Source organism: Acomys russatus, chromosome 22 (assembly GCF_903995435.1).
Source record: "Acomys russatus chromosome 22, mAcoRus1.1, whole genome shotgun sequence".
Lineage (NCBI taxonomy): Eukaryota > Metazoa > Chordata > Mammalia > Rodentia > Muridae > Acomys > Acomys russatus.
In genome coordinates this window covers 25,439,289-25,554,703 of record NC_067158.1, presented here as the reverse complement: position 1 = coordinate 25,554,703, position 115,415 = coordinate 25,439,289, and the positions used below count along the sequence as shown (strand labels likewise).

Sequence of the window (115,415 nt, the reverse complement as noted above, 5' to 3'; positions counted from 1 at the left end):
TGGTGGCCATTCCAGACTTTCGCCTGCCCGGCAGCGTAGGGGACAACACAACTCTGTCACACCTCACCGCAGGACTGAGAGTGGTGCACATCGACGGCACACGGGTGCGACGCAACTCGGGCTCTACGTCATTGCTCCGCGCCCGGCACCGCCTTGATGGGTTACGGAAACCCAGAGGTTGTCTGTCGGAGCCTCGCCGCTCGCTGGGGTTCTCGTTCCTCGGCTCGAAGCCTCCGGAAGGTGCGGCCATCTGCAACTGCGCTTGTTAGTCTCTCGAGGCCCCGCCCCGCGCCAACGGGCTCCGCCATGTTGGGGGGTCCTCGCTGGTGACACGTAGGCGTCCGCGTAAGATGCCGGCCGGCGCGCGCTGCTGCCGCCAAGATGGCGTCCATGCGGGAGAGCGACACGGGCCTGTGGCTGCACAACAAGCTGGGCGCCACCGACGAGCTGTGGGCGCCGCCCAGCATCGCGTCCCTGCTCACCGTTGCGGTCATCGATAACATCCGCCTCTGCTTCCACCGCCTCTCATCGGCTGTGAAGCTCAAGCTGCTCCTCGGGACGCTGCATCTTCCGCGCCGCACGGTGGACGAGGTGAGGGCGCGGGCAGGCTTCTCTCCCGACGGAGCACCACCGCTCCTGCTTTCCGCCAACCCCTGCGCCGTACCTTGTCCTTGTCCCGCTGGCCGCGTTCATCTCCCGGTCGGCGACCCCGGGCCTCCCCACCTGGGCCGCTGTCCGCGCTCGGGGGTCGTTGGGCCCAGGGCCGGAACAGCCTTCAGCCAGACCGGCCCGACCCGGCCCGGAGTGCTGGACCCTGCGGTTCTGAAGCTACTTTTGATTTGGGGCTCTTAGTGCAACTTTCCAAGTGACTGTGTTGCACCCTAGGGGGTTGTCGCGAGAGACCACTCGAGGACCACAGTGTTGATGTAAAAGTACAAGGTTTATTGTTGACGCGTGTCAGGGGACCTCAGCACTCACTGCTGACCTTAATTTTGTTGCTTTTGCCTTACAAGTATCGGTCTCTAGTCTGTCGATTCTTTTCAGTGCGTTCTCACTCCACATTGCTTCTCTCCGTCCAACATATATGATGCTTTGCAAACACACACACACAAATAACATATGTACAGGGTCTCACTGTGTAGCCCAGGTTGACCTTGGTTTTCTAAAGCCTCAATCTCTGGAGGGCTGGAATTGCGGGTCTGGGCCACCACATCTGACGGCAAAAACGCCGAAGTACTTTAGTTTTTAAACATTTCCGGTTATTGTATTGTTTTTATATCATTAAGGTTACTGCTTTTAGTTGTCGTTGCGCTATACCGTATACGCAAAACTGCGTAGTTATTCATCTTAACAAATACTAATAGCTAAATGACCCATTCCTGTAATCTCTGTGTAGTTCTGGCTGTCCTGGACTTCCTTTATAAACCAGGCTGGGCTAGAACTCAGAGATCTGCCTGTCTCTGCCTCAAAGGCACCACCACGCCTGGCTGCAAGTAATCATTTGTTTACCACGACCACCCATCACCCCACCACCACCCCTGGTTATCAGTTGTGTCTGCATTCCTACCAGGAATCTTTGGGTTTTGCCTCATTAGAACTTAATATGGCAACGTATTACCACGTTACATTCTTTCTCCGTGTGGTGTGGGTGTGTCTTGGGTTGGTAGACACCTGGGCAGATTCATCCAAGTTGCTGCAGACAGAGTTTGATTTTCCCCCAACTATGGCGTTCCATTCTCCCGGCACACAGCACATGAACGATTAGGTTGTGATTAGTTGTTTTCATTCCTTTTTTTTTTTTTTTTTTTTTTTTTTTTTCTTTCTGTTCCATACAATAACCGGAAATGTTTAAAAACTAAAGTACTTCGGCTTGTTCAGTTGTGACTGATACCAACATTCTTTGTTCAGGTGAATTGTAGAAGTAGGTGACAGTAGCATTATGCCAGGTGGCTTTTCAAATTGTTTTTATCAAAGTATACTCACTAAAACATGTTGATACTGTGTTGATACTGCTAGGATTGTTTGGTTGAACTTTGTGTCATTTGCTTATTTTGCTGTTTGGTTTTTTTGTGTGTGTGTGAGTTGTCTAATTTTTCCCCTGATTGCTTTTTTTTGTTTTTTTTCTTGCTGATTTGGAGAAATATTCTTTTTAGTACATGCTAGCTACTGTCCTAGTCCACTGATGTGTCACCACTGTTTCCAGCCATGGCGTAGCTTTCTGAATGAAGCTCTTGGGTCTTTGCCAGATGGTGAATCGCCACTCCTTCCCCGTGGTCGGTGCCTGCTTGGCCTTGTTCAGGAAGTGCTCGGTCCTTGAGTCGAGGCACCTGTGGTGTCTGAGCGAGCACTGTGCCTCGGTCTCCCTTGGCTGGGATTGGTATTTTGTAAAGCAGCGTCGTTGTTTATATTTGGCTGTGCAGTGGTCCAGCAGCACATGCGGATGAACATCTTTTCTGCCCTTTGCTTCTGCTTTTTTTTTTTTTTTTTTTTTTGCGGGGCGGGGTTGTCACTTGTGTGTCATGCAAACTGCTTAGTGTCACTTTATTGTTAGTGTGTTTTGATGTGCGACATACAAGGCTAACCCTCCACTTAATCTTGAGGAATGGCTTCAACTTTTCTTGGCCCCTGGCACTTCTGTCTGTCAGTTTGTCTCATACTTTGTGTGTCTTTTTTGTTTACATGTTCATTCATGTGTACACATGTGCAAGCATATGTGCATATGCATGTGGAGGCCAGAGGTCCAGCTTAGGTGTCTGCCTCTGTTGTTCTACATGTATTTTTTGAGACAGTTTCTCATCGAATCTGGAGCTAATGCTTTTGGCTAGACTGGCCTGCCAACATACCCCTGGGCGCCTCTTGTCTCCATGTGGGCAGTGCTAGACTATAGGCAACACCCACCCAGCAAGGCTTTTTATGTGGGTTTGGGGATCTGAACTCTGATCCTCAGACTTAACTTGGGAATCCCTGTACGAACCATGTCCTCAACTCACAGTGTAAATAAAATAGTCATAATGGTATACAGTCTTGTAACCTAGAAGTTTGGGCAGTTATTTAGAACCATTCTTAAATATGAACTATTAAGTTCTGTTATTCTCCTATACTTGTATATTTTATATTTTTGCCAATGGTATATAGAAATACTTTAGGCTTTAGGTAATGAGTGAATAGCACCTGGGCTGAGAACAGGCTGTGACTGAGATTGGGGTTTCTTGGTTTTGTTTTGTTTTTTTTTCCTTACCTACTGTACTCAGCTGTCTACTTGCCTGTTCCTCCTTATCAACTATTGCTTTGCATATTTTGGGTTCTTGTTACTAAGAACTTTGTAGTTGTTACAGTTACCTTGTAACTGAAGAGCAGGTACAGAGCTCAGTATTTGCTAATGTTTTGTCCTTAGGTCTTTTTTTTTTTTTTTAATGATTTATTTATTTATTATTTATACATTAGTCTGTCTGCATGTACACCTGCAGGCCAGAAGAGGGCATCAGATCTCATTACAGATGGTTGTGAGCCACCATGTGGTTTCTAGGAATTGAACTCAGGACTGTTGGAAGAATAGCCAGTGTTCTTAACCTCTATGCCATCTCCCAGGCCCAAGGTCTTTTTTTTTTTTTTTTTTCTTTAAGAGCTCATATAGATTGTTTCCCATTTTTAAAATTTTATTTACCTTTATTTTTATGTGCATTGGTGTTTTGCCTGCATGTCTCTATGTGAAAGTGTCAGATCTTGGAGTTACAATTTTGAGCTGCCATGTGGGTGTTGGGAATTGAACTCAGGACCTCTCGAAGAGCAGTTAGTGCCCTTAACTGCTGAGCCATCTCTCCAGCCCTGTTTCCTGTTGTTGTTCTTGTTATTATTAGGAACACTGTTCAAGAAAGGGTTTCTCTGTATAGCCCTCGCTGTTCTGGAACTTGCTCTGTAAACCAGGCTGGCTTAGATCTCAGAGATCCACCTGCCTCTGCCTCCTGAGCACTGGAATTAAAGGTATGCACCACCATGCCTGCCTTAGTCTTACTATGCAGCCCTGACTGACATGGAACTCGGAGAGATCCCTCTGCCTCCTGAGGCGTACACTGTGCCAGTTTTCTGTGACAATAACACTGGTTTGGTCACCTTTCCCCTTGGGGAGAGTGTTGCAGAAGTTGAATGAGGGCACCCCATAGGCTCTGGCGGCTGAGCACTTGGTCCCCACTTGGTAGTGCTGTTTGGGAAGCGTAGGAGGCGTGGCCCTCCTAGGGAAAGATATGACTGCGGCTAGGCTTTGAGATTTTAAAGACTATTACTATTTCAAGTTTGTTCTTTGTCTCATGGTTGTGCTTTAAGGTGTGAACCCTCTATAGGCAGTGGTAGTACACATCTTTAATCCCAGCATTGTGGAGGCTGAGGCAGGCGGAGTTGAAGGCAGCCTGGTCTACAGAGTAACTTTCAGGACAGTCAGAGCTACACAGAGTGTCCTTGTCTCTAAACACCTGAAGAGGGCCAGGGGATATAAGCCCTGAGCTCTGCTCCAGCCCTGTGCTTGCTGCTTGCTGCCACGCCTCCTTGCCATGGTGGACATGTACAGTAGAACACTAGACCCAAGCACACTGTTTCTTCTATAAATTGCATTGGTCATGATATTTTATCACAGCAATAGAACAGTAACTAAAAGTGTTGTCTTAGTTTTTCTCTTGTTGTGATAAGATACCGTAACCAAAAGCAACTTAGGGAGTAAAGTATTTTGCTTAAGTTTATAAAAATCTGTCATGACGGAAAGTCGGGGCAGGAACTCAAAGCAGGAGCCTGGAGGCAGGAATGGAATGAAGCAGAGGTCAGGGAGGGAAGCTGCTTACTGGCTTGCCCAATTATTGTTTTAAAATTATTTGTATTATCTGTAGGCCCAGTTAGTAATGAATCAAGACATAGACACTTGTTATTTTTTAAAATAGCCTGGGGCAGGGCAGATCTCAATCCTCTAAACTACCTCCCATAGTGGGGCAGGCATGGGATCTCTGTCTCAATCCCATGCCATCTGTCTTCAATAATTTTTATCAAGTTACCTGTTACCTTTTATTAATAATTTTAAATACTTGTTAATGTTTTTTGTCTGGGCTGGATTTTTTATCTACACCACTGGCCATGTGCTTTTCCTCCATCTACCCCATGGCGGCCTTTTTCTCTCCCCTACCGGTCTCTCTTTTCTCCTCTTGGCAGTCCTTCTTTCCAGAATTTCTCTGTCTCCTATCTCTTCTGCCCTGCCCAGGTGGGATGGCTTTTTATCAAGCAAAAGGTGCGTCAAACAGCAAGCAGTAATTAGCATCAAAATACATCAGACCCTCCCCAACACCCTGCCTGCTTTCTTAGGAACCAGGATCACTGTTTGGGGCAGCCCTCCCACATCAGTCATAAATCAGGAAAATGAGTCTGGTATGGTAGTACATGCCTTTAATCTCAGCACCCAAGAGGCAGAAGTAGGCAAATATCTGAGTTCCAGTCCACCAAGAGTTTTGTGATGTCTCAAAAAACAAAACCCTAAACAAACAAAGGAGAAGAGGAAGAGAAAGAGGCGGAGGAGGGGGAGGAGGAGAAGAGGAAGTTGTAGTCCCTCCAAATTTGCCTACAGGCCAGTCTTATGGAGACATTTCCTCAGTTGAGGGTCTCTCTTCCCAGTTGACTCTTAGTTGACAAAACCTAAACAGTACAGTTGACCCCTTGTCATCTTGATACACAAACACATCACTGTTAAAACATAACCTTTCTCTTTTTTGTTTATCCCCAGATCATGTTAATAGTAATGTCAAGACATAATATACGCTCCAACGTTTTAGTCCCATGGTCTTTTGTGTTATTTGTTTTATTTTTCAAGACATAGTTGCTCTGTGTAGCCTTGGCTGTCCTGGAACTCGCTTTGTAGACCAGGCTGGCCTCGGACTCACAGAGACCCTCTGCTGCCTGAGTGCTGGGATTAAAGGCGTGAGCTATCACTGACCACATAATTTTTTAAAAGATTTTTTCCCTCATGTTTGTACACGAAACACATCACTTTAACAATGCAGTGTCTCAGAGTGTAATGGGGCTTACTCTCCATCTTCTGGGCTCCAAATAGCTCGAGCAGCTCCACCTCTGCACTTCTGCATCCACAGCACATGTGGCTTGTTTTGTAAGGTAATGGCTCAAACTAGGTCTGCTCCACAATTTCTACTGCCCTTGGTGGTTGTCCCCATGGCACTGGCATCTATGACATGCTAGGGTCTCCGCAGGCTACACCTTAACCTCTTGACCTCTCTCAGGAACATTGGCACTACTACATGGTGCCAAACCCCAGCTGTTGCCCATGACTCTTTCAGTCCTGCAGCTCTCATGCCACCTGGGAGACTTGTACTTTACCACGTTTACCTGCCAGTTTAAGATGTAGCCGCCTCACCCCACGCCACCCCACCACTACCCCATACCACTGTTCTATGTGCTGACCTGAAGGAAGCATCTCCCAAAAGGTTGCCTTGATGAAGCTGTTAATTGATGATGTTTTTTTGTTAACCACAGCTGATTCTTCAGCTCCAGCTGACCAGAAACCATGGATTCTCAATTCAGAATATCACATGAACAGAATTGATAGTCTTTGCTTCTCTTTGAAAGCGCCCATGCCTGGCCTTCATTGCCTGCAGTGCTTTAAACATTCCTGTCTTCCAGGCTCTCCTAACAGTCACTAAGCTCTAAGCACTCAGTGGCTTTTCCAGCCTAAAGTTCAAATGTGTCCATAATCCTCCCCAAAACAACATGGTCTGCCCTGTTGTTTCAATACCCCATTTCTGATACTTAATTCTATCTTCGTTTGCATTTTATTGCTGTGATAAAACACTATGACTAAAGGCAACTGGAGAGGGAAGAGTTTATTTCAGCTTAGTTTAGAGTCCATGGTAGAGGGAAGTTAAGGCAGGAACGGAGTGTAGAGGAATGGTGCTTATCAGATTGTTCCCTCTGGTTTCTTCAGACTGGTTTTGTTGAAACAGGGTTTCTCTGTGTAGCCTTGGCTGTCCTGGAAATAGCTCTATAGACCAGGCTGGCCTCGAACTCACAAAGATGTAATTGTCTCAGCCTCCCGAGTGCTGGGACTAAAGATGTACATCACCACTTCCCGGCCAGCCTGGTGTAGCACTGGGTCCTACCACATCAGTCATTAATCAAGAAAATGGCCAGTGTGGTGGCTTATGCCTTTAATTCTAGATCTTTGTGAGTTCAAAACCCAGCCTAATCTACATAGTGAAAAGATATATTAAATCTGGGGGACCTTTTCTAGTTACCCACTCTAGCTCTCAATAATGAGACAGAGACCTATTAGATTTATTGCTAAGCTTTAGGCAGATAATGATCTATTCTAACCGCCTGTGCTAATCTGGCTACTTTCCAGCCACATGCCCTGAGTTACTTGCTGTACTGGTCCTGCCTGGGCTGCCTCTGCTCCACCAAGTCAGTCCTCACGGCCACATCCTTTCTCTGCCTTTTCTTTGTTGTCCTTCTCTATCTGAGACCTCTCACTGGACCAGAAGTCCAACCTCCCTGTCTCCTTTGCCCAGTCACTGGCTGTTTATGTTTAGCTTCTTTACTAACCAATTGGAGATACTGGGGAGCAATGTTTACACATTGGTCAATGATCGTGCAGTGCCCACATCAGGGCTGAACCAGATCTCTGGGCACAGAAATCAATATCTGAATACACAGCACACCAGAACAACCCCCAATTACAGGGGTTCCAATACAGCCAGAGCTACATAGTGAGACTCTGACTCAAAAAAAGAAAAGCGAACCTGGTGTGGTGTGCCTTTAATATTAGCACTTTGGAAGCAGAGGCAGGCAGACCTCTGTGAGTTTGAAGCTCGCCTGATCTACATAGTGAATTCTAGGTCACCTAGAGTTAAATGGTGAGATTCTGTCTCAAAAATAAATAGATAAATACATAGATAAAGAAGTAATAATGCCCCCATGGACTTGCTCATAGGCCAGTCTGATAGAGACATTCTCAGCTGAGGTTCCTCTTCCATGATCACCCAGCTTGTGTCAGGTTGACAGAAACTAGCCAGCACAGGTGTGTCTTTCCCAAGGATTTGATGCCAGATCCAAACTGTGTTCTGACCAGCCCTTTTACAGGCCAGTCACCTCATGGGGACTGCCCAGAATCCAGTGATGTAACTGCTGTCTCCTGTGGAGAGGTGCCATGGTGCCTCTGGTGTGTAGCTCTGGCCTTGAAGACCCCACTCCCAACTTACGTCACTTGGGCAAGTTCATTTGTAGTTATGCGGTTTCCTCTGATAGGTTTTGGTGAATAAATATTTTAATTTGTCTTACAAATTTGTCTCATCAAATGTTTCACTTCGGTAGGAATCTCTGTCATTATTGCAGTCTGGGTAATGTCTGACAGAGTTTGTCCATTCATTCTCTCTTCTGTTGAAACTTTGGTACTGATTCCCCCTCCCAAAGCATCTTTGTTTTTGTTTTTCATTCCATCCTCGTGTGCATTCCTTGTTCTCCCCGGGGCATTCTATTAATATGCATTTTGCATTGCTATCTTTAGGATGTACATTGCTTTCAAGGCTTATGAGAAAAGGTGTAATTGATTAGGAAAAATTAACATTATAGTGTGAGGGGCACATATAGACAGTCGCCATAGTGACAGTAACCTCCTCCCCTGTCCCTTGGTGTGTCCCTCACTTTTTCTCTGCTGAGATACACTAATGTGCTGGTATTCAAACAAAGGGAGTTGACCATACATAGGATTTACTCTACCACTGACCTATATATGTTCCCAGCCCTGTGGTTTGTACTTTACATTCTTTTGTTGCATGTTTTATTTCCTCTGTGTGTGGTCATAATGTCTATATACAGGAGTGCTTATGCTGTGGTGTATGTGTAGAAGTCAGAGGAAACTTGTGAAAGTTGGTTCTCTTTTTCTAACAGGTGGGTCCCGGGGATTAAATCAGGTCTTTAGGGATTGTAGCAAACCCTTTTACCACTGAGTCTTCTCATCAGCCCCTTAAGTTTTTGTTAAGATTAGGTATAAACCTGGTGTGAAAGTGTGTACCTGTGACTCCAGTACTTAGGAGGTTGGTGCAGGAAGATCCAGGCCAGCCTGGCTTATAGAGCAAAACGTTGTCATCCCAAGAGGGAGGCGGATAGAAAGATGGCTCAAATGGTAGAGAATACTTGGTGCTTTTCCAGAGAGCCTGGGCTCACTTCCTAGAACCCACATGACAGCTCTCACCTATCTGTAATTCTAGTTCCAGGGGATCTGATGCCTTCTTATGGCCTGTGTGGGTTCTGCATGCACATAGTATTAGATGTATATTCAGGCAAGCACTTATATACATAAAATACAGCTTCAGTACAGCGTAAGGAACAAGGAGAAAGACCATTAGATATGCTTTCTTGTCTCTTGACATCTTGGATAAGTGTCTGATCTGCCCTCTCAGGTTCTGTTCTGTTCTGTGGGAATCTGAGTCTGGGGCCACGTATTAGATGTCATCCTGTCTTAGTTGGGGTTACTACTGCTGTGACGAAACACCATGACCAAAAAGCAAGTTGGAGAGGAGAGGCTTTATTGGGTTACTCTTACACATTGTGGTCCGTCACTGAAGGAAGCAAGGACAGGAACTCAGACAGGCCAGAAACCTGGAGGCAGGAGGAAGGGTGCTGCTTACTGGCTTGCTTGCCTTGGTTTGCTCATCCTACTTTCTTTCTTTCTTTCTTTTTTATTATTTTTTTTTTTAAGATTTATTTATTATGTATACAGTGCTCTGCTCGTATGTACACCTGCAGGCCAGAAGAGGGCATCAGATCACAAAGTAGATGGTTGTGAGCCACCATGTGGTTGCTGGGAATTGAACTCAGGACCTCTGGAAGAGCAGTCAGTGCTCTTAACCTCTGAGCCGTCTCTCCAGCCCTCATCCTACTTTCTTATAAAACCCAGGACTTCCAGCCCAGGGATAGCACTACCCACCATGGGCTGGAATCTCCTCCATCAATCACTAATTAAGAAAATGCCTTATACCTGGATCTTATGGAGACATTTTCTCAATTGAGGCTCTCTCAGATAACTCTAGCTTGTATCAAGTTGACATAAAACTGGCCAACACACACCGTATAACCCTCCTCCTGCATTTGTGGAGTGGGTGCACATGGCCTTGACTGCAGCTGGAGGCAGGGGTAGGAAGCTTGTCTGCCATGTATGTACCTTTGGGGGTCATGCCCACAGAAGGCAAAGGGCTCGGTTGTCACCCGTTCTGTCAGTGCCTGTGGTAAGCACAGTGAGAATATGGCCAAAGGGAGGCTTTTGCTTACGGTTTTATTCAGTGTACAAGTGGCTGTGTTAACTTGGGCTACATTACATTACAGCTAACCCTCAGCAACTACAGGGATCAGTTCTGAGCCCAGGACACTCAAGAGTGCACTGTACAGTGGAAGTCTTTTTGTGTAATCTGTGTGCTTGAATCACCTGGACAGCATTCATGATCCCTAGCATAAGCAGTGCCATGAGAAAGAAGCACATGCACACAGTAGTGAGCACCTTTCTTTACTTCCTTTCCAGGTGAACCCACGGCGGTGGGGCTCCTGGGTTTAGAGGGCTGACAGCATCTGACACTGAGGGCTTGGACCCACAGTCTCAGGCTTCTGGAAGCAGAGTTCCTGAGATCCCAGGGGCAACCCATCTCCTGAATCCCTGTGGGAATCTCTTTACCCAGCTTACAGCCCATTACCATATCTCCAAGCCCTCTTGAGGTGACACAGAAGTTGGGGACATCCTATCAGACCAGCAGAGCTGTAACCCATGTCCTGTTTGTCTCCCAAAGGCTGTCTCTGGGAATGTATGGGCTGGGGCTTTACTTTAGTTCCAGTGTCTGTGTGTCTCCCAGATTGGTACATTAACTTCTTAGCCCACTCGGCAACATAGTGAGAGATTAAGCAGCCGATCGAGTACTACCCTATAGGACTATGGGATGGGTAGGTCAGAAAGCCACCCTTACTAGACACCCAATCTGCTAGCACCTTGCTTCCCACTTCTCTAGGCCTGTGAGATATGTGTTTGGTTTTGAAACAAGGTTTTACTATGCAACCCTGGCTGTCCTGAAACTCAGAGATCTGCCTGCATGGCACATACTATTATGTGTAAAATTAAAAGTATGGGCTTTTCTAATACCCTCCCTTGCTCCCAAGTTTATTCCCAGATTTATTATGTGTACAGTGTTTTGCCTGCATGTATGCCTGCATACCAGAAGAGGGCACCAGACCTCATTATAGATAGTTATAAGCCACCATGTGGTTGCTGGGAATTGAACTCAGGATCTCTAGAAGAGCAGCCAGTGCTCTTAACCTCTGAGCTATCTTTCCAACTGCCTATTACTTTTATTAATAAGCTTCAAGCACTGTAGCTAGGCAGGTTTTAAGCTCGATGTGAATTCACCCAACTAATCCTGATGTTGGCCTACTTCCCAGCCGTGTGCCCTACTATTGACCATCCATGTCTTCATGGTGCCTCCCTCTTGGTGCCCTTCTCTCTCCTCTACCTGGTACTGCCTCCCGAGCATAGGAAGACTGCTTTAACTCTCCTACCCCACTATAGGCTGTTCAGTTCTTTAGTAACCAATCACAGGTGATGGAGAACAGTTTCTACATAACATTGAGACAGGAGATGCTTCAGAAATAATGCCAGTGATGGACACAGCCAGGTCTCTGGGTACAGAAGTCAGCATTTGAATACACAGTGCACAAAAGCATCCTACAGCTACTATGCTTGGCCCGTTTCTGAGCTAAGCAGCTCAGTCTATGGTGTTTTGTTTTATTTTGGTTTTCAAGACAGGGTTTCTCTGTGTTAGCCTTGGCTGAGTCTATGGCATATTAAAGACATACTTCAAAATGCAAATTTGGAGGATACATAAAATATTCAATCCAATGTTCTTCCTATTTTTACCTGAGGGTTTGTTTGTTTGCTTGTTTTGTTTTGGGGTTTTTTGTTTGTTTGGTTGGTTGGTTGGTTGGTTTTGTTTTGGTTTGTTTTTTCTAAACAGGGTTTCTCTGTGTAGACTAGGCTGGCCTCGAACTTAGTGATCCATCTGCCTCTGTCTCCCTGAATGCTGGGGTTGAAGGTGTGCGCCACCATCCATGGCTTTAAAAGCCATGTTTTATAGAATATGTCCCCTCTTGGTAAGTTACCTTTCCAGGGCTGCTGTCTTAGTCACTGTTCTGGTACTGTGTGGAAACACTATGACCAAGGCAATTTGTAAAGGAGGGCATTTAATTTGGGGCTGGGTTACAGTTTTAAAGGTTACCCCATGGCCATCATGGCAAGGAGTGTGGTGGCGGCAGGCAGGCGTGGTGCTGAGAAGTAGCTGAGAGCTCACAGCTGATGCAAAAATTAGAGGCAGAGAGACAGAGAGGCACATGGCTTTTGAAACCTCAAAGGGCTCCCCTAGTGACACAGCACTATAGAGCAGATCAAGAGAGACCCCGCAGGGTGGGTGAACTAGGCTTCTCTCAGCAGCAGGGGCTCAAACTCTGAAGGACTGAACTGCAAACCAGCTTTGCAGGGTCTCTTTACTGTTACACAAAGGCACTCTAACAAGGCAGTCTCCCCACACCACACCTCTTACCTGACCCAGGAGTTGTCTGAAGGAACCATGGCCTAAGCAGCTCAGCCCTGGGAGACTTCCTGGTTTGTCTGGGCCTACGTTATGCAAAGGCTCTATGAATCCTTCAGAAGAGCAGCCCGGCAAACCTCCGGTAACAGGCACTGACCACTTACAAAAGATCTAGGTGCCGTCACTCCAGAATTCACGCCTGTACACCTCCACAAGGCCACTCCTCCTAATCCTTCCCAGACAGCTCTACTAAGGGCCAAGCATTCCAACTTGAGCCTATGGGGCCATTCTTGTTCACACCACCACAGAAACTATAACAAAGCACCACAAACTGGGTGGCACTCTTTCTCTGTGGGTGGTAGAGGTCAGATCACTCTTGTCTTCAGCCAAGCTCTCAAACAGGCTTCAGCAGCGACTGTGCCTGGCCCCTCTCTGACTCTGCCTGTCTTGAGTGTCCTTAGCTCATAAGCTGTGTGGTCATTCCACACATTCCGCTTTCTGTGCTTTTCCCGTGTGCACTATATCTTCAAGTCCCTATATTACTCGCAGAGGCAGTTATGCATGGTGCAAGCCCTTGTCCCTGTCCCTTCTTTGCACCCAAGAAATGATGGGTTTCCAACCTGCCTTGGTGCTCCCTGTTGCTGAATCTGAACCAAATACCCCCTCAACAGTGCATATTCTCTAAGTATAGGCATGGTGATCCTGGTTCCCTGAATCTTTTTTTTTTTTTTTTTTTTTTTTTTTTTTTGAAACAGGGTTTTTCTATAGCACTGGCTGTCCTGGACTTACTTTGTAGACCATACTCTTTGTAGACCACACTGGCCTCGAACTCACAGAGATCCACCTGCCTCTGTCTCCCCGAGTGCTGGGACTACAGGTGTGTGCCACCACACCTGGCTGGTTCCTTGAATCTTATATTTTGTTATATCTGCCCACCAGAGGGAGTTAAGCAAGCATAGGAACAATCTGGAAAGCCATGGGAGACCCTGGGTAATGGGCCATCACAGCCCGACAAAGGTTATGGCATGTCAGGGAAGCAGATGGCCTTGGATTCAGGCAGGATAGATGGAGGAAGCAAAGCCCAGGTAGAGCTGTAGGCCCTGAGGATTAGTACAGTGGTTATTGCCACAGGCTGCCCAGAGGCCCCAATGTGAAAGTGGGTAGGTGCATGGCGAGGCACATTTTAAGTTGTCACTGGACAGGGGGCAAACAGAACTAGTAGCATGTCTTCGGTGTCCCCTGTCTTGGCAGATGAAGGGCGCTTTGATGGATATCATCCAGCTGGCCACTCTGGACTCAGATCCCTGGGTTCTTATGGTCGCTGACATTCTCAAGTCCTTTCCTGACACTGGCTCATTGAACCTGGACCTCGAGGAGCAGAACCCCAATGTTCAAGACATCTTAGGAGAACTTCGAGAAAAAGGTAAGTAGCCTGGCTTTATTTTACAGTAGGAGGAAGGGGCTCTCCGTTTAGATACTGGGTTGTCAAGTATCACAGTGTTGGTGTAGTGTGACGTGGCTCTTTAGACACTGGCTGTCCTTCCCTGCGTGCTTCAGTCTGATTTAACCACAGCCCTGTCCCCACTGTGTGTGCTTTGTCTGGAATTATATGACTCATCTGTGATTTGTGTGGCCATTGCTTTCTCTCCCTATAAGCTCCATGAGGGTGAAAACCCTGCGGGTTGTGTCTCCAAAGCCTAAACAGGTCTCTGTCCTAAAGTAGATACTCATAAAAAATACCAACAAAAATTTGCTAAACTATGAAATGAAACCTAGAAAACAGCTTGGTGGTTTTAGAGAAGCGATAGCAGGAGCCTCTACATTTGATACTCTCTCCCTCTTTGGAGAATGGAGACCTCGAGCTCGTTCTCAAAAAGATGAAGTTGGGGGCTCAAGGTCACACCCTCCCAACAGGGCTGCTTGTGACGCCCTTGGACGTTTTGGGATTTTGTTGATTTGTAGTTGCAGACTGGGAGCATTGGCTTGCACAGGTCACATGCCCCTGCTGGGGTGCTAGTTCTGCTGGGAACAGGAAGATGAGGGCGCTCGTTTCTCATGGGTCTGCTTCCCTCAGTTATGTAACCGATTAGGGCAGCTCCTTGGCGTTTTGTTCGGGCTCCAGGCAGCTGAGTAGTGTCAGGAGAGCCCCAGGGCTGTGACAGCCGCACACTTGTTCCTCTTGGTGTTGAGGCTGCTTGTAGTTAGGATGCAGGAAGCAGCCCTCCATGTTGCTGCATGCCTGTGGTTTCTGGACCTCCACAGCCCAGGGGCTTGCAGCTGACATAGCTGAGGAGCTCTGTCTTCTCTTCTAGGCATTTTCTGTTTTTAAAATGCCCCTAGAAAGTCTGATGCGCCTTCCTCTGGAGTGGCAGACCTGTCTAGCCCTGCTGCACCTGAATGGTCTTGGGTTTCAGGGATGGTGGAGCTGGAATGGTGGGGACCCTAGGGGGTTGAAACCAAAGCAAGAAGCTGCCACAGCGGTAAATAATGGAAGCCTCTGTGGAGCCATCTACCTGTGAGCTGTGGGACTACAGCCTGAGCTCCCTGGTGTAAGAGCTCAAACTTCCTTCCACACTCTCTGGCTCTCCACAGTGAGCGAGTGTGAGGCATCTGCCATGCTACCACTGGAGTGCCAGTACCTGAACAAGAACGCTCTGACAACCCTCGCGGGGCCCCTCACCCCACCAGTGAAGCATTTTCAGCTGAAGCGGAAACCCAAGAGCGCCACGCTGCGGGCAGAGCTGTTACAGAAGTGTGAGTGTCTGACTTAGCACAACCCTGCTCTCATCTCTGTGGTGTTTTCAGATATTTTTTATTTTAAAAGAGCCTAGCTTATCTGCTGTTTAGAAACATGCATTAGAGACCTCAAGGTTTTCAAACATGGTGCCTATAATCTCACAAAATGGAATCTGTGCCAGTCAAGAATGTGGTTCCTTCACAACGGGGTGTCAGTATGAGGCTGCCGCTTGTATCCTGACCTTGGTCTCAGCTACTTCTGGTCTCTATCATAGAAGATGTGGGATGGTTTCGTAATGTTTTCCCAAATCATGCCTTAGGAGAATTTGTGTGGAAGGCACTAGCTTGCTGGAGAAGGGGCATGCAAAGTGTCCTTTAGCCAGATAACATTAAAGCATGGGTTTTAAGCCAAGTGCACCTTGTGCCTGGCTCACAACTTCTTGAAATGCTGAGGCAGAAAAATCACATGAGCTCAGACTGGCTTAAGACCAGCCTAGGCAACATAGACCTCGTTTTTGCAAAACAACACAAACAAACAAAAACCCAGCAAATGAAAAATATTTAAAATGAAAAGATGGGTTTTCCATAAACTGTTATTTTGGCTATGCAATTAATATTACTAATGATTGTAATTAGTAGTAATTAGTAATTAATTGTGAAAGCTCTGTTTTTTGGTTTGTTTTTGTTTGTGTACTGTTTTTGGAAAACCGTCTCACTGTAGCCTAGGCTGGCATAGCTTCTCCCTCCTCCTGCCTCAGCCTCCTGAGTGCTGGGATCACAGGCTAGCACATTCCCAGTTTGCATGAACCTAAGGAAGAGCCTTGCAGTAGGACATGTCTGTGATCTTCCGCCTGTGCTATCTGGTAGCTCTATGGAGCTCAGGCCGACCAAGCTGCTCCAGAAGGTCTCTGCGCAGTTGTCGCAGCCCAGCTGTCAGGAGGTCAGGAGCACTGCTGATGCACTCAGGCTAGCCCTGCCCAGCTGTCAGGAGGTCAGGAGCACTGCTGATATACTAGGCTAGCCCTGCCCAGCTGTCAGGAGGTCAGGAGCACTTCTGATGCACTAGGCTAGCCCTGTCCGGCTGTCAGGAGGTCAGGAGCACTGCTGACGCACTCAGGCTAGCCCTGCCCAGCTGTCAGGAGGTCAGGAGCACTGCTGATGCACTAGGCTAGCCCTGCCCGGCTGTCAGGAGGTCAGGAGCACTGCTGACGCACTCAGGCTAGCCCTGCCCAGCTGTCAGGAGGTCAGGAACACTGCTGATGCACTAGGTTAGCCCTGCCCGGCTGTCAGGAGGTCAGGAGCACTGCTGATGCACTAGGCTAGCCCTGCCCGGCTGTCAGGAGGTCAGGAGCACTGCTGACGCACTCAGGCTAGCCCTGCCCAGTTGTCAGGAGGTCAGGAGCGCTGCTGACGCACTAGGTTAGCCCTGCCCGGCTGTCAGGAGGTCAGGAGCACTGCTGATGCACTAGGCTAACCCTGTCCAGTTGTCAGGAGGTCAGGAGCGCTGCTGATGCACTAGGCTAGCCCTGCCCAGCTGTCAGGAGGTCAGGAGCACTGCTGATGCACTAGGCTAACCCTGTCCAGCTGTCAGGAGGTCAGGAGCGCTGCTGATGCACTAGGCTAGCCCTGCCCTCCAGCTTTTCTAAGCCACTGAAGGAAAATCTCTTGTTTTTCTCACATTTATGTATAACTCTGTGAGGGGGAATCTTAGCCTGAGCCTGCTGCAAAGACAGCTGTGGAGACCTCTAAGATGGCAGCCCCTCTGGCTCCAGGTTCCCTGGGGTACAGCAGGTGGCTGGGATGATTCTAGAGCCACTTATGTGGAAATTCCCTGACACAGAAAGCCTTTGCCATACCCGAGCTTATGTCAAGCTACTCCGTGAACAAGGAAGGCTTATTTAGACAAAATGGCCTTACAACAGACAGTGGGTTTTATTATGTGATATTCAGCTTTATTACAGCGTAGTCATTTCATTGTCTTTAACGTCATTCCATGCTGAGAGAAGAGCCTACTTAGCTGCTTTTTCCTGAATGCCTCATCACTACCCTTGGTGTTTCCCTGCCTCAATCATCACTTTAGAAAGCCAGCGCACATGGTTGAAAGGGGAATTTAGTATTTTCTATTAAAGGCACAAGACGAGGAAAACCTTCTGCAATAGCAGCCTTGGTGTTAGTTCTTCCATTGCCACAGTCGGGCAGAAGAGTTGGGCAAGGGTCTGACAATCCATGGGTGAAGACAAGGCAGTCAAGTCAGGGGCATCCCCGGGTGAGACTTAGCCATGTGTTGTCTCAGGTGCTCTGTCCATCTAGATGCCTCCTTCAGGGTCTGTCCCAAGACAAGCTTTGGTTACCAGAGCACAGGGAAAGCCTCAGTGGACTGAAGTATAGCCACAGGCCAGTGCAGTGCTGTTGCTTTTGGAGGAGATTTAGTATAGATTAAGATGATCTTTAGCCTTTCTTGCCACATGCTGTAGCCCATTTCTCCTGGCAGTGATTCCTAAAAGCAAAAACAAGCACCAGGAAATAATCCTTCCTTCCTTTTTTTTTTTTTTTTTTAAAAAGGAAATACCTGCTGTAAAGTTCAGTGGCGTTTCTGGCTGCATCCCTGCTGGGTTAGACAAAGATGTTACCTTGGATATTTTTATGAGTCACTCATGTCGAGGTTGCTTTATGGGTTGAGAGGCCCTATGATCTATGTGACCCTTGACCCTGTGGATTTTTTTTCTCATAGCCACTGAGACAGCCCAGCAGCTGAAGAGAAGTGCCGGGGTGCCATTCCATGCCAAGGGCCGGGGGCTGCTCCGCAAGATGGACACTACAAGTAAGGCTGCATGTGCTCTCAGGCCAGTGCTGTTATTGCTTGCCAGGCAGGATGGTTTGCCTTGAAAGGTATGACTTTTCCTCACCAGAATGGTCATTCAGACTTAGTCCCGAGAGCTGAGGCCCACTGGCTTTGTAGCGAGAACGTGTGTGTGAGGACAAGCAGGGCCACGTGTGTCTTTGCCTGGGGACAGGAAGGAGGCTATATGGTGAGCCAGCAGCAGACCAGTGGCTTGTGAAGGAGACAACTGCTGCAGCCGCCCTCTTGGGTATAACAGTTGTGGCAGGTGGCTAGGCTGAGAGCCCAGGCAAGTTTCCAAAGTGGAGGATCACACAGCAGTTTGGCCCTTTAGGCAGTGCCTATACAAATGTGCGCTTAGCATTGTGTTAAGTATCAAAAGACAGGGCTCCTCTGGAACCATGTGCAGGGCCCAGTGGGCAGGACAGCTGTAGAGTGAAGGGGAAGCCTTGCTGGTCCTCCCACTTGGTATGGCTGCCCATTCTACTGTCATCACTGCAGGGCATGGTTCTTCCCTTGCTGTGGTCTGCTGCTGTAGCATAGGCTCCACTCGCCTCTGAGCACAGGCGCTGTCCAAACTTCTTTGAGAAGGAATAGCCTGGCCATCACTGTGTCCACGTGACCCAGCATGTAGCACAAGGCGTCCTGAGTGGTGGCAAATGTATATAGGCATACAGAGACACGGAGCTCAGGTAATTTCCTGGGATACAAGGACAAGATGGAGTAGGGATAGTCCTTCAGTGAGTGGCCCACCTGAGGGGCGGTAAGGAAAGTAGCAAGTCGGTATTGTGAGAGACTTGATAGTATAAGGTCACGCAGCTGAGGACGCTGCCTTCGCTCTAACCAAAGTCAGGTCAGAGTGTCATCATTCTGGGCAGAGTTTGCTACCCGCATAGTTCTTGTCCTACAAGGTCTGGGGGCCTCGGGTGTCGTAGACAGCTGTCGCCTTCTTAGAAAGGATATGAGTATGCACCTCCAGAGTGTTTAGCCTGGGTCTTCCCAACAGACCTTCAGGGGTGTCATTAAGCTTGCAGGGTCTGAATAGGTGTCCCTTCACCAGAGTGATACTGGCAAAGGCAGCCTGAATGGTTTCTTGTTCTGTCTTGTCTTTTGAATTATTTTATAATTTTGTGTATATGGCTGTTTTTTCTGAATATATGTCTATATATGTGTGCCTGGAGGGCAGAAGAGGGCATAGAATGCCCTGGTGGACATAGAGCTTACAGTGGGTGCTGGGAATTGAACTTGGGTCCTTTGGAAGAATGCCAATGCTCTTAACCACTGAGCCATTGCTCTAGCCCTAGGCCTCCTCACCCCCCACCTCGAGTTCTTTTTAGCACAGGATAAAATGTGAAAAGTACAAAATATGGTAGGAAACTAACTTTTCTCTGGGGCTTCCCTATGGCAGAGGCAGCCTTGTTCAACCCTGTGCTCAGAGGCTGCTGGGGCTCCCAGGGCATTGTCACTGACATCAGTGTCTTTTCTGTAGCCCCTCTCAAAGGCATCCCGAAGCAAGCCCCTTTCAGAAGTCCTACCACACCCAGTGTCTTCAGCCCCTCTGGGAACCGGACCCCAATACCACCTTCGAGGACACCACTGCAGAAAGAAAGGGGTGTGAAGGTGGGACATCCTTCTCATGATCTTGGCGAGGCCTAGCCCTGACTCTTTGTTCTGTAATTAAGTATGGTGTGCATTTATTTTGGCAGCTGCTGGATATTTCTGAGCTGAATACGGTTGGAGCGGGCCGGGAGGCAAAGAGGAGGAGGAAGACTTTAGGTACCAAAGCATTGCAGCCTTGTGTGCTGTGTTGGCCCTTCCTGTATAGAGTTCCCAGTCCTTTGGGGTTTCCTCAGGGCTTCTCTTCCTGTATAGAGTTCCCAGGTCCTTTGGGGTTTCCTCAGGGCTTCCCTTCCTGTATAGAGTACCCAGTCCTTTGGGGTTTCCTCAGGGCTTCCCTTCCTGTATAGAGTACCCAGTCCTTTGGGGTTTCCTCAGGGCTTCTCTTCCTGTATAGAGTACCCAGTCCTTTGGGGTTTCCTCAGGGCTTCCCGCCCTGCTCCAATCTGCTTGTGTGCCTTAATTTGCCACAGTGTTAATGGGACTTTTCCTGAGAGTCTTTTCTGCGGGGTGGGTAGGGGCTTTCTAAAGACATGGTCTTACACTGTAGTCCAGGCTGGCCTCAAGCTTGTACCTTTCTAAGTGCTGGGATTATAGGGTACAATGCTTGACCCAAGGAATTATTTCTCCTTTGCCCAGAGACCTGAGTGCACAATGCTGTTGTTTTGCATTCAGCCTACACAGAGGACCCTTGATTTCTGAACTGGAGCTGGATCAGAGAGCCACTAATCAGTTCTTCTCCTTAATTGGCAGACACAGAAGTGATAGAAAAGCCCACCAAGGAAGAGACAGTTGTTGAAAATGCCACCCCTGACTATGCTGCTGGCCTGGTGTCCACACAGGTAGGGCTTCGATGCAGTGTAGCCGTGGGCATGCCACATGCCACTTCTAGACCCTAGTGTCCCCGTCCTGACACAGCCAAAATAATGTGCTCCCTCTTGTCCTGATGGATAGCACTAAGATGTGTGCAGGTGTGTATGCATGTATGTTAGTGGCAGAGGGAGCCAGAGGCTGACTTGGGCATCAGCCTCGTGTTTAGAATGAATCCCTGCCTCGTACTAGGATTACTGCCTGGGGTGTCTCCACACCGTTGCCCTCTATTCTCCTGTCCGTTGGGTGTGGTTCCTGCTTGAGGTTGCAGTGTCCTGAAGACCAGGCATTGCATGTATGTGGTAAGGGTGATTCAGCCAGTGGCTCTTCCCCAGATTCTGTCTGTGGAAACAGAAACAGGTATTCAGAGACAGGTGCATAGGTTGCATGTGTGGAGGCCAAGTGTGGCCCTGTTTCACAGTGTAGTCTTTGAGTCCATTTTCTTGATGGTATCCTTTGCATTGCTGAACTGCTTTCCCCAGATGTCAGTTTGGGAGCATAGAATGGTGGCTGTGGCTTAAGTTTAAAAGCCACTGTCAGTAAAGGCAGGGGCTTATGGCCTGAAGAAGCCACTGTCCCTGCCCTGGGGATAACTATACCTGCTGTCTTGCTCCATTGATGGGCAGTGGCTGATAGAAGTTGTCCAGGCTGCCCCAGGGAGGTGTACTGAAACCCTGACTTCTGCCTGGAGGGACCATGGCCTCTATCTTCCAGAAACTTGGGTCTCTGAACAGTGAGCCAGCACTTCCCTCCACAAGTTACCTACCTTCTACACCCAGTGTGGTACCTGCCTCATCTTATATCCCCAGCTCTGAGACTCCTCCAGGTGAGTATGCTAAGCCAGTCTTCTCTCAACCCTCACAAGGAATTGCCCTGGGGTTACAGGGTCACCTTGACACCTGGACAGAGCCTAGCATGCCCACCTAGGAAGTAGCCTTGCTTACATGGTGCTGCCCAGCATTAAGGTGGCTGCCTGTCTCTTGATCCCACGCAGCAGGGGGAACTCTTCCTGGCCAAAAATAAGTCAGAAGTCCTGAATTGAGTGAACAAGTGGCTGCCAAGACTGCCGCTTTTTGCACCTGTTCTTGGGTGGGTGGGAAGCCAAGGATCGTCTCTCCCCAGACGAGGGATTCTGCAGAGGAATGATTCTTTAAGGGTCAGACATAAGCTTGGGTTAGCCACTAGGTTAGGGGGTTGGCTCCAATAGGCTCAGCTTACCTCAAGATATGAAAGGGTCAGCAGCCTTGCTGAGGCAGAAAGGGTGCTAGGCTTGGAGAAGCTGCTTTTCAGTACCTTGTAACCAGCATCAGAGTTTGGGGGAACTTGTCGTAGGCCACGCTAAGCAGGGCCCTGAACAACTTAATCCACGGGTCTAGAAATGCCTGGGGACATGGACTCTGCCTTGCTAGGTAGTAGTGCCCGGGGCTCCTGTCCCTGGCTGTGAAGCAAGGGCTTCTGGTCAGCAGTGATGTCTGGTATGGGGAGTTGTCTGGGCCTGGGAGGTAGAGCTGAGCTTATTGCCTCTCCAGAAAATAGTGCCTGGGGCAGGCAGCCGAGGGCCAGCTATAGGTTGAGCAGATTAGTAATGTAGACTCCCTTTCCTGGACAACTCTTTAATACATCTGCTTTGCCTGCAGCCCCACCCTCTCGGGAAGCCAGCCGGACACCTGAGGAACCCAGTGCCCCAAGTCCTACACTGCCAGCACAGTTTAAACAAAGGGCACCTATGTACAACAGTGGCCTGAGCCCAGCCACACCAACGCCTGCAGCACCTACCTCACCTCTGACACCTACTACTCCCCCAGCTGTCACTCCTACTGCTCAGACACCCCCAGTGGCTATGGTGGCCCCACAGACTCCTGCCACTGTTCAGCAACAACCTAAGAAGAACCTGTCCCTCACGGTACGTACCTGGCAGGGCCATGGCCAATAGATGGATAGCACAGCTTTCCCTTTTGCAGTTTGGGGGTGTTGTAGGATAAGCTTAGCAGGGCTAGTGGGTGGAAGTAGGTGGCCCTGGCAGCCCAGGCACCCACATCCTCTCTTCACAGAGAGAACAGATGTTTGCTGCCCAGGAGATGTTCAAGACAGCAAACAAGGTCACTCGGCCCGAGAAAGCCCTCATCCTGGGCTTCATGGCTGGTTCTAGAGGTGCGTGTGTACTACTAGGCCTGGGAGGTGGGGTGGGGGTGGGTTCCTTGGCCCCCGGCACCTGCCCAGCAGCCCCTGCTCCCTACAGAGAACCCATGCCCGGAGCAGGGGGATGTGATCCAGATCAAGCTCAGCGAGCACACAGAGGATCTGCCCAAGGCAGACGGCCAGGGCAGTACCACCATGCTAGTGGACACAGTGTTCGAGATGAACTACGCCACAGGCCAGTGGACACGCTTCAAGAAGTACAAGCCTATGACCAATGTGTCCTAAATGCTGTCTTTGCTGCTGCCCCTCATCAGGCCAGAGGACACGTTTTGCTGGCTAAGCTAAGTGACTTGAACAGATACCGAAGGATATGCTCCACCCAGCACCTGCCATCCACAGGCTACTGGGCCCCAGCCATTTCTCTGGGGAATGTAGGCTTATTTTTTATATTTTAATAGGGGTTAGTTTTTTGTGTGATTAAGATCTTTTTTTGGACTCAAGATTACATTTTGAATGCAAACCAAAAAAGTTACAACTTCCTAATTTTAGTGCCTGTTAGATTTCTACTGTTTTTATTTCTTCTTAAAGAAATAGCACTGGCTGAGAGGGCTTTCTCTGCTTGTGCATGCCCTCCCTCATGAGGTTGAGGGGACCAAAGGTGACACCTGGCAGTCTAGGGTGTCAGCAGGGCTTGACCAGTCTTGATGCCACTCCCTGCCAGGGATTTGTATATGTTTTTTGTACAGTTGTAAACATTTCAAACCTGTCTCTGGGTACCTATTTTCATTGTAAAATGATCTGAGTATTAAAGTTTAGTTTTTAAAAGAAAAGGGGAAAAAAAAAAAAAAGCCCACAGAGCTGTGTTTCAGGCTAGCTTCACTCCCTGCTCTGGGACAGAACCCCTCCCTACATAGCTATCAGAACCCGGGGAAGGAGAGGCAGGGTCAGGCGTTAACAAGACTACCTGAAAACAGGTAAGTAATGGGTAGGACAACCTTGCGGGTGTTCACTCTGTAGAGTCAGTAGCAGGGAAAGCCAAGGGACAGCCCAGCTCAGCAGCCACAGTGCTGGGAGTGGGCCTATGCCAGCTGCCCATGAACTCATAACCCAGGAATAGAGGAGTCAAACACAGTTCCATATAAAATAAGTGTAAGAAAAAGGCCTTTAAAGATTTTTAATAAAAAAATACTCATTACAGTTTTCCAAACACAACTTTCCACTTTAAATGCTATTTTTTTCCCCAACTGGTAATTCTCATCTATATTTTAGTATTACCTTCCCCCCTCCCCCCAAACTTCAAGTTTTTAAGCCTTCACTATCAGACCTAGTGACAGCACCCAGCATTCTTAAAAAGGAACCTGACTTTTTATACTGTATGAAGTTTAGACACCAATAGGCACATTTAAACTTAAATTTAATTTCTGATAGGGCATTTCACATCTCAATAGGATACGGTGACACCATGATACACATGGACACAGCATTTTATTCTAACAGTCATCAGCTACACTCCTCGTAGATGAAGATATTTGGCAACTGACAGTTAACTTTAATTAAAACATTTTTATCTTTAATTCTTGAAAATAAAGTAGCTCTGGAAGATGGGCACTTCATACATCATGCTTCAGCTTGAAAGTTGTCACTTGGAAATCACCAGAAATGCCACCCTGAGTGTTCTTGCCTGGGACCCAAGGAGTCCTACGAGCTCCTCAGACTAACACCTGGGTCCTCATCACTCGTGCCAGATGCACTGCCCTACGGGTGCCTGGATTCTAACAGCTGGGGCTCCACATTCTCATAGGCCAGTTCTAGCGTGGACACTGGCTGTACATCGACAGGCTGCTGCCACCCTCAAGAGGCACACACGTAATTAGGTGTGTGCTGACTAGGGAGCAGCTCCTGACTGGTGTGGGATACCAAAGGCCCTAAGGAGTATGGAGTGTGGGCAGTTTTCATTTGGTTTACTTCACATTAAGGAGAGAAGAAGAAAACAAAAAACAAAGGAGTTGGTGTACATGTTTGTCTGTCAGATTCAGAGCACCTACCACGTCCAGAGGCACAGCCCTGGGCCTGTGGCTGGGCCTTCTGTGGGAAAGGCCGTCACCCTGGGGTGTTAGCTCAATATTTGTAAATTGGTCCTCAGTTGGTTTTCAGAGTTAGTGTTATTTACTCATTAATACTTTTTGGAAAGGGGAAATCTGTCTTTAAAAGTTCACAATACTTCCTTCAGAAAGATCGTAAAGTAATTTGGAACAAAACCCAAGATTTTACTTCACGTTTAAAAAAAAAAAAAAAAGTTAACTTGTTCCCCCAAGTGTACTGTAAAACCAGTTCTGATGCTTTATCTTTCACAGAAGCCACTCAGCTGGTGGGAAAGGGTGCTTTTGGACAACTGACAAGATGACCCCACCCTATATAGCCTAGAGGCCATGACTCTAAAAAAGGCCAGGCCACATGCATGTGAGGAAGCTACATCAGCCTTCTAAACTTAGGCCATGACTAGCCAAAATTTAGTATTTTCTTACAGGACAATCTGAGCTAGATTAAATTCTAAATTGAGAAATGGCTCCTGATCTCATCTAGTGCCTCCAGAGGTGGAACTAGGCCTTTGCCTATGGAAGCCACAGCTGCCTGCCAAGCTGCTTTAACTTTGGGTGGTAGGGGGACTACTATAGAAGTGCCAAAGGGATGGTCTGCTCATGACATGCTAGGTTTACAGGTGTCATGGCTGATGTTGTCATTGACCGCCAAAAACGGTCGGTCCTGGTTCAAATGGAGACTGCAGTTCTACAAGGCAGCAAACCCTGCTTAGGGACTTAATGGATAGTCTCAGCTTTGTTGTTCTGTGGCTTTTCTAAAGGCACCCATTGCTGATGCACTGCATGCTCGAGTCTCTTTTCTCAGTGTCCCAAGCGCTCTAGGGCCAACATGCACTCCTGGGAGGGCAGAAGCAAGTCTGCCAAAGGCAATCTAATTAGTAGTCCCTGGGCTGGACCTTTAAAAGAAGCCATTTAAATCTCTTAGGAAACAGGTACCCTCAGACTTGTCCACCATGAGACCAGATGGTCCCCTGGAGAAAGAAAGGTCAACAGCTTGATGCTCCACAAACAGGTGCACAAAGGAAAACACAATAGCCAAGGCTCCAGGCTGAGTGCCCTTGGGATCCTATGGTTGCCTCCCTGTGCGCTCAACAGTTTGTATCTGCCTGACAACTCAAGTACATTTTGGCTGGTAATAATTTGTAAAACAGTTTTAGCAAAGGTATATTGGGAATAAATGCCAGAAACAATAAGTGAAGAAGTATACATCTCACCTATATGTTGTTGGTCAAAGTCATCAGAGAAAAACAGGCAAAACAAAGGCAGCTCCACAGGCCACACTGCCACCACTGGTCAAGTCCACAAAAAGGAAAGCCATGAGAAGAATCTTTGAACACCACAACCACTCAAAGTGGAAACAATGCACTTTGAGGAATAATTCACATTAGAACACAGGTTGTTTCAAAAGGATAAAATAATGATCAATCCTGATTGGAAGGAGCCCAGGGCCTGAGTCCCAGTCTGTCCTGAGTGGGAGGCAGTATATGTGGAGAAGCCTGCGCCATCAGGATAGAGCTAATGGCGACTTTTTGTTTCAGGTAAGATAAAAGCATTTCACATGCCAGTTATCTTCATTCATAACTTTAATCTAAAATAAAAACGGGAGGGCACCTTGATGTCTCAGATTCAAGTGTAGCAGTGATAATGTGGTAGTAAGGCTTGTTTGTCCTGGACTGACCGACAAGCGCACAGCTGACAAGCATCAGTGCAGACGCAGCACAGCTGCTGATGGCTCAGTGGTAGGAGGTGCTCCTTCCCACCCAAGGAGGCCTGTCCATGTAGCACTATTAGCTGGGTCCCTGGGGCGAGTGCAGTGCTTGCCTTCCATTGTAGGCAGGGTTGGCTGCCCCATGCCACCCCTGGACCTGACCAAGCGCTATTTGTCTTCTGTGACCCTTCGCCAGCACTGCCTTCTCTTCCTTTTCTCCATGGACTTCAGTGATTCTGGAAAGGGTTTTTCAGTCTTGGTACTTCTAGCAGATTCTGCCCTCAAATCATGCTCACAGCAGTAGGATTGCCCATCCTGGGTGGAATGGAAAGCAGTCCCATCTTGGTGTTCCTTACAGAATGAGTTGGGGCAGAGGTGGCAAAATGAGGTAGAAGGTTTGCCACATACATCACAGTGATGCCAAGGACATTCCCACTTCCCTGTAATAAAGCACATCATCAGCAAATAGAAGCGACAAAATCAAAGCGTCAATGTTCCAGGGGCTAAGAGTAATTTTTTGAGCACTAGCATGAGTTAATATCCAGTCTTACTTTTCTTTTAAGAGACGGGTCCTTGGGATGTTTTCTGGGCTGACCTTTAACTAGCCATCCTGCTTCAGCCTCAAGTTGGTGAGTCAACTGAAACATACCTAATGTACTGTTTTAAAACTGGCTAGCCAAATAAAGGCAAATTAACACAGTTGCCAGAGAGAAGCTAGTAGTTGGTGCTCAAAGGCCAGGCAAGTACTAAGTGTTGTGGACTAGAGCCTACATTCCTGCTAACTGCAGCATCATACTAGACACCAGGGACAGCTTAGTACTCTATCCCTACCAGATGTCCACTGATGGTAATGGCTTCCCTAAGACTGCCCACCCCACCACCCTCCCCCCGCCCCAAAAAAAAACCCAGTTTCTCTGTGTACCCTTGGCTGTCCTGGAACTCACTAGGGTAGACCATGCTGGCCTCAAACTCAGAAATCCACCTTTCTCTGCCTCCCAAGTGTTGGAATTAAAGGTATGTGCTATCATGCCCAGATTGTGATTTGCCTATTATAAGGGACCAGTTTCAATCTCTGAAGCTCTTTGTTAAGGTTAGGGACAATTGTCAAATCCACTGAGGTACATGTAAAGCCATTATTAGGTTTCTTGTCTTTGGGTAAAGTCTTTACATTTTGTCCTGGTGCTGTTATCGTTCTTGAGTGTGCATGGGTAGTAAGACACAAAACCTATTATATTGTCTTCCAGGGAGCCAACTATGTGGCTCCATTTTAAATAGCAGCTCCTCTACATTGGGCTTTGGAAGCTATTGCTCCAGCAGGTTCCCTGTACTGGGGGGCCATTTACCACCTGACCTTGGCATGACCTAGTCAGTAAAGAGACACAGAGTTAAGAATGGCAGGCAAGTGCACTGCAGGTCATTCAAAGCTGACATGGGAGCTGGCACCTACCAAAGGGCCGCTTGCCCAAGCCCAGGCAGGACAGGTGGTAGGCCTTGGTGCAGAACTTGCGGTCGCACAGCACTAGCTGTCCACCATCACCACAGCGGAAGCACTCATCCTCTGACTGTCGTTTCCCTTCTCCCTTGGCTCTGCGCCTTCTGGTTTTCTTCTTGGCTTTTTTACCCTTTTCCTCTGAAGAAAGGGATGTTGAGGTCTAGAATCAAGAATTAAGCATTGCTCACTTAAAAGAACACAGACTGAAACACTAATAAAAGGTGAACTACAACGATGCCTAAAAAGCAAGATCCAAAGTACATTATAGATTCTTAGGGTGTTCAACATGGTAAGCTGTGCCTGAGCTGGAGGTGGAACTCATGGCTGTAGGTTCCATTTTTAGCACCACAAAAGGGCATGCCACCTACATAAAGGGTCATGTAGGGATGGCCCGCTACACCTTAGGTAACTCCTGCTAAGACAAAGGACATACTACAGAGGCTCAATAATGTCATGCTTGGGATCTGTTGGTGGGACATGTTGACAAAGATACTCTTCGGCCCAAGTATTACCTTGCTGGCTACTTCTCTTAACTAAAAATTCAAGTATGAGCAGAACAGATGAGGGCAGACTAGTGTTAAAGCAGCAATCTTTCAGAAAACATCTATAGGACGAGCTCAAGTCTCCAGCTCAGAGTGGAGCTGCCTATGATAGCCCTGGCCTTTTGCATACAAGGGGTGCCCCAAAACTCATGTTCTTCCAAGGACTGTGGATCACAACTTGAAGAGTCATTGCAAATGTAAGTATAATAAAATCAATACTGGCACATGAAACTAACTTGAAAGAGTTTGGTGGCCAGAGGTGGGACTCAGGAGGAGAGCACTTGCCTAGCAGGCATGGGCACTGGGATCCACACAGCAATGTAAACAGCAAAAAGTAGCAAGACAATGGAGGAGTGGTCAAGACAGAAAGCACATGCAACCACCCCAGGGAGCAGCAGGATGTCAAGGTAAGCAACCTGAGGAGCACCTACATCACCAGTCACCAACAGGAGCCTGAGAGACTCAAAAGAAACTCTGGAGCAAACATGGTCCTTCCAATAACTGACTTTACCTATGTGACTTCATGCTTAAGCCACACATCTACTGTTGCTTCAGTAGGATAGTCCCCACAGGCACTGTATCAGTGAGAAAGTCTTAACAAGTGGCCTCACTGACAGGAAGGCACACACAGCAATCCTGGGAAGAAGCACTGCATACTAGAAAGCGATCTAAGATGCCATAATGGCACGAGAGCTATGTGTTTCAGCTTCACAAAAAGAAGCCATGATGCCCTTACCTTTGGTCTGTCTCCAAGGAACCCACTACAGTTGGAGGCTCCACACCGACAGACTGTCTTTTCATTGCCCAAACAATCGAGGTTATAGTTGAAAGTCAGCTCTGTCCCTAAAGGAGACACAAGGCTATGTTAGAGGCCTTTGTCCTCCTGAGGCGATGGATGCTAACTTAAGAGTCAGTCTCAAAAAATGCACCCACCCCCTTTCAGGCACACACGGGCATGATTCACACAGCTCATCAATTTGCTTCATAAAATAGATACCCAAAACAAAGCTTGCAAATTACTATCCTAGAGCCTTTCTGAACTCAGCCATACTAAATACCAGCCATTGTTTCTGCCTGTCCACATGGCCCCAGAAACCTGAAGACCCCAGTGATATACCTGCAGGAATGTCACACACAGCAAACAGGCCAACCCGTGTGTCTCCATTTACTGTCCACTTCAGGGTCTCACAGTTGGGCTGGCAACTGTGGTTCATGAACCGTGAATAATTTCCTTTGGGGCCAGCATCAATTATGCGGTCCTGCAGGAAAAAAAAAGTCAGGAACTTTTTATCTTTAAAGGGATTCTTCATGCTGTAGGTTATACTCAATGATAGTATTGCTTGTTATACTGAAAATCATGCTATCCTGTTCTCCATTTGGACCAGACACATCTCAACCAGTCCAGATTCTCTTGCTCAGGACCAGAACACAAAGAGACTGAACCCAAGTAGCAGTGGTGAGGACAATGGGCTGGAACCTCTAACAGCACCCCTAGCAACAAATAAAGTAGAAGAAATACAAGTGTCACAGGTCTGGGAAGGCAGCAAGAGCCTACAGAAAACCAGCCCTGCCAAACAGGAGCATTTTAACTCCATTAAAAATAGGCAAGCAGCATCAACTCTTTTAGAGTAAATAACATAGATGCACAGCATGCTCAAATTCTCGCTGGAAACAATAGACTGTCCCTGATATCAATGCTATGTTGCCATGAGAGGGAGAGGCACAGGCTAACAGTTCCGAGATAGTAATTTGCACTGTCACAAATTCAAGCATATAGTGGCCCTGGGAACTGACTCACTGAAAAGAACCATGTTATCAAGGCCCAGACCAGGGGACAGGCAGGTACACAATTATACCTTCTCCGCTGAAAATCTCTGGTCTCAAGTGGTTATTTTCTTTCTTTCTTTTTTTAATTTTTGTTGTTTCTTTATTATGTATACAATGCACATCAGATCATATTATATAGATGGTCGTGAGCCACCATGTGGTTGCTGGGAATTGAACTCAGGACCTCTGGAAGAGCAGTTGGTGCTCTTAACTGCTGAGCCATCTCTCCAGCCCTCCAGTGTGGTTATTTCTAAGGTTAGTGATGAGATGGTACAAAATTATGTATTTGAGTAGGGATGAATCTGTGCCAACAGCATTCCTAGCTATGCCTTGTGGACCACAGAGCACTGCAAGTGGGAGACTATTCTTGTGCCACCCAATGGGTGCGCCAACCTTGGGGGTTTCTCTTGGTAGTAACTCTTAAGGTTTGCAGCCATCGTTTGGTGCAAGCATAGAATGAAAAACTTGGTAGGCATATGCCTATAGTCCCACCTACCAGGGAAGCTAGGGAAGGAGATCTCTTCAGTCCACGACTCAGAATTTACCTCAGGAGGATAAAAGTAGAAGCAAACCCAAGATGTAGGTAGGTGGAGTGCATTTTAGTATACTAAATTAACACTAGGGCCAGGTTTTCTTTTGGAGGGTGGGGGGCATTTGAGACAAGAGTTTCTCTATGTAGCCTTGGGTATCTTGGAACTCACAGTGATCTGCCTGCCTCTGCCTCCTGAGTGCTGGGATTAAAGGTGTGCACCACCATACCCGGCTGCTAGCTTTTTGTTTTTTAAACTCCAATGTTTTGTAGATGACACATGAATGATCTATTGCTGAGTCACACGTTAGCTGTTATTTGTATATTTATCAGCTGGTGAACTGGCTCACAAGGTAAAGGCACTTGCCATGACCTGAGCCTGAACCCCAGACCTCAGACCATGGCAGGAGAGAACTGATTTCTCAAAGTTGTCTTTGACCTCATGGGTGCCACAGCATTCCCAATCACACGCATACACACACAGAGCCCCACTTTTCTGCTGGGTTTTGAGCTTACTGGTCTCAGAAAACACAGGATGCACTTTCTCTGCTTGGGCCAAATTCCCTTCATACTGAGAACACAAAAACCTCTAGCATCTAGGTTGCAGCTGGTTGAAACTCTTGAACCTTGGGGCGCAGCACCCAGCTCTAGTCCCACTTACTAGAAAGCTGAGGTAGGTAAGTGCTTGAACTCAAGTTTGAAGTCAGCTTGAGCAACACACAGAGAAGGATGGAATGCACAGGATTCACAAGCTGTGGAGCAATGCACAACCAAACTCTACAGAGTAGCCCAGACGGCATGCAATGCCTATGTCTGTGCTTTTGTTCTTTCCCCTGCTCTTACAAAGACTCTTTATGTTGTACTGGGGACACATATGGCTCTTAGGATGCTCTCTGCCAAGTGGAAGCTCTACATTCAGGGGGGAAAAAAAAACCATAAATATTTATAAAAAAAATTACTAAAGAAAGGAAATGAGAATGTCAACAAAATACAAGGGCCAATTGTACAGGTGAACCCTCCAAGTCCATGTTCAAGACTTCCCTTTACCTTGTCTATGGTGAGCATGTAAAAGTGAGTGATGTCATTCTCATGTGCATATTTGATTCTTGCCATACACTCCTCTTCATCAATCAGCTCACCAACGTACTCATTAACAAATTCTCCCTGGAAAACAGAAGAATGTAGTGACTGAGTATACGCCAACCAACTCTCAGAATTAGGGTTCAAGACACCAAGACATCATCAATCAGTCTAGGGTTAATATGCTAATACCTTGGAGGCTGGGGTTCTACAAGTTCTTTGTTAAGTTCAAATTCAAATGATCTCATATATATCTTATAAATAAAGATCACCAGTGGCAAATGTATTCATGTTGTCTCAAAACAGCAACATTCCAGATTGCTTTCTACAATGTCTTGCCTCTCAGGAACATGTCTGATAAGCCAGTATTCTGTAATCAATCATTATATGCAGATTCCCCCAAAATAGAAGAGGTTATAAAGAACCTGATAGGCAGGTTCTACAGAAAATCTACATGAAACAACTGTTAAGGCAACCACGGTTGGAGAAGGATGCATGTAAGCAGTCTTTTGTAAAATAATTCAAACAAACAAAACCATGATGGAGACTAGTGCTACAGCTTATGCAGTCTCTACGGTGGACTTATTATGGTCGTGGACCTTGAGGCTGAGACTACTGGTCCCTAGGTTATGACAAAGCACATTAGGGCCAGGCTGTGACAAGGTAAGCAAGCAGTTCCACTTCTATCTCTATGAAGAGGTTATACTGGCAAGAGAATCTGGAAGCAGAAACAGGTTTAAAAGAAGTTACGTCAGTCACTCTCGCCAATGAATTTTATTTACTTATTTATTTTATGTGTTATGGGTGTTTTGTCTACATGTATGTCTCTGCACCACCTGTGCTTGGTGCCCTTGGAGCCAGAAGAAGCATTGGATCCCCTGGAATTAGAGTTACAGATGATCGTGAGCCACCACGTGGTTGCTGAGAATGGAATCCAGTTCCTTTAAAGGAGCAACTAGTGCTCTTAGCCACGCGGTATCTTTGTAGCCCTGTCAACAAAATTTTTGCGTATTTATTTGTGAGGCTGAATGTCGGTCATAGTGATGCCTCCTTAGCTCTTGCAGGAATGCCTGAGCATCTGGCTGCCAGTCTAAGGAAAAGATTCTTTTTTCTAGAGGCAAACATTACAATTCTGATGCAAGACATGCTTCACAGAAGTTTATAAGTATTAACTTTGATAACAGTTAATATAATGTTTTAAATTTTTTGGGTTTTGGGGGGAGGAGGGGGATTGAGACAGGGTTTCTCTATGTAGCCTTGGCTGTCCTGGACTTGCTTTGTAGACCAGGCTGGCCTTGAACTCACAATGATCCGCTTGCCTCTGCCTCCCAAGTGCTGGGATTAAAGGTGTGTGCCACCACTGCCTGGCATTTTGGTTGTTTTCTGAGGAGAACAAGGTCTCCACTATGTAGCCCTCCCTTGCTTGGGACTCACTATGTAGATCATACTGGCCTTGCTCTCAGAGAGATTTACCTGCCTCTTCCACATACAATGTATGTACTATCATACCTGGCTTACAACATTTAACTATAATAATTCAACTGAATACTGTTTCAAAATACTTTACATAGTTTTTTTTTTTTTTTTAACTACAGTAAGGGGAAAAAAAAACCTCTACAATAAGCAATGAGTCATTAATTCTTAAAGGGAAAGGGAGGGCTAGTGAGAATATTCAGTAGGTAAAGTTACTTGCCACCAAGACTGAGGACCCGAGTTCAATCCCTGAGACCCACACAGAAGGAGAGAACTCACTCTCAAAGTTGTCCTCTGATCTCCACACACATGCTATGGCACGTGCACATCCACACACCTTCTAGTACACACACAAACACAATCACTACACAGTACAAAATGCAGAGGACATATCACATACCTTTCTAATGTCCCTTTTGGCCACAAGGCCCCACCCTTTGCCATCTGTCTTGATGATCTTGGTCTCAGGGTACTGGCGCTTAGTGAAACACTGGTTCTGGCAGTACTCGCCTGCAGGACACACCTGCGGGTGGCACTCAAACATGAGCATCCTGTTCAGACACTCTGAATCAGACCCACAGGGGTTCTCATCTGTAGGCTTACAGTTGCACTTTGGGATTTCAGAAATGTCAGCTGTATAGATCTGGACTTTACCATAAGGCTTATTCACCTGTAGGAAAACAGAGAGCCATGAACTCAGACTGCCCCCTTAAGGACCCACCTTGGACACGTGATCTAGCAATCATTGCTGGGCCTGCTCACAAAGATAGTTTCTGGCATACCTCTTAAAAGCCACAACCTGGGTATGAAAAATCTGTAGCCCTAAAGCAACTTCCAGACTACTCTATTGAGAAGACATACACACATAAATGTATATGTAATTGTGATATAACCATCACCTTGATATGCTTGTATGGTGGAGGCTTTCTCTCACTCTCCTGTGTTTCTCGGGCTTCCCGCTGAAGTTTGATTTCATTAAAACGAGCTTCAGCTTCTTGAAGTGCTAAAAAGCCAGCAAAATATGAGAAATATATTTCAGTAAATAAATACATCTGCCTTTTAAGCTCTATATTCATTGCTGAGCACTGCTGTGGGTTTCCAGGAGGCTAAAGGCTATGAAACACTGTAAAAGGCAGGAGACTCCCTAGAGACTTAGCACTGGGAGCTGACCTGTGCCAACTCAGCCAAAACCCACTGGTGTTTATCAGGCACTACCCATTCTCTGTACTGAGCTCTAAAGACAAGGCAACAGTGTTGGTCCTTGAGACACACTGTGCTTAAAAAAAAAAAGGGGGGGGGGGACAGTGAATTTCTGCTCTCTCTGAAAGCAAACAGGTTCTGAGAAGAAGTACCTGTTCAGATCAGCAGAGGCCACACTAACACCCAAAGCTCACAGACTGTCAATATCATTTTGCAGCCTGGTTATAGTTGGGCTAAGGTGTCAGCTGCTGATCAGTCATTAGTGGGCCAGCTTAACAGCAGGCCTTTATCAGAAGAGTGGAGTCCCACTTTCACCATTTGGTACCATACAAAATTCACCGGGTTGTCTCAGTCTCTAACAGTCTCGTCTTTCTGATCATTTTCAAGAATCTTTTGATAGCTAACCATTCTTACTCAGACTTCTTGAAGCCCCAAAATGTTGAGGTATCAAAGACAAAGGACAGATTGCTGTTGTTTTGATACCTACTAAACTCCCAGCAGCAAAGAGCCAACAGCTCTCAAGGCAAAGATTTCCATCTGCCATGGCACACCCTACCAGCAGTGACACAGCTTCAGTCCTCCCTGCGTGAGACATGGAGGCACTAAAGCTTTTCTTACTGCCTTCACTCACTCTGCACTTAGAGAAAATGCTGGGTTTCCTGTACAATGTCATACCTCTATCTCCTAGCTCCTTCCTGCCCAAGTCACCATCTAGCTTAACCACACTTTCTACACTCCATCTCCCAAGACTGTCTGTGGAACTGAATGCATATTCCTGTTGATCTGTCCACTCTGACACTGTGTAAGATACCCAAGGTCCCACTGTGTCTGCTAAATTAGAATCAACTAGCAGCTGAGAGCTAGAACGTGAGGTTATAGCCATAAGAAATCATCTCCAGGGTTGCCACACAAAGGCTAGATATGGAAAATATCTGTAATTAGTTCTCAAGATATCTTTTTTTTGGGGGAGGGGGTGTCGAGACAGGGTTTCTCTCTGTAGCCTTGGCTGTCACAGACCCGCTTTTGTAGACCAGGCTGGCCTCGAACTCACAGTAATCCTGCCTCTGCCTCACAGTGCTGGGATTAAAGGCATGCGCCACCATGCCTGGCCTAAAAATACCTTTTAAAAGCTTTATTTCATTTTAATAACATTAATTACAAGCTAATATTATAAAATTATTGGCGTAAGAATACTTCAATAAATACATAGAATGTTTAGTCCAGAAACTTTTCTTAAAAGATCAAATTTCAAAAGAACAGAAATTAGCATTAACAAGCCTTAAGGGAGTGCCACCTATGCACCACTGGGGAATCTCCATACCGTTCTTGAAGACTCTGCCGATCCCTCTGACCCCCTGGTAGCGGCTGCCCCGGTCCCCCTCCATGTATGGGAATACTCGTGCCTGATGCGTCCAGTAATAATCTTTAGACCCAAAGAAAAACACAGGGAATTCTCCAATCTCGTGCTTCATTTTCTGAATATTTGGGGGAACATTTTTGGGATGGCAAACTTCTGCCGGCCACCATCTATTATAAATATTAAAAACAGGATTCACAGATTCTTCAGAGAGTGACAAAATTTTCAATACTTAGTACTGTAAAGTAAAACAAATGTTTGAACAACACAGACTTTAGAAAAACACAGGCTTTTTTACTTCATACCTGTAGTTCCCAAGTTTGACCCAAATGATGTCTTGAAAGTGTAGCTTCTTCCCAGCCCGGCAGTCATTGCAGAACCAGCTGCCATCGGGCATGTCGATGTTCAGGCAATCAGGGTGAAAGGCTGCTGGGCAGGCCTCACAGCACAGAAGGCTTCCCCCTACAAGAAAGAACAGACTAGATTGAGTTTGTCTTATCAGGTCAGATGAGGGGCCCACACTTCTGGTTTTTCAACCCAGGGCTTCGCTGTGTGTCCACCCGCCTCTGTGTGGGTAGAGCAGAGAAGCTAAGCCCTCTCTAGGCCCTCTCCCTCAGCCTGTAACCCAAAGAAGCACGAGTGTCAGCTTACCTACCCTGAGTCAATACTGAATGCCATCAAGTCCACCTGACTCCCTTAGAGGGCTGAGGTGACACCTCCAGCATCAGCTGAGAACACACAGCAGAACCCATCCCTTACCTTTGGAGCAGACGAAGCACCAGCTCACATTGACATGGGTGTGGTGGCGCTTCCCTTTCCGGGCAGTGAAGTGGCCTGTGCAGATTATGCTGTTAGAAGCAATCACTGTGCATCCTGCTGCCAGACAAGCATCCCCTCCATGATAGGCTACAGGGCATCGGACACACCTCATCATTTTACCTAAAGGAGATAAATACTCTGAGGACTATAGATACTGTTGATTCTATGACCGTAATAATCACAAAGCCTCACAAAGTTATAAATTTATGATGGAAGACCCTGGAGCTATTTATAAAATTATCTTTGATCAAGGCAAAAGTATTTCAAAACAGAGTTTGTGAAAACAGACACCATGTAAACATCATATTCTTTTTGTTTGTTTGTTTGTTTTTTGTTTTTTGAGACAGGGTTTCTCTGTGTAGCCTTGGCTGTTCTGGACTCACTTGTAGACCAGGCTGGCCTTGAACTCACAGTGATCCGCCTGCCTCTGCCTCCCGAGTGCTGGGATTAAAGGCGTGCGCCACCACGCCCAGCATGTAAACATCATATTCTAAACAAGGGTCAACCAGCATTTCTTTTTTTGGTTATTTTTGCTTTACTATTTTTTTCAAGTAAGGGTCTCTCTGTGTAGCCTTGGCTGTCTTGGAGTCACTTTGTAGACCAGGCTGGCCTCGAACTCACAGCAATCCACCTGCCTCTGCCTCCCGAGCGCTGGGATTAAAGGTGTGCGCCACCGTGCCTGTGCCCAGCTCTCATTCAGCATTTTTAAAATAAAGATTTATTTATTTATTTATTTATTTATTTATTTATTTAATATGAGTGCTTTATCTGCAGAAGAGGGCATCAGATCACATTATAGATGGTTGTGAGCCACCATGTGGTTGCTGGAAATTGAACTCAGGACCTCTGGAAGAGCAGACAGTGCTCTTAACCACTGAGCTCCAGCCCCTCATTCAGCATTTTTTTAACCTAGGGCTGCTATGTTTTGGAATTTGTTGAAGCCTCTTCTGGGCACCCTTCCTACTAGATATTGAGAGTATAATCTCCCTAAATATTGCTAGATGTATCTTAGCAGAAAAGCCCTGTGACAAGAAGCACATGCCTTCTTTAACCCCACAAGCTACCCTTATCTTTCACATACGTAATTTGCCCTTAAAATATTTCCCAATTGGGGGGCTGAAGAGATGGCTCAGCGGTTAAGAGCACTGACTGCTCTTCCAGAGGTCCTGAGTTCAATTCCCAGCAACCACATGGTGGCTCACAGCCATCTATAATGAAAACTGATGTCCTCTACTGGCCTTCAAGTGTACATGCAGGCAGAGCACTGTATACAAAATAATAAATAAATCTTTAAAAAAAGAAAGAAAAAAAAAAAGGCTCCAGAGGGTCCTAGAAACCTACAAGAAGAACATTATGATAGGCAGATTTGGGCCCAGGGGTCCCACTCAAACTAAGGCACCAGCCAAGGACAATACAGGCGGTAAACTTTGAACCCCTACCCAGATCTAGCCAATGGTCAGAACATTCTCCACAGTTGAGTGGAGAGTGGGGTCTGACTTTCACACGTACTCTGGTGCCTCTTATTTGACCACGTCCCCTGGAGGGGGAGACCTGGTGGCACTCAGAGGAAGGATAGCAGGTTACCAAGAAGAGACTTGATACCCTATGAGCATATACAGGGGAGGAGGTCCCCCTCAGTCACAGTCATAGGGGAGGGGAGTAAGGGGGAAATGGGGAGGGAGGGAGGAATGGGAGGATACAAGGGATGGGATAACAATTTAGATGTAATAGGAATAAATTAATAAAATTAAATTAAATTAAAAAAAAAAAGTTATCAACAAACTGTAAAGCGTCCAAAAAAAAAAAGTAGACAGAATCCCAAGACAGCTTAGGAAGTATTCTTTGTTGAAACATCAAGAATCTGAAAGTGCTAACTGATATGGAAAGAATGGAGTGGGAGCAGGTCTTATGTTGTAGAAAAACAACAACCACCACTTTACTCATCTTATAATGAGTCAGCATAAAAACAGGAGCCACTGGCGGCCCCTGCTAACACTTGTTTAGCATCAGTGGGCCTCTTTCAGAGGTACCTACACATGGCCAGTGAACCCGCACCCACGGTGTGAGGGCATGGCTATCTGTACCTTTTGATGGCCGTGGATTTGAAGGGTTTGAGGCATGGCAACTCACACAACTGTGGAGAGGGCAGCGAAAGCCTCGGCTCTCAAACACAGTGAGAGGGTATTTCTTTACACAAGCTTCATGGTAAAACTTTCCACACTGAGTTACCACACAGCGCTTTACCTCCATCTTGCTTTCTTTACACACGAAGCATGAGTGACTCCCTAACAAGAAAGGGGCAGAGAGAAAGGTACAAAGAACAAGAGTTAAGTTCCAGTTCTCAACAACTTGAACAAAGCAGGTTTTCTGGAGCAGCCTGTGTTGCTAAAGCTTCTAGCTCTATTTCCACCCTTGCTGACTAGTCAAAGCCTTTTTCAGGAAAAATAAAAAAAATCTGAGCTCCCTGTTCTCCAACCTAACCTAGATTTTTTTCTTTTTAATTTTTTATTTTATTGAGACAGGGTCTCTCTGTGTAACCCTGGCTGTCCTAGACTCACTTTAAGGACCAGGCTGGTCTTGAACTCAGAGGTCTGTCTGCCTCTGCCTCCCAAGTGCTGGGATTACAGGTGTACACCACTTCATCTGGCTTACAGGAGAGTCCTTCTTCCTGGCCCACTCACCAAGGCAACAAAGACGTGCCACAACTGTAGGAGGACTAGCATCTCAAGTGTGCTACTCCTTGGGCAGTTTGACCCTTCTTGGGCCTAGTCAGTAGGAAGGGGGCAGGGGCCACTATGCAGCCAGTCTCCTTCTCAGTGTGATCCTAGACCTCAAGATGAATTCTGAGACACCAGAGTGCTGTTTAACTCCTCAGTTGAAATTAAGCTAAGAGTGACAACTAACCTTTGTAAAGAACTGAGCATTCTACAATTCCCAATGTTCTACAACTGACTATTAGTTAGGCAGTGCTGTCTGGAGGTGCAATGCCTGCAGCCGCCACCTCTAGAGCAGGCTCAGGCTAGCCCCACGGGAAGGATTTGGAAAAGCACACAGCCTTTGATTCCTTCACTGCACCCAGTAATACTTTGCCTGATGATACTGTCATTCAAGTAGTAAAGCCCACCATGCAGTGGGAGAGCTGCTTAGAAGCATGGCCTTTGAGCTAGTATGTGTGGGACTTTTTTCCTGCCAAATGTCTCATACATACCTTGAAGAAGCACAGGACAAGCAGCACTGACCCCTACACACAACCCCCCAGCTTTGGAAGCTGAACCTTACCTGAGTCGCATTCAGTGCAGGTGAATCTCCCTTCTGGCCTTCGGGAAAGTCCAAGGCAAGCAAGGTGGAATGCTCCACAACAGGGGCCCTCACACAACAAGAGACTGCCTGTCTTCTCACACAACTGTAGGAAACAGAGGACAGCATGAACCAAACACAGTGAGAGCCCTTTCAATATCCTCCTCACCACAGGGGACAGTTTGATTCCATCCTTGGCATGCAAATGAACATAAGTACACAGTGAAATACCTAGCAGGATCCAAGACCACAGGAGGGTCAAGTTACACAAAGGTCCCTCAGCAAGGACTAAGGAAGCAAAAGACAAAACCCTGAAGGACACATTATAGATGTTTCAGATCAGATGTGCATGCCAAAAACAAAGGAAAAACAAAACACCAAAACCCTAAGACTCATCACATATTTTCATCATAAACCAGCTGTTCTTCCACAGTTGGCAGCAATAGAGCTGACCGTCAACCATTTTCCAACTGTGAACAAATCAGCAGTCCCACATGGATCCTGACACCAACTTCACCTCATAATGTTCAGCGACTAAGGCTAGGACACTGACCCAGGCAGTACCACTGTAGAGATATAGATCTAGTCACACCATGCCAGCCCATGACTGAACTGTGGAAAGAACTATATATGCAGTAAGGGTGTCACACATGAAACACATCTCGCCAGAGAATGAGCAGGTGTTAACTTAGGCAGCTTAATACCACAATCCTCCTGGCAGTCTAACTTTTCCAAAGAGTTATCCATGAGTAGTAATGGGGCAAAAAAGGGACCAGAGGGAGAGAGGAGGCTGGAAACTCACTCTGCTGTTCCGGGACTTCACGAGAAACCAATACATCAGACATCATCTACCCCTCACCTGACACACATACTCCTTTTTGGCAGCTACTCCTCTTTCAGACTTTTTAGATGAGATGGATGCTTCGGTCTGTGTTTCATCTGCACTTTCGTACGGAGACTCTGAAGGTTCATCTCCTGGGCTGTCTGAGACCTGGAGATGAAGGAGGTGGATGACAGTTCACTAGCCACAGAAAACAAGCGGCCACATGTTTTGGACACAGCCCACTTCCTGCCCTATCGCCCAGCAATGTGGTATAGATACACACTATCACTGGCTTGGAAGTAATAAAACTTGTAAAAGCTGCATAGAAAACTTTAAAAGTGGACCTTATTCTACTCAATATTTAATATACACATGTATATAAGACATTCCTTTAAATAAAGCAACATGAAAACCCATTTATCTCTGCTAAGAAAACTAAGATGAGTTCTGGGATCAAAACTCTTGCCCTTTCTTACCCAACATGCTCAGACCCAAATACCACATGAATTTTAAAGAACAAAAAATAAAGTGAAGTTGTTAAAAAAAAAAAAAAATAGGCTTCAGAGTAGCTGTATCTCACTCCACTGAGGACACTGCTCTTCCTTCCAGAAGCATACTGCTCCCCTGAAACTGATCCAAGAGTCAGGAGAGTCACTGACTTGCATTGTAGCCTGATTGCCTTGTGTCTCCCCTCACTTCTAACTGGTTGCTGCTCATCTGCCCTAGCCCTTGGAAAGGCAAAGAATATTTTCTCCTGCCTTGTTAACACTGGAAGACTTGGGAGAGATGCAGTGTGTGCAGATGAAAGCAGCGATTTTTACTGGCTTCCCACCACTAAACAGAGTATGGTGCAGCTACAAGCTCACCCTTGCTGCAAAAATCACCCTGTCCTCACTTGAAAAGTATAAGCAATAAATGTTTAAATGAGTAAAATAGAAAATCCTTTCATGTATCAAATTAAGGTGCTTTGTTTTCTGTTTGTTTTTATCTGATCTTAATAAGTGTTGAAAATTAAATTTTGGAGATAAAGCAAAAAAAAAGTATTAACTGTTTCTTGTTTACCTCAATAGCCACAAGTAATTGTGTTAAAGGCTTGCTATTTGCCAATGAACAGAAAGCTAGATATTGTAATCAGGTCATGTTAAAAAACAAAACCAAACTCACAGGGACTCTGGTCCATTGATTCTGTAACCTTACTGATGAGCTTTCCCCAGACTTATTGCATTGAAATTATTGGGAGCAGTGAGAGAGAAAACAGGAATTTTTCTAATTTGAATTCATGTTAAAGTGGGATAAATTACCCAGGACTCCCATGGCTCTGATGGGTCACCTGAGCAAGGGACAGGCTTTGTGTGATCCGCTGTTCTAGTCTCCCTAGACACATCTAGCAACAAGAATGTAATGAAGGGGATGTAATGTTCTCACCTTTTGCGGGAAGATGGAAATAGCATGAAGAACACTAGATTAGTGTCACATCATAAGTCTGTCAAACAGGGGGCTGACTAGCTGGAACTACAGGGCCATGGCCAGTCCCTCTCCCACCAGCTCACCGCCCACTTCTTAAACATCAGCCTCCAGAAAGAGGCAGCTTGCAAGGCTCTGATACGAAACTCCAAATTTAACACGTCCATCAGACATGAGGGTCACAGGTGGGGGTTTGAGCACTTCTGAGATGAGACGGGAGTATTAGGGAAGCCAATGGCCACATAGCTTGTCTTGGCTCAGAGAGCAGCTCCCACAGCCACCCAAGGCTGACCCATCTGACTAATGAAGGAACTGAAACCCAAAGGGTGTCTGTCTAGCACAGCATTCATGAAGAGAGAGCCCATGCTCCATCCACCAACCCACTTCTTCCCTGAGTGTGGATGACACAAATTTAAAAGCTATAAAAAGAGAAAGAAATGGAAAGAAAGACAGAAAACACAAACCAGTCCTGGGCCAGAGGAAGGAACAGCACCTTTTATTTAAGATTTACAGAAAGTTAGCACGTTTCCACTTGGAGATATTTCCTAAATTAACAAAGTCTGTTTAAGGAAATAAACACTGAATACATATTTTGAATGGAAATATAAATGTTAACGACACACATAAGGCTCGTTTCCTAATTGGGTCTGTTATCCACATACAGAATATAGACCTTACAATATCACAGTCCATGACAGTTGTAGAAGGTCCACCTTCACCAACCACATCCTCCCCCACAAATGGATGAAACCCCTACCCAGTCAAGAGGGTCCCTCAGCTCTCTGCTCAGCAAACCACCTGCAAGTAGAGCCAAGTGTGCGCTTCACTCCAGCTGCAGGCTCCACCTCCATGTGTACCAGGTGACAGCTTACTTGGAGATGCCATTTGTGGAAGTGACATATCACCTGTATGGTCCCAACACAGTCCCAGATCTCAGTCTACAACATCTATGATCTATTCAGTATCCAAAAGGATGTATTTGGAAAAAGAAAAATGCAGTGACTGATGGGACAGACTTTCAAGAATTTTCCTGTGGCTTCCTGTGTCCACCAATGTCAGGCTTGTGGCACTGATTTCCAATCAGTTTAGTTCCTGACTTTCCAAAGTTTTCTTGAGTCTGAAATACTTTCTCCACTCTCTACTCAGCATGTGATAGTACCAAGTTGCCTACCTGCCTTAAGACACACATTCCTTCAGAGACAGGAAGTGCAGTCTCCATCTATTACAGGGACTTTCAAGACAGCATTACCAAACATCATGTAAGCCAGTAGACACCTTCCAACCCACTGCCAGGAGCTACGTGGCCATCAGGAGGGCTCAATGAGTGCAACTGGGGTCTACCCGACTGCGGCCACAAAGCAGACCCCTGCCCTCCTGCGGGCTGATACACATTGAATTTTTAGTATTTTTTTTGACAAAACAAATCCCTTCACAAGTTGAATACTACATCATTTTAAAATACAATTACAGACCTTGAACAATAAATATTTCTATAACCAACATTATTTCATGTTTGTTATGCTTTCATAAAGAAAGAAGCATAGAAGTGCATTCACAGACGGTTTTAGATTTACAACTGATAAGAATCCTGTGCTCAGCAGATATAATGGTCTAAAATTAAAAGACTAATCTCAAGCAGGTCTTCAAGTTAACATCACAGTGAAGTATTAAAAGTGGAATCAAGACAATTAAAATTAAGCCAACCATCCTAAAATCCTAGAATTCAGGAAAAAAAATTTATTAAAGTTTGTACAGACTAGAATCCTCCTAGCTGTTCCTAATTTAAAGGCAGGTATGAGTTACTGAAGGCATAAAAGAGGAAAAAATAAACAAAACCAAAAACAAAACGCTTTAGTCCAATGAATGTCATTGTGCTTCATAGTCATCTAAACTATGCCGGCTTCTATATAGTTAGGCTAAAAGGACAGTCAAAACCAGTGAGAGCTGTGGCCATTTAGCCACACAGCTACTGCTCCCATAAAGGCATGCCCTTATCAAAAGTTAAGTGAGTCTCTAAATGTTCTATTGATTCAACCACGTCCCAGGTGAGTCCTCAGAAGCAGCCATCCCTTGAGAGTGGGCTGTAGAGGGGGGAGGGGAGAGCCTGGTCCAGCCAGTTGCAGCAACAGGCCAGCTGTCCTCACCTGAAAGGCTTGAGAGCAGAAGACTCACCAGCCTACCTGCTGTCTTAGCTCATGCGACTGGCAATGCCCCTGTACCAAAACTAGGACTCCACTACCCCAGTTGTTTTGTGTGTGTGTGTGTGTGTGTGTGTGTGTGTGTGTGTGTGTGTGTGTTTTTAAAGTAGAGTATCCCTGAAATGCTAGCATGTTTAACATACTGCCAGGGTTATATGTTAAAGGCTGAACAACTATATAGGCTAGGAAAAAATAAATGTGGATGTGGCACACAGGACTCTGACAAGATGACACACATCAGATTGCTAGACTTACATCCTTGTTAGTTAAGCCCATGTCCCTTACCCTTCCTGAACAAGAAAAAATGCAAACATACTTTTCTGTGTAGTAAGGATGACCATTTTCCATCACTGGCAAGAAGGGTAATGAGAAAAATCCTAATATATTAAGTAAAGCAATAAAAACAGTACCCAAAAGGAGAAAACCCAATTTCAGTCACCAAAAAAAAAATGTTGAAATACCAAGAATCAATGTTTCCTTTAAAAACAAAAACTAAAAAGCTCTCAAAGTCATTACTAGGAAGCAATAAAAGCTCTGAAGGCATGCTAGAAAAGCCTTCTGCTTTACTCTAGCAACAGACAATATGGATTTTTATTATCACAAAGATAAAACACAGGCCCGGAATAATAGGTTTATTGATGCTAAAATAAGGTGCTGACCCTTGGGGTCCCTAATAGAAGTCCACCTGGGCAGCAGGATACAGCCTATATGTTTGAATACATGTGAGACATACAGTACCTTAGAATCAGTGACAGAGAAAGAAAGCAAACTTACTGTTAATGACCCCACGGTTCACCTGCCACCGGACAAATGTTTCCTAAAGAAGGGAGCTATGACCTCAATGGAGGTCTCAGGCCCACATAAAGCAACTGAGGACAACAAAGAACCACCCATTCAGGGTTCCCCACTCAGCTCACGTGAGCAAAGAACCAGGAGCTTAGACAGAATGCACACCAGAGCTGAAGGACAGACAGAACGGAACTCAGTTCAGCCCTCGCTCCAGGCTATGAGTGCCTGTTTCAGGAGCACTCTTCAATCATTTAAATTTTACATAAACACAGGCATCATTTTTTCTTTGAGAAATGAGATGTTTACTTATGATCTTTATTTCCTTCTTTGTAATGGAATTTGTGTTACAGACTCTTAATGGGTGCCAGTCACCTATACCACCTAGCCAGCCCACAGGCTCCAGATACAACCCTGATGAGTACATGGAGTCACAGACATGTTGTCTCCAAGCCAGATTTTGTAAGTTTTTTCCTTGCTTTTCTTGTGACATGTTCTCTCATTTATGAAATGGCCCTGTCCCTCATCTGGCTTCCAGCCCCAGAGAACCCTGTTTTAAGTTTTCTGGTGCTTTTTCATGAACTATCTCAACTAATTCCAGAACTAGATATAACTTGGCTGAGACCATCCCATGACAGAAGCAGGGTGCTCTGCACCTCCTCAGAGGCAGTGGGTGAAATGGATGCCCGCATGCATGCAGTAAGGACCCTTTCCTCTTAGATCCTGTGTTTTATTCCTTGTCATGCTTAGATTTCTTGTTCGTTTTCAGGACATTCTCTTAAAAATACTGAAGTTGTCTTCTGTTGGGAAACACAGGTGTAAATAGGTATGAATACTAAAGAAAGTTTGAGCTACAACTACACTAAAGGCATTGTGACCAAAGAACAACATTCACTTTTCATCAACTCTGAGGAGAAGCTCCCAGGGAGGGAGAAGTTCTTCTGGAGCAGAGGGGGGACTGAGGAGCACCTGAAGGGCCTGGCTGCTGGGCACAGGCCTTTATCCAGTACATGTACTCCCTGGTGTACTGCTGTTAGAACAGCTACAATTCAAACCTTTGTACATTCACGTAAGTCTTCATCTCTTCAGAATCAGAGTTTTACACAGAAAGCTACCTCCCCTTGCAGGCAAAGGTAGTATAAACAATGGTTTGAAGAAAAATCAATTAGGATCAAATGGTAAAAATTCTTTGAATGGCAGAAGCAAAACTCATCTGAACAGTGGACAGTTCAAAAGATCTAAGGCTCGAGAGGTAGCAATGCGCTTATTTTTATTTTTATTGGACATTTTTATAGAAAATGAAGGAATTCCATGTTAAATTTGTAGCATAATAAATTTGTCATGTAATTTCTGTACTCTTAGACAAGCTATTTCTTCTTGCGAAGCTCTTTTGAACAAGAGTCTCTGTTCTATTCACCTCTTTGAGGAGAGGTCAGCTAAGAGCTGACACAAACTCTGCTCATTGACTGTGAGACTCCCACTAGATCTCTGGGCAGGCAAGTCCTACATGGAGGACTATCACTGCACTCACTGCAGAATGAAGAGCACTCTGCTCCTGCCCTTGCCCCAAGGTGGGCTATGTCTTCCCCACTTGAAGAATATACTCCAGGATCCCTACCCTTGTTCCCTCACACTCCACGCACTCGGCAGCTACCAACTATGCTACTCTGTGCACACCACCATTAGCTCGGAAGCCCTCGCGTCCCCGTCGCAGAGCAGAGTGCCTGTCCTCCAGGTGGTTCCTGGGCACCCACTCAAAATTCATCATGCTCGAATTTCAAATGAAATCCCTTCATTTTTGCCCAAGACCTTTCGGGATAGTGTCTTTACTTTTGAGAAATCACTTCTTGAAACAGGGCCATTTTCTATACTATATTTCTTCACATACTTTTTAATTTTATGATTTATATTTAAATTTACCTGAGATCTTTCATGTCCTTTGAGAACAGTACAACGTACAACGCTCACACTAGGTATTCTCTGAGGTCATGTCTCTTGATACAATTGAGCAGAGCCAGCTGAGTGACCTACCAGACTACAACCTCATAGTCTATACCCTACTGTGCACACAAACAGAGCTGCGGTTCTGCTACACCTGGATTTATTTTATCCGCACATGCACGATGCAATCAAGAGGATCATTTTTCATGCCAAAGCAAAGTTTATACTTTTGGATAAAAATGGAATGATGGTGATTTTATTATTTTTATTGTAATATCCATTACTGTCACAATAGTGAACCACTGAGCCCTTGCAGGGTGCCAGGCACTCGATGTGTTTTACATGCGTTACATTACTTAATGGTTTGGAACAAAAGTATTTCTGAGAAACTTTCATCACAGGTCCAACACTGAGGCGTCTGTGTGGAACGGCCTGGGCACCGCTCACACACCCCGTGCATAGCACAAACTCTGCTTCTTGAGCTGAGGGCAAGTGGAGCCTTTCCTCCCATGCAAGCATGCGGGCACCTAGGTATGCCCCAGCTGGGCCCCAGGACCACAACATCTAAGACATGATGCTGATGTTCTACAAAAGCAACTGATGGTGTCGCTGTTGCAAACAGCCTGATCACGGTGTCTTCTGGTATCAGTGACTGGTTCAAGACTTGAACGGTTCACAATGATACTGTAAATAATATTTTTCCCTAAAAATCTACTGTGTCTAGTGTCGTAGTAAAACTGTCAAGTAAAAAAGGACAGAATCAAAACTCTTCCTGCCTTTTATGTGGGAAAACGGGTTTAGTATCTACAATACTGAATATATTTCATTGGCAATGAAAATAGCTGACAACGGACCTTTAATGTGTCCTGCTTGTTCTTTCTTACTGATGGAACAGATGCTGACATTTTTCCATAAAAACTCAGTAAGTTGTAAATTACAGGGAAAAGAAAAACAGGATAACCCTTTTAATATGATCAGAGCTCTGGGACAGCCTTGACTGAAGGGTCTCCTCCTCCGCTCGAACTTTAGATTGATCATTAGAATATGAATGTGTTTTTATTATGAGATGAATGTGATTGATTAAATGGCCTTGATTGGGTATCTTACCTTGGTCTTAAAATTTGTTATCTGTTTTCTTCATTGTATGTGTTTATTAATACCAGTAAAAACAGATTATCACACATCTTCCATAAAATGATTGTGATAGAAATGTCACTTAGTGTATACGATGATGCACCACCTGCAGCAGACATCTTGGGGTATTACATCATTCTAAGTGCAGTACAGGGCGGCTGAGTTCAAGTCCAACTTGACTGATGTGGGCTCCCATAAAAGCTGTTACCAGTGAAGGCGAAAAAAATAAGAATTTGCTCTACTAAGGGAACAAAAAATGAAGTTACAAAACACTTAAATCACATCAATTCCTTCACAGGCCTTTGTCATGCAAGTGTGCAATTTTAGTATCTTCACTGGGGTGATGTAATATCATGTAATTATTCCAATATAAATTTATCATATACATTTTTCAAGAACTTAAACTACAACATGTCCTAAAATGTCTTGCAGTATCAACCCTACACAATTCTCTCTTTCAATAAAGTGTAGTGAAGGGAAGGAAATATAAACATGCAAAACATAAGTGTCCCAAATTAAGGAGGCAGTCTGATTCCCCAAACAGTAGTTTTCATATCAGAATCAGACTCAACAGTCTTCACGTCTCATGTGCAGGTGCTCGGCACTGCACACTTGTAAACACTCACTGTGGGGTTCAGTAGTGCTGCTGCATATGAGATAAATCAAAATTTAACAGTACAACTCTATAAAATAAGATATAAAGTAATATTCACATAAGCCACACAAGTAGCCTAATAGAGAGGGTCTAGAAATTTAAATGATTTTATTTAAAGAACATTAATGTATACTGTGATATTTATGTATCATCTTTAAAATGTAAGAATATAAATTCAATACATTTTCTACATAATAAAAATGTACTTAAATCACCTATCAACCTCTGATGTTGCAACTAAGTCTTGTTACAAAAATCTTAGTCTTTCCAAGTTTAGACTACGAGAGCAGAGATGGTACCAGCTGCTGTTCCTTCCACCCTCATTGTCTTCACCTTCAATACCCAATAAATGATGAACAAGAATAAGAGATAGATTCACTAACTCAATATTTTTCTCTTTCCCATGTCCAACAACAGTATTTGTAAAATACCACTGGATAAACAGACCAAAATATGAATAAAGAAAAACTTATTTTAAAATTTTATAGGGCTAGAATCTAACTCAGTGATAGAACACTTGCCTGGACTCACAAATCCCTAGGTTCCAACCCCCAGCACTTAAAAATATTCATTAATGAAAAGTCTAACTTTAATACCTAAATAAAAGGGTTTCTGTTTTAGAAACCCTTTCATTTCTAATATGATTAACTAGAACTGTAGACCATCTTTAACTTTCTAAAATGCTAATCTAAATATGGGTAAGAAAAGAAAAATGAAAAATAATTTATACAAAACTAGCCTTTTTGTATTTCAGTACCATTTTAGAAGCTCAACAACAAAGTGAATTTGTACAAATATAAGAAATACTTAGTTTTCTACACATTAACAACCAGAAGCAAGCCCAAGTCCCATGGGTATGAGCACAGGAGATTATAACTGAGCTGTCTATGTAACTGAGAGCCTACTATAGGAACACTCTGGATTTATACCACACTTCAGGTTCAGAGCAGTGAGCAACAAGGTTCTCAAGAGTGTTCCTCGGGCAACCCAGGTCCCTGACCATCCTGTAATGGAAGGCCCAGACCTCCACTAATAGAAAGAAACAGCGAGGACACACGCAGCCCTACTAAGGACCATAGCAGAGACCAGATAAGAAGTGCTGCCTTTGATCAAATAGGAGAGTGGGGCCTGTCTGGTTCCCATCTCACTACCCTGTTCATGAAGATCAAGGTTATCAACTCCTTACAAATTGTGAAAATAAATCTCCAGTTTACAATGAGAATTAAAAAAACAGAATTACAGAGATTAAAATAACAAGAAATTAAAATGGAAAGTAAGATCCATAAAGGTAGTCACTAGAACCAAGAAATTAAAACTAGCTCTGTGCAAACAAAACAAAACAAAACCATTCCTCCTAAATTTGTGGCTGTTTTGTTTTTGTCAGTGCAGACTTTAGATTTGGTGACACCATCTACACGCCACGCCACAGTGATGGCGACAGCAGTAGCTTGTTATAATACCACTTACTTATCTGCTATCATGTATTTTGTAAGACAGAAACACAGGCATTTAATATAGTGAGAGTTCTAACTTGCCTCCACACTAACACCTGATACATGCCAGGACAAAAGACCAGAGACACGCAACGCATTGAGGACCAAGAAACCTTTGGCTTCCCCACAGGCTGATGAGCCCCTCTAGCCCACCAGTGTGGGCACACAGTGGCCAATGTCAGTGTGGCCAACATAGGATGTCCTGGGAGAGCCAGTGTGAATTTCCTTTCGTGTGAGGAAAGAGTTAGGTTTACAGAACACATCATTTTAAAACAGACTGCAACAAGACTGAAGTATGTATGCACACTTACACATTCACCATGTGCAGGTATGTATTTATATTCAAAGTGCTCAAACTAAAACAGTGTGTTATTTTTTTCAATTTTGTGAATTTTAGATGGCTAAGAACACCTGAAACTCACCTATGCCTATGGAGAACACCAACATAATTCTTTTAAAATAGGACTTCCACTCACACTGCAACTTGAGTAACTAACGGCCTTCGCATGAATGCCATGGCATCACTATCATTATTTTACCTCATTCTCAGTTAAGGATGCAGAAGGAGATGAGCTTTTGCTAAACCCAAGTGCTGAAGATGCTGTTGCAGAAGCCCGATTTCGCTTCTTCAGTGGTTTGCAAGCATCAGACAGATTTTTCGTTGCTGTAAAGTAAGTTTATTTTATAAAGTTTAAAATCTTAAGCCTCCCAGCATTCTTATTGCTTTAAGCCCTCAAGTAAGTGAAATCCTAAAGATGAATCTTCTGGTTTCCTTAGTTGTCACTAAGGGCTTAACTTTTTTATCATAGAAAACTGTTTTGTTTTGTTTTTTTAAAGAAGACAAACTGTACAATGAATTCCACATCCTACAACTTTCCAACCCCAAAACCAAAACCCCAGGGCCAACAAATCTTCATCCACACCTGGATCCACAACCCCCTATGGAATTATCTAACACAAATTCTACTCATAACTTCATGCATAAAAGACCTAGAGTATACCTCTAAAATAAAATTTTAAATACAATAATACCACTTTCATATTTAAGAAGAATAATCCTTAGTTCAAATTTCCAATCATAGATGCTTGTTTTAAAAAATAGCTGATTTTTTTTTCCAAGACAGGAATTCTCTGTGTAGCCTTGCCTGCCCTGGATTAGCTTTGCAGACCAGGTTGGCTTGAACTCAGAAATCTGCCTGCCTCTGTCTCCCTGAGTGCTGGGATTACAGGCATGCACCACCACACCTGACAAAATAGCTCATTTTTAAAAACCTAATCATCTTGTGCAGCACACATACACACAAAAAAACAAAACCAGTCTCTAACTGTTTTGGAGACAGTGAGCTTCTGTGCTAATCTATCAGACAGGTGCCTCCACAGGATCATTCACACACAAGTCACAGGGTCTGATTTTTCTTTTCTTTAACCACTTAACTATGCTCTTTTTTCATATACGGTCCTTAAACTAATTTTTTTATCATATGGAATAGAAACAACTAATCATGACTTTTACTCTTGGCTAGTAAGTATGAACCAGCAGGAGCCTAAATTAGAATGGCAGAATTTATGGTAACAAGTACTTTTGCTTTAAATTTCTCTTCTAATACAATTTCAAATTGAAAAATAATAAAGTCAAGTGAAAATCAGTAGAAAAGTAACTTCAATATGACTTAATCCTTATAATTTACATATTAAATCAGTTATTTTTCTATTCCACAAGATCTTCTTTCCCATTTGTTTTTGGTATTAGCTTAATTGTTTATTCTTCTGAGGCATCCCTGTACCCCTTTGCCCAGCCATGCTCTCATGTTCCTGTCTCTCTCAGGTGCCCACACTAAAGGACCACCCTGCTCACCCACCCGGACACCCTGAGGAGCCAGGAAGGAGCCTGACCACATTACCTGCCTGGCTCTTGAGCGAGGAGGCTGCCTCTATGGCCTTGTAAGAGCTTGTTCTGGCCGTTTTGTCGGTGATTGTCTCTCTCTGTTATTTAAAGCAGGGGAGGGGGAGATGGACAAAGAGAAGAAAACAAAGAAAAAAAATTCTTCTAATGTGAATGAGCACCGGCGGCTGAAAATTTACACAATAGAAAATTATTCTTTTGGAAATGTGTTCCTTACACTCAACAGGACCACAGCTGCCCAAACTGACTTTAAAAAAAAAAAAAAAAAGCCTGAACTGATTTCTTTTCTTATTCTTCTCTGACTCTATAAAAGATGTTAGAAGGGGGGAGTGGACAGGGCTGTGGCAATACCTTCCGTAGTTCTGTTAAGGTACCTACCTTACATAAGTTATATTTCATGTGCTACCCAAACTTCTCACTGAATCCAAAGAGGCCCAATCAAACTGAAGTCATCCCTACTCTGCCAGCATTACGAGTGTAACTCATAAGCTACGACATTGAGGATTTCTAAATTTGAGACTATCTCCATATTTATTTACCTTACAAGAGATCAGCAATAAAACACCTTTAACAACTAAAGATTAAAGGAGAGATTTTCAAAATGCTGAGCCAGTGGCGAGAGGCCTGTAATTTTAACTGAAAGAGAGAATCACAAGCTCAAGCTTGCCTGGGCTAGTGTAGACAACTTAGTGAGAGCCTATGTCAAATGCAGAAACAGAGCTGCAGACACACTTGCTGCCCCTTCAGAGGACCCCAGTCTGGGTCTCAGCACCCTTGTCGTACACCGCACAACTACCTGGAACTTCAAACTCCAAGGCATTCAGCATCCTTTTCTGGCTTCCATGGAATACACTTACACAAACACACACATACACATGTATAAATATAAAACATATCATTAGTAAAATTAAAGATTTGAAATTTTTAAAAAAGGGATTAACTACAGTTGCAGGACATGTATCCAGTATGGCCTTGAATTCGATTCCTAGTACTGAAAGATAAGAAAAAAAGGAAATTCCGAACATGGTGGTAATGATCTCTGCTAGTGTAAGACCAGCCTGGGCTACATACTGAGAGACCCCCATCTCAAAAATAAACAAACAAACAAACAAATAAAGGTTTAATATCATAATAGCCACATGCTGAGACTTTGAAAAACGTAGTTCAATCCAGGCATGGTGGCACATGCCCTTCCTTAATCCTAGCACTTAAAAAAACCAAGGCAGATGATCCCTGTGAGTCTGAGGCCAGCCCAGTATTTATAGCAAGCTCTAAGCCATCCAAGGCTTCATTGTGAGACTGTGTCTCAAATAAATAAATATATAAAATAAACTAAAAATAAAAAATAAAGAAAAATACAGTTCAAACTGCCCTCAGCAAGGTATGGTGGCACAGGCTATAACCCTAGCTCTCAGTAGGGCAGAGGCAAGAGGACTAGGAATTAAAAGGCCTGCCTAGGCTTCAGAGAAAATGCTCAACCAGCCTGGGCTACATAAGGTCCTATCTCAAACAACAACAAAAAACAAGTAAGAACCACGCTTCAACACCACAAAACAACGCTGCACAATGGTCACAGTGCTACTCCAGAAGACAGGGACTTTACACAGGTGCCAGACCTCAGATCTTGTCTACTGACAGCTGTAAAGCCAGCACAGGTAAGATGAAAGTCCACTGAGAGTAGGCACGAGAATTCTGCTTAGCCTTCTCAATGTTGCTGGCTCACCAAATGTAATCAATACATATTGGGAATTATAATATGACTTAAATTTCTTAAAAAAAGACTAGAGAGACACACTATTTTCTGAGACAGGACATCATTATGTTCCCCTAGCTGGCCTAAAACTAGAGATCTGTCTACCTCTGCTTTCCAAGTAGTGGGACTAAGGGCAGACACCACTACTTTTAAAATGTGCTATTTTCTGATAATTTTAGTTAATAAAAAAATTATGCGTAGCTATTTAATATGAATTATAGTACCTCAAATGTTCTAACCACACATATTTAAAGGGCTTCTTTAAAGCGTGTATATCATGGTACCTTTAAACTCTAGCAACTCGTAGTAACACTTCACCACTACGTAGCCCTTGTGATGGCAAACGAATCCAAATAAAATTGCATATACCAAGAAAATGCTACAAAATCTATTATTTTACACTACAAATAGAATGTTAAAAATAGATAATATAGTTTACACTTCAGCAATGTGATCTTTTCTGATGTTTAAAATTAGAAAGAAAGATAATAAAGGCAAATTGGTCAGTAAAGTATCAAGCTTTAGTCAAAATCATACACACACACACACACAGAGACACACTACTGTGTCAGAACTCCTACAAAATATAAATTCAAATATAAAGTACAAAGCCTCATTAAACTGAATTTACCAAAAATATAAATAAGTATACCCCAGACAGTTCAAACAAATGGTGCTAAAAGGCTCACTCTCTATAATATGTGAGCTTCATGTGGCAGGTGGATCTCACGCCCCTTAAGGCACTACTCAGGCTGTCCTAACAGACACTGGCAAAACCGAGGCTCAGGGCCCTGGGCTTCCTTTCAACACTCTAGTGTCCTTTTTGCCTCAGTGATGCCCACACTGAATCCCCAGCGAATAAGATCATGAATTACTAACAAAGTGAGTAAATTCATATAATTAAGTATCTGTCACAAATTCTTTAACTTCCTTTTGAAATGAAAATCACCTTTAAATAATTTTCATGTATCTCATTTACACACTGAATAAATAATACCTACAGACAAACATTATACCAAGTACTGACAATGACACTGAAGGTCAGGCTCAGGCTACTTGAGCAATCTAGCTCTTCAACTTGAGTCATTTTTTAACACATAAAATCAAAATAATCATGCATTACTCAAAACATTTAGATACTGTTTCCTTGAACAAGTTTGGAGCAATAGTTCCTGTGCTGATTTTCCTAATTGTTAATGAGCATGTCCTTTCTTCAGTGGCCTTTTCAATGCAGAAAATGGACAAACCACTTTGGCCAGAGCCCAGAAAAGGCCCCTGCCTCTGTCCTGTGTGAGTATCAAGAGCTAGACGGCCTCTGTTCTACAGGCCAGAACACCTCAGAGCATTACCTTCCGAAGACCGTGCTTCTCTGTCCTAAGTCTTTTCCTGGGTGCGTCTTCAACATCGACATCCTCTGGAGAGTCATCTGCTCTCTTTGTGTGATTTCTTTTTTTCCCATTCATGTTTCCTTGGAATGGAGAATGAGAGGTGGGATAAGCACACAGGAAAGGGTCCACAAGCTGCTATGGCATTCAGCTTGCAAATCAGAGACATATACTCAGCAACAAGGCTCAGGTCTAAGGCCTATATTTTACAAACCAAATCTCTTTGCAAAAAAAGAACTGGGAACCCGCAAATAGTTATCTAAAGACTATTATCCTAATATTTGTTGTAGTTTCAATATAACATTAAATTTAAGTACAGCCCAGTCTGTTTTTAAAAATCTGTTATGATTGCACATGGCTATCCATGCACATAGGAAGGCTTAGCATGAGAGATTTTTGAGTTCAATACCAGTTTTGGCTACACAGCAAGACATTACCTCAAAGTAGGAAACAGGAAGACAGACAACTAGACTGTAGATCAACTTGAAAGGAAAACTACAACTTTGGGGTTGGAAGGATGGTTTAGAACACTAATTCTTGCAGTGGAGCTAAGTTTTATTCCCAGAATCCACACAACGGCTAACAATCATCTATAATTCATTTCAGGAAATTCAACATCATTTTCTGGCCTCTGTGTAAACATACACATTCAGGCAAAACACTCTAACATACAAAACAGATCTAAATATTTTAAATAAAAATAAGAATTTCGCCAGGTGTGGCGGCGCACGCCTTTAATCCCAGAACTTGGGAGGCAGAAGCAGGCAGATCACTAAGTTCGAGGCCAGCCTGGTCTACAAAGCGAGTCCAGAACATCAAGTTCAAAACAGAGAAACCCTGTCTTGAAAAACCAAAAAAAGAAAAAACATCATGGCTATAGAGATAACCCTGTGGTTAAGAGCATTGACTGCTCTTCCAGAGGACCAGGACTCAATTCCCAGCACCCACATGGCAGTTCACAACTGTCTGTAATTCCAAGATCTGACACCCTCACACAGATTTACATGTAGGCAAAACATCAGTGCACATAAAATAAATATAAATTATGTCTTTTAAAAAGATCTATAACTTGCTACTATATATTCTCTCAAATAATTTCTTGTTTGTTTGTTAAGACAGAGTATCTCTGTGTAGCCCTGGTTATCATGGACTTGCTTTGTAGACCAGGCTGGCCAAGAACACACAGAGATCCACCTGCCTCTATCTCTGAGTGCTGGGATTATAGGTATGTGCTACCACTGCCTGACTTAAATAACAATTTTTATTTTAAAGATTGTATTTATTTACTTATTTATTTATTATGTACACAATGTTCGGTCTGCATGTATACCTGCGTACCAGAAGAGGGCACAAGATCTCATTATAAATGGTTGTGAGCCACCATGTGTTTGCTGGGAATTGAATTCAGGATCTCTGGAAGAGCAGTCAGTGTTCTTAACCACTGAACCATCTCTCCAGCCCCCGAAATAACGTTTTTTTACGGAATAAAGTTGCATCTGCATCTGGAAACTAGGCTCTTCCTGATGTTTGTTTGACCTTATTTTAGGTGTCGCTGAAAATATCACTAATCTACAATAAAGTATTCAAATATCACTGACCTAGAAAAATATGATGGATGGCAAAAAAAAATTTTTTTAGAGACGCAACCACTTTGAATATGTCCATGTTTATTTTGAATATGTTATTTTCATTTGCATAACTGTTTGTTAGGCTCTATTCATCAGTCTCCCTTTTGTGTGTATGTGTGTATGGTACTAACAACAGAACCCAGGGCTTAAACTATATCCCCAGACAGCTTTTGACTTTTGTTTGGTTTTAGCTTTGTTTTGTTTTGTTTTCCAAGACAAGGTTTCTCTGTGTAGTCCTAGCTGTCCTGGGCTCACTTTGTAGACCAGGATGGCCTGGAACTCACAGCGATCTATCTGGTCTCTGCCTCCTGAGTGCTGAGATTAAACGCATGCACCACCACACCCAGCATCTTTTTCCTTTTTATTTTGAAAAAAAGTCTCACTGCGTTGGCCAGACATGCCTTGTGAATCCTCCTGCCTCAGCCTCCTGAGTAACTTCAACTACAAGTATATAATACCAGGCCTCGCTATCTAAAAAACTGCGTAAGAGCACTGTCATTCTCAAACTTTTGAAAACACAACACAGACATGTCCAGAAAGCCACAGGTAGAGGCCCAAGTGCCAACAATTGCTACATAGGGCTGTTCCTCAGTTCTGGGACTCAAAGTTATTACTGAAGAAGTCAAGCAATCCTAGTTAACTCTAGGCACTTAGTATGATCAAGGCCTAGCAAATTCTTTTTTTACTTGGCTCAAATTCTGACCACACCATTGCAGACTGGCCAAAAAGTCTGGGCAGAAAGGTCTGTCTACAGAGTTGAGGACAACGGGAGCTAGTTTGCTCAGCCACTACTGGAGTCATTTGTGCCATGAGGCTCACCCAACCAGATACCTTAGCTGGATTTGCATTCACAGCCCTAAACACTGAGACCCAGGTACTCCACTGTGAGGTGATTCTTTGTCATTCTTTCCCATAAACATCCAGAGCACTGCCTCCTCTACCTGAGATGAGACACAGTCCTTCCTACAGAAATCTGAGTTCCCTAACACTGAGTCAGCAGAACAGCAGGCAATGGGAGGTTATACATCTTTATGTTCGGCACTGAGGTGCCTAAGAAGTCGTGGTTCGAAGACATTTAGGAGTAGCACTCACTTGACATACAATGTAAGTGGAAACGTCATTATATACTGACTGCACCCCAAATACACTATTGCTTAGGGTAAGCCATCCCTGGCTTCAGAAATGACAGCCACCTTTAAGTACACAAGCTATTGACAAGAAGTATCACTCAAAACTTAGTATAGTAGCACACCATGAACTGAATTTTTAAAAAATTCACAAGCTCTAAACAGCTTTCCTATTTTAAATTATAACATTTAAATGAACACAAGCAAAATAAACAAAATTCAAGCTCAATATATAGGCTGATATGAAACTCTAGTGTGATGGTTTGAGTGAACCCCCAAGAGGCTCATGTATCTGAATGTGAGTGTTTGGTCCCCAGTAGGTGGAACAGTTTGAGGACTGACAAGGTGTCGCCTTGTTGGAGGAGGTGTGTTACTCAGGGTTAGGCATTCATGTTTCCCAGCTAGCCCTCTCTGTCCCATGCTTAGAGACCAAGATGCTGTTCTCAGGTATTACTCTAGCACCTAGTCTTACTTGCCTTCTGTCAAGATTACCTCTATAATGATCATGGAATCACCTTCTGAAATTATAAGCTCCCAATAAACTCTTTCTTCTCTAAGTTGCCTTGGTCATGGTGCTTTGTCATAGCAACAGAAAAGTAACTAAGAAACCTATCAATCCCTACATCAAGTACCTCCATGAGGGGCAGAGGGCCTACTAGTGAATGTCACAGTCTAATACTTGGCAGCTATTCAAGTCTAGCATCTCCAAAACTCAATAATGAATCTTAGGGAGTTACAGATTATTTTGTATTTTTACTTAACATTCAAACATATTACTGCTGGGCGTGGTGGCGCACGCCTTTAATCCCAATACTCAGGAGGCAGAGGTACGTGGATCCCTGTGAGTTCGAGGCCAGCCTGGTCTACAAAGCGAGTCCAGGACAGCCAGGGATACACACAGAGAAACCCTGTCTCGGGAAAAAAAAAAAAAACAAACACAAAAAGCATATTACAATTTATTTTTATATTAGCAGGAGTACTTTTACAGCTTGTGTGTCCAAGTGCTTACACACCACAAACCCAACCGACTGTTACACATTTTTCTCCAGGTTTTTCTCATCTTGCCATAGCCCAAACTAATAACTGATGCAGTTAGTGTAGTTTTAAGTTTTTTTTTAGTTTTAAGTTTTCAAACTGAACGCCTACAAATGAGACACCAAATGAAAGCCAACCAGTCATCTCACTTGTGCAAGCTCTCATGCAAACAGGTCAGAACTGCTCTACATTGGGCCTGACCCATACAACTAAGCCTGGAGTGTTAGAACTACCTTTCTTTCCTACATGACCCCCTTCAAGTACTGTAGCCAGAATCCCTACTCTGTGTAACCAATAAAGTTAGGGTCCTGTAGACCATCAAAAAGAATTGCACCGGTGGTAAGGAGGGAAATGACAAGAGGCACTGAGGTGACCACACTATACATCACAGCCAAGCAGAAGATACAGGATTAAGTGTATGTTTACCAGACTCTTCTTCAGACTGGGCAGACGTCACAATAGAAAACTTTGTATTATATCGTGCTTTCTGCTTTTCGTTTAGCATGTTCCACTGGGACCCAAGCAATTCTTCAATTTCCTCCCCCGAGGCATCTGGGTGTTCAGCTACAACCTATAAACAAACAAACAAACAAACAAAAAAAAAAAAAAAAAAAGGAAATCAATAGAACTATACACTTACAAAATTCATTGTGATTTACATAAAAATCAAATGCATAATCCTTTAGAATTGAGTATGTAGAATTTTTATTCTCACAAAATAGAACTATGTCCCCAAAAATCTGTTCTTTTAAAATAAAGCATATAACCAATGCAGTGATTCACTAAAAAATGCCTGAGTACAAATAACTGATAAATGATTATGAGAAAACATGTACTTTTCTGAAATCACTGAATCACTTGCTAAGTCACAATTTTCTAGGCATTCTCAAAAAACTAATAGGCAAGCTGGGTAAAAATATTCCTCTGAGCATGGAGTGAGGTCTTGGTTTGTCATCATCAGCAACTACAACAGCCACACTCCATCTTTCAATCTAAGTCATAAACAAGAGATACAGATGACAGTCTACCAACAAACAAGATAAGGTAAACCAACACAGAGACAACTGGTCTACACAAACAGCAGATTCACTTAACCTTGAGGTATTCTAAGAATGGCCCAGCCCAGCCTAGCAGCAAGGAATCTACATTTTCAAACATCTTCTAGGTGGCTCAGATACACAGGAATGACTGATCAGTAACCCCAACTGCAGATGGCAGTAACCCCAGGAGTTAAAGCCAGTGGTGTTCAGCCAGGCATGGTAGCACACGCCTTTAATCCCAGCACTCAGAAGTCAGAGGCAGGCAGATCTCTGTGAGCTCAAGGCCAGGCCAGCCTGGTTTATAAAGAGAGTCCAGGGCAGCCAAGATGATACAGAGAAACACTATCTCCAAAAACAAAAACAAACAAAAAAGGCCAATGGTGTTTAGATCCTGCCTAAGACCAAGTCCTAAGTAGAGTGGGAACTGTGAGTATGTAAGTGAACTCTAATCGCACACCTTCATCTTGGTCTGAATTGTTCTCACCACGGTGCCAATCTGGGATTTCACTTACAACTCTTAGCACTACCAGGGCTAACAAATGGATCTAGATCCCAGGAAGGGGGGGGAAAAAATGGAGGAGGTCTCTGAGCAGCAGTCTACATTCTCAAGTACCACTTTTCTGTGGTTATATGGCAAAGAAATAGCCTAGAACATGCTGGAATACAACTAGCTAGAGGTTCTATTGGGCATAGCCCTGTCCAACTTCCAAAGGATAAAAGCACACACAGCTCCTCATCAATTTTGTTTCAGCTAAGCCGACAAACACTGGCGGTATCCATTGAAAGCTTATCAGCATACTCTCCCCACAGAAGGTCTGCCATGGTAACTGATGACATACTACTGAGAACTTTACAGCACATTAAATTTGATAATAGTCGGGCGTGGTGGTGCACACCTGTAATCCCAGCAGGGAGGCAGAGGCAAGCGGATCTCTGAGTTCGAGGCCAGCCTGGTCTACAAAGCAAGTCCAGGACAGCCAAAGCTACACAGAGAAACCCTCTCTCAAAAAACAAAAACAGAAACATTAAACTTGATAGACGGTTCCTTAAGTGTTAACACATCTCTGGGTGTACTTGGCACCTGGACAGAAGCACACACCTTCTTAGCTGACTGCTAACTGGATGGACACAAATAGAGACTGAGGTACAAGTAAACAGGATATACTGTATTATTCAGACTTTATAGAAGCAACAAAATCTACATAGTGTTGCACAGTTTGCTTTCCTCTTCAACATCTAATAAATTCACTTTTGTATATGATATGCTATAAAAACAGATCAGAACATCACTAATAGTTTTTTAGTATTGAAAATTGTTGTGCTTTCCTTTGGTTTGATGCAAGGGTGAAATTATTTCAGAGTAAACACTTAGGCGTGAAATTATAGAACAGAAAGAAAACACATCAGGTACTCCAAACTTCTAAAACAGGCATGATCAAGTATTTATTCCTCACCAGCATCAGGCAAGAACTGCTATCTTTCTCATCTTCTCAAGCCCCAAGCAGCTAGCTCCAAGCTCACTGTTGCTCACCTGATTATGTAATAATGAGTCATCACAAATTCAATGTCTAAGCCCCTGCCTATGTGATGGGTTGAGCAACAGCTTTTCATGTGCTTATCTTTCACTGAAGCTCACTAGTAAACTGCTGTCTTTTCCCTTAAGATTTGCTGATGAGCTAGGGCAGTGGTGGCACACGCCTTTGATCCCAGAGCTCCAGAGGCAGAGGTAGGTGGATCTCTGTGAATTCCAGGCCAGCCTGGTCTACAAAGTGAGCCCAGGACAGCCAGGACTACACAGAGAAACCCTGTCTCAAAAAAAATTTTTTTTGCTGATAACTTTTTGTGTATGGTGTCCTTGACACATTAAGAAGAAAAAAACTCCATTTTAAAACAGTTCCTTTACAATCTGTAGTCAGTTTGGTTTATTTCAGAAATCCAATGCAAGATATTTGATCACACTTTGAACTCTGAGATTGTGTTATTACCAAAATAAAATCTGTTTCTAGTTGTGGTGTGGCTCAGCCCTAGCACATACCTTTAATCTAAGGCAAAATTAAATAAAGTCAAAACCATAGGTCAAGAGGTAGAACAAGCAACCAGTTGGCAGGAAGTGAACATAGAAAAAAACCAGAGACAGTAAGAGGAAGTCAGGAGAACAGATAGGGAAATAGGTACACAGGATGTAGAAAGGAACAACATGCAGTTTGAGGAGTTTTTGAGACGACACAGGAAAGGAGCAGACTATTCCCTCTTTTGGGGTGTTGGCTGAGGTCAACTGGGTGCTTTCTCTGCCTGAGTTATTTAGCAGGCTTTCACACCAGCATCTGGCTCCCGAGTATTTATTGGTAAAAATCAAACATTTGAGATTTTGTTAGAAACAACATTTGGTACTCCAACACATGGCATGACCACATAGACAAAGTAATCATGCCAGCTTCAGACAAACTTGAGAGGCCATCTGATTTGGTAAGTCACCTTGGGGAAGTCCTCAAGGAGAGAGTTAAGATGGGAAGTACCATAATGGAAACTTTAGGGCCCTGCATACTGCTAGTTTAAATGGTTTGAAAATAAAAGCAAAAAATGAAAAGGTAGGTCTGGAGAGGTGGCTCAGAAGGTAAGAGCATTCATTGTCTGTTCTTCTAAAGGTCCAGAGTTCAATTCCCAGCAATGACATAGTGGCTCACAACCATCTATAATGAGATCTGGTGCCCTCTTCTGGCTTGCAGGTGTACATGCAGTACAAAATACTATATAAATAATAAATGTCTTTTAAAAAGAAAAAGAAAAAAGAAAAGCTAAATGATAAATGACTTAACTAAAATTGGCACAGTATTGATTATGATGATCACCATTTTGGTATTTCGTATTCTTTTTTGGTTTTTCGAGGCAGGGTTTCTCTGTGTAGCCTTGGCTGTCCTGGACTCACTTTGTAGACAAGGCTGGCCTCTAACTCACAGAGATCTGCCTGCCTCTGCCTCCCAAGTACTGGGATTATAGGCGTGCACCACCACCACCCAGCTGGTATTTTATTCTTAATAGCCACAGTGGTTTTCTATGCTCTCTCAAAGAAAGAAGTCTTAGAGATACAGGAAAAATAAAAATCTGAAGAGTGGATTGAGAAGATATAAGCCTTAGAAGAAAAATGAAGGCTTATATAAATAAAAATGAGAAAAATACTCAGGCACAGACAAAAATTTAGACAAGAACCCACCACACCACTGCATTATGAAACTGAAGAGAGGGTGGCCCAAGATTCTTAGAAAAACCAACCTTAGTTTATCCAGTTACTATACAAGACCTGCCAGGAGACAACAGGCATTTACTCAGTAGACTGTGGTCCCCAAACCTTTTGCAGATCTGCTGAATATGGCATTTAAAATGTTTAAGTTTTCTTCAATAAATGGTGAACATTCCTAACAGTAGCCTTTGAGGTTTCCAAGAAGATAATGGGCCCTGCAATGATAAATCCACCCGGATTGTGGTAATGCTAATCTCTAGGCAAAACTGTCCCATACATCTTCTGCCGACAGGTTATATGCCAGGATTGTCACTAAGCCAACAAACATCACCCAAAAATCAGTTTAGACTACAAATTGCTCAGGACATTGAAGCTGTTGAGTTCACAGGAGACTAACACCAACATTTTACAGATTTTGAACTAAAAAATACTTAAATCCTAAAACTGCCAAATACAACCAAGCTGGACATTGTGGAAAGCTTGACAGAAATAGCTTCATTATTGTAAGTAGTTTTACTGTGTTCAAATCTTTCCTTTTTATTTAGACAAGAGGGAGGAATTGTTCATTTGAACCTCAAGATTGTGTTGTTTATAGTTTCTAGTTGTAGTGCAGCACAGCCCTAGCATAACCCTTGATCTAAGAGCTTTCTTCTTCAATATTATAAACAGGATTAAATAAAGTCAACTTTATAGGTCAAGAGGTAGAGTAAGCAACATGTTGGCAGGAAGTGAACATAGGAAAGGAAAGAGGGGTTGGGGACTTAGCTCAGTGGTAGAGCGCTTGCCTAGCAAACAGAAGGCCCTGGGTTCAGCCCTCAGCTTAGGGGGCGGGGGAAGGAAAGGAAATTAAAAAAAAAAAAAAAAGCACAGAGTAAGAGGAAGTCAAGAGGTCGGATATGGGGGTGCATGGTAAGTAGAAGGTAGGAACATTCAGTTTGAAGGTTTTTGGGGGGACAGTGTAAGGAAGGAGCAGGCTTTTCCTTCCTTTGGGGTGTCAGCTGAGGAGGAAGGTCAGCTGGGTGCTTTCCCTGCCTCTCTGAGCTTGCAGGCTTTCACCCTACTCCCAAGTCTTTATAGGTAAAGCTGAATGTTTGAGGTTTTGTTATAAACAACAGGCTGGAGAAGCAGTTCAGCAGTTAAGAGCGCTGGCCTCCTAGGGCACCTGGTTTGACGTCCAGCACCTACACTGGATCAGGAATGACTGTGACTCCAATTACAGGGAATGTGATGCCCTCTTCTGACCTCTGAGGACAGCAGTATTATAAGCAGTACACAGACACATAAATAATTTTATTTATTTAATAACAAGACTTTTTTTTCAAGACAAGACTTCTCTGTGTAGCTTTGATTGTCCTCGACTTGCTTGGTAGACCAGACTGGCCTCAAACTCACAGTGATCCACCTGCCTCTGGCTCCTTGAGTGCCCAAAAACTTATTTTAAAAAGAAACCCTTAGCTGGGCATGGTGGCGCACGCCTTTAATCCCAGCACTCGGGAGGCAGAGGCAGGTGGATCGCTGTGAGTTCGAGGCCAGCCTAGGCTACAAAGCGAGTCCAGGACAGCCAAGGCTACATAGAGAAACCCTGTCTCAAAAAATTAAAAAAAAAAAAAAAAAAAAAAGCTTTTAAAAAAAAAAATAAATAAAAAAAAAAAAATAAAAAAATAAAAAGAAACCCTTTACTCTCCCAAGGCACAACTCCTTTTCCATACAAAGGCTTTTGTCTGTTTTTAACTTATGTTTTTCATGCACATATGTCTGTGCACCCTCTGTGTACCTGGTTTCCAGAGCTCAAGAGGGGTCAGATCCCCTGAAACTAGAATTATATGGTTGTGAGGCACCATGTGTGTGCTAGGAACCAAATGACGTATTTGTTCAGAGTATTATTAAGGTTTTCCATTGCAATAATGTTAAACTACTTTTGTGGCATTCCATGTCCTTAATAGTCTAATGCATTTTCGGCTTCATAATTCTTTCTAAACATGGGCACACTTATGAATGTTGGACATGGAAGCTCTTGTTTTGCTACATTCTTGCATTTGCTGTGACTCCATTACTATATCCTCCCTTTCATAGCTTGAGCTTTGGAAAAAGCATCTAGTGCTCTTAATCACGGAGCCATCTCTATACACTGTTTAATTTTTAGAGACAAGGCCTCACTCTGTAGGGCAGGCCAGCCTTGAACTTAAGAGATCTGCTTGACTCTGTCTCCCAAGTGCTGAGATTAAAGATGTGTACCACCACATTCAGCTTTTGACTGAGCTTTAAAACCACCCATGTTAACTGAGCATAGTGGTGGTGCATACCTTTGGTCTCAACAATATGGAAGCAGAACCAAGGAGATCTCTGAGTTCTAGGCCAGGCAGAGCAACACAGTGAGACTCTGTGCCTGAACAAATAAATAAATGCTAAATTAATGATTTTTGTGTGTGCCCATGCACTGGATCCCCTGGAGGTAGAGCAACAAACAGGCCTGAGCTACTCGACATGGATGGCAGGAATCACTCTATCCCTCTCGCAGAGCAGTATGGACCTTAACCATTGACCCTCCTTTCCAGCACCAACAGAGTTTCTAATACTAAATAACCTTCCACTCCTAAGGAAAACACCGCTAGCTCCTTTTTGCTCTTTCCCCCCCCCCTCTTTTCTTTAGACAGGGAGGTGGTCTCTCTATGTACCCCAGGCTACCTTCAAACTCAATGCTCTTGTCTCAGTCTCCAAGTAGTACTGAGATTACAGTTATATATCACCATGCCAAACATGGTTTACAGGTTCTTCTTCAAGATATTACCCCAACTTCTAAGCTACCATGTATAGACAAAAATAACATGTCCCATGGTTTTCCCTTAACACCTATAACCTTTCAGTTCTCCAACTCCTCAAACTCCTCATGATCTTGCACTAGGTCATGCTGACTGCCATAAAACAGCCATGGATAATATTTGGACAACAGATACTACTTCTTTCCTTTCCTTTTAAATTACACTTAGGTATTTATTGTGTGTGCCAGGCTATATGTGTAGAGGTCAGAGGGCAACTTGGGGAAGATGGTTCTCTCCTTCTACCATGTGGGTCAAACTAGGGAATCAGTCGGTGGGAAATGCCTTACCACACCTAGCCATCTCACTAGTCCAGATAGTATGTCTCCCCCCCCCTCTCCTCTCATAATTTTATTTATTTGATTTTTCCAGACAAGATTTCTCTATGTATCCTTGGCTGTCCTGGAACTCACACTGTAAACTAGCTGGCCTGGAATTCAGAGACCCATCTGCCTCTGCCTTCCAAAAGTGCTAAGATTAAAGGTTTGTGGCATGACCATTTGGCTTTCTCTTTGTTTCTTAAAAATATATTTATTTTTATTTTATTTGTATAAGTGGTTGTCTGCATATATGCATGTGTAGCATCTGTGCTTAGTACCCACAAAAGCCAAAACAGACTGTTGGGAGTCCCTGGAACTAGTTACAGGTAGTTGTAAGCCACCATGTGAGTTCTGGGGACTGATTCCAGGGCCTCTACAAAAGAAGCAAGTGTCTGTAACTACTGAGCTACAACCCAGAGATACTACTCATTTGTTGGACGATTGCCTTGTGCACTGTGTATTCAGATGCTGATATACATTTATGTATCTATGTATGCATGTATGCATACACACATGCAGTGTTTTGATTGTATGTACTTTTGCATGCCATAAGAGGGCACTAGATCTCATTATAGATGGTTGTGAGCCACCATGTGGTTGCTGGAACTTGAACTCAGGACCTTTGGAAGAGCAGCCAGTGCTCTTAACTTCTGAGCCATCTCTCCAGCCCCAAGATCTGGCTGCAGTCAGAAAATGGGCATTGTCATTTCTATGAAGACTCTCCTGTATCAATGCTGTGTAAAGGATGTTTCCCAATTATCTCTGATTAGTTTAATAAAGAAGCTGAACAGCCAATAGCTGGGCAAAGAGGACAGGGGGTAGGACTTCCATTCCCACTCAGGGAGAAAAGAAAGAAGAGGAAGAAGAAGGGAGAGAGAAGGTGCCATGAGCTCACCATGAGGACAGACAGCTGGAGCAGAAACAGCAAAAAGGCAAGACTAAGATGGCATGTACATGGGGCATAGGGCTGGCTAGTAACCAAGCTAATATTAATATCTGCCCAGCTGTAGTGCTTTAAAGCTTTTTGAATAAATCTAATAGGTCTCTGTGTTAATTATTTGGGAGCTAGGGTGGGTATTAGAAAAGGCCCCTACTAATACCATAATTTTACACGTATTATTGGTGGCTCTAATATGAATTTGGTATACTAAACAAAAAAATTCCATGAAAGTAAAATTAAAAAGAACACTATTAATAGAGAGGGCATCAAGTCTCTGACTGTAGGAGCCTTGGTTCCTTACAGTGTAAATGAGACTTAGACGTGAATAGATGTTATGTTTTATAAAAAAAAAAAAAATAATAATAATAATAAGTATTCAAATACTTTACTCATTTATATATTACAAGTATTATAGAAATAAATCTTCAACATACTCAGTGCTAACAAAAGCACCATCTTTATAAGTGAGCATGTCCCATACTGAACGCTTCACAACAGCTTAAAAGAAAATGCTCACCAAGAGCTGAATGGCAAGGAGTAAGCCCAACTTCCAGCAAAGGGAGGCCTAGTCAGACCCATTCCCCACACTTCCCACTGTTGCTGGTACTTTTTAACTACTCTTTAACTTTTTAACAGCAAATGGCTGTTTCCAACAGTAACTGTTACATCTAAAAACTGAACAGTGCCTAAGAAGTGTACTGAGTGTGCACTAAAGGGATGCTCCTTCAATTTGGGAATCCTGTGGCATAAAAAACAATTCAGAATCCACCGGAGTACTGACCTCATCCCTGTGTTTTTGACAGAAGACTAAAAACTGGGACGCTGAGTCTCCCTTCCTGCTCCGTGGAGCAGACGCTGTAGACTTCTTCCTCCCAGGAGGAGATCCGACTCCTCTCTTAGGTTCAGCCTCTGCCATCTTTGGAGCAGTACTCTTTTCTGTGCCAGGGTCACTCTCTTGGTTCTCAACAGAACTAGACCTTTTGGCTCTTCGCCTTCTCTTCATGGGAATATCCTCTTCTCTCATCGATCCAGGGTCTACAGCAGCTTCTTCACTGGCCCTTGAAGAGTCCACCATTTCTCCCAAAGGTTCTGTAGCAATGCCAGCCTCCTTGGCCACTTGAGGGTTGAGGTGTAGCTGGTCCCCCACATAGAGGAAGGTGAATTTGGCTTTCCGTTCCTCTACTGACATGCTAGCAGCTTCCTCAGCTTGGACAATGCCCATTTCCCACTGGGCTCTCAATCTCCCTGAAATAGGTTTTAACAACTGGAAAAAAATAAATCATAAATTTTATTACATAATATAAAAGGTGATTCAATTAAAAGCACTTTTGCAATATCAGATGAGAAAAGTCTATAAAGACCCAACTAATATTTTAGATATAGCTCAACTGAAAACTATTGTTTACTTAAACTAGAAATCAACTCTAGGGTTAGAGATGGCTCAGAGGTTAAGAGCACTGACTGTTACTCCACAGGTCCCAAGTTCCACTTCCAGGAACCATATGGTGGCTCACAACCATCTATAATGAGATCTGGTGTCATCTTCTGGTGTGCAGGTATATATGCAGGTAGAACACTATATAGATAATGAATATTTAAAAAAAAAAGAAAGAAAGAAATCAGGCCCGGCGGTGGTGGCGCACACCTTTAATCCCAGCACTCGGGAGAGAGACGCAGGTGAATCACTGTGAGTTCAAGGCCAGCCTGGACTACAAAGGCCAGCCTGGACTACAAAGGCCATGACAGCCAAGAAAACACAGAGAAACCCTGTATCGAATGAAAAAAAAAAAAAAATCAACTCTAACAGTTTTAACTAATAGTTTCAATCTATAAAAGGAAATAAAATTGGAAAATAAAACATTTCTGTAAGTCATCAAATAAGTAAAAGAAAAATAACATATTTGAGTAAAAGTAAATGACAAATTTAGGCTGGGCACGGTAGCTCACATCTTTAATCCCAGGGCTAAGGAGGCAGAGGCAGGTAGATTTCTATGCATTCCCAGGCAAGCTAATCTACATAGTTTCAAGGCAGCCAGGGCTGCATAGTTAATACTCTCTCCAAAGAAACAAAAAAAGGAGATGATCATCATTTTTTAAAAAACAACTTAAAGGAATTGTAAGGTCAAAATAAAATAAACATAGTAAAAATTAAAATTTTTGCTCAAAAATGCACTAAAGGAACATCTATCACCTTGATTTTCTCAGCTTTCGTGGGTGCCTGCTTGGCACTTTCTTGGCATAATTTTTCAAATTGTTCTTCTCCTTCAAAAGCAACAAGGCTCTTCTCAAATATCCAAGCTCTTTCTGGGGCATCACCAAAGAACTGTACATGATATTGGCGTGCACTTTTTTTCTGACCTAATTTTAAAATAAAAATCATGAACATTAGAATCTGGAATGAAACTTTACAAATATACTACTGCTTTGAACTTATTTTAAAGTGGTGTTGTTTGTGCTTATTAATCTCAAATGAACTCTACCTTTTTATCCTCAATATATTCCATGCCCAGAAGAAAAATTCACTTATCAGAGATACAGAAACGGTACAAAAGCAGACTGAAAGAGAAGTTAAACAATATACTCCCCTTCATCTTCCCCTTCTTAATATCTTCTTAAAGAGATTTTAGACAGGACTAGACAGCAGCAAAAGGGCACTTCCACAAACGCAAACAGAAGCAGTGAACCGGGCAGCACACTGGGCTGAACTCAGTGACCCACTTCCAGGGGATCTGGTGCCCTCTTCTGGCGAACACAGGCACAGTGCTTAAATAAGAGCTTTCAACCTCAAAGAGCCGCTGAGACCACAACAAACTCCCTCAGATACTCTTGGCTGTCACTCTTAGCTGCAGGAAGAAATGACATCTACTAAAGCAGCCAGAAGAATGAGCAAAGAGACTACTATCCTCCAAAATTTCAGATTTTGCCAAGGCTGAAAAAGAGGTAAGACACAGGTAAGCCCATCAAAAGGGCAGATCTCAGAAACAAAAGAAAAAGAGATCTTTAGCCCTTATCCTAAAGGAAATAAAAGACTTTCTGAATAGTTAATGCACCCAAAAGAAAAACCTCTTCATTGCATCTTTAAAGGTGCCTCCAAAAAAAGTGGCTCACGGTGAGCCCAATCCTCTAAAGCAAAGGTGGAGAGGTGTAAAAAGCTTTGTGTTTGTGGCTGCAGCAGCTCTGAAAATTATGATAATACACAAAGCCAACACAAGACCCAGAACCTGGGAGCTTCTAAAAGACAGAAGATGATGTAGACAGGCTCTCAAGGCCACACACCCAAGGTAAAGATACTAAACAGAGAAATACCCTGAATGCTAGGAAAGGAATAAATGTTAGTGTTAATTTTAACATCTTTTTTTTTTCCAAGACAGGGTTTCTCTGTTTAGCCCTGGCTGTCCTGGACTAGCTGTGTAGACCAGGTTGGCCTCAAACTCACAGTGATCTGCCTGCCTCTGTCTCCCAAGTGCTGGGATTAAAGTTTTTCAAGACAGGGTTTCTCTGAGTAACCTTGGCTGTCCTGGACTTACTTTGTAGACCAGGCTGGCCTAGAACTTACAGAGATCTACCTGCCTCTGCCTCCCAAGTTCTGGGATTTAAAGGCATACGCCACCACCACCTGTCATTATTTTCATTATTTTATGTACATAAATATTTTGTCTGCTTGTATGTCTGGGTTTGATTCCAAACACCCACATGGCAGTTCACAACCATCTGTAACTCCATTTCCAGGGACATGATGCCCTCCTCTGGCCTCCACGGGTATTATATGCATGTGATCCACAAACACACATTCAGACAAACACTCATACATATGAAGTTTTTAAAAAGTTTTTAAAAATATATTTTAAGGCCAGAGAGATGGCTCAGTGCTTAAGAGAACTTGCTTTTCTTGCAGGAGACTCAGGTCACATCAGTCCCTAGAACCCACATAGTAACTGAAAACTGTCCATGACTCTAGTTTCAGGGAATAGAGTGCTTCCTCTGGCCTCCTTCAGCACTAGACACACACAGTGCACATACATAAACACAGTCAAATATTCACACAACATAAAGTAAGTCTTTTTCTAAAGGTGAGGTAGTGACTAGGGAAATGACTAAATGGTTGAAATGCTTGAGGATCCTTCTTGTTCTTACAAAGAACCCAAGTTCAGTTATCAGCACCTCATCTGGTATCTAACAAGTAGCTGTAACTTCATCTGGAAATCTAGATCATGCAAACACACACACACACACACACACACAAACAAAAATAAACCTTAAAAAGCCAAAAGGTTTAAGATAAGGAATCTAGAAAGAAATATTAATATGAGCAGTATTTATTCCTGAACGAAACCTACAGCATCAGTCCAAGAGGTCCCATACCCAGACAATAGCCTTTAGAGAGATGAACAGAAAAAAGAATTTACTCAGGCAAGAGTAGTGGTGCACACCTCTAACCTCAGACTTAGGAGGCAGAGACAGGAGGGAGGCTCTCTGTAAGTCTGAAACCAAATCTGGTCTACAAAGTGAGTTCTAGGTCAGCCACAGCTACATGAGACATTGCCTCAAAAAACCACCAACTAATGAAACAAATGAACAAAAAAGACATATCGCAGTAAGTCAGGTATGGACACAAAACATACCTATAACCCCCAAGCTATGGTGGGACAGGGACAAGAGGGTCACTGGGGTTTTCTGTCAACTTAGCTCCAGGTTGAATAAGAAACTTTCTCAAAGTAAAAGGGTAAAGAGTGAAAAGAGCAAGATACCCAATATCCTGCTATGGTCTCAACTATCTCTCAGTTGGGGAGAGGAAGACAGGAGTTAACTTTTTGCTGTCAATTTTTCATTACTTTTTTTTTCCAAAACAGAGTTTCTCTGTGTAGCTCTGGCTGTCTCTGCCTCCTACGTGTTGGGATTAAATGTGAAATTTTTAGGATTACTTTTAAATGTTTTGGTGTTGTTTTTTGAGACAAAGGTCTCACTATGTAGACCTGACTGGCCTTGAACTCCTAGAGATCCATCTGTCACTGCCTCCCAGTGCTGGCATTAAAGGAGTATGCCACCATGCCAAATATATACACATACATATATGCTTTGTTTTTATGTTGCTGGGTATCACTTTCAGACCCTTAAACACAGTGGGCAAATATTTGTCACTCAGTACAATTTGATTTGTTTAGAAATATGCACATTAAAAATGCCTTGAGGACTACAGACATGGCTCTGAGATTAAGAGCACTGTCTGCTCTCCCAAAGGTCCCAAGTTAAATTCGCAGCAACCACATGGTGGCTCACAACGATCTATAATGAGATCCGGTGCCATCTTCTGGCGTGCAGGAATACATGCAGGCAAAATAGTGTATACACAATAAATAAATAACCCAGAAAAAAAAAATGCCTTGAAGAGGCAGGGCATGATGGTGCACGCCTTTAATCCCAGCATTCCAGAGGTAGAGACAGGTGGATTTCTGTGAATTCAAGGCCAGCCTGGTCTACAAAGCAAATCCAGGACAGTCAGGTCTATGCAGAGAAACCTTATACAGAGAAACAAGAAAAAAGAAAAGAAAAAGAAGAAAGAAAAAAATGCCTTGACGATTCAAGAACAGTGATTATAAGCTACTATTAAGAAGTCTATTCTAGGGCAAGAGAGATGGCTCAGCAGTTAAGAGCACTGGCTGTGCATCTAAAAGCCCAGAGTTCAATTCCCAGCAACCACATGGTGGCTCACAACCATCTATAATGGAATCTGGTACCCTCTTCTATCTGATGCTCTCTTCTTCACACAGGCATACATGCAATAGAGCGTTTATATACATAAATAAATAAATCTTTAAAAAAGAAATTCATGTTATGGTAAGGGTAAACAACCCATTTCCCATCGTCTTATAAGTAATGCAAATTAAACTAACTGGTCTTGCTTTCCTTAAAATAGAAAGGCCAGAGCCAGGCGTGGTGGCGCATGCCTTTAATCCCCGCATTACAGAGGCAGAGGCAGGCGGATCTCTGTGAGTTCGAGGCCAGCCTGGTCTACAAAACGAGTCCAGGACAGCCAAGACTACACAGAGACAGGCCGGGCAGGGTGGCGCACACCTTTAATCCCAGCACTTCGGAGGCAGAGGTAGTCTGATCTCTGTGAGTTCAAGACCAGGCTGGTATACAAAGAGAATCCAGACCAACCAAGGCTACACAAAGAAACCCTGTCTAAAAAAGAAAGAAAAGAAAAAGACATTAAAGGGCTAACAATCTAAATGTAATATGAATAAATTAATTAAAAATGTAAAAAGAATAAAATTAAATTAAATTTAAAAACCAACAACAAAAAAAAAAAAAGAAAAAGACATTAAAGTAAGAGGACTAGCTGGGAAGTGGGTAAGAGGGAGACAAAAGAGAGTAATGGGGTTGAATATCATCAAAATATATGAAAATGTAATAATGAAACCCACTGTAAATAGTTACTCTAAGCTAATAAGAAACTTGTGAAAAAGAACAAGAGGCCTGTTGAGCAGTTTGTGGATTTTTCCAGTACTTTTAATCTTAGTAAGGAAAATTAACATAGATGTGTGTCACAGTTTCATAATGAAGAAAATCTTTTATAGTATATATGATGAATTAATATTAACTTTTTGTTGTTTTTCAAGACACAGTTTCTCTGGGTATCCTTGGCTGTCCTGAAACTAGCTTTGTAGATCAGAATGGCCTCAAGCTAAGAGATCTACTTGTCTCTGTCTCCCAAGTGTTAGAATTAATGGCTTTGAATTAATATTATTTTAAATGATGTTTTAAAATACTTAATGTCAAAAAAAAAAAATACTTAATGTCAGCCGGGCGTGGTGGTGCACACCTTTAATCCCAGCCCTTGGGAGGCAGAGGCAAGAGGATTGCTGCTAGTTCAAGGCCAGCCTGGTCTACAAAGCAAGTCCAGGACAGCCAAGGCTACACAGAGAAGCCCTGTCTCGGGGGAAAAAAAAAAAGAAAAGAAAAAGAAAAAGAAAACAAAACAAAAACAAAAAACAATGTCAGCTGGGCGTGATGGCACACACCTGTAATCCCAGCGCTCGGGGAGGCAGAAGCAGGTAGCTATGAGTTCAAGGCCAGCCTGGTCTACAAAGTGAATCCAGGAGAGCCAAGGCTACCCAGAGAAATCTTGTCTCAAAAAAAAAAAGTCAGGCTAGAGAGATAGCTCAACAGCATCAACTTGATGCCCTTCCAAAGGACCTGAGTTCTGCTCCCAGCAACCACATCCTATGGCTCACAACCACCTGTAACTCCAGGGGGATCTGATATTAGGGGATGGTCTAATGTATTTTTATGCAAAGGCTATTTTAAAATTTAAAGAAAATGGGGCTGGAGAGATGGCTCAGCGGTTAAGAGCACTGACTGCTCTTCCAGAGGTCATGAGTTCAATTCCCAGCAACCACATGGTGGCTCACACCCATCTGTAATGTGATCTGATGCCCTCTTCTGGCCTGCAGGTGTACATGCAGGCAGTGCTCTATATACATAATAATAAATAAATAAATAAATCTTTTTTAAAAAATAAAAATTTAAAAAAAATAGCCTTTTTCTTTAGACAAAAAAGGGAATTGTTGGAAGATGGTCTAATGTATTCTGATGCTAATTGCTGCTTGCCGTCTCTGTGACCCACCTTTTGATTAATAAAAAGCCATCTCACCTGGGCAGGGCAACTGAGATAGGTGTGGCTAAGGTTCCCAGGCTTAGAGAGACAGAATAATTCTGGAAAGAAGAAGACAGAGCCTAGGAGGAGGAGAAGGAAGAGAGGAAGGACGCCATGGGTTAGATGAAGAGAAACAAGTGACGACAGTGGATGGAAATTTAGCCCAGATGAAGAATGTTAGCAAGTATTTAGGGTTATGGATGGGAGGTAACTCGATAGAAATTACTAGAAGCAGACGGCATGGGATTGGAGGAAGTATGGGATACAGCCCCACTACGGAAAGTAGTTTAGAGGATTAATGTCTGCCCTGCCCCAAGTTAAGTAGGGCTATTTTAAAATATAAGAGGTGTCTGTGTCTTGATTCATTGCTAGCCAGGCATACTGATAATACTGATAATAAAAAATTACTAAGCCAATACAGATAATTTAAAAACAATCTGATGCCTCTATCTCCATGAGAACTTGCATTCACATGCACATAGACATATACACATAACTTAAAAGCTTTTTTTGTTGTTGTTGTTTGTTTTTTTTAAGGAGGAAAGAAATGTAACAACTATCCAAGTGTGATGCCTCACATGTTTAATCTCAGTACTCAGGAGGCAGATTCAGGTAGATCTCTGGAAGTTTGAGGTCAGTCTGGTTGAAAAGAGACCAGGCCAGTCAGAGCTACACAGAGAAACTGTCTCAAAAAATAAAAACAGTAGCCAGGCGGTGGTGGCCCACACCTTTAATCCCAGCACTCGGGAGGCAGAGACAGGTGGATCTCTTTAAGTTTGAGGCCAGCCTGGTCTACAAAGTGAGTCCATGACAGCCAAGGCTACACAGAGAAGCCCTGTCTCAAAAAAAAATTTTTTTAAATAAAATAATAGAAACAATAACACAGAAAAGAGAATTCTGATATATCAGCTTAGACCAAAGTCTGTAAAATAATGTTTTTTTTTTAAGATTTACTTATGAATTGTATATGTATGGGTATTTTGTCTGCATATATCCACACCAAAAGAGGGCACTGGATGTCTTGAGACTATAGCTAAGACTGTATAGGTTATATAGACAGTTACATACAGCTAGCCATGTGTATGACATGAACTGAGCTGAGGATCTCTTGAAAGAGCAACTTGTGAGCAAAACTGCTAAGACATCTCTTTGAACTCCTACTTTTTTCTTGAGACAAGGTCTCACTATGTAGCCCTGGCCTGCCTGGAACTTGCTATGGAGACCAGGCTGGCCTCAAGAGATCCAACGGTCTCTGGCTCCTCGATGCTGGGGTTAAAGGTGTTTTGCCACCATGCCCAAGCACTTCTTTTTCTTTTAGACAGTAGCTCACTATGTAGCTTAGGCTGACCTCAACTTGCAATCCTTTTTTTTATATAGCATCTCCTCAGTGCTAGGATTACAGACATAAACCACCACACTTGACTTCAGTAAAGTATTTCCAAAGTGCTCTTCTAGAGGTCCTGAGTTCAGTTCCCAGCAACTACATGGTGGCTCACAACTATCTGCAATGGGATGTCTTCTTCTGATGTACATAAAGACAGAGCACTCATATTCATAAAATACAAAATAATTTTCTAATTGACAACATTACCTAATTTTCTTTTTCTTTCCTTTTTTTTGGTGTGTGTGTTGGGGGGGGGGGAGAGATAGTCTTTCTCTATAGTCCTGGCTGTCCTGGAACTCACTCTATAGACCAGACTGGCTTCAAACTATCACATGCTCAACTTTTTTTTCTTTTTAAAAGATTTATTTATTTATTGTATATAAGTGCTCTATCTGCGTGTACCCTTGCATGCCAGAAGAGGGCATCAGATCCCAGTATAGATGGTTGTGAGCCACCATGTGGTTGGCAGGAATTGAACTCAGGACTTCTGTAAGAGCAGACACTGTTCTTAATGGCTGAGCCATGTCTCCAGCCGCCACCTCTGCCCCTACCCCGTTTTTTCCTTTTTTATGAGCATCTTTCACCTGTAAGAATTTTATTTGGAAGCTGAAGAGATTGCTCAGCAGTTTAGAGTGTTTACTGTTCTTCTAGAGGACCCAAATTCAATTCCTAGAACCCACATAGTGGCTTACAACGCCTGTAAGGGAATTCCTGGCCTCTGGCCTCCTAGGTTACTACACTTTACATGTACATACTCCCAGATAGACACACAGACACACACACGCACGCACGCGCACACACACACACACACACACACACGCACATACACACACACAAAGATAATAAAAGTAGTCAGGTAGTGGTAGTGCATACCTTTAATCTCATGGATCACAATCTAAATGAAAATGTTTAACACTGACCCCTGCCCCTTTGTACACCTAGGAGAGCCTGGTTGCCTCTAAACATCCTACAGTCCAATTGTATACTGTGACCCTTTGTTTTCTCATCAAGACAGACCACAGTGTGAAACCTGACCCTCTGAGCTAAAGAGGTTTGCTCAGAGACTATCCAGATTCTTCAGAACCTACTGAGTTGACATAACCATTTATGCACACAGAGTAGATCCCACAAGACTACCTCAGAGCTAAGTCTGGGAAAGAAGAAAAGCTTTAAATGCAAGCAAGGCCAGGTATTTACAGAAAAAAGGATAAAACAGAGAAAGTCCATGAACAAAAGACCACAGAGCTATAATGGACGAAGGCTAGGCATTAGCATGCTTAAGGCTGATTCAGACCTTGGTTAGGCACCAAAGCCCCAAACTAAGTCAAGTAGAAGCTGACAAAAATTACAAATAGAAGATGGCAAATACTCTATCTCAGGAAAGAAAAATAAGTATTTTACACTTATTTATTCTGTGTGTTTTTTTTCTCCATGTTCATATGCATGTCACAATGTGCACATTTTTTTCCATCCACCACTGAGAACCAGACATCAAAGTCAGGTCATCAGGATTGGTCCCAAGTATCTTTTAAACACTGAGCCATCTTGCCATCCCTTGGTAAAAACTTTTTAACACCATTCGGTATAAACAGACTAAAAACTCCAGATACTCTAGTGTAAAAATGATACAGAAGTCAGGAGATTTACTGTTTTGAACAGGAAAGAAGTGACAGCTCCTCAGATAACCCCCACACGTGGCTGCACCAAGGCTGAATGACACAAGGAGGGTTCATGCTTCCTCAGAAGGATGCACATTTCTCATCTGGATACCTTGAAGTGTATCCCAGAGTTCCCAGAGCTCCTTGGGAAGAAATTACCTCATTCTGGAAAAAGAATATCAAAATCCTCCAAGGAGACAAAACCACAGGTTCCCCTCTGGCAATCAGCCCTATAGACTATAACTGTCTCTCATCACCACAACAAAACCCTACACCCTTAGGACAGGAGCAAAGGTAAGACACTGCAAGGCACTTGGGTTCTCATTGTCTTGAGTACATCCCTTCCAGCCCAAACTTGGCAGGAGATACACCCCTATGTCATTCTCGGCAACTATCTCACCACAACCAGCTAACAAACCTATGTGGCATGCAGGTGGCAGCACAATGACCCAAACCAAATGGGAGCAAGCCACCACTCCTGTCAAACCTCAAGACTGTGGCTAAAGACCAGGAGGTACATGCTTGGGTATACCACAAAGGACCACACAAGACCGATTGGTCAGCAGCAGCTCTGGTCCAGAATGTCAACCCCTGACAGTCACAACAATGGTTGCCACATTTCTGAGGGGCATACAGGTCAAAAGCATAAACTCATCCAGTCAAAATCTTACTCGGTAAGAACTCTGCAAAGCCAGGCATAGGACCACACACCTCGCACTGGAGGCAGAAGCAGGAGGAGCATGAGTCTCACAAGGCCAGCGTGAGCTACACTAACCAAACATTCAAGCCACATGACCCTTTGTTACTTTGCCTCTCAAACTGCATTCTGCAGGTTTTTCTTATGCAATTAACATAGTTATGGGCTAAATTATTTTAAAGTATTTGCTTTGTATCAATAGCACTACATTTTAAATATGTTCTTTTGCTGTCTCATGAGCCAATTTATTCAAGTTTTCTAAGTCAACGACTATCACTTCTAGCTTTCTCTTCCCTTCTCAAAACTAATAAAATAAGAGGGGTTTTGTGTTTTGTTTTTGTTTGTTTGTTTGTTTTGTTTTGTTGAGACAAAGTTTCTCTGTGCTCTGGCTGCCCTAGAACTCACTCTGTAGACCAGGCTGCCTCAAACTCAGACCTGCCTCTGCCTCCTGAGTGCTGGGATTAAAGGCATGCACCACCACACCCAGCCCATAAATGGAGATATTTTATATTTCAAACTTAATATATTATAAAATATTAATCTACAAATAAGCAATCACTATATATCTAAGTATACTGGCACACAACTTGGAGCTAATACAAAGTAAAGGCTGTTTCCCCAGGTAGAGAGATGGCTCGATAGTTTAAAGCACTTGTTCTTCCTGAGGACTCCAGTTCAGTTCTTAACACCCACAGAGTACCTCACAACATCCCCTAATTGCAGTTTCAAAGGAGCCGATGCTGCCTTCTGACACCATGAGCTCCAGGTAATTACGTGGTTCATGTACATACACATGTGCAAAACATTCATATAAAATAAATTAAATCTAAAATAAATTTTCTTAAAGTGTTTTCCTGTTTGTACCAGTTCAATCAGATGAAGCCTATATTTAAGAAATGAATGAGTCATATCTGATCTGATCATCTCCTTGGGCAAAGCTGTGAAAGTAGCTAGTAAGGCCTCCAAGCAAAACATAAGAAAGAAACACACAAATTAGAAAGGTTTGGTACAGGAGAGGAAGATGGGGAAAAAAAGAGTCAAAATTCCGTACCTTTAAGTTTGGTATGGTTGTGAAGCAGCGGATCAGCAGAAACCATGCAAGGCCACCAAGGGTAACCTGACACTTTGGACCATACCAAATCACCTACGCTGTATTTCAACAAGAGGTCTCTGTCTTTGCCAGTATTTGGACAGGACTCCTTCTTAGCTGGAATCTGAAAGTGAAAATCAAAAGACAAATATTAACATTCAGTAATTATCCTTAAATTCAGCCTTCTAGCTATAAAAGAGCAAGTACTGGTCAGAAGTTGATTAAAGGTTCAAAATGTATAGTATGGAGAAGACTGGGGCTATAACTCACTGGAAGAGCACTTGTCTTCAATGCTTAAGACCCTGATCTTCAGAGAACAATTCCCTTAATGTATTCATCTTCAATGTCAATCACTTCTCATAGTTGCTTTCTCTCATTTTCACTTAAAGCATTATCATAAGGCCTGACATACAGCGAGTTCTCAGTATTACAGAGTTGGTGCTTTATTTACAAAACCCTCAAAACATATTGCCCCTAACCCTGGCCACATCCATACCTGATAGTTGGTCTTTGACAATATACACCCCAATCAACATATCAGCCTCCTGTGCTTAAGCAGGGCCCTAGCCCCACCAGTAGTGTAGAGACAAGCACTCTGCACCCATGTGTGAGCATATGCTCTGACTGCTCAAAGCTCTCTTTTTTTTTTTTTTTTTTCCAAAGCTCTCTTAAGCTCAGTTTCTCCTGTCTCTGGAACATGGGCAAATTGAACATCTTCTCTTAAGGGAAATTCTTCCCCAAGCCACTCTAGGTCCTGCTCTTGTTACGTAACTACAAATCTCACTGGCTGTTATAGACTTGTAAGCATGGTAGTGAAGGCTACTGGAGATTCGTATTATACTTTCAAGAGATGTTAGCTCAAATGAATGCACAGCATCTCAGGATTACCTCATTGTACAGTAGAGGGTAATCAAGTGGCAGCGCTAGGAAGAAAAGTCCAGTCTGTGACAATATGGACAGATTTCTTCAAAGAACTGTGAAAGTGTGAGGTTCTTTACACCTACAGGCACATCCCAAGCCCTCTAAATCAGCCTTGGTTATTATACTGGTCTTTAAAAGATTTACCTTTGTGGTGGGCATGGTGGTCCATATCTTTAATTCCAAATCCCAGCACTTAGGAAGCAGAGACAAGCAGGAATCTATGAGTTCCAGGCCAGGGCTACATAGTGAAATCATGCCCACCCCACCTTACACCTACACACCTACACACACACACACACACACACACACACACACACACACACACACAAACACAGAGAGAAAAGCAAAGATTTACCTTTGGAATTACATTAGCAAGAATGGAACAGTTCCTCAAAAAACACTGGTTTTAAAGCCTCAAAGTACTTTTTGTGGTTTTAAGGATGTCAAGGAAATTTCAACTGTTCTTTATCTGTGGTAATTCTAAACAAAATTTTATAACTACAATTTTAAACTAAATATTCCAACTTTCATGATGCCCACAATTCTTATGAGTTTCAACTTACCTGTCCTGAGTTTTCTCAGTGTACCACTGAGAGTCAAACACCTGGTACCCTCCAGCGATCTGCTTTATGTCCCTCGTTCCTTCTACCAAGGCTAAGGTCACTTAGCTGTTTTACATGATCTATACTCACTCAAGTGTCAGGACCACCCTGCAGAACGTTTTTATGACACTGGTGACATAAACCACCTAACAGAATAAGACCCACATGATCTTCTACCTGAAGTCAGGACTTTTCCTCCTCAGCCTGATAGATGAATCAGCACATGCCTGCTTACAAACAAAGTGCTAGGCTCTGCACTAAAAACCAAGAATAGGAAGGTGTGTGACATAGCCCAGCTGTCAAGGAGGGCTGCCTCAACCACTTGGTTTAGAGACCACAGAGTAGACAGTGGCATATGCAGAAAGGATGACAGCAGCACCTCTGCATAGCACAGCTCTGCTCCACTTTCACTAGATGACACAGACTTAAATTTAGTGTATGTCTCGACAAGTCAGCCTAAAAATACCTGAGATGGAACCCATAAGAACAGTAGACCTAACAAGGTTATGAAAACTGACAGACTTCGATTCAAAAACTGTTGCTCTTGTTTTTTCATATAGGATCTTAATGAAATTCGGAGACCCGCCTACCTGTTTTTTGAGTGTTGGGATTAGAGTTGTGGACTACATTTGGCTTTTTAAGGCTAACTCACTAGATATAACTTATGCCGTGGCACCTAAAGGCAATGTCCAACAACCCAATCAGAAGCCAAGCCTCAATGAGTATCACCTGCACCGGACCAAGGTCATAAGACAGCACTGCCAGCATCGTGGGTGTTTCCCATCCCTTCCACCTGTCGTCATGCACTTTAAGGTGTTCCCACAAGGGTCTCATGCTCACCATTCATTGTCACATAACCCAACAGAATCCTTCACAAATACCTTTTTATCTGCAGGACTTGAAATCTTGGACACTAAAGCAGCTTCCACAAGGCCCTGCTCCAGTAAAGAGTCATATTTTATGCTCCTCTTCCTGTTCCTCCTAGTCTTATCCGATTTTTGTCCGTTTTCTTCTGACTGAGCCACGTCAGCAGCACTGTCACCACAAATTGAAGATTCAAAGAGCGGTTTCCCATTCATGTATGTTTTGGTGATTTTCAGTTTAATTTCTGGAGAGCCATTTTTGATAGGGGTAGTATTGGGAGGTGTCCCAATTCCTTTCACTTCCTGGGACTCAAAACACAATTTAGCATCATGAGCACCAGGTTCTCCATTAAACACTCGGGAAGTAAGATCTTTCAACTTCTCAGCTGGAAGAAAGGGGAGTGCATCATGTCCATTAAATTTCTGCATGACCCCCTCCTGCAGGCTGTTAGAAAGTTGAGCTTTGCTGATGAATACAGAACATTCGTGATTCACTTCACAGTTCTGAGTCTTTCCATTTGCATTGCCAAGGATTTCTGGTGCCTGCTTCATCTTCATGCACTTTACAACTTTCTGAACAGAAAGAGGACTTTTTCTGATGCTAAATTCCATCCAGCCTAGATGGCTTTGATTCTTAGAGCACTACAGCGTTAAAAAAATAAAATAAAAAATATATGGAAGAAGAAAAAAAGCAACATATTACATTTTAAACCTAGGATAAGTATGCCAATATCTCTATAACTTTGTCAGAGCTGGGTTTTATTCTGTTTTGTCTATTGGGGCAATTAGTGTGTCTTTTTTTTTTTTTTTCTTTTCATGATGTCTTATAAAATAAGTCAGGTTGTAGAAGGCAATTTTAATATCACAAAATACAACTGAAAAGAAATCATGATATGCAAATCATATGTAAAATCATATGGGAGAGCCAAGCTCAGGTATACCACTACCACCAACAACTAATACAGAAGGGTGCCTAACTTAAGAATTTAACTTGTGGGCTAAAGCTCTGGCAGACGACCCAGTTTCAGTTCTCAGTAACATGGTGGCTCACAACCACCTCCAACTCCAGCTCCAAGGATCTGACAACCCCTCTGGCCGCCACTTGTGGCGCATAAATACACAGGCAAAATACTCATACACATTTTTTTAATTAAAATAACTAAAAATTACAACAGAGAAGCAGACATCATTAAAAAAGACTGTATATTGCTATACTGGAATAGGGTAGAAAGGTCACCTGTTTGGGACCTTTCTGGACTACTGAGTAAATTCAAAACTCGCTTAGTTAACTTGGTCAGATTCTGTCTCAAAATAAAAAGTACAGAGAGCTAGGGAAGTGCTCAGAAGTAGAGTGACTGCCTAGTATGCACCAAGCCCTGGGCTTCATCCCAAGTACTGAGAAAGGTTTGAAAAGGAGTGGGAAGAGAGTAGCAAATCTGTAGCTGGCTGGACATGGTAGCGCACACCTTTAATCCAGGGAGGTGGCAGGTAGATCTCTGTAAGTTTGAGGCCAGCCTGGTCTACAAAGTTCCAGGACAGCCAGGGCTACACAGAGAAATCATGTTTTTAAAAAAAGAAAGAAAGAAAAGAAAAGACGTATTATTTTATGTGCACCAGGTTTTGACTGCAGATATGTCTGTGCACCACAGGAGTGCTTAGTGCCTGTGGAGGCCAGGGGTTGTTGAATTGCATGGAATTGAAATTAAAGATAACTGTGAGCCACCATGTGGGGGCTGGAATCGGAACCTAGGTCCTCTACATAAGGAGCAAGTGTTCTTAACCACTGAGCAATCCCTCCAAGCCCTTAATACGCTGCCTTAATTGCATACTGGAAGCTAGCTCTGGCAGTGCATGCCTTTAATCCCAGCACTCAGGAGGCAGAGGCAGGAGGATCTCTCTGAATCCAAGGCAAGCCTGGTCTACAGAGATTCTTATCTTGTATTATTTATTTTTATTCATGTGTATGTCTAGTGTGTGTGTGCCATGTGCTTGCAGAGGGCAGAAGGTGTCAGATCCCCTGGAGCTGGAGGGCAGAAGGTGTCAGATCCCCTGGAGCTGGAGGTCACAGGCAACTTATAGACAGATACCTGACATGGGTGCTGGGACTCAAGCTGAGATCCTCAAGAAAAGCAGTGCTTCCCTTTAACCACTGAACAATCTCTCTAGCCCCAAAGTCTACAGTTTCAAGGTCAGCCTGAACTATGAAGAGAGATCCTCTCTCAAAAACTTTTTCAAAAGCACATTTGAGAAAATGCTGAAGAGTCAAAAAATATCTTAACTAGATTAAAAATATCAAAACTTTAAAAACAAGAAGAAAATTTAGGAGGAAGAATATAGTTTCACAATACTGTGGAACAAAATAAAATCTGTATTCCCACCCTCAAAGAGAGGATGAGGCAGAAAAAAATAGTTGGGGGGGGGGGTCCTCCAATTTAGTGAGACCAAGTAACAGAATTAGCTTAGCAAATCCCAAGCATGGTAAACATACAAGGACATTCATACCAAATCACATAATTTAACCTGCTAAAAAACAGAAAATAAAATGTGTAATTGTGTGTGTGTGTGTGTGTGTATATATGTATAAAATCACTCAACAGACTCAATTGAGTCCTGGCTACACTGTAAGTTCAAGGCAATCCAGAGCTACATGGAGAGTACATTTCAAAAATAAGAGTTTGGGCTGGAGAGATGATTGGTAGGTATAGATATTTACTGGGGGCTCAGCAGGTTGAGCACTAGCTACTCTTCCAGAGGACCCAAGTTCAATTTCCAGCACCCACACACTGGCTCACAACCACCCAGAGCCCATTCCTGGGGATCCAACACCCTCTCTTTCTGACCTCTGTAGACACCAGGCATACATTTAGTACATAAACATACACACAGACAAAACACATATGCATATAAAACAAAATAAACTTTTTCAAAAATAAAAGATGAAGTGTGTACACTGCACTTCCAGGAGTCCAACTCAGTTCCTAGCACTCACAGTGGGCAGCTCACAAACAATTCGTAATTCCACCTCCAGAGAGATCTGATTTGGGAAGACCTGATGTCTCCAGCCTCCAGAGGAACCTGCATTCGCATGCATATAACCACACACAGATATATACACTTAGTAAAATTAAAATAAATATTTTTAAAAATGAGTAAATAAATAGATAAATCATGGGCTGAGGATATAGCTTACTAGTGGAGGATTTGTCTAGCATGTACAACATTCTAGATTGAATCTACAGCAACAAGACTTTAAAATATACATTTAAATACAGAACAGTAACACAGATAGTTATCAGAAACCAAGGACAGGGGCTAGAGAGATGGCTCAGAGTTACTGTTCTTCCAGAGGACCCAGGTTCAATTCCCAGCACCCACACAGGGGCTCACAATCGTCTGTTACTGTAATCCCAGAGGATCTTAAACCCTGGGCTTCTTGGGTAAGAGGCATGCACACATTACAAAGACATACATGAGGACAAAACATCCACACACATAATTTTTGTTTGCTTGAGTCTTTGGGTTTTTTTTTGGGGGGGGGGGGTTCTTGTTTTTTTGTTTTGTTTTGTTTTTTGAGACAGGGCGTCTCCATGTAACCCTGAAACTCACTCTGTAGACCAGGCTGGCCTTGAACTCACAAAGATCCACATGCCTCTGCCTTCTGAGTGCTGGGGTTAAAGGCATGCATCACCACCACCTGGCAGTAATTATTTTTTAAGCTTGAAAAGAAAAAAAGAAACAAACAAAAAAGCAGACCGGGCAGAGGTGGCATATACCTTTAATCTACACCCCCAAACCCCATATGTACACTTCTAAATAATAAATGCCGAATTTTACCATGTACATGTTACCCTATACATACACCCCCATTGGAAATAAACAAAGACTGCTTCAAGAAGCTTTTATCGTAAAGAGAGTTCTAGTTAGCCAGAGAATGGGAGAAAGGCAGTTTTCTAAAGGATGGCCAATAAAGGATACCTGGCATTCATATTAAGAGCTTCCTATCTCAGAGAAAGATAAATCAAACAGGCCTCCAGATAGATGACAAAACTTCAGAACATGAAAGTTGAGAAAATCTTTATTACTAAGAAACCAAAAAAGTTAGGATGAAATTACTAAATTAGGATGGCCTAGTGACAAAACTCTTACCTAGCATGTCCAAGACCCTAGGGTTCCACAGATCTCTAAGATCAATTTTAAAAATTAAAAAAAAAAAAAAAAAAAAAAAAAAAGATCACTTTTAATGGGGGGAAAAACCAAAAACAAATTGCAGGCGACTGTGAGACTCAGCAGATAAAAGTGATTAACAATCAACAGCAAAACAAGCCTGCCTACCTGAATTCAATGCCCGGAGCCCACGTAAAGGTGGAAGGGAGACTCTACAAAATATTGTCTTCTGGATGCCAGAGAGATGGCTCAGAGGTTAAGAACACTGACTGCTCTTCCAGAGGTCCTGAGTTCAATTCCCAGCAACCACATGGTGGCTCACAACCATCTATAAAGTGATCTTATGCCCTTTTCTGGCCTGCCAGGTGTACATGCAGTCAGAACACCATGTACATAATAATAAACAATAAATCTTAAAAATAAAAATTGTCCTCTGACCAACATGTGAAGAAAAATAACTTCTTTACTAGAACTTTATCCCCAGATAAATTATCATGCAAACATTAAGCTGAATATACCAAATGTGCAGAAGGGAGCCCTTGCACATAGCCCTTTCACCAAGAAATGCTAGGAGGTACTTTAACCCTGTCTCAAAAAAAACAAAATAATAATAATCATCATCATCATCATCATCATCATCATTTAAAAAATGTTTTCAAAGCTGGACCTGGTGACGCACATCTTTAATCCCAACACTCGGGAGGCAGAGGCATGCGGATCCCTGTGAGTTCAAGGCCAGCTGGGTCTACAAAGCGAGTCCAGGACAGCCAAGGCTACACAGAGAGACCCTGTCTCAAAAACAAACAAAAAGTTTTCAATAAAAGTAAAGAGTGATCAAGAAAGGCAGCCAAAGCCAGGCGTGGTGGCGCACGCCTTTAATCCCAGCACTTGGGAGGCAGAGGCAGGCGGATCGCTATGAGTTCGAGGCCAGCCTGGTCTACAAAGTGAGTCCAGGATGGCCAAGGCTACAGAGAAACCCTGTCTCGAAAAACCAAAAAAAAAAAAAAAAAAAAAAAAAAAGCCAGCCAATGTCAACCTGTTATCCACACATGTACACTCACACAAGTACACACACCACAAGCACACAGACATATACTCACACAAGACTGATTTGCCTGCTGTGATCAAAGAAATGTTAAAACAAAAAAAAATTTTTAAAAACAAGAAACAAACCAATTTTCACTTAGAAGTGATATGCTGGGCTGACAAGGTAAAGATGTTTTCCACAAGTCTGATGATCTAAGTTCAATCCCCAGAACCCACAAGGTCAAAGGAAAAGAACTCAAGCCTACAAATTACATTCTGTATTCCCACACAATCAACGACATGCATTCAAATAAATATAAATGTAATTATACACATATATAAAACGTACACTACTTTTTTCACTTATTTTTATGTGTGTAGATGTTTTGCCTGCATGTTTGTGCACCACACTCATTCAAAGCCCACGGAGGCCAGCAGAGGACATCACAATAGACATTTGTGAACTTGTGGATGCTAGAGATTGAACCTAGGTCCTCTGGAAGAGCAGCCAGTGCTCTTTCAATAGCTAAACTATCTCTCCAGCGCACAATGTGCCACTTTTCACTAACCAATGCAAATCACACAGCCACATCAAATTTCAAAGGACAAGATGCTCAAACATATTAGACACACAAAGCAGAAAAAAATGAAAGTGTCTAACATGAAAAGATATGGTAACTGTACGCTGGTTACTTATACTCTTCCACCCAGCATGGTGGTATGTACCTGTAATCCCAGCACACAGGAGGCAAAAACAGGAGGGTGTCTAGGAGTTCAAGGCCACCTGGTCTACGTATCAAGTTCCAGAATAGCCAGGACTACATAGTGATCCGGCAGAACCTACATACTATCTATCTCACCCACTAAGCCAGTTCTGCTCTAACCTCGCACTTACACACTCTCCTGTTAAGAGTGTAGAATACAGGCCAGGCGTGGTGGCACACGCCTTTAATCCCAGCACACGGGAGGCAGAGGCAGGCGGATCGCTGTGAGTTCGAGGCCAGCCTGGTCTTCAGAGTGAGTCCAGGACAGCCAAGGGTGCACAGAGAAACCCTGTCTCGCAAAACCAAAAAAAAAAAAAAAAAAAAAAAAAGAGTGTAGAATACATCCCAGATTGCAAACCACTGTTAGTAAATGTTCTTAATGTTTAAATGTGCTTAAAAAATAGAAATTCTTGTACTGCTTATAACAATTCTATCAGAGACTTTTTGTTTGTTTGTTTTTGTTTTTCAAGACAGGGTTTCTCTCTGTTAGCCTTGGCTGTCCTGGACTCACTTTGTAGACCAGGCTGGCCTTGAACTCACAGTGATCCACCTGACTCTGCTTCCAGAGTGCTGGGATTAAAGGCGAACACCACCACTCCCAGCTTCAGAGAGCTTTTATAACTGTTTTTTCTTAGTAACAAATTTAGACATTGTTCCCAGTTCTTTCTGTTTGGAATGATGAGGCTAGAGACTGAACCCAAGGCCTGCAAAGCTCTATTCCTGAGCTACATCCTTAGCACGCAGGACTCTATTGTCTAATTTCCTCAAATGTGATAAATGGTATTTAGCCATGTCTTCTGTTAACCAAACACAGATGCAAAGAAACCCTACACATTGTCACTTTAATTCCAACCTCTCCTCATCTACAGTCCTCTCCTCTTTCCCTGTGGAAGAAAACAGGAAGTTAGTCTTAAGGTTTCCTGTGTCCTGTGGCACAGTTTAAGACATTCCTCTGTTTTCAGTGGTTCCCTTCCACCTCTCTCTTCAGTAGTTTTATCAGCTGTTAAACATGGATATTTCACCAAGCTTGGACCTGGTCCCCGCCAAGACTCCCACAGCACTGTAGAGACTAGAGGGTCAACACTGGTCATCATGCTTTTACCGCAAACATTTTTACCTAATGAGCCAGCTCTCTAGCCCAGGGACGTGAAATTCAGAGTTTCCCTCCACTACAGAGCAAGTTCAAAGCTTTAAGTACATGAGACCCTCTCTTGGGAATAAAGGAAGGGAGGGAGGGAGGGAGGGAAAAAGGGAGGGAGGGAAGGAGGAGGGACGCAGGCACGCACGCACCAGGCAGGCAAGCTAGGGAAATAGTCTAGTAAGTAAAAGCATATGCCAAACTAATCTAATAAACAGAATTCCATTTTTGAAAGCACAAAAGGCGGTATACAGGGGAGTGATTTTGGTGGTGCCTACTGTGAGTGTGAGGCTAGTCTACATAGTGAGTTCCAGAGTACCCAAGGGTTACAGAGTGAGACTATGTTTTGTTTTTAAAGCTAGATACAGTGGCTCAAATCTATAATCCTAGCACTCTTACAGGCATGAGACAAGACAGCCACCTGGAAGCTCCAGGGCCAGTTAGACTGAGGTATGCAACACAACACAAACAACAAAGGAGAGAGGAGAGAACTCATCTCTACATGCACCCATGGCACATGAATACCTGCTCTCATATACAAGCAGCGCACGTGTGTGCATGCATGAACAACACAACAAGTAGCTGTAGCAGCAGCAGCAGCGTGGTGGTAGCGGCACATGTCTACAATTCTACCTACCACCTGAGAATTTGAGACAGAAAAATCAACCAATCGCCACAAGCTGAAAGTCAGCCTGCTATAGATACCAAGTTCAAAACTATCCAAGGCTACACAGCAAGACTGTCTTAAAAACTAAAAATGAATAAATAAGTACAATAAAATAAGAAAGGAAACATTAGGCATAAGTACAGAACTGCAATGGCATTTACCCCTTCTACATTTACATATAGTTAACTAAAACATTTTCCTGCGCCGGGTGATAGTGGTGCACACCTTCAATCCCAGCACTCGGGAGACAGAGGCCGGCAGATCTCTGTGAGTTTGAGGCCAACCTATGGCTATACAGAGAAACCTTGTCCCAAAAAAACTAAAAAACAAAAACTTTTCCTGAGCAGCAGAATAATTTCCCAAGCCTTTCAAAAGCCCAGTCTTTATCACATAAAGCATAGTAACGTTGAGCAAGGTTCTGAACTAGTATCTCTGGGATTTCCTGCTGTAATATTTTGTTAAAATGAAAGACTTGCAGGGGCTGGAGAGTTGGCTCAGTGTTCAAGAGGTCTAGCAAAGGACCTGGATTCTATTCCAGCACCCACATGGTACTCATAACTAGGTTAAACTCCATCCCAAGTATCCAATGTCCTCTTCTGGCATCCTTGGGTACCAGACACACATGATGTATCTATATACATGCAAACAATATACTCACAAACATAAAATACTAAAGTAAAATGTTAAAATTTCAATGTTTTAAAAGGCACAGGGCAAGGAAGAGGTTGTGCAGCACTGAGACAGTCAGGTGGATCCCTGAGTTCAAGGCCAGTCTGGTCTACAGAGAGAGCTCCAAGACAGCCAGGACTACACAGATAAACTGTTTCAAACAGAAAAAGAAAAAAAAAAATTGCAACTCTAAAGCTATGTCTCAGAGGAGCCAAGATCCATGTGGTAGGAGCACTGACTGACTCCTGAAAGTTGTACACTTATATGCAAACCACAAACCACATGTCTGTCTCTGTCTGTCTGTCTGTCTCTCTCTCACACACAGAGAGAGAGAGAGAGAGAGAGAGAGAGAGAGAGAGAGAGAGAGATTTTTTTAAAGCTGCATAGAGCAAAACTCTACACAGACAACATTAATGTCTAATCTTTAAAAGTAAGCAATGCAGATGTATTTCTAATTGAAAAACAGAATCTGCTGGGCATGGTGGTGCATGCCTTTAATCCCAGCACTCAGGAGGCAGAGGCAAGTGGATCAATATGAATTTGAGGCCAGCTTAGTCTACAAAGTTGAGGCCAGGACAGCCAGGACTGTTACACAGAGAAATCCTGTCTCGGGGAAAAAAAGAAAGAAAGAAAGAAAAGAAAAACAAAATCTAAACCTACACAATCCAGTTAAAAAAAAAAAAAAACAGGAAAACATTAGAAAATATCAAAAAAATAAAAATAAAATAAAATAAAAATATCCAAAATCTCATTTGTTAACTGAGTCCCTTCTACATCCAGGTACTAAAGGTACCAAGATACCACTCAGGATCCTCCCCTTAAAAAACTATCTAGGAACTGGAGAGATGGCTCAGAGGTTAAGCGTTGTCTGCTCTTCCAAAGGTCCTGAGTTCAATTCCCTACAACCACATGGTGGCTCCCAACCATCTGAAAAGTGATCTGGTGCCCTCTTCTGGCCTGCAGGTGTACATGCAGGCAGAGCACTGTTTACATAATAATAAATAAATAAATCTTTTCTTTAGAAAGAAAAGAAAAACTACTTAAAGAGGATGATATGAAACCCTGGGCAATGTGCTAGAGGCCTAACACAGCACCGTGGCAAGTCTAACACAAGTATGCCTGGTACATCTGGCCTTTGGTTCCAGATATGCAGCATCAGTAAAAGCAGGCTTTCCATGGGGGTGAGGGGCTGGAGAGATGGCTCAGCATTTGAGGGAGATCTGGGTTCAGTTTCCAGCACTAACACGGTGGCTCACCACATAACCCCAGTCCCAAAGATCCAATACCCTCTTCTGAACTCTGCAGGCACTAAGCACACACATGATGTATGTAGAAACATACAGACAAAACACCCATACTCATAAAATCTAACAACAACAACCAATAAAAATAAAAATTTTAAAAAACAGGGAAGCTCAAGAAATAAATCAAGCTTATCTCAAGAGAGATGGGCAGCATGACAGTGTAATCTTGGGACAACAAAGGAATGACTAGAGGGCAGTGCAGGAAGATAGGGAATCCTCTGGGCCTAGAGACTCTTCTGAGTACAATGGAACACCAGGATGGATCTAGGGTACTTTCCAAAACAAAGAGATCAAAGCCTCCTTTCAGAAAGAACAAAGGTAGGTCACAAACCAGGCCCTTCTTCCCTCTCATTCACTGGTTTACAGCAAGGTACAAATGGAGAAGTCTGATTTCTGTGGCCCACAAAGTAGATGGTGAGCAACAGCTAACTGTCTCTAACCTCCACATGCATACCACAGCACAGTGGCATATGAATCTTGACATGAGCATGTATATGCACACATTCAAATAAGTAATATAACTTAAAACACACAGACATCAGCTCCTGCTCCTGCACTTCTTATCTAGGACTCTGGTCCTGGTCCGCAGGCTCTCCACTGACTTCTGCCACCAGTCCTGGGCTCTCCTCTTTCTCCTCAAATGTGCTCATAAACCCCTTCATCCACATCACTTTTAAAACATCGTATGAGGACTGAATGACAGTTCATTTAAGCAGCCAGTGCATATCTGCCAGTCTTCAGACACTATTTTAGTTACTGAGAATAAAAGCTAAGAGACCAGCTGGGCGTGGTGGCACATGCCTTTAATCCCAGCACTCGGGAGGCAGAGGCAGGTAGATCGCTGTGAGTTTGAGGCCAGCCTGGCCTACAAAGTGAGTCCAGGACAGCCAGGGCTACACAGAGAAACCCTGTCTCAAAAAAACAAAAACAAAAACAAAAAAAGCTAAGAGACCAAGTCTCTACATACACATAATAAACCTCAAAGGAGACAGGAAGGACAAACAAATAATACACAGTGTTATGGAAAAAATGCTAAGACTGAAGGAAATGTCAGACAAGTATGTTTGTTTTTCAAGACAGGGTTTCACAATGTAGGCAAGCCAGGCTGGTCTTAAACTCAAGAGATCCTCCTAACTTTGCCTCCTGAGTGCTGGGATTAAAGGATGAGCCACCACACCCAGCACCAAGGAAGTATTTTAAACTAGTCGTCAGAGGCAATGCCTAAGAAGTCTGAGTAAAATCCTGAGAGGATAAAAATCAAGTCACAGAGACTCTTGGAAAAAACTCCAAACAAAACAAGCAGTCCCCCAGCGGTCTGAGGTACAGTGTGACTGCGGTTTAGGGCATAGTTGAAGGAAAAGTGAGCCCATGCACACACAACAGCAGAGCACGCCTAAGGAGGAGGGAGTAAAGGCTCAAAGTGAAGCATGGAAAAGAGATGGGACAGAGCTGACAACACGGCTAAGCAGATAAAAGTGCAAGCCTGATGCCGAGTTCAAACCCTAGAACTCAGTGGAGGAATTCCTGAAAGTTGTTTGCTGACCTCTACCTGTGCGTGCATGCGTGTGCGTGTGCGTGTGTGTGTGTGTGTGTGTGTGTAAGTAAAAGATGAGGGACTGGAGAAATAGCACAGTGGTTAAGAGCACACCTTTAATCCCAGCACTTGAGAGACAGAGGCAGGGGGATATCTGTGAATTCAAGGTAAGCCTCGTCTGCAAGCAAGTCCAGAATAGCCAGGGCTATTACACCTCAGAGAAAGAAATTGTCTTTTAAAAAAAAATAAAGAAGCTGAAACAAAAATTAAAAACAAACAAACAAGTACCTGCTGCTCTTCAAGTAGACTCAAGTTTGGTTCCCATAACCCATGTTGGGGGGGGGCTCAGGATCAGCTTTAACCCCAGCTCCAGAAGATCAGACACCCTCTTGTTGCCTTGTTGGGCACAGGCAAACACAAACAGCATACACGCACACAAACACACACTGAAATAAATCTTTTTTTTTTTTAACTAAAATAAATCTTAATTTTAAAAGATTAAGAATGGGCTGGAGAGTTGGCACAGCAGTTAAGAGCACTAAGGGATCTTCCAGAGGACCAGGGTTCAATCCCCAGCACCCACATGGCCAGCTACTGTATCTCCATGAGCTGGCATCCTCACACAGACATACATGCGAGGTAAAAACCAATGCACATAAAATAAAAATAAATTATAAGAAAAAAAATAAGGGTTAGTGAGATGGCTCAGCGGTTAAGAGCACTGGGTTCAATTCTCAGCACCCACATGGCAGCTCACAACTTATAACTCCAGCTCCTGGGGATCTGACACCCTCACACAGACATGCATGTAGACAAAACACCAATAAAAAAATTTAACGCCGGGCGTGGTGGCGCACGCCTTTATTCCCAGCACTCGGGAGGCAGAGGCAGGTGGATTGCTGTGAGTTTGAGGCCAGCCTGGTCTACAAAGTGAGTCCAGGACAGCCAGCCAAGGCTACACAGAAACCCTGTCTCGAAAAACCAAAAAAAAAGAAAGAAAGAAAAGAAAAGATTTATTTACTTATATGGATGAGTCTTTTGCCTCTATGTATGTATGTGTATCACATATGTTTGGTGCCAGAGGAGACCAAGAGGGTGTTAGATCTCCTGGGACTAACATTAAATCTCTTTTCTCCCACAATGTTCACTATAAATAACCATTTACAGAGAAACTAACTGTATTGATAGTTTGTATACATGAACCTAGTCTTTTATATTTTATATACTTTATGTTCTGTTTGCCTCATTCAGTGATAGAGAAATCAACTAGAAACAGCAGAAGCACTTGCTCCTTGTTAATTGTTGCACTTACATTCCTGCAATGTTTCAAGAGCTGATCTCCATTTAGCATGATGAACAAAAATAGCAAGCTGGTCCTATAGCTAAAACACACATTTGTTTGTTTGCTTGTTTACTATTTAGCTAAGAGAGATCAGACAAAGAGAAAGGAAGCCGCATGAAGGCAAGCCTTATCTACAAGGGCCTTCCAAAACGGGTAGCAACCATAGGACTCAGCTTCCAGGATCAAACTCAAGCTAAGAAGTACTTGTAGGGGGACCTCAGCTCAACTCTCTGTTCTATATTCAGCTTTCTGGAGCTTTTTCTACTCCAACAAAACTTAAAGAGAGGCAAACAGGTCATATGCTAACACTAAATGGGTTGCTTGCCCTAAGCCATCTGCCCACTTAATAGACTATAACTGAATTTCTGATGTGAAAAAGTGAAATCAGAAACCACCGTGCCCAAACTAAAGAGTACCACTTCTAATAATTTATCCAGAGGGTGAGAATGCCATGAGAAGGCTCTACGCTGTGCTATGTACAACAATGAGAGGCCTATGCCCAACAACCTGCACAAAAGGCCAGAGTGAAGACACATCACTGCAACCTTGGGAAGAGAGATCCTCTGTTCTGAACAAAGACAAAGAGGAGAGTGCAGACAGGAGACCATGATACTTATCTAAAGTTGAGTTGTATGTATTCTACGGTCTTAAGCAATTCACCAGGAAATAAAACACAATATTGGAATATGTAAACATAAAGACGTCTTCAGAACTTAAGATACTGCCCAGTGGTTAAGAGCATGTGTAGTTTTCAAGGTTCAGGGCTCTGTTTTCAACAGATACATACAATACCCAGCCATAGCCTTTCATGCTTGTAATTTCAGTACTATGAGGACTGTTCAAAGTTCAAAGCCATCCTAGTCTATGTAGACAGTTCTAGGCCAGCCATAGTGACTTACCAAGACCCTGTCTCAAAAAAAATGTTTCTCCACTGTCTCGAAAAACCAAAAAAAAAAAAAAAATGTTTCTCAATTCACACTTATTTGCTGGATTAAAAAGAATAATGGACCAGGCATGATGGTGCACACTTTTAATCCTAGCACTTAGGAGGCAGAGGCAGGCAGATCTCTGTGAGTTGGAGGCCCGCCTGGTCTACAAAGTCCAGGACTACACAGAGAAAGCGTGTCTCCAAAAAAAAAGTAAAAATAATAATAAATTCAAATTATATTCTTCAGCTCATTTTAGCACAACTTTTTACATGTGCAATTACTTGTTAAGGAGATACAAATGTGCTCATATGGGGCACATTTAACTACTGTTTCCTATCTTCTCACCAGAGCATCTACGTCTAATTCCACCTACATGCAAATTTTACACTGAATTGTCAAAACTGTTATTGAAAAAAAAAAAAGGAAGTAACTAATTAGTTCACATTCCGCCATGTGAGTAAACCTTCTTAAAGCCTGAGTACTTCTTGGAAAGGTCTTTTGAATAGATGAAAGGCTGGACTCCTCCCTTAAGTAACCCACGGGGTCTCTAATGCCTGACTCACTCTGCAGTTCTGACTTAAGTCTTCTTTTGGTTCCTCACATTTCTGTAGGCAGTGGCTTAACAGCCCTGTATAGCCTGGCTACACAAAAATAACCTAGCAGTCTCACTCAAAGGTGTGCCTCCACACATCCCAAGTTATGAGTTTATAACATTACAATGAACATATCACATCTGTGTTCACAGAAGAATTGTCCATTAGTTTTTGAAATTCATGAAGTAAATTATCTAAATACTATTAAAAACGGATGTTGGGCTGGAGAGATGGCTCAGCAGTTAAGAACACTGTCTGCTCTTCTAGAAGACCTGGGTCCAACTCCCAGCACGCACATAGCCTCTTACAACTGTCTCTAACTCCAGGATCTGACACCCGCACAGAGACATACATGCAGGCAAAACATCAATGCACATAAAATAAAAATAAAATTTAAAAATTATTTTTTAAAAGGGCTTCCATGAGCTGTTAAAAAAAAGAAAAAAAGAAAAAAAGGAACGTTGACTCTCAGAATCAGAGACCAAAAGGGGAGAATTTTTGTTCTGAGTATGTAGGAGTTATTCACAAAAGATTACACAAATTCACAAACAAATTTTAAGTCCACACACAATAAGCCATCAAGCCAAAAATGAAGGCTGCTGGGTAGAGAAGAAAATGGAAGGAAAGAAAAGGAAATGACTCAAAGTAATCGAGTGCATAAGGCGTGAACCCCCTTCATCTCTAGCCGGTAGTTATGATTTGAACTCTGGGTCGTGGGGAATAAGAGAATAAACAGAAAGAGCTACTTTTACAGGACTAGCTCTCTCCGTGCTTTTTATTTGTGCGTGCGTTTTATGTATGTACGTATTGACTTAAGTACGTAATCAGAACTTAAAACCTGGGAAATGTGCGAGTTAAAAAGTCTCAGCTTCCTAAGTGAGATGTTTCCCAACTCATTTTCTATGGTGATGATCTTATTTCAAATACATAAAACAGAACTAATAAAATCCATGCGTAGTCTTGGAATTTAATTCCTTTAAAAGTCAAGGCCTTCCAACTCTGTAATTAGACAGCCAGTACTTAGGAACTTCTCTAACCTAATTCTGAATTCGTTCAGTATCAAACTGGTCTCTTTACAGGGTCCGTTATAACATCACGCCCCCCAATTATCTACCTGGAAATGATTCCTGTCAGAACGTCCGATTTCATACCGTTTCGTCGTCAATGTCAAACCTCGTCCTGAGCTGAGAAGGGAGAAAAGCTCAGTGTTGCAACGGGTCCAATGCAATAATCTCGTCCATTTTCTTCTCACCGAAACTCAAACCAAACATCTTTTAAATGCCGAGATTTAAAAACCAAGGCAGTCACCAGCCGCTTGGTCATCTCGGTCCGGCTCGCCGCGCCCTGCGCCCTGCGCCTTCTAGGCTGCGAGCTGCATCCCGAGCGAGGGAGCGCGCCCCGTGAGGCGCGGCCACAGCCACGGGCGGGTCCGCGGGTCCAGCCAACCTCGCCTCCACCTGCGAGGCCCGGCAAGGGCCGGCGGCCGCGTAGCCGCGCTGACCAACGGCCGGCGCCCCGAGTGTCAATGCCGGACGCTTCCGCACACAAAAAGTGCCTCTCGGTCCACCCGGCTGCCCCTCCCACCGCGCCACCCGGCCCCGCGCCGCACAAAGGCCCGCTCGGCCCGCCCGGCGCCGCGGGAACAAAGGCGGCCGCTCGCCGGCCCGGCACAGGTGCAGCCCCGGCCAGCGGGCCCAACATGGCCGCGCGCCCGCCGCCCCGTTAGCCGTCGCCCGCCGTGCGCGTCCGACCGGCGCTCCAGGCCGCGTCCTCCCAGCCTCCCGATCCTCCACCCTCGCCTCAGGCCCCGCGTCCTCCTCTGTCCTGCCCGCGCCGCCCCCCCCGCCTCCCCCAGCCCTCAAGCCGTCCCCTCAAGCTTCGGGCCTCGATCGCCCGGCCTCCCGGCCCGACCTCCCTTCCCTGGCCAGCGGTTAGTTCCCGCGGCGGTTGGCCGGCGGCCCCAGTGACCTGCGCTGCGTCGCATCCTCCGGCGGCTGTCCGGCAGCGGCTGTCCGGCGGTGGCAGCGGCGGCGGCAGGCGCAAGGCCGCGGAGGGCAGGGCGGCGGGAGGGGGCGGCGGCGGCGACAGCGGCGGCGGCAGCGGCGGCGGCAGCGGCGGGCGCAGCGCGGCCAGGCCGAGACTCTCCGCGCGCGGCGCCGACCCCGCCCCCGCGCCTCCCGCCCGCCGCCGCCGCCGCCGGGGCCGCCGCCACCCCCAGAAGCCGCGGGAAAAGTGCGCTCCGCTGATTGGCTGCCGCCTCTGGGCGCTCGCGGACCGGGCTTTTCAAATCCGCGCCGGGGTCGCGCGCGGAGAGCAGCGGACCGCGGGCGGCGGGCGGCGGGGCGCGCGGGGTAGGCAGCGGTCCTGAGCGCGGGTGTTGGAGAGCCGAGCGCGCGCCCGCTCCGCTCGCCTCCCGCTCCGGCTCCTCGAGCGGCGCGCGGGCGGCGGCCAGCTCCGCAACCGCGGCGAGCCACGGCGCGGTGACGTCACGCCAGCCGCCCAATCGCCGCGCGCGGCCCCGGAGCCCGGCGTGGGCGCGGACGCGGACGCGGGTACACGGCCTCTCGGGCAGATGGGGAGCGCGGGAGGCCGCGGCCCCGCCCAGCGTCCGGGCCTCGAGCGCCAGCGGCTGGCGGGAGCAGCTCGTGGCGCGCCGGAACTTGCCCGCTTCCCAGCGTGGACAGCTGGACACGGGGGCTCGGAGTCGTCCGCGGGCGGGACGCGCGTCCCTCAGCGTGTTCGCGAGGCGCTCTAGGTCCTGAGGTCAGGGCCTGGCCTCGTCTAGAGACGCCCGGCCGGGCGGGCTGTCAGCAATCCGGGAGAATCAGTTGTCAAAGAAGCACATCTCGGCGTCCTGGGAAGACGTCGGGAAGCAGTCTCCAGAAATGCATTGCTACGGCGGCGGATCAGAACGCAGCCCCGGCGGGTCGGGGTAGCCTGCGTGCTTTGCGCGGAGCGCGTGCGCGTGGCGCGGAGTCGGGGAAGTGTGATTAGAAACGCTAGAAGGGCGGTGGTCCTGGGATGTCTGACTAGCTCTTTTCAAGTTAAGACTCTAACCTCTCGGGAGGCCGGGATCAAGTCAGATGCAGAGTGCTCTCAGCCTCCTGAGGACCACTCCCAGAAGCATCAGAGCGAGAGCGTGGGGCTGTCTCCCTTTCTGATTACTCTTGTAGCCCACTGCTCCCCACTGTCATCTCTCTGCCAGCCTCCACATCCTGTCAGGTTTGGCTGGTTTCCAGACTCCAACTCCGGGTGCTGCTGTGGGTTGTGGCCCAGGACTCAGTCCCATCCCTTTGCAGTATCCCTAAAGACACTTACTTGCTGTTTCCACAACTTACAAGGCTCCCCTAATCCTCAGGAATGTTCCTAGTCTAACGCCTTGGATTGAAAGGGGTGAGAAAACAAACCCCTCACATCCCGGCATTATCCATGAAAACTAAGCAAGAGCCGGAGCCCTGAGACTACAGGAAAGGCCTGGGGGCAGGATTGCAGGGACTAGCTGGAACAGACAGACTATTTCTGCTTGATAGTAGCAGGAGCTAGCCAAAGGCACACTGGCTCTCCACAAGGCCTTCCGTGTCACCTTTCATCCACACTCTGGTGAGTCAGGCAGGATGTGTGTTAGATTGAGACGGACGCTTAGCCAGTGCTTACCACTGACCACCACGTGCTCTTGGAACACAGTCCAGACTCCTCTAGCAGTGATGAGTGAGTCTCCTTCTGCCCGTCACCCCTCCCCCAGACCTACTGCTTTACTTGCCCAGCACCTTTCAGATCCCTACAGCACATGTGGGATACCATGTGGCTTACTTGATGTCAGATTTGGCAGTGGGAATATTTTTCCAAAAAACAAGACAGACAAAAACCTGAACCTGGCCAGGTGTGGTAGCCCACGTTTTTAGTCCCAGGCGGATCGCTGTGAGTTCAAGGCCAGCCTGGTCTACAAAGCGAGTCCAGGACAGCCAAGGCTACACAGAGACCCTGTCTTGGGGGGGGGGAACCCACAAAACAAAACTCTGCATTTAGAGTACATGTATATTCAAAACATGCAAGCGTATCTCGAATTATCTCTAATGTTACTGAGGCTGTTCTTTTCCTGTTCAGCTTGGGCCCTCGCAAGCCCCCTTCAGTAAGTCTAGCCAGCTTCCCCCTGGCCATTTACATATATATGTCATCATATTCTCAGGCAGAAAAAGGGCCTACATAGGATTCCCCAGGTAGAATCCTGAGGAAAAAAAACTCCACCAAGGTTTGCATACTTCCCATACCAGGCTCCCAGAGGATCCAAGTCAGTATTTTCATTCTATGGGTCACCTGTTTAGAAGCACTGGCAGCCTAGGAGTTCTGAGACTATCAGAAAAGATAGTCTTGGAGGGAGGAGGTCTGTGGCAAGCCAGTGTGGGTCTCAGATCCCAGGTGGGCCCTGAGTGGAGCAGGACACAGGAGCAGCACAGCACAGCTAACCTTTCTTCGGTCTCCAAGCCATGTCCCTTCTTTAAAGAGTCCACATTGCGCTGTCCCACTCAGTATGTTCCTAAAGGCTTGGTCTATTCTGCTCTTGCTCCGTGTGTCCCTGACTGAAATCCACTTGTCTGCTTGCTCCTCCAGGCCTCATGGCTGGCACTTTGTAAAAGCACTTCTACCAAAGATAAGGCCCAGGCCCCTTAGTCAAAAAAAAAAAAAAAAAAAGAGCCCTGAGAGACCCCCTACTAGGCCTAGGGTCCCCTAGTGGCCAGGCTCATTGCTGTTTCCATGGAGATGTGTGCACTCTGACCCCAGCCTTTCTCTGTCCCAGGCCAAATAAAGAAGGCTTCCAAGTGGAAATGCAGCTCAGGCTGCCCCTCCTCCCATGCCCCAGGTGGCCTCTGTCCCCAAAAAAGGGGGTGGGGGAAGGCCATAGCCCTGGCAGGACCACAGAAGGACCGCCTAACCCCAACCTCCCCAGAACCAATCACTCTGCTTTCTAGATTGGAGAGTGACTCCCCAGGGCAAGGGTGGAGGGTGGAGACCCAGGCAAAAGCCACTGGAACTCCCTGGGAATGCTCTTGGATTCCTGGGCAGCTCTGCAAGACTTTTCAAGATACCTAGAGTCCCCATCAGACAGAAGTGAAGTACACAAGACAGAAATCTGGCTAAGAACCCTTTTCTCACACACAAGTCCTTGCTGAGAGGTCTGAGGTATCTGTCACTGGGATCCAGTAGTCACTTCCAGATAAAAACCACAGCCCAGAATAACTGCAGACCACCCATCTTTCACCAAGGATGCTTCCTAGGGTGATCACCCAACCCATCAGCACCTCTATAGGAACTGTACACAATCTTAACCACTGAGCCATCTCTCCAGCCCTCTTTTTATTTTTTAATGTTATGCATATGAATGTTTTGCTTGCATACATGTAATTGCAACACATGTGAGCCTGGTGCCTGCAGAAGTCAGAAGAAGTTGTGTAAAAATAGAGTTACAGATGGTTAATAAACATCATGTATGTGGGTGCTGAAAACCAAACTCCAGTCTTGTGCAAGAACAGCGAGTGCTTAACCTCTGAGCCTCCTTTCTTTTTCTTTTTTTTCTTTTTTTTTTTTTTTTTTTTTTTTTGGTTTTTCGAGACAGGGTTTTTCTGTGTAGCCTTGGCCATCCTGGACTCACTTTGTAGATCAGGCTGGCCTCGAACTCACAGCGATCCGCCTGCCTCTGCCTCCCGAGTGCTGGGATTAAAGGCGTGTGCCACCACGCCCGGCTCCTTACGCTTATTTTATATAAACTTGAAAGGCTATGCTGGGCACAAACTCTTTTGATAATTAGGAGACCCAGTAAGGCTATTTCCATTGGTGAAAAATAGCATCCTACACTGCACTGTCAGGCTGCTAACATCTGTCTTGGTTTTCTTTCCTTCCTGTCTCTTCTCTCTCTCACCTACCTGGCCTGACCAGCCAAGAGCAATGGCAATGCCAATGGCAGTGTGGGTCTGTTTCTTCACATCTGGCACTTGGTGCAGGGTAGAGCCGGGATGGGGGTAGGGAGCAGTGTCCTTCAAAGTCAAAACAGATGCCTGCTGCCGGGGACCACACCAGGATGTCCAACTGAAGAACACTAAGGGTCCCTCCCTGTATCAGTGGCATCTGGGCAGGCCGTCTGGAGCTCAGGCCTACTATAGAAGGTCACTTCTTGCTGTTGGGGCTCCATTTCCCCCTCTGACCCAGCACAGTTGGTCCTCGCCATGGCTGGCCGATCCTGAGGGGAGGAAGTGAGAGGTGGGAACAGCAGGGAATATGGAGGTCATTAACCCTATGGTCTTTCTATGCCCACCCCAGCTCTGGATAATGACATGGAGACTTATATGTATTTATAATAGCTTTAGGCCTTCACTTACTGTTGTTCCCAAGTAATTGTTTTTAAAGATTTATTCGTGTATTACTTATACAGTATTCTGCCTGCATGTGAGCCAGCAGGCCAGAACAGGGCACCAGATCTCATGATTATGAAACACCGTGCGGTTGCTGAGAATCAAACTCAGGACCTTTGGAAGAACTGCCAAGTGTTCTTAACCTCTGAGCCGTTCTCCAGTACCCCCTCCCGCCCCCGCCTCCAACGAATTTTTTGTTTTTCCCAACGAATTCTTATAACCTGTGTTTAGTCTGTGTTCTGCCACATGGCTCTTTACCTCTTTTTCTTTCATGCTTCCAATTTCCTCCACATAGCACACCAAAAGCGAATCTCTTCACGCCTCTTTTTTTCCACCCAGAGTTCCATCTCTGCTGGAATTCCTGACTCTCTTTCCTGCCTTTGCTATTGGCTGGCCAGCTCTTTATTCAACCAATCAGAAGGTGATGGAAAACAATGTTTACAAAACACTGAGACAGGTGATGCTTAACAATGCCAAAGTCAGGTCTGTACTGAGAGCTCGCTGTATTCAAATCAGCATTTGAATAGTACAAGGACAATCTTTACACATCGCACAAAAAGATCACCCCCAACAGAGACCTCAGGAGGCAGTAAGCACTCAAGAGACTTCCCGCTGGGTGGTGGTGGCGCGCCTTTAATCCCAGCGCTTGGGGGGCAGAGTCAGGTGGATCTCTGTGAGTTTAAGGCCAGCCTGGTCTACAGAATGAATTCCAGGACAGCCATAGCTGTTACACAGAGAAAGCTTGCCTCGAAAAACCAAAAAGAAAAAAAGAAACATACTTCCCACGAGGCAGGCTTCAGTGAGACAGCTCATTTAATTTGGAGGAGCAAAGAGAGTATACATCATTGGCCGAGGCCAAGGTGCTAGGAATGCCTCATTTGCATGAAAGGAATTTCAGGTGCTTGCTGGACATGATCTTATAAGGAGAGATGAAGTTTAACCTATAACTTGGCCACCAGGCTACATGACCACCTCAAGGATGGTAAAGGTGGGGACCATAAAGCTATGTGTACTGCGACATGCAGGCACAGAACAGGGAGAGAATGGTCCTAATCCTGCCGGTCTCAAGACAAGAGTTTCAGGGTTTGAACACACCTCAACATCACTCTTGATCCAGGCTGGTTCCCCCGTGGCAAGCTCCCCTGCCCCACAAGTTCTTGCAAGTGCTAACCAATCATATGCTCTGGCTCAGGCACCACCATGGATGGATGTGGACTGTTCTTTATCCCTGCTACTTTCTCTTCTGAGGGATGGGGTCCCCTTAACAGTTTTTGGGTACCACAGGCCCAGGTTTGGAGCAGATTAGATCAGGACTGATGGGGAGTGACATGGAAATAAAAGAGGGGACCAAATTCTTTTTTTTTTTTTAAAGATTTATTTATTATGTATACAGTATGCATCAGATCACATTATAGATGGCTGTGAGCCACCATGTGGTTGCTGGGAATTGAACTCAGGACCTCTGGAAGAGCAGTCAGTGCTCTTAACCACTGAGCCATCTCTCCAGGCCCCGAGGGGACCAAATTCTACAAGAAAAATTGTTCCTTTAAAAAAAATTTTTTTTTTATTTATACAGTATTCTACCTGCATGTGTGCCTGCAGGCCACAAGAAGGCACCAGTCTCCTTATAGATGATCGTGAGCCACCACGTGGTTGCTGGGGATTGAACTTGGGACCTTTGGAAGAACAGATAGTGCTCTTAACCTCTCAGCCATCTCTCCAGTCCCCAGAATTGTTCTTTTATCAAAGCAACTGAAACACACTATTTTATTCTTGGGAGTAAAGTCTGTAAGCCCAGGTGCTTTATTTATTTATTTATTTATTTGGTTTTTCGAGACAGGGTTTCTCTGTGTAGCCTTGGCTGTCCTGGACTCACTTTGTAGACCATGCTGGTTTTGAACTTGCAATAATTCACCTGCCTCTGCCTCCAGAGTGCTGGGATTAAAGGCGTGCACCACCACGCCCAGCAAGCTCAGGTGCTTTACAGGATAGAATAAGGATCTTTCTGTGGAGTAAAGCTTTATCTGTAGATGTATTCTTTATAGTTTTAAAGCCTAATGATGCCAGTGGGTGTTCTAAGTATTACGTTGGCTTTCCTTTTTTTTTTTTTTTTAAGATTTATTTATTGCATATGAGTGCTTTAGCTGCAGAAGAGGATATCAGATTACATTATAGATGGTTGTGAGCCACCATGTGGTTGCTGGGAATTGAACTCAGGACCTCTGGAAGAGCAGGCGGCCCTCTCTTAACCACTGAGCCATCTCTCCAGCCCCACATTGGCTTTTCTTGTCAGACAGGTGTCCTTATCGTTGGAAGTTTCTCAGGTTGGCTGAGGTTTCCTAGTTTAGGTCATTAACCCTTCAGTGCATCCCTATGCTTGACTTAGTTCTCTATCTGATGTCCACAATACCTAGTGCACAAGAGAGCTTCCAGACATCTTTGGAGATTCTCTCCCACCTGAGACCTGAGATGGGGACTCCAGCCTACACAGGCCCAGCTTTTAGGTTCTGGTTCAAGTGAATGACAAGGTAGGTTACTCCTTCCCAACGACTGTGCTGGGATACTAGTCAAGTGTCCTTGCTGGGAGCCAGCTGGAATTGGGACTTGAGTGTCTATGCATCCAAACAGCAGGTGCATTAAGTTCTTACTGAGGCCCGCACCTACTATGCTGTGTGGTGACAATTTTGGTTTCTGTAAAATGGGGCTTTCTTTTGGGTGACAGCTCCCAAATAATGTCACAGAAACATATTTATTTATGAAAGCCTAGGCCTTAAAGCTAGGCTTGTTCCCAGCTAGCCCATGATTCAATTATCCCATTTATACTAATCTAAGTCCTGCCATGTGGCTCCTTATTACCTCTCCTTTAGTCCCAGAATGCTTCTTGCTCCTTGTCTGGCTGGTGACTCCCCTCTCTCTCTAGTCCTCACCTGGGACCCCTCTCTGGACCCAGAAGGCCCACCTTCTAATCCTACCTCAGCTTATTGGCCATCATATTCTTATTAAAACCAACCAAAAGATGACAGAAAATAATGTTTACAAAATATTGAGACAGGAGATGCTTCATAAAAATTACAGTGCCAAAGTCCAACCTGATTCAGATCTGCATCAGCACAGTATTTGAATATACGAGGATAGCCTTTACACAGTGCACAAAGACATTATCACAACAGGTTTCTTTAAAAAAAAAAAAAAAAAAACGCCGAGCGTGGTGGGGCACGCCTTTAATCCCAGCACTTGGGAGGCAGAGGCAGGTGGATCACTGTGAGTTTGAGGCCAGCCTGGTCTGCAAAGTGAGTCTAGGACAGCCAAAGCTATCACAGAGAAACCTTGTCTCGAAAAACAAAAAAATAAATAAATAAAAAACACAGAAGAGGGGCTGGAGAGATGGTTCAGAGGTTGAGAACACTGTCCATTCTTCCAAAGGTCCTAAGTTCAATTCCCAGCAACCACATGGTGGCTCACAACCATCTATAATGAGACCCTGGTGCCCTCTTTTGGCCTGCAGGCACACATACAGGCAGAATACTTTCTGTACAAATAATAAATAAGTAAATCTTAAAAAATAAAAATAAAAATAAACACAGAAGAGTTTGAGGCCAGCCTGGTCTAAAAGGTGAGTCCAGGACAGCCAAAGCTACACAGAGAAACCCTGTCTTGAAAAAAAAATTGTTAGCCGGGCGTGGTGGCGCACGCCTTTAATCCCAGCACTCGGGAGGCAGAGGCAGGCGGATCGCTGTAGGTTTGAGGCCAGCCTGGACTACAAAGTGAGGCCAGCCTGGACTACAAAGTGAGTCCAGGACAGTCAAGGCCACACAGAGAAACCCTGTCTCGAAAAAAAAAATTGTTCTATCTCTCTCCCTCTCTCAAATAAACCGCCTTGTATCATACAAAAAGGAAATAAAAAAACAAAAAAATTATTAAAAAATACAGAAATATTATAAGAATATGTTTTAATTTTAATCCCAGGTGTGTGGATATGGAGCTTCTTTGCCCTGTCCACAGCAGCTGACTTTCATTTGCCTCGTGCTCTAACAGAGGAATGGTTTTGCCAGCTACATATGATAGTTTCTGCAGTTGTGTGACATTTGGAATTCTGGGAACTTCTCAGAGGATACATAAATGCTAGGCCCCTAAGAGGGAGAGGGGTGTTGGTGGATGGCGGTTGTCAGGGGGGCTGGTTGCGGTTTTTTAGTAGTCGTGCTCAAAGAAAAAAAAAGGATGAAATTAGATTCAGGGATACCTCCCCCCCACCCCCCCGCCCCACCTATCCTAGTGATAAAGGGTGAAACCAGCCACAGTGCTGAGTTCACACCACAGGAAGAGAGAATGAATGGAAAAGGCATTCCACAGAGAGGCAAACGTAGGAGGTGGGAAGCAGTGTGGAGGGTCTCAAGGAAAGGTCTGTTGCCCCAGGATTGGGGTGCAGATCTGTGGAGGACTAGGATGACTAGGGTCCTCGATCTCTACACTCCTGCGGCCCTGGTCACACTCTAAAAAAATAGGATGTTGTGAAGGAGAGAAACCTGTTCTTTAGGATCCCAAGTGTGGGATCAGAACAGTCTCTTGAGAGAACAGGTGAGGTTAATCCACTAGAAGAGCAACCACCTCGTGCAGGAGCTTAATTGCTGCCATCTGAAAAGATCCCATGAACAGACTCCGGGAGGAGATATGTAAATAAGCCCAGAACTGGTGGCGGCGGGGATTGGAGACTTGGGATAGATTTGGCTGTTCATTGCTGCCCTTCAAGATGCTCCTAGAGAAAACCACTCAAGAGAAGGCTTCAGAGCTCCGGCTCCTGCTGAGGCTCTGGGGTCTAGTTACCCCAGGTTCCAGTAGAAGAAATCCTGTGGCTCCCAACTGGAGAATTGTTCCTCGGAACTGATATCCTTAGGTTTTGTTATTGTGTCCATTAATCCTCATTTCCTACTGTTTTGGTTAATCGGGTTATAATTGATGTAGCTCGGTCACTAAGTTGTTAATAAAATATTTTGGTTAAGAAAACTGAGTCTACAATGTTGCCAGGTTTATTCTGGAGTGGGCAGGGGTGGCTGTGAGATGCCACAAAGAGGACCTGCCAGAAGCACAGACCACTACAGAATAGGGTTGCTGGCTTAGCTGCGAGCCAAGGAGCTGGGACCAACTGGCAAAGCCTCCATCTTGGAGTCTGTCACCCTGTCCCAGGACACAGTTCTGCTCCTTACACACCTATTTGAGGGCTTTTGAGGATCCTGTTTGAGGTTTACTGAAGACATAGAACCATTTATACAACTGAAGGCTTTTGGCCTTATGCTGGAGAAGTCTCTCAGCCAGCTATCTAAACTTATCCTGACTTTTTCATCATCCTAGGTCTCCACATGGTTCTCGCTGCCTACTTCCAGCTCTGTCCATCTCTTGTCTGCCTCCTTCTGCATGTACCTGAGACTGCTGCATCTCTGCTTGCATCCCTGCCTGCCTGGATGGAAGTCCTACCAATATACATCCTGCCCCAACTCTGACCCTCAGCTCTTTATCATACAAAAAGTCATATTCGTATTCCAGTCAGAACCAATCAGCAGCAAGACAGCAAAGAATCCATGGGTTGCCTTTTAGCACTGGGGACTGTCTGACCTTCACCACAGCAGCGTGTGTGTGTGTGTGTGTGTGTGTGTGTGTGTGTGTGTGTGTGTGTATAATCTCAGAGAATCATCATCATCTTTTGGGCAGGTGAGGAAGGACAAATATTTACAAATAGAAAACGAATGATAGGCCATAGAAAATACAACACCAAAATCCTTCCAGCACTTAGCTCTCTGTCAGTTATCAATTGAAGATAGTGGTGGCTGGCGGGCTGGAGAGATGACTCAGAGGTTAAGAGCACTGGCTGTTCTTCCAGAGGTCCTGAGTTCAATTCCCAGCAATTTCATGGTGGCTCACAACCATCTATAATGAGATCTGGTGCCCTCTTCTGGCGGGCAGTCACACATGCAGGCAAACATTGTATACGTAATAAATAAATCTTAAGGAAGGAAAGAAACAAAGAAACAAAGAAAAAAAAGAAAGAAAATAGTGGTGACACATGCCTTTAATCCTAGTGCTTGGGAGGCAGAGGCCAGCAGATCTCTGTGAGCTTGAGGTCAGTCTGGTCTACAAAGCAAGTCCAGGACAACCAGGGCTATACAGAGAGACCCTGTTTTGAAAACCCCCAAAAAATGGGGCTAGAAAGATGGCTCAGAGGCTAAGAGCACTGGCTGCTCTTCCAAAGGTCCTGAGTTCAGTTCTGAGCAACCACATGGTGGCTCACAACCATCTATAATGAGATCTGGTGCCCTCTTCTACAGTGCAGGTGTCCAAGCAAGAAAACATTGTATATATAAATAAATCTTTTCTTTTCTTTTTTTTTTTTTTGGTTTTTTGAGACAGGGTTTCCCTGTGTAGCCTTGGCCATCCTGAACTCACTCTGTAGACCAGGCTGGCCTCGAACTCACAGCGATCTGCCTGCCTCTGCCTCCCGAGTGCTGGGATTAAAGGCGTGCGCCACCACGCCCGGCTTACACACAAACTTTTTAAAAATATTTTTATTTAAATTTTAATTTATGTGGGCTGGTGTGGGGGTGTCAGATCTTGGAGTTACAGACAGTTGTGAGCTACCACGTGGGTGCTGGGAATCGAACCCAGGTCCTTTGGAAGAGCAGACGGTGCTCTTAACCACTGAGCCAACTCTCCAGCCCCCAACCTTTTTATTTTTAACTTTTTGTTTTTCTGAGACAGGGTTTCTCTGTGTAACTGCACTGACTTTCCTGGAACTCTCTTTATAGCTAAGCCTGGCTTTGAAATCACAGAGATCCACCTGTCTCTGCCTCCTATCACACTTTTAAAGGTAATGTTGTAGGGATATTTCTGCATTAAAACGTGTGGAATGTGCGGTGTGCAATAATCAACTAAAGATGATTCTCTGCTCTATGCTTGAGCAGGTGAAAAGCATTTTTTTTTTTTTTTGAGACAGGGTTTCTCTGGGTATCCTTAACTGTCCTGGACTCAATTTGTAGACCAGATTGGCCTTGAACTCACAGCGATCCACCTGCCTCTGCCTACCAAGTGCTGGGATTAAAGGCATGTGCCACCATGCCTGGCACCTTTACTAACTTTGAAGAGATCCATAACTTTCCATTTCCTGTGAAGACAAATACGAGGCCTCTTTCCCAACACAACACAATTTGCTGACTCCCATTCAGAAGTTAACACATCATTAAAGTATATAAGGCTGTTTTTTTATTTTGTGTTTTTTTTTTCAGACAGGGCTTCTCTGTACACAGAGAAGCCTTGGCTCTTCTTGTCTCCTCTGGAAGAGCAGTCAGCACTCTCAACTGCTGAGCCATCTCTCCAGCCCCGACCTGTGGGATTGTAAGGTATGCCTATAACATGTTTTATGTTAATATATATTGTTTGTTTGTTTGTTTTTCGAGACAGGGTTTCTCTGTGTAACAGCTCTAACTGTCCTGGAACTCTCTCTGTAGACCAGGCTGGCCTCGAACTCACAGAGATCCTCCTGCCTCTGCCTCCCCAGCGCTGGGATTAAAGGCGTGCGCCACCACCGCCTGGCATAATTTTTTTTTATTTGTTGCATTTTACTGGCTACATATGCTGGAGAATTATCAGCTTTAATCTGTTAAGGTATCCTTAAGATAGCCATAACGTCTAATGACTGTGTAACTACAGAATGAACCTTTTCAGAACATAAGGCAGAAGCCCATTGGAATCCTGAATAAATATCAATTGTATGATGTACATACTTTAACTTTACAAACTCTGAAACATAAAACACATCCATCTGCCAAATTTCATTTCTTTTGGGTACTTTTAGGGTTACCGCTGGCAGGTAATGGAGCTTGAGTATATACAGAGCAGGTGAGACAATTTTTTATTATTTCCTCAGTTTGTCACCAGGTTATAGGAAATTTTTCTTTAAACTTTTACTGTTTACAGGATGCCTTCTATGAAATTTTGACACTCTTAATACATTCCTATTAATAATTGATCTATGTCCTCATTTCCTAGTGCTAATGGGCCTGGCAAACCTATGAGACCAAATATGGATGATCTCTGTTTTGAATTACCTGTTGTAGTTCTATAAATAACAAAGTTAATTCTGAGTCATCTGAAATAAGTTCAGTAGTTTCTATATGTAAAATAACTTTGCTTATTGAGAGTCAGTAACTAAGGGCTGGAAAGATGGCTCATCCATTAAAGGTAGGCTCACAACCAAAAAATATGAGAGTCAATACTATATTAAGAGATTCTGGGGCTGGAGATGGCTCAGCGGTTAAGAGCACTAGCTGTTCTTCCAGAGGTCCTGAGTTCAATTCCCAGCAACCACATGAGGGCTCACAACCATCTATAATGTGATATGATGCCCTCTTCTGAATAAATAAATAAATCTTTAAAGAGAGAAAAAGAGAGAGAGAGAGAGAGAGAGAGGTTCTGAAAAATCTAGTAGAACCATGAGAATAGCACAAAGTTCTGATTTCTGAACTGAAGCATATGGGCTTTAAATTACTTTACTTATATTTTCTGACTTACAATTTACCATTCCTAATTTGTGTATGAAAGGTCAAAACTGTAGAAATTGGTGTTCCTCTTAGTGTACAAGAAATAATCCAACTAGTTCTTTTTCTAAACTGAAGTCCCTTGGTTTTGTTGTATTTGTTAATTTCTCCAAAAGAAAAGAAAATTACTACAAGTTCTTTGCCATTTGTTACTGATTACCCATAATGAGGTAATTTCAGCATCAATATAAGGCACTATAATCTTTGTTGGGTCTGTTCCTGCTAGTTGGAAGTCTTATTCTTCCTTTCACAATCAAATCAGAAACATTTTCTATGTTAAAGTTATTTTTATAAATTGTGTTTATTTCTCAGTTTCTCTCTTAACCTATTTTTTTTCTGGACAGGATTTCTCTGTATAACCCTGGCTGTCCTGGAACTCACTTTAGAAACCAGGCTGGCCTCGAACTCACAGCGATCCGCCTGCCTCTGCCTCCCAAGTGCTGGGATTAAAGGTGTGCGCCACCACGCCCATCTCATTAAGAGTTTGTAACCAATCTCTTCTGATCTGTATTTTCTGTAGATAGATTTTTCTGTAAACCTATCTTATATCCTAGATAATTAAGAGGATCTCCTCTTTGTTTTGTTTTGTTTTTTCAGGAACAATTTGTAAGCCCCAACAAAGTAAAATTCTCTTTAACAAACATTTTTTTTTCTTAGATACCTTAGGTATTTGTATCAGATTCAGCCAGTTGGGTATCATCCATATAACAATAAATTGTAGATTGAGGAGGGTATGAATTCTTTTTTCTTCTTCTTCCTTTTTGGTTTTCAAGACAGGGTTTCTCTGTGTAGTCTTGGCTGTCCTGGACTCTTTTTGTAGACCAGGCTGGTCTCAAACTCAGCAATCCACTTGCCTCTGCCTCCCTGAGTGCTGGGATCAAAGGCACGTACCACCATGCCCAGCTTACTCTGAATTGCTTCTAATGGCTGTTGTACAAAATATTGACACAAGGTGGGGCTGTTTAACATTCCCTGTGGCAAGATCTTCCAGTGGTACCTTTGAGTCTGGCTTTTCGTGGTTAAATGTGAACACAGTAAAAGCAAATTTTTCTCTATCTTGTCTGTGTACGGGCATTGAGAGAGACAGGGTTTCTCTGTGTAACTGCTCTGGCTGTCCTGGAACTCATTCTGTAGACCAGGCTGGCCTCAAACTCACAGCAATCCACCTGCCTCTGCCTCCCGAGTGCTGGGCTTAAAGGCATGCACCACCACGTCTGGCTAAATAAATAAATCTTTAAATAAATAAATCTTGAAAGAAAGAAAGAAAGAAAGAAAGAAAGAAAGAAAGAAAGAAAGAAAGAAAGAAAGAAAGAAATTGCTAGGTTGCATTCCAAGAATCTTGTGGAACTATTGTTACAGCTGCCCTGATATCCACTAAGCCTTCAATCCCAATTCCAACTTTGCAATTTCAACTTTGGTCTCTGATCATTTATGGCAGTTTGCCAAAATACTTGTTTACTGGTACTTTTAAAATCTCTTGTTCTATCCATTGGAGTATTTAAGCTTAGAGCAAAGCTGTCAGTCATATCAGGCATTAATTTTTTTAGTTGCTCTCTAGAACAGTCTCTCCTTGGCTGACAAGGAATGACTGACTCATGCTGTTTAGGAGTAGGGGGACTGAGCATAGTCCCTCAGGCAGTTTCCCAATAGTAAAGATTTGCCTCCCATATTTCTGTGTCTGCTCTTTCCAGATCTTTTACATATCCCAGGAAGTTTTCTCCATGACTTATCATTAGAAAAAATAAAATCTTTAGAAACTGTTTATCTGCAGTCTTTTAGGAAATGACTTGGTCATCCATAGGCAAAGCATCAGACATTTTGAGCTCCCATACTTTTAGCAGTTGTCTGTCCTACCATACCAGTATTAAAGGCATCAGACCCCATATATGCAGTTTGAATCCATTCATACCTACGTACTGATCATCCTTTTAAAGGTCTAATCGCCTCTTTTCATTAAGCACTAGCATTCTCAAAAGACTTAATTAGTACCTCTCTTGCATCTGGGTCTGAAATTGCTCTCTATTTTACAGATAAAATTAATCTTTGCTAAAAAAAGAAAAACAAAAAAAAAAAACAAACAAAAAACAAAAAAAAAACTGAAAAGATTCATCTGAGCCCTGGGTTATCTTGGTAAATGATTTAGGTTGCCTTCCCTGCTGTTCAACGTTGTCCTGAGCTACTGTACAACACTGCTTTAAAGTGGCATCATCAAGCCGGGCGTGGTGGCGCATGCCTTTAATCCCAGCACTCGGGAGGCAGAGGCAGGTGGATCGCTGTGAGTTCGAGGCCAGCCTAGTCTCCAAAGAGAGTCCAGGACAGCCAAGATAACATAGAGAAACCCTGTCTCAAAAAACCAATAATAAATAAATAAATAAATAAATAAATAAATAAATAGAGTGGCATCGTCAAACAGAATCTGCATTTGTAACTCACCATATTCACCTTCATCTAGCAACTGATGCTTGACAGTATTAATGGCTCTAGTCCTATTATGCTGCTCCATCGCTAAAACCTCCTTTCTCCACCAGGTCAGTCACCGTAGCTGAGGGTCAGCTTCCAATGTAGCTGTCACTAAATCTTTCCAGTACTTTGGAATTATAAAAGTTTGCATGGCCCAGTTACTTAAAACCTGCTCCACATAGAGTGAGTACACTCCATATGTTACTATTGCTTCTTCTAATGTCTCCATAGTCTGCCATCCAAATTCATTGTAACCTTGTGAGTCTCGCTCATGTGGGACTGTCTTACAGGGACTGGGAAAGTCATTGTGTGCTTTCTAATAGGCTTGGACTGCCATCCTGCAATCTTGCCATGAGGTGGTGCCATAGGGCTTTCGATTGAATTTCTCTGACCTGGCTGGAGAGTAAAAACATTTATTTTTATTTCTTGGTTTTTCGGGGCAGGGTTTCTGTGTGTAGCCTTGGCTTTCTTGGCCTCACTTTGTAGACCAGGCTGGCCTCCAATTTACAGAATCTGCCTGCCTCTGCCCCCCCACCCCCAAGTGCTGGGATTAAAGGCGTGCATCACCACGTCTAGGAGAAAATTTTTTAGTCTGAGCTAAAAGATCCTCTAACCAGGTGTGGCGGCACAGGCCTTTAATCCCGCTACTGGGGAGGCAGAGGCATGTGGGTCTTTGTGAGTTCAAGGTCAGCCTGGTCTACAAAGACAGCTGGGGCTTGATACACAGAGAAAGCCTGTCTCCAGAGAGAAGGACAGGAGATTTTCTCCTTTCATCTTCATTCTGATCTTTCTTTCTTTCTTTTTTTTTTTTTTTTTTTTTTGGTTTTTCGAGACACGGTTTCTCTGTGTAGCCTTGGCCATCCTGGACTCGCTTTGTAGACCAGGCTGGCCTCGAACTCACAGCGATCCGCCTGCCTCTGCCTCCCGAGTGCTGGGATGAAAGGCGTGCGCCACCACGCCGGGCTTCTGCTCTTTCTTAGAGAGGGCACTAATACTTTATGGACTGTCTATGACCCCCCCAGCTCTGAATGATGACGCGGAGACATATTTATTTATGTAGAT

The 115,415-nt window shown here is 44.0% G+C and overlaps 2 protein-coding genes across 2 annotated transcripts; one reads left to right on the top strand and one right to left on the bottom strand.

Moving 5' to 3' along the window:
* The first annotated feature begins 228 nt into the window (after window positions 1-228).
* On the top strand, window positions 229-24,423 carry Nelfa (negative elongation factor complex member A). The gene is made up of 11 exons (XM_051164743.1): window positions 229-591; window positions 13,854-14,025; window positions 15,195-15,356; window positions 18,070-18,159; window positions 19,667-19,797; window positions 19,884-19,953; window positions 20,548-20,636; window positions 21,379-21,490; window positions 22,302-22,567; window positions 22,716-22,815; window positions 22,904-24,423. Exons 1-11 carry the CDS (start codon window positions 382-384, stop codon window positions 23,086-23,088), a joined length of 1,587 nt encoding a protein of 528 aa, XP_051020700.1. The 5' UTR covers window positions 229-381; the 3' UTR covers window positions 23,089-24,423.
* Window positions 24,424-26,050: 1,627 nt separating this feature from the next.
* Nsd2 (nuclear receptor binding SET domain protein 2) lies at window positions 26,051-98,984 on the bottom strand. The gene is made up of 23 exons (XM_051165057.1): window positions 98,876-98,984; window positions 98,022-98,091; window positions 82,796-83,419; window positions 80,353-80,515; window positions 70,097-70,263; window positions 68,687-69,169; window positions 59,978-60,122; window positions 55,726-55,844; window positions 52,622-52,703; window positions 51,260-51,384; window positions 41,086-41,217; window positions 40,209-40,332; window positions 39,014-39,214; window positions 36,870-37,049; window positions 36,416-36,572; window positions 36,075-36,280; window positions 34,453-34,556; window positions 33,954-34,223; window positions 32,048-32,164; window positions 29,762-29,903; window positions 29,381-29,487; window positions 28,058-28,262; window positions 26,051-27,050 (listed from the first exon to the last, which is right to left on the bottom strand). Exons 3-23 carry the CDS (start codon window positions 83,387-83,389, stop codon window positions 26,779-26,781), a joined length of 4,095 nt encoding a protein of 1,364 aa, XP_051021014.1. The 5' UTR covers window positions 83,390-83,419; window positions 98,022-98,091; window positions 98,876-98,984; the 3' UTR covers window positions 26,051-26,778.
* Between the last annotated feature and the right edge of the window lie 16,431 nt (window positions 98,985-115,415).

Coding starts and splice junctions, on each gene's coding strand:
- Nsd2 (XM_051165057.1), bottom strand. CDS start 83,389: ATGGAATTTAGCATCAGAAAAAGTCCTCTTTCTGTTCAGAAAGTTGTA. Junction 41,218..51,259: donor CATCCTTAACTGAGAATGAG/GTAAAATAATGA, acceptor CTTCATCTCCAG/GTCTCAGACAGCCCAGGAGA. Junction 37,050..39,013: donor AAATCCACGGCCATCAAAAG/GTACAGATAGCC, acceptor TATCTCCTTTAG/GTAAAATGATGAGGTGTGTC.
- Nelfa (XM_051164743.1), top strand. CDS start 382: ATGGCGTCCATGCGGGAGAGCGACACGGGCCTGTGGCTGCACAACAAG. Junction 19,798..19,883: donor AGAAAGAAAGGGGTGTGAAG/GTGGGACATCCT, acceptor TTATTTTGGCAG/CTGCTGGATATTTCTGAGCT. Junction 22,816..22,903: donor CTTCATGGCTGGTTCTAGAG/GTGCGTGTGTAC, acceptor TGCTCCCTACAG/AGAACCCATGCCCGGAGCAG.